At 45.8% G+C, this 123,003-nt stretch overlaps 2 protein-coding genes across 2 annotated transcripts; both read right to left on the bottom strand.

Moving 5' to 3' along the window:
* Positions 1-4,815: 4,815 nt before the first annotated feature.
* ppifa (peptidylprolyl isomerase Fa) lies at positions 4,816-6,780 on the bottom strand. The gene is made up of 6 exons (XM_079169277.1): positions 6,596-6,780; positions 6,419-6,449; positions 6,189-6,277; positions 6,018-6,114; positions 5,484-5,559; positions 4,816-5,376 (listed from the first exon to the last, which is right to left on the bottom strand). The coding sequence occupies exons 1-6, from the start codon at positions 6,737-6,739 to the stop codon at positions 5,214-5,216; spliced, it is 600 nt and encodes a 199-aa protein (XP_079025403.1). The 5' UTR covers positions 6,740-6,780; the 3' UTR covers positions 4,816-5,213.
* Positions 6,781-11,067: 4,287 nt separating this feature from the next.
* Positions 11,068-82,332, bottom strand: zmiz1a (zinc finger, MIZ-type containing 1a). The gene is made up of 22 exons (XM_079169355.1): positions 82,288-82,332; positions 39,513-39,621; positions 36,693-36,806; positions 33,905-34,010; positions 18,367-18,502; positions 17,166-17,280; positions 16,835-17,055; positions 16,538-16,739; positions 16,129-16,410; positions 15,576-15,755; positions 15,305-15,373; positions 15,043-15,208; positions 14,778-14,919; positions 14,411-14,621; positions 14,166-14,271; positions 13,830-13,990; positions 13,668-13,735; positions 13,506-13,574; positions 13,146-13,423; positions 12,636-12,826; positions 11,881-12,156; positions 11,068-11,620 (listed from the first exon to the last, which is right to left on the bottom strand). The coding sequence occupies exons 2-22, from the start codon at positions 39,579-39,581 to the stop codon at positions 11,513-11,515; spliced, it is 3,270 nt and encodes a 1,089-aa protein (XP_079025481.1). The 5' UTR covers positions 39,582-39,621; positions 82,288-82,332; the 3' UTR covers positions 11,068-11,512.
* Between the last annotated feature and the right edge of the window lie 40,671 nt (positions 82,333-123,003).

The raw sequence follows: 123,003 nt of genomic DNA, 5'->3' as shown, positions 1-123,003 counted from the left end.
CAGAAACCACATAACCCTGTTGATAAACAACAAGTCATACATTGATAAATTAGCATGTATGTCAATGGTGTCACTGACATTATTGGTCTCAATACATTACCTCACCTTGGGGTTTGTTGGCTTTGTGTTTACAGAGATCAGCCTTCCATTTCCCTGCCAAGTGAAGTGTGTAGTAATGTGACGGACGTTTAACCCGGGCCTCTAATGAGGGTATAACGTACACGAGGCCTTCGATGTCCTGCCGTATTCGGGTCAACAGCACATCTTATTAACTGTGAATTAACTGAGGGACAATGTGCCAAACATCCCTAGCTTACATTTGGCCTATTTATTTGCTTGTTGTCTAGTGTGCAATTTTAATTTTAACTGGGACATAAAGAAATGTTGTTGTTTTTTTGTATGTTTGTACATCACATTATTGTGTAACTGCTTCCACTGTAGGTTCAGTCGCTCCTTGTCTAGATTTAGTGCGTAGAGTATTTTTGCTGCCACACAATTTCTCAATTCTCCATAGTGTTGGATACGTATAGATGTTAGATTGGCAAATTGTGTACATTTCAAATCACGTAAAAAGGTCAACTGATAAGGAGCTGTAGGAAAACCCTAGTTTTAGTACCAATAATCTTGCCGTCCACACAATTTCTCACCAGTGTTGAATATTACATTTTTCAAAGCACTTAAAAAAAAGAAAGAAATACTACTTGCCACATTTTGATTAGCATTACAAAACATGAGTAAACTGGTCACATGGAAGGCTTGACTAGATTTTAACCACAAATCAGAAGAAGATGTTGGTTTGAAAGAGACATCTGAGGTCACATTGAAGTGCCAGCTGATGCCTGGCGGCCTTAGTTGAGTCCGTGAAGCTAAATGGAAACTTTTCCAAGCGCTTGAACCCTTAAATGTCCAACAGCTGATTGCAGTGTAAAGAGAGTCTAGAGGGAGGTGAAGTTTTGGAGAACTGCCGTGATTTTCAGGTTGGTTGAGAGAAACGAGAAGATTTAAAACAGGACGGATTTGTAAAGTGGTGGATGCGGAAGATTCAAGGACATACTGAAAGTGATGATGAATTAAGTTTACACTTATATTGTTTTTTTATGAATATAAGTGCCTACTATTATAAACCAATGTCTTTAAAAGGAAGAGAAGTTCACATCCTGTTTACATATATCACCGTGCGGTCGAAAGCGCTACAGCGGAGATTAATGCAGCGTTGACTTTTAGAAACCGGCCTTTTCGAGGAACCTTGTTATAGAAATTGTGAACTATTTTATACGTACTGTATATCTAGCCTTATAAAAGCTGGTTGACTATATATATATTATACTGTAACATACTGTATGTGCCTTAAAAAGATTGAAATCATTCTGAAGTATCAGGACTATAGGAGACAGGAAAAGACATGTGGGGATAGGGCAGTATACGTGCATGTGGTAAACTGTAAGTTTGATGCAGGTTCAAGATGTGACAAAGAAAACGATACAGTTCATCCATTAGTTTGTACTGGCATGGTGGGTGTTCGCTTCAACACAGTTTGCGGAGTTGGAGGCACAAGGCTGAAACAGCATTTCCAGCTGGCAAGAACAATCCTACTGTGGTCTGTTGTCATGGAATATCCACAAAGATGTTATTTCTTTGTCGATCCTCACAACAGAACGGAGTCGCTCGTGAAACTGTGGACCTCACTCTTTGTTTTTTTTTTAATCTATTGCAGTTGTGTTCATCCAAGGAACCGTGGGTTTTGTAAAAACATTCATGGTCACTCGCCTTTAGTGGGGAAGATTGCAGTGGCTGCTTATGGTACCTTACAGATTTTGGGGTAAAGTTGGCTCACTCATCTGTAAAGTTAAAAGGAGCACTCCAGTGATTTAGTAGTGCAGCTCCACAAAGTTAGGAGGCTTGACACTAAAGAATAGTTGAAATCAATGCAGCAGAGGCTGAGATATCCAAACTCAAGCTCCCAAAACGCTGGATCCTACCTTTCCCATAATGCAACTCAACAGTTCAGAAGACTTCCACAGCCTGGTGAAATGCCCACATCTTTCAAACTCCACACCCCCAGTTTGTGACGCAGGCCTCTTGTTAAAAAATGTGTCTACAAGTCCAAACAGAGATAACTGTGATTATTGAAGACCTAATGAAAGAGTCTCCTTTTAGTTGGGAACAATCCGTTTTTCTTACTGTTAACATCGTATTTCTTTGGCTCTGTTTGATGACACTAACCTCACCGGTCTGAACCGTACTGTCCACATCATGCCATGTGGGTGTAGAGAGAGAAATGGACACCAACGATTCCTTATGAACTCAGCTCATAAACAAGTAACAATGCTTTTGTGATTCACAGAGTTCTGGCAGAGTAATGATACATCCTGTTGGAGAGTTTTGATTCAGCCCAGAGACACGTTATGAGGCCATTTTAAATGGCAAAATTAATAAGAGCCAATGGAAGCAGTCGACAGAATACATTTAAAAAAGAAGAAAAAAAATCTCTGCTTTCAGACATAATGTCTTGAATGCATATACTTGACTTTTCTAGTACCTTTTCAGTTCAAATTTGTTATTTTCTATGAATGAGATGTGTATTTTGGAACACTTGATAGATGTTGAAAATGTTACCGCAATCTGCAAAAACTCCAGAGTTATTTCCCTGACAAAGAAAGACTGTTGTATGTATATATTTGATGGCCATCATTATCAAGGATAGTAGCTCTTTTTTAAGTGTTATGCAATATTGAAGCTTTTTTGTGTGTGTGTGAAGAAGGGCCTATTGCTGAGAAATAAACAAAGCTGGGAGTTTTTCTTTTTTTTCTTTTATGTTTTACAATAATCTGAGGGGTTATCCTGCAGACATATTTATGGAAAGATTTTTTACAACACTTTTTGTATAGAATATGCAACAAAGTTACACTAAGAAGGAAATATTGATGTCTACATAAGAGTATTATTAGAAAAAAAAAAAAGCTGGTACATAATTAATAGCCTCAGTTGTAAGCCATTGTTTGTGTGTTTTGTTCTGATGTTATCAGTGTTGAATAAGTCACAATGTTATTCAGTTGCTGTATGTAACTAATGATGAGCTGCCGTTGACATCCATACAGTCACGTGTATTCATTTTGTAAACAATATTATGAAGATATACATTGTGTTAACATGCAGAAATCTTTTGTTTTCTTAAGTAGTGACGGATACGCACCACTGTATAAGCACGTTAAACTGTGAGATGTAGAGAAACTATTATAAAATGTTACGGTGTTATTAGTAGTTTAAGTATACTTTTGTCACGAAAAAGCGTGTGTGACAAAGAACTATTTTAGAGTTTGCATGTGCATGTGTTTGAATTAAATATTATTTGGTGCAATGTATACTTATTTAAATATTGTTACAGTAGTTTGCTACAGTACATATTGTTTTTAACGTTATCAGCAACTTCTGATTGTTATTAGCCTTGAAGTATTTCATTTACCGTCCCGTGTAGCCTCTACGAATAATACATATTTACTGAATGTAATGTGTTAACACTTATGTGGTCAATTTGGAACGTTATGTTTGTATTCTTTACTTGTCTGTATCACTTGAGATGTTTGTATTGCACTATTGCAATGATGTTATACTTTGAATTGGACAGAACACAGGCGTGAGGTAGGAAAGACAATGATTTTGGGAAACAAGGACAGTCATGGTTTCGAGAGTAGACCACAGGTCTGTTTTTCATGTCCATGAAATGGCATTCCAAAATGTGCCTTATTTGTTAGTTGGGAAAACATTTTAGTGCTGTCGAGAGTTTGATGAATTAAAGTCATATTGAATTAGGAGTGCTTGGATTGTGTGGTTTCATTTGTTTGGGTCCTCTGCTGAATTGTTGTCAGCAGTAACCGGGAGGCGTTCCCTCTGGAGCTCGATTTCAGTCTAAAATCAACATGTTTTCTGAGAGCTCCTGCCTGTTAAATACTCATTACACAGAGTAGATGTGTTGTCTTTGACTAAAAGCTCAAAGACTTACGCAAGACTGAGCGTGTAGACTTTGATAAAGAGGGTTTTTAATGGATTATTCAGGGCGGTTGTGTAACGGGGGGGGGGGGGGGGGGGGGGGGCATGTAAAACTTGTTTTTCCCCTCTCCGTGAAAGTGCTGAAAGATAACAGACACACCGAGCTGACAGGACTCCATTTCAACACTTTGAGTCAAACTGCGGATGGACAGGAAACCTAAAACACAAAAGGAAGGACACACCAGCTGACATGGGTGCCGTGTGATGAACGGAGACATTTACAGCAGAGGAACCAGCTTGTACCAGTTGTGGATGTCACTGTGTTGCATGTGTAATAAACGCTTGGCCACAGGCACCGTCGTCTGTGGAGCCAAGTTTCCATGAGCGATATTGGACATGCATTCCTAATAACTAAAACTAAACCAGAGGGTGGGGGACCCAAATTATATCAAGTTTGTTACAACATCTCTTGCTCAAACAGAGCGAGAGCTGAGAAGTCTCTATGGCAACAATGTAATCGGAGAATTCAAACAAACGGTGGAAGGTCAGCGCGCATATGGTTTCATTTATGGGCAAGAGCTGCTTTTTCTTTTTTGCGTCGCTTCATTATTTACTTTCATAAAGTATTAGCTCGATAAGCAGCACCACCCAGTCTCTGACTTTCAGACATGTCCTAGCCTCCTAGCCTCCTTCCTCTCCCTTTCCTCTCTCCTCCAGACGCTCAATAAAAAAAAAAAGAGCAGCCCACATACATGCTAAAGGCATTTTCAGGTTCCTTTATGGTTCCAGCAGATGAAGTCGTCTTCACGCACGGCGTCCAATGAGGCTCTGTCATCTGTCAACTGCATTCAAGTGATACTTCAAGTCCACTGTAGGCGGATGTCGAATGATGTCACATCCTGCTCCGACGGACAGGAAGTCAGTCGCACTGGAGCTTGTCTAAAAAAAGCTGCTGGATCGTTTCCAGGAAGCGTTGAAACCAGCAGAGGGTCGGTGGCACATTAGAGCAGATGTCCTGTAGACTAGAGCTAGTCAAATCTGAAAACAGTCACTTTATTTGGCTGTAAATGGAGAGTAATTGCACGATAACAACATTTTACAAAGCGGATGACTTAGTGCTTGTACACAAAAAATATCAGTTTTTAGGGCTGAGCAGGATCACAGGTGACGGCTCCTCCTTGAAAGTATCATGAACACGGATGAAAGATAAAGTAAATACCAAAAGGTCATCCCACAGAAGTCCTTGTGTGATTTTGGGGGAGCTCCCCACAGTCAGTGATGACAATCTTCTTAATCACACCGCCGTCATGTAAACCGAAGGATTCCATCTTGGTGACCACGTCCATACCGTCCTTCACTTGCCCGAACACCACATGTTTACCATCAAGCCTGTACAAAAGAAGAGACGAAACGGGACTTTAGCAACCGTCGGATGTGGTGAGACGATGAGAGGCAGAGATGAGATGACGCATTTAAAAAAAAAAGAAGGTATTTACCATTCGGTTTTAGTCGTACAGATGAAGAACTGGGAGCCGTTGGTGTTCGGCCCTGAATTTGCCATTGAAAGTGTTCCTGCAAAGATCAAAAAAAGGCCACAAGTAAGTCAATTAAACTTGATACAGTCAACAAGATCTTTTTTTTACCGCTAACACAATATGATTCAGCATGACACAAATCTGTGTCTAACTGTATTGGGTGAAAGCCTGTCTTCTCTTTCCTGAAAAGCAAACTGTGATAATGCCACACTTTAACAAAAATAATCAAGAAAAGGAGTTATTTCGATAATTGGACTCACTAAAAAGTAGGTCATTCACCTACAGGCAGTGGTTTACAGTGCTGCATGAAATTAGGCACTGCCATCTAGTGGAGAGGCTGCTATATTTACAGATATAAAGCTGGGGAATTCTACTGTTAGGAGGCAATGAGAGTGACAACTATATGCGTGGATTAAAGATCCTTTGTTGTGTCCTCCCTAACCAGAGATAAAGCAGTATAATAGTAATAGTATGAGTGAAGCTGTGGAGTTGTACCTGGACCGGTGTGTTTTAATTTGAAGTTTTCATCTTTGAACGTCTTCCCATATATAGATTTCCCTCCTGTGCCGTTGTGGTTGGTGAAATCTCCCCCCTGAAACAGGAAAACATAGCGACAGACAACATGGCAAACACCTCCATGTGCTCCATCTTCACTGTAACTCTTACCTGACACATGAACTCAGGAATGACCCGGTGGAACACAGAGCCCTTGAATCCAAAGCCAGGTTCCCCCGTGCACAGCGCTCTGAAGTTTGCTGTGAAATGAGTCGTCTTATTTATCAAATTAACATTATAACGAGTCAAAAATAGTTGAAGACTTCTTTAAATGGTGAATTAAACAAATGCAACTCTTGGTATTGAGCAGCTGAGTTCAAAGAAACATGGTTGAAACATACCTGCAGTCTTTGGCACTACATCTGCATTCAACTGCAAGACAACACAAATCACATTCAGATTCATGGATGGATATTTAAACTGAGCCCTTATCGGTACATATTTGAACACTGTGATGCACGCTGCAGGCAGACCTAGGACAAGACAGGCTAACGCTAGCTAGCTAGCTACCTAGCTACCTCAATGGTTATCCTCCCAAGAGGCTCACTGTCGGCCTCGACGTCAAAAAACACGACAGGGTTCTTGGCGGGACCGGAGGAGAACAGCCTCGCGGCGAAGACGCCCGGCGCGCTGTATCTCACACAGTATCGTATTTTAGACATCGCTGCGCAGCTGACTGGGGTCAGGAGGACCTGCAGGCCATGGGTGCTGCTGGGTGTTTACATGTGACGTCACGCGGACTGACAGGGCGAACAGCGACACCACGTGGGAGGTTCCCGGAAGTACTTTATGTAGGTTGACTACACGGGTGAACTTTTGTGAAATATTAAACATTTCAAATCAGTGAAATCTGTGTGAGAGGAAAAAAAATGTTTCACTGCTGAACTAATATTTCTGTTTTTATTTGTTTAAGTTTTGTCTGCAAATAACCTTGAGTATTGTTTTACTGTTAACACTATTTGGAATGACTTGTAGAAAAATAATAATTTTACAATTTAAGCCTCTGTTGTCAGTCATATACATTTTCAAAGGAGCTTCTCTGTTCCAACATCAGTTTTGCATTCATGTGATTTGCATTGCTGTTTTTCCGTGATGTCGTTTATAATTTGAATACTCTGGCTGTGCTAAACCGTCCTGCAATCATTTCTGTTCAGGTGCAGGATTGGTTGGTTGTGTTGGTGGTTTGTCTGAACTTTATTATTCCCATGTAAGCTTGTAAGTGAAAACTATATATCACTACAGGAGGGGCATGATGATAAGTCCAATTTAGCTTTGATGTTGCTTTTCCAATGTTTCATTATGATGAACAGTGATGCTTTTAAAACTGCAAATGCTGTAAACCACAAAGAGGCCTTTAACGATATCATAAAGCAGTATTTTAAATTAATGCTCCTAATTATTGATTATCATCAGGTGTTGCAAAAGTTTGAACCAAGAGGGATCTTTATCATCAGCCTCATTAGTGACAGACACTACAGACACACTGACCTGATTCAGCCATAACTTAAGAGTACATAAGCTCATGTTTTTGTTTGTCTGGAACACTCAGGAGGTACTTAAATCATCAATCACAAAATTGCCCAGAGGCCACAGAAGCTATTACATCTTCAATCTGTGACTCACTAGTTAATTGGAAAAAAGATGATTATATGATACATGCATTCAATCAATATACCCAAGTTGCTCCACGTTTCATGGATGTACTTGAATATGACGATTGTAATCAAATTTAAGTTTAGTATGTATTTTAGCTCACATTTTGTTTAACTTGTTGCTTTTCTACACTTATATAATATCCTTTTTACCAATAGCTTGTGAATGAACTACGTATTAAAGTGGTGAAATAGAAAGTTCTGTTCACTGCAGATATTTAGTAGGAACACAGCACAGGTGTTACTAATAACTAATTAACGATGCCAGCATGCATCATACCAGGACCCTGCCACTCAAGCAGCAATAATTCATTTGATCATTTACACCTGTGTTTTTCCTACCGTGACATGTCAAAATGTCCTCAGTGAAAAAAAGGCAGATTGGTTGTTCTGTGCTATTCCAGCCATTAAAAAACATTATTATAACAAGTGTAATGATATTTAGATTACTGTAATTGCAAATTCTATGTATATATAGTTTAGTACACAAAATGACAGTCCTTTTTTATCTTTTTGTGGAATATGTATTGGTTTAATATATGCTGGTTGCTGCACTTTGCATGTCAAAAGACGCAAAAGGCCATTAATTGTGTTTCATCTGAATACATATTTATTAGATAAATATTAGGATGTCACGTCATCTAACTACATACAGATTTGCAAGACTAAAAATCACAAATTGTTTCTGACCAGTTTAGAATATGAAATGATTGTACAGAGGCTGTACAAAACCAAAGAGACAACTGCCACCTGCTGTGCCAATCACTTCAGATTGTACCTTTATAGCATATTTTGCCAAATTGCATAACAATTATAAATTTGACAATTCTTTTTACAAACTGTAAATTTGGAAACAACCCTTGAGAGCCACTAAAAGCTCAACGTCTCCAAGTCCCGATTATACCTCAAAAGGTTTTAATAATTTGCAGCACCTTTATAAAGTACACAGGTAATAGAGAAATACACAGAAGTTTAATATTACACAAAGGAAAAATGTCTTTTTTTTCTTTGAAACCCCACGTGGAGGGGTACATAAAGTATCTTCCATAAATGAACAGGCGTGATTAGAGAGGTCTGCACAGACGCAATCAAACACAGACTCATTTTTGCCAATTCAATGTCTGACAGGAGGATGCAAGCTTTACAAATTCTAAATACACTATGCACACTCCCCCTGGAGAAAATGAATACATTTCTGTTAACGTGTCTCTATTTGTCATTTACATTATATACACGTATCCCTTACATCCCCGACCCAAACCCCCCCAACCCTCTGCCACAACCTCTCATTGTAATGCACACAGGAAGGGGTCTCCCCCCCCCAAAATTCAATTTTACAACATGAATTGCATTCTCTTTTAAATCCTTGACTCAATTTCAAATGTCTGCAATCAGACAGTACAATTTGTGTCGCGCTCAAATTACTAGACGTGATTTTGTGAAAGGTTGCAGTTACAGTTACACACTGTGTAGGGAAATAAAACATCCCAATGCGGCAGTGCATTGTCTTCAACAAACATATAAACAAACACATACAACATCTGATCCTTCAACTGTGTTATATGCAGGTGATTTGATCAGTTTTGAAGATCAATAAAATCCATATTTGGTTCTTCAAATGGTTTACAAATCTCAAATGGGGGAACTTTTGTCCAATAACATACAGTATGTTTTAAATTCATTTAATGTACTGCATAAAACTGTGTAAACCAAATTATACTGAAAACAGTGGACAAAAATAATAACTTAAAACAATATCAAATGTGATGAAAATCCACAATTCCCAAATTTGAGCTCGGTGCTGTTATCAAAGACTTATAATCAGGCCTCAGAACAATCAAGAGGACTTTTTGCACATTCTCACTTTAAATAAAGAGGACGAGGTCACTTTATCCGGTGATATCACGCAAATCATTTTTGGAGAAATTTGGACCTCTAAGCTGCATTAATTAACAATCTTTTAGACAGAAAACAACTAATTTAAAACTGACCAATTCGTATACATAAGAAAAAAAAAACAACCTCCGATAACTTTCCTGCTGAGCAATCTGAATATTCCTTTTCACTGATGCATTGTCACAGAGTCATGACAAACGATACACAGGTACTCAATACAAGTCCAGTGAGAGTGCATTTGGATCAATTCGTTACAATATTGGACTGGCTAAGAAGGGATTCTGTGTGTGTGTTTGTGAGTGTGTGTGTGTGTGTGTGTGTGTGTGAGTGTGTGTGTGTGTGTGTGTGCGTAGTCCTTGACAGACATACAGTACCATGTAGTTATCAGTAATAGATAGGTACAGTACTGTACAGTCACAAAGTATTCACAACGGGTATATACAACAGCTCCGGAAACACTGTTGGATCATGCAGGATGTTTTTCCCAAAAAGATGCAGTTCACCAGTAACAAAACAACAAAAGGAAAGATCAGAACAATCACACAGACGCTTCTATAAAACACAGGGATTTAAAAACTTCTGAAGACATCCGTAGGATGTTGAAATCCTGCTCTTGCATCAACATAATATCCAGGTCCAACCACTTACAAAAAGCATAGGACAACTTTGGTGATGTGTATCTGATTAATTTCAATGCGGGACGAAGATAAAACACATAAAAAAAGGACGACAATAATAAAAACAAAGAAACGGATGAATTTGAAATAAAATAATAAATATAAAAACGAGAAGAGAAAATGATTTGATCAAGCACGTTTAGGCCGGACAAAGACAACAGGAGCCATTGGCACACATGCACTGGTGGACAAAATGGTGCTGAATTTGATGAGGAAGAGCGAAACATTACAATAAATACACAAGAACGACTACAGACTGGACAAAAAGTACTGAGACAGCTCTTAAAGTGGATTGTGTGTCATCTTTCTTCCATTCAATATTTTTCTTCCCGCCTCTGTCTCGAACTGTCTCTCCCCCGCTGTCTGTCGCAGGCAAACAAAAGAGGACACGTAAACATACACACACGCACCCACACACATACGTATATACACACACACACACACACACACACACACACACTCTCACACACACACTACCATTGCACAAAGTGCGCTCGTTTCCTCTGTTGACACTCGAGGACATTTTACCACACTCACACACACACACCGAGAAGTCTGGGCGTCAAAGGGCATGAGCCAAAGTTTTGGAAGAACACATTTCAAATAAGATAAAAACACTCTTACAAGACAATGTTGTTTTTTTTTCACAAAAATAAATGATAATTAAAAAAAAAAAAAAAAAAAAAGCTACAACACTTTTCCTAAAGCCCACAAAGGCTCCTGTCTCCTCTGTGTTGTTTACACATGATGATTATAGCTGCACAGTTTTCTGTTAAAAAGTCACAAATATGATCAATATATATACATATATATATATATGTATATTTATATATATGTATATATATATGTATATTTATATATGTATATATAATATCACTTTAGTGCCCGCCAACATGGCTGGCTGTAAATGGTGTGATTCGAGTCAAAGGCGGTGGAACTGGTGCGTGGAATCTTTACACGAGGAAAAAAAGGGAGTGCGGGGATGAGTGGCGTTCCGGCTCTCTCCCTTGGAGTTCCCGAAACAGACGTCTCTTTTTACGGCCGTGCTCCTATGCCACACATTGCCTGGCGACAGACTGTGTGCGTGTGCGCGTGCATGAGCATAGGAAGCTGCTTGAAGTATCGATAGGGGAGGTCGGTGAGGTGTCTGTGGACGGACAGTCAAACACGATCACGACTCCCGTAGGTGCAGGAGAGTTTCTAGGGGAGGCTAGTTGTTCTCGAAGAGGGAGAGAAGGTCGTCGTTGCTGTTGGTGGGAAGATCGGGCGGGTCCAGGTACGATAGTAACTCGTCGGGGTTGGCCAGCTCTGGAAGCAGCTATTGGGAAAAGGCGGAAAAGAGACGATGAGTGGCAAGGCTAAATAACCTGGAAACATATTTATCTTTCTGCAGCAGGACGACTTTGAGTCATGCCCAAGTGTCTGTTGAAGCCAATGTACACACAAGCAAGCGTTAAAAAAAGCAAACTGAGAGTCAAAACACAAACAGAGCACACAGCAAAGAGATGAGGGCAGTCGTAGCAGACAAGTGTTAGCTGTTAACAGGTAGCTTAGGGTGCCCGGAGTGGGCACACTTACATCCAGGGAGGGTTCGGGCATATCCTGGGCTCCATCTGAGGAGGGGTTAAAGTTCAGATCGCTGTGGGGGTGACTGTTCTGCCCGGGCTGCTGATGCGGCTGCTGATGCGGCTGAGGCTGCGACTGGCGAGGCGGCTGCGACGGTTGGCCGCTGTGATGCAACGGCGGCCCTGACTGGCCGCTGTGATGTAAGGGCGGGCCTGAATGGCCGCCAGGGTGGGGAGACGCATGCAAGCTCTGCTGCATGGAGTTATGGGACTGATCGGTATGGGACATCTGCAGGTGCGAGAGGGAGACAGAAAGCGACCGGGAGAGTGAAAAATAAGAAGGAAGACAAAGAGAGTGTTAAGGAGGGAGGAGGATGCGAGGGAAGAGATAGGAAGGGAAAAAAACGAAATGAGTTCCAGCGTGAATAACATGGAACAGGCCTTCTAAACGGAAGCTGTGATCAGCAGACATGTACAGCTGCAACATTATACGGCGACATGAGCACGTGAGCATGACTGAGCACACATGCTGGCTAGAGGCGCAAGCTGCACCTTTGTTCAGAGCACAAATCTGAGCCGCTATTTTCAGCAATCTTCTACAAACTAAGGTAACACATTATGCTAACAGGACAAAATGTCTTAGCAGAATATAAATAAGAGACATAAGACCTACAAATAAAACTAGATTGCATAGTGATATATTGTTCCCATAAACATACTTTATTGGTATAACCAATGGAATGGGAACGCAAGCAGAGCCCTACTTACTGCATCATTAATGCCGTGGTTGAGGGGCTTGTCCTGGGAGAGGAGACCACCGGGGCAATCTGGCGGGTGGGAGAGCTGTTGGCCATGGATGAAGTCACTCATAGGGGGACCTCCTCCACCTCCTCCCACTCCACCACCAGAGGGGTTCCCGTGAGGGAAGTCAAAGTTCCCTTGGCTGTGGTAACTGTTGCCTTGAAGGAGGAAAAAAAACACTTCTGTCAAAAGGCTTACTGCAGTTTGGCCCTGCTGACTTGTCTGGTGAATCCTTCCTGTTGCAAGAAAGTTTTCTTTTCAAAGTGGTTACATAAGGGGATACACACGTTCCACTTTTATGAAATTTTAAACCAAGGTTCAGCACAAAACTCTCCTTGGGGCTTTTTTCTTTGTTTAATGCGCTGGAGACACATCCGTTGTTCCCGCTAAGAAGAGCAAAACAGCTCCTTTTCCAACAAACGAGCTGACTATCCTGTTATTTATCTACGCAGTCGGGTCCCGGCTGTTTTTCTTTACCTGCTCCGGGGTAATCTCCCCCGTTGCCACTAGGATGTTGACTGGGGTGCGGGGGGTAAGGGCTGTGACCGAGTACAGGGACGGGTCCGGGTCCTGTACCGGGCCCTAGCTGGGCGATCATCTCCATCACATTGGGCATGGTCATCTGACTGGGGCTCATGGTCTTAAAGCGCTTGGCAAGCGGTCCGTCAGGGTCCTCTTTGATGTGTAGCTCAGACTTTATGGGGACAGGTCGCCAGCTGCATGTAGGGTCTATAGTGACCTCCTCAAACTCTGAACTATTAAAAGGAAACAGAAGACAGTGTTTAGTTTTTGAAACAATGAACTCAGAAGAAAAAAAAAACGAGGAAGAATACGTACTTTTGGATGGCGTTGAGGATTCCCCACATGTACTGATCCACCTCCAGACCTTCTAATAATGCTGTTTTACTGAAAAAAGACATTAGATATAATCCATAAGAGGCAAACCTCATTAGTAATCTCACCTTTACATCCCAAAAAATGAAATAGCTTTTCACTTACTTGCACACAGGACACCTCCATGTCCCCCTCTCACAGTTGAGCTGCAAGTAGGACTCCAGATCAAAGCACTGAGGAGAACAACATCACACATGCCCTTTAGAGTAATCTCCACACTTTTACATGAGCAAGTAACCTCTAACACTTCTTTAAATCTGAGCAAACCTGGACGTGTTTGCAGTCGTGCCCTCGTGCGGGCAGCTGGATGCGTCGGAAGGTGATGGGACATTTCAGCGACACTTTAATGGCCGTCTGCTCCACGCCGTCTTCCCCGTTAAGAGTAGTGCTGCCTGCAGACGCGGCCACGCTGCTGAAGTTCCTCTTAACTGAGAGACGAAAGTGTTTCAGAGGGAAGGAATTAGTTTGTTAAACAGTTGCAGGTGTACTTCGCTACCTTTTTGTTTTTTTTAAAGCCCACCATAAAGAGAAGCAGGTGGGAGCTTGTGTAATTAAGATGTGCTTATGCATAATAACGACACTGAGAGACAAAATGAGCCATACCCTTGGTGATGCAGTGTTCTGCAGGAAGGAGTCTTTTCTTCAGGAGCCCCTGGAGGACGGATCGCACAGATGGCCTGTGGACCAGCTGCAGCACAAACAGGTGGGACTGCAAAGCCACACAAGGACATGGAAATAAACAGGAAAGTCTAATGAGCACAAACACATACACCAAATAAAATCATCATGAAAAAATTACATCTATGAACTGCTAGTAGTTATACATTGTCCTGATAGTGTGCACTCACACAACAGCAGGCGGTGACTGTTATCTGGATGGTGTTTCTTCCAGGTTGGCATACGTGCTTCAGGTGCAGGGGTTTGTGGGAGGTTTTGTTGTCTCCCCTCTCGATGGTGAGGGGCGTGGCGTTGACACTGACCTGGACGGAGGCGGGCCAGTTGGTGTTCATCTGCCTGTCTTCGTGGTGGTAGCACTTAAACTGGAGCTCAAGGTCGGACCTACGGGATAGGACCAGAGCAGTGAGCGACAACCAGAAAAACAAATGAACTGTCTGTGTGCTTTAAGCTTAAAAACTCTCACTGTAATAGTAAATAATAGTGTGTTTGTGTGTGTGTGTGTGTGTGTGTGTGTGGAGGCCTGTGCGCTGGTCGTACCTCCACATGAGCGTCTGGTGGACGGAGGGTCGAAGGTGGAAGACGTGGTTACTGACAGCCAGGTTGTGCTCCAAGCGGAACGGCTCCAGCACCACTCCATCCCTGACCGGGAACGTCAGCCGCAGCTCCTCGTTGGGGTTTGCTGGGAGAGGAGGTAAAAAAAAAAGAAGAAAAACGCAGCGTAAAGCCACACAATGCGCCAGATGAAATAAAAGATCACATATATGAAAGTAACCACTTGTTTCAGAACCGCTGGAGTACTCACTTGGAGGGGGCGGAAGTGCCGTCATATTTGGTTTCATGTCGGGTGGAAACGGCGGCTTCACATCCTGGTTTGGCGACAGGTACGGAGGGATACTACTTCCTGGGGTCATAGGGGGTGTGGGGTTTCCAGGGACCGGGGAGTGGGGGTAGTTAGCAGGCCGCGGGGGCTGTAAAAGGCAGGAAAGTGCAATAATGAAAACATCTGTAGAACTCATTTCACATATATGACTGAGAGACATATGTAGTCTGGACTGAAAACATACCCCATTGCCTTGGCCGTAGGAGTATCCGCCTCCAGAGAAGTTGGTGCCCTGACCATTGAAGGGCTCTTGCTGTGAGGCAATAAAGAGCAATCATAATTACATTTAGTTCCTTATTGCACCATGTAGTTTGCTCCAAGATGTGTTATATAAATATATGCTGTGATCTGTCTGTCCCTGCCTTTTCCACAGTGCATGCTGGGATAGGCTCTAGCCCCCCTTCTGACCCTGAGTATAGGAGAAGGTTGTTGGTGATTGGTGTGGCATGACAGACCTTGTAGTACTGGCCCATGGGCATGCCAGGTGGGTACTGTCCTTGGCCCTGCTGCCCTGGCATCCTTTGGCCGGGGTAGTTGGGAGACGGCAGCGGCCTGGAGGCGTTTGATGGGGGGTACTGGGCCTGCTGCGGTGGGAACTGACTGTTCAGTCCGTACTGCTGACCCCCGTAACTTGCCTGGACGAAGACAGTTAAAGGGAAGGAAAAAAAACATTAAAACATCTTTTAGGTGCTGTATGACTTGTAGGGCTCTGTGTTCCTGTAATACAACTAATTCATAAAACATCTAAACTGTGTTTATCTCCTACCCAGCGTATCTAAAAACACTCATTTATTTCTTTAAAGAACAATGAACAATTCACTCATTTATCCAAAGGAAAATTAAAAAAATAGGGTTTGGAGTTTTTTCATGTTTGTATGGTGCCAGGACATAACCAAACAGGCACAGATGTAAAAAAAAATACCTGTAAAGCTGTGTTTGCCCCAATGTTGGGCCTGCAGGAAAATAGAGCCCATTTTCCCCAGATTGTTTTCAGATCTTTCCACTCACCTCCCCAGGATATGGCCTCTTCATCCCCTGCATGGGCATGCCGGGTCGAGGACCTCCGGGATACCCCTGCTGAGGCATCCTTTGGCCGTGAGCCCCAAAAGGCACCATGCCTGGGGTTCGAGCCTGGTTCATGCCCATTGGAGGTCCACTCATATTGGGATTGTTCATGGGTGAACCCATGCTTGCGGGATTCATACCTCCAGGGGGGCCTCGTGGGCCCGACTGGTTCATGTACTGGCTATTATAGGTCTGCGTAGGGCCCATTTGGAACGAAGAACACATCTGGAAACCAAACAGAAGGTTTCAGCGTTACGATTATTTTGGTCTCCAGCAGGTGGTTGGATAATAGATTTCCGTGTACATTTGGTGTTCACAACTGTAAACATCAGTTGGCCGGTGTGTGCCGTACCTGTCCATACTGGTTCATATCTTTATTCTGGGTTTCCTGCATAGCTGCCACCGTTGCCGTTGCCGTGGCCGTTGCTGTTGCAGCAGCGGCAGCGACAGCAGCAGCTGCAGCGGCGGCGGCCGGCTGAGTGAAGTCACCGGGAGAACGCGAGTGGGAGCTCAATCCCATACCTCCTGGAGGAGGGTTTGGGCCTCCAGAGTAACTGTAAAAATACACAGAGCGCATGTTTGAATAATTGTGATTTTTTTTTATTGCTTTATTTCCTAAAAAAAAAGAGAGTCGTATCCAGTCTCTTACCTCCCGCTGTATCCCCCAGGACCTCCAGGGTAGCCGGGCCTGCCGTACATGCCCTGCTGCATGTACTGTTGGTTGGAGCCTCCTTTGTTTGGGAACTGCTGCTGCTGAGCATTGAACTGGGGCGAGTTGAGCCCCGCTGCGCTGGCAGACAGACCCGATCCCATAGGGTTACCTCCGGGGTTCATGGGGTTATTGCTATTTGCCATTGGGTTACCTAGCACCTGGATTTAACAAAGGAAGGAAGATTAAAAATACCCATTAGGTGTGTAAAATTAACAAAGCAGGCAAACCCTTCTGAGTGGAGCTGGATGCTGTTCATGCACGGACATACCTGACTCTGCGACGTGTTGGTCACGCCCCACACTGTTGTAACCACAGACAATGACCCGGGGGGCTGGTTGGAGTTTTGTTGCCAGGGGACAGAGTCATAGGGAAAGGATCCATCACTGGAAAGAAGATCAAAACACAAACGCGCCAAATGGCACTTGAAGTTTCGCTTGGCAAAAGGAAAGAGTCAAGAGAAAAGCCAACACAGTTGCATGTCCGTCCAGAAATGTGAATAATTTGGGAATTCTTCTTACCGAAATGTTTGGCATTTTGAAAAATGTTTGGCGTACAATTTCAAAACACGTTTTCAGCCAGAATGTCTGCTAATCGCTGCACATGAGTGAAAAGCTCCAAATGAGTCAATGAGGAGCTGCATGCCCACACACACACACCAGTAAAAACTAAATCTGATAAATAAAAATGATTTGTTGGAGAATCTTTGGATATGGATAGGAAGAGTTGGAATGTATAATTTAGAACAAAACATGAGCGCCTGTTACGTATGATAAACAAGATAATTCCTCATGGGGAGAGGCAAGTGGCCAGTGGAGTGGGAAGGAACTGCTGTTTTTGGAGAGCGGCTTGTTTTCGCTCAGAGGTTAGCTCTTGGAATGGACGACTTGTTCAATATTTCCTCACAAACATTATCCCAAGATCCCCAGCAGAAGCAAACGGGACTCTCGGCTAACTCCGGGCTTTCTTCGAGAAAGAGAGAGTGAGGCAAGAGCACACAAAGTTCTGCAAAAACATTACTTCACTGCTCTCTTCTTTGCCGGCTTGTCCCTCCACCCCAAATCCCCTCAGCTCCACAACAATGGAAAAACACTGTGTCTTAGCTTGTGTACATAAGCACTGAACTCAAGATAATACCTTGATGGAGACTGTTGCGCCCCGTCTCTTAAAGATACTTAAGTGAACCGTAGTTAGCTTTTTATGAATTAGTTTGGTGCAATTTGGGGGAATATATCATTAAAAGAATTAACTAGAAGCTAATGGGTACAAACGGTAGGATCAACCGAGTTTATCCAAATGCAAGTGACTCGTATCTGCCAATTCACCGATGCACTTTACTGATGTTACGCTGTTCAGCTGATACTCCTCTTTTCCCTCTTCTTTTGGGATACTTTATGTATAAAAAGCTGCATTGCGAGTCTTTAATCATGTGACAGGCATCATCTCTCATGTCTCAGGGACTCCCCACTGACCTGTGCGTGAGGCCGGGCTTCATGCTGTTCATACTGGGCTGCATGGGAACTTTTCCCTGCGGCTCGTTCTGCCGGCTCTTCTGGTGACGCAGCAGGAGGAGACGACCCAGCTCCTCGCACCACGACGACAGCAGGGCTGCAACGGAAACACACGGGGACACACACATATGCACAGGATGCGTTAGTCTCCTCTCAGCACACACACACACACACGTATGCCTGCACTAACATGGGTCTGCACTGTGTATTATTCACGTGGCCTTTAGTGCATGTTTAAGGTTCTACATTGTGAATGATCACCTAGAAAAACACCTGGATTTTCTCGTTTTTTTTCAATCTTCTCAACAGTGCAGCGTACTGAATCGTACGCTTGTGTCCAGAGCCACCCCGGCCTGAAGTTATTGCTAAAGCCTGCAGGGGGCAGCCCAACTCAATAAACACTACATTGATTATTTGCCTGAGTGGATTTCACAACAGTTACATCACATCATCTCTACCTGCAGTGTAAAAATATAAACTGAAATCTCTCAACAGCACAAAGGACCTCCCAGTTGTTTTTTTTTATGCCACAGAGAGGAAGAGGCTGAAATGGAGCGTGAGAGGCAGACAGAGACAGCGTGAATGGGGTTACAGATACAATCTTATGTAGGAAGTAAGAAAGTGTGATATCTTCACTCTCCTTCACTTCCTCCACTCATCACCACCACTTCATTCTCCTCCACACTTTCCATGTCCTCTCATATCTCTAAGGAGTAATCATGCCGTGCAGCATTCTCATCCTCTTCATGAAGACGAGGGGATATTGTTTTTGTGCCGATCACAACATGTCACTCTTGAATCGATCAGAGTTGTGTGGCTTATTTAAACACACTGCTTCTTGATTTAGAAAGTTGTCTCGACAAGCCAACAAAAGAGAGGTTACAGTGTTCACTACTTAATTAAATAATTTAAGCGGTGCTATTTTTAGCCTTGTAGACCCAGATACATCAGCTTTCAGGAGGAGCTGTTGCCAGCTTTGGGGTTTTAAAGATGTAGAGTTTTTGAAAATGTTTGTGCCCTGAAGAAATCGTGAGGTTTAAACAGTTCAAACAATGAAATTAGCATTGAATTGTGAAGATTTACAAGGCCACAAACAACAAATGTCTGTCAAAGTGCCTCGTAAATGAAATGACAATAAAAAAAATGGCTGATTTAAAAAAGAAAAATGAAATTGAAGCCTTGTTAATGAGTGAGTTGTGCCATCTGTGACCTGTACATTAAGATACACCGGGTCTACACTGCTTGAGCTAACAATGGATCATGTTCTCTGAATGACTAATATCCGATCAGACATGTTACTAAGAAAGACAAAGACAGAAGGAGAGGAGAGAAGGTAAGAAAAAGAGAGGAAAGGAACGAAGAACGAAGCGGAGGAGCAGTCACATTCTCTTCAGGAGGGTGGAGAGAGCCAAGCCTCCTAGTTAAAGAGGAATTATTCCACCCTGCCATTACGGAGCGCTTATCTCCCCACTAAATCACCACCTCTGCACCGAGGGCCTGTCTCTTCAACTGGAAACCCACCATTTAGACCTAAAGATCAGCTCCAAGCACAAGTGATGGAGTTGCTCTGAGAGGGGAGAGAGAGAGAGAGAGAGACACAGAGAGGCAGAGGAGAAAAGAGAGCAGTGGTGACTTATCATATCAGTGTGGCAACGAGCCACCAATGCTAACATGCCGCCAAGGCCGGCAGTCATTCATAATACAGTGAGGGTGCATATTTAACGAGCCTAGTACATGTTTTCACCTCACCACCCCTCGGGTTAGAACCCCCGCCAACACCGTCACACACCCGCAACTACGCTACCGTACTGCTCTCCCTTTATCTCCCGACTCTCACACACTGTACACACCCACATCCCTCTCAGTCACTGTTCTACAATTTGTGTTGAAAACTGTCTCCGCTGTTATTAATTAGGACGTTCTGTTAACTTAACTAATGGGAGGACAAGAGGGGCGGCTGCCAAGAGCACAGACTGTCGAGTCAACATAAAAAAAAAAAAAAAGAAAAAAAAGGAGAACGTAAAGCAAGGTCTCTTGTCTTGTTACGCCGCTTTTGTTTCTCCTCTTTCATCTCTCCGTTAATTCGCATTTAATTTACGCTAAAGCCTCGTAGTTAAATCATACACTTTGTGCTGAAGGCTACAACAGCTACCTGGCACCGAGACAAGCCAAGGGCAACCACTTAGCGGGTCTTTGTTAAAACCTTATTCACTCTATACCGCCTTTACACCGGCGGCTCCCACAGTCATAGAAAAGTGTAGCTTTTACAATATTTATTAAAACTACGCAGAATGTAAAAAAAAAAGTGGGGGGGATAAACTGAAGAGATACATGATGCTAAGACGAATCACCGTGCATCTTTTCTATCACAAGCTATCGATTTACAACATTGTAAAATGATAACGTTGACTCATAATGAGCAAATTCTGCAACAGGCGAGATCAAAGAGAGAGATGGCTCAGTTTTGGGGGGGAACGGTGTTAGTTTTCCTCCTCGCACATGAGTGGGTGGAACTCTCAGGGATGTTTTTCTTATGTCTCTGCATGCAGCTCGAATACTAAAAGTTCAGCCAAGCTTTTGCCCAAACACTGGATACCCAGACGATCAAGAAGCAGCTCTGCAGAACGCCAGCGTTGCTCGATAAAGTTTGGACACGATAGTTTACGTTTGGGTCAGAACGCAGAGAGATTGTAGATACGAGTCTGAAACATTAGGCTTATCGGGGAGCTTGTGGCAGTGTTGCCTGAAGGCACCTTCTCCGGCAATGAAGGTTTGGTTGCTGTGAGTCTAATATCATCAGTTTTCTTTCTTACAAAATCACAAAAACAACAACAATACAGCTCGAAACGACTGCAGGAGCCTGTAAAGATGAGTCGATTAGCAGTTACTGTATACGTGATATTTTTGTAGTTGTAAATAATGTGTCTGTGTCTATCAAACCATGGCACTTACATCATAGTTTACATACACATGCCGTCCCTGTTCAGAGATATTTAAAAGGTGGATTCAATGGATTCCCTGTAGCGGGACTCGAACACGGAGACCTCTCCCTAACAAGTGCTCTGTTCTCTCCTCTACCGGCAGCGAGAGACGAGCTGACCCTCTTCCAACGGCTCGGTTTTCAGAGAAGCTGTGGCTTTTAATTGTGTAATGCCCGGAGACATATCGGGCCCTCCTCACTGAGGCTGTATTTACCGCTGTATGGCTGACTGATAGCAGGAGCCCCGGCTCATTCTCACCTCACCTCAGCCCCTCCGGGAGCAGCGGCCGAGGGAGAGTAAGCCCTGGTAACAGCCTGCAAGGCCCATTAACTAATGACAGAGTGTTTGTACAGTACAAGTCCTCTTTTTACAAGGAAGCCCCGATGCTAATCACTATGAACTCTGACAGTGCAGTGTGTGTGTGTGTGTGTGTGGTAAAAGCCTGCGAGCAGATCATTTGCCTGTTAAATCATGACAGACTATCTGATCCTGGGAAACATGATTGAGTTAGCTGGATGGTGGTGACCCCACTTTGTTGATAAACACATGATATGATGTAAGTGTGAAGCCCTAGATCCTGTCACGTCAGGGTTTGGGAAGGTGACCTCGCCTTCACGTGAACTGTTGTGCCCCCTTTTTTTTACCGAGGTAGTTAACACTCAACTCCTTCAGAGGAGTTGCTGAGGCCAGCAGCAGAGTGTCATCGAGCCGGACAGTTCCCAGGCGTGAATCGCTGAACAAAATGTGTTATACGGCATCCTTTTTAGTTTTACAGAGCAATTGGCCTCTAGAGTAGCAGAGAAGAGCTTCGCTTAAATGGCCCCATTTTGTGCCCGTGCACGTCAAGTGCCAGCAACGAAGTGAACTCTACACAGCGAAATGGCAATTTCAGTGGGCGCAAACAGATTTTATCCTCCGTCATTTTTTAGCTCATGACTTCATCACCAAGCACAGTGCAATTTTGGAATATATAAAAAAGAAAAAGTCTGTCAACACTGTCTTAGTGCAAATGCTGGCTCCAGATTACTTCTATGACTTTGGCTGATAAAGTTGCACAACGTGGGATTGACATAAAATCTCTTAAATATGACAGTGTGGAAAAATCTAAAGTAAAATCCTTCATCGAACTACAAAATGATACGTCTGTCTAAATGCGGTTACTCTCAATATGACTATTGACTTTTTTTTTTCTACAATAATGTCATCACAAGTGTCGCCCAATAAACATTCTCCAGAGCAGAATATTGAGTCCTTGACTCGCGCGCATTACCAAAAGCCGTTTACTGCTGCAGAATATTTTCAAAAGCAATTACAGACTTGTTTGTTTACCAAAATCAAACGCAAGAAAAAAGGCGACACTCAAGTGGTAATAAAATAAAAGGAATCGGCTCAGATCTTGATCATTTCGGTGCGTTAAATTCAGAGCAGGAGACACCTGGTTCCTCTTGAGCTTCACTCGTATCGTGATATTGATATGGCATCAGTGATACGCTACTGACATGGTATCATGACGGCTACGCTCTTTTTGGTGCATTATCAAATTCATGTTTTCATCCAAGAAACCTCTTGTAAAAGGAGATGTTACATGTGAGGGTTGCAGCCTCATTTGTTTGGATGATAAACACAAAGCAAAGATTGGTGGCAATGTATGGCACGGAGGCGATTTTGTCAAAAATAAATAAATAAAAGATCTATCGTGAAGCTGCATCACCGACTCTATTCACTGCGACATCACTGTGCATGCTCAAAGTATAGACTTCGCATGGCTAGCTAAGGTCGGTTTGCACAAAGGCTCGTAGAGACATTTGTGTTGTGTTCTGCAAGAGCATTGTGCTGATTGAGCATAACTTAATACGTTTTTATACATTAGATACATCTTCAGATGCAAGTCCCTGCCTCTGGTCCTCAAATTACCAAAAATCTGGCCGTCACGCCAAATTGTGATCGCCATCGCTGGACAGGCCAGGCTTTGACAGAGACATGTAATACTGTGCATGCAGCTCTTCTGTAGTTTTTGTTGATAACAAGACAGACAAAAGGAGGAAATACTACATGAAAAATTACACTTTTTGAGCATGAACACTGCAGCACTTGACATAGAAGCCTTCTGAGACAATGTGTGGGATGATAACAAAGAAGCAATTTATAATAGATATCAAAGGCAGAGGTCTGTAAAACACTGGCAAGTAGGTCTATGCTGTGCGGGTACAAAATATTATGCAAAAGACGAATATGGAGGGCATATAAAAATCCTGCAAAATAAAATAAAATAAAAAGTCATGCTTTTTTTTGCAGAAGTGTAATGGAAGCCATTTAAGCAGTCAATGATATCCCCCATCCTGCCCCGTCTCTGTTCAGCCAACTTCTTCCAAGAGAAGAGCATATCAAATGGGCTTTAGTCTCAACAGCTTAGAGGCAGAACAACTCAAACATGCCCTGCAGAGAGACGGCTCTGTGTCAGAAGTCACACTCAACCAAAACCGGGCCTTTAATGGAACTAACTGTTCACGAGGATCAGAATATTCCAAATCGGAAACAGCCTCCAACTTCAAATGTCTTATTTTGTGTCATTTGATATTGTGACTTTTTGTTGTTGTTGTTTAATTAATCATATTTGTTTTTGTTTTTTTTTCCTTTTTTGCATTGGTAAAACAATGCAGTTTTTCTTATTTTGGCTGGTTTGACAGAATTTCATCCAGGACCTCTGGCAGTACACCAGACATGAGGACAGAGGGGGGGAGAAGATGGATGGAAGGATGCTAGACAGAGGACAGGTGGAGATGGAGGGAGTGGGCAGATCCCCTCCTCCCCGGGATGTGTGTGGGTCACAAGCCAAAGAGATGCTGCAGCCCAGAAGGGAGGGTAGCTCTACCTGAGTCACTCTGACATCTCCTGCAGGTGCTGGTTTCTGTGGGGTTCAAATTACACATTTTTAAACGGGGCAAAGTTATAAGAATCAGCATGAACACCAAACATAATGCAGTATGACGGCTGGATCTCGCTAAAGGTGCAAAATGTTGGGAGCTCGGTTGGGAAATGTGGGCTTTCCGTGTTGCTTGTGGCCACAAAAAGACAACAACACAGTCTTTTACATTTTTGATGTGCTGTGGGACGGGCCTAGTCCAACTGAGCTCGATCGAGGCTCACTGCAAAGATGAACATGTCTCAGCACAGTATTTATAGAAGCTCCTCATTCTCTTGAGTGAGATACTCTCAATTTGTGTGCTGGTATACAACGAATCACGGTCGAGAGCGGACAAGGACGCAAAGCTCACATCCTATGTGTATTACTTAATCCATTTCCAAATATGTTTAGGAAAGGAATGAGTGGTCTTTAACATTTTACCAAATGTATTTATAATCTCAAAGCACACTTAAACCATAAAAAACTCTGTCTGTAAAGCAACAAAAAAAAGAAGCGTAAAGTCTCTTGACATAAGGGCTGCCGATTATATGTTCGATTAATTAAAGAATAGGGAAAAATGTGCTTAACAATAAAGGGCAGTTTCATGAAAAACTTATTTATTTAGCATCTTTCTAGTCTTTTGACCACTCAAGGTGTTCTACACTACATGTTAACATTCACCCATTAACACACACTCATACACTGAGGCTGCCCATCCGGATCTAAACTAAAACACACACACACACACAAATAGCACAGCATACGGGAGCAATTTGGCGTTCAGTATCTTGCCCAAGGACACTTTGACATGCAGATTGGAGGAGGCTTGTAGGATTGAACCGCCGATCTCCCGATTAGAGGACGATCCGCTCTACCCCCCCCCCCGTCACTTTAGTCTGACCAATGGTCCAAAACCCAAAGGTATTCACTTTACAATGATATAAAACAGAGAAAAGCAGAGAAAAAGTATAATTAATCAAAGAAGGATGATTGAATGATGAAGTGTTATTTTCCTGGGTGTGATATGAGTGACCACGTCAGTTACAAAGCACTTCAGGTACATTTGCTACGACGGGGGTTATGGCATTGACCAATGGGTTTGACCTACATCCTCGCTGGGACGTGAAATTCAGGTGGCCGGTGTATCTGCGTCAGACGCTCTGTGGGTCGGCGTGTCCTGCTTACAGTGCTATACGCCTGGGGTCGCGGCCTTCCACATCTGTATCGGAGAACTGTCACAACACTCACCGTGATGATGATCACGCACACCCATCATCCACATCCGAGTCACACACGTCGTGCTGTGAATACGCACATTTTGCACTCATGAGACGATGTATAAGTAAACAGAAGCACAGGTATGTGGACACAAGCATACGTTCAAAAACAGAGCAAAAAGTAAATGCTGAAAAGTGAAGTGTGTGTGTGTGTGTGTGTGTGTGTTGGCGAGTAAACAAACACAGTTGGAGTCTTTGTGAATATGCGCTTATGCAGCGAAGCGCCTCACACGGCGAGAAAGAGCATCACAGAGCAGCAAGCTGTGAATGAACTGCTCTTATCAGCCACGCGCAGCTTCTCACCACTGGAGGGGAACTGGTAAATATCACATGCCTAATTATAAGCAGACACACTACTTGTCTCAACTTCCACAATACGTCGTTTATCTCCCACTGTTGTTCCTTCAGTGAAACCCGGGTTCAAAACACAAATCAAGAATTATGAGAAAACACTGATTCAAAAGTTCCAGCTGAGACATTTTTTTTTACAGGTGAATTTGTAAAGGGAGGATTTGTTGAGGCGTGGCCATGAGACCATGTCACCTTGACTGAAGCACTAATAGGTGTGTAAGTGACTTAACAAGACTGAAGAATTTGAGTGTTTCCTGAAACACATCCTGCAAGAAGACGAGAGTCGCCCGGGGCGCCGGGAGCTCCACCCTCGCTGCTATCAATACCCGACATCAGTTCGTCCTACCAGAAATTCCTCTCTCAACTCTCTCTCAGCAGACTCTAACGCAACTTAACTTTGCCCACTTGCTCTCAGTGGGGAGGAGGGAGGGGCGACAAGCGTGTCAATGATTCACAAAAATGAGCAGAAACTAAATTGCACAGGCCGCACAACATACAGTTCAAAGTCAAATGTCACACGGATGAGTCACTAAACGAGCCTGATGGGAGGTAGTCAAGAGAGGAGTCACGGGAGGTCACGGAAGTGTGGAGAGTAAGCGAGACAAACACAGCTTTTGAGCCAGGGAGTCAGGAGGAAGGCTGGAGGGGGGGGGGGGGGGGGGGAAGCAGCTGCATGTGGCTGTGGTGTTGAGGATGCAGACGGTTTCAGCGGTTTACACCCTGCTCGGGCTAACAGGAAGTGCTGCAGCTCCACAACAGCTTGCTGGAAGTCGTATTGTTTTATAGCTTCCTACGTAGGTCAACGGAAGATTGGGTAATTGTTCGCGGGAGCCATTAAGTTGTCAGCTTTTAAGGTTAAACGCTGATTGTACCCCCCCCCCCCCTGCAGCATCATGTTGCTTTTATTGCCTCTTTACTCCTTTTCATGTGAAGGCAGTGTTGTTTTCCTTTATGAGATACAGACACACACGTTTGTCAGTGACAGGTACATTTCATACTTCTAAACGTCAATGGAAGAGTGAAACAGAGAGCAGGCCTTTGTGTGCGCTGATCTAACTACATCGTGCTTCCATGACTACACTCCCCCTCCCTGTCTCCTAACGAGGGGACAGGCAGACAGGCTCTGGCTCCGAGCACAGGTCAACAACTTAAAAAAAAAAAAAGGATCCACATTGGGAAAGTGGGTCATCTTCTCCTGACACAGAGGCACATACACTGACGCACATACACTTGCACTCTGAACACAGACATGGAATCGTGCTCTTTTAGGAAGATGCTGCCCAGTCACTGGGACTCAATGTTACCTCTTTACAACAGTGGAATCATTACGGCATTTGTGTATGTGTGTAATGTCAAATAAACTACACCCAAACTGACAAAAGCAAACGTAGCTTGTTCTTCTATCTTTGTGAGAACTAAAGAAGTAAAACTCTTTAAATCCACAGCCTTGATACTCAACATAAAAGACCAAAACATAACCACAACCTCAACTGTAACACTTACCCACAGAGCCCAGAAATAAGCCAAGAAATTACCAACACACACAGACAAACACCCCATTCAGAATAACCCTGTGACAGAACAGCATGTAGGTCAACCTGTGGTCAGCTGATCTGCCCTGATCCTGTCAGTGCTTTAGACTACACTCACACACAACATAGATGCCCTTGTTATTTATGGCCTAAATTACAGCTGCAACAGACACAGCAATGGGAAAAGCACAGTTGAAATTAAAAGTTTTGCCAAATATGCAAGAGTATATATAAAGAGAAAACAAGACAAATTCTGCTTCAATCACTGCATTTATAATTGTGTCATCTTGGACCTGAATCCTCTCCTCTACTGGCCTGTTAACCTCTGATCTTGCCCCAAGCATGCAAACACACTCAAAAAAAAAAAAGCTTTGTGCAGACAAACACACATGGACAGCAGACACACACACACACACACACACACACACACACACACACTTACCCAGAGCCAAGCAAAGTCCCTGCACATCTCATCTTATTCCCTTCATAGCGCAGTGAAAAGACTCAAGTGTCACAAATGCTCCTGTTCCCGCAGAGGCCAGTGGCAACTCTCAAAGCTTTTGCTGCTTCCAAGCCTCCTGCCTGCGCCTTATCACTCTCACTCTCTGCACATATCCCTTACTCTGCTCACTCTCTTTCTTTCTTTCTTTCTTTCTTTCTTTCTTACTTCCTCCTCTGTCTTCCTCTCTTCTTTGCTTTTGCTCACTCTCTTTTCTCCCTTCTCTCCCCCTTGCTCTCTGATCTGTCTTTTTCCCCCTGTCCAGCTTCTGCACAATGCACATCAATTATTCAGAGGCAGTCTCCCGGCTTCTCCGGCTTATCCAATCAGAGCGGGGCTCTGCACTAATGGGCTCCTGCTGTACCTGCTACCGGCTCCAACACACTCTCGAGACTGCAGGGGGGGGGGGGGGGAGAGAGGAATAGACAGAGGGAGCAGAGGAGACAGGCAAGGAGGAGCGAGGACGAGAGGAAGCGATAAAGACAGCGAGCCGACGCAGACAAACAGGAGTAGAGATAGAGAAGGCAAGATATTCCAGTGGTTCTCACCTCTGTCATGAGCTGCTGTTATTGATGTGCGCTGCCTACAGTCTGTGTAGCGCTCCGTTGCCCTGTTTCTCTAAGCTGCCATCACACACTTAAGACAGTGCACACAGAAACACACACATGCACAATATAGCAGCGTGTCAGGAAGGGTAAAAAAAAAAAAGAGGAAACAGCGCAAAAAAATCTGCAAGATTGCAAACTTGCATAGATGGGTGGAGCTCATAGCTGACTGAAAGCCAATGCATGAGCGAGGAAGTGGGAGAAGAAGAAAGTATGAGATGTAAAGATCAATCTATTGAGGCGGACATATAGTAAATGATTGGCCCTATCAGGGGACTCCTGCCTGCAGAACAATCTAACCCGACACCGTCCCCTTGTCTTCATCAGAGGCCACTTTGTAAATCCAACTAACAAGACACATCAGAGACTCGCAGAATATCTGAGTGCGACTGAATTAAAGAAGAGCCAAGATGAGGGTGAATCGGAGTTCATCTCGTCTTCGCCCGCCCCCCCCCGACATGAGCCGACAAGGTGAAAAAATAAACAATCTGGATGAATGAACGGGAAAGCGCCCAGCTGTCATTGTTCCCTCTCTCTCTCCTTACCTAAATGTTGAGATGTGCAGTGCAGCCCAAAGAGCGGGGAAAGCCCGCCGGCCTCGTGACATCAGAGGGAAGTTGTCTTTTGTGTGACAGACACACTCACTCATCAGCGGTTTCACAAATGTCCCACGCAGAATTGAAACACAGACAACGGAAGGCATTGTTGGACAGAAGTGTGAATTGAAGGGGTGCATCTAAAGCCCCTTGGGGGACGATGTGTGAGGGGGGGAGAGTCCTGAGGTGTGGGTGCCAGATCAGTCAACCCTGCACAAAAGGGGGGATTTAAATCATTTGCTCATCCGGTTTTTGAGAAGAACAAAAGTCTTCTGTGTTTGGAGTGCTACTGCGCTACCAGCTCAGCTGGGATATTACCAAAATGAATTTACTTGCAACTGTGTAAACCAAACCAATTAAAGTAGCGCGTGATAGAGGATCCAATCAGCCAGAGGCAGCAAATGCAGCTACCCTAATAAGTATTTCCCCACGAGCTTCACTTCTATAAACTTAATAGTGAAGTTCTGAGGGTAGTTTTGGGTTGCAAAGAGGTTTCATCATCTAAGGCGAACCACTGGAGAGTGTCAGAGGAGAGGCCCGCCTGCTAAAAATAAACCCTGTTTCCTGTTAATAATTCAGCCCGCTGCTCTTACTCAGCAGTAATCAAATATAAAAGTCTGTAAGGTTGATTGGGTCAGTAACAAAGGATGCCTACACCTTCCTCTAGTTCTACACACGCAGCTCAAAGTTGGAAAGAAAGACCGGGCGAGAAAATCAATCAAGTGAAAGTAAATTGAGACAGATAAGTGGAAGACATGTTGTAGGCCAAATGAGGAGACAGAGGATGTGTGTGTGTGTGCGTGTGCAGACACTCACACACTGTGAAATGAGTCTACACAAAGTCTTTTTTTCAGCTGGATTATGGGAGTTATGTGTTGGTGTTTTTGTGAGCTGTGTGTGTGTGTGTATGCGTGTGTGTTGTTCACAGGGTATGGAGTGAGTTACAGCCACACCCTGGAAGTTTTGTGTAGTGGCTGTTTTCCTGAGAGCGCTGACAAATCATGCAGTTCTGCTGCGACAATTTGTTTTTTAATGTCAGATGTGAGTGGGTGGGGGAATTTTACAAACCACCCAGAACAAAGCGAAGCTCTTTTCATCATATTTTTCGTCTCCAAACACTCTTCCTAATCAGCCGATGAAGAGAAACTAAAAAGTGTATATAAAGGGATCCTAAAAAAATCACCCGCTGTTTGACTGAAACGATAAGCATTCACTCCTGAAGCTTAGCCTCCTGATAACATGCGAGGAGATCGAATCATCATATCCTTGAGCAAGACAGATGAACAACAAGCAGAAACCTGACTTAAACATTAAAATAGGTTTCAAAGAACATAGCGATCATTCCAGGGAGCAGCTACCTTTAATCCAGAGCGTGTCAAGTCATGTTGAAAACATAATACACAGACTGAGTCACACTTAAGACTCACTTTCATCTATTTTAAACTTAACGGGGGGGGGGGGCATCGTCAAGAAGAAGAGGCAAGAAAGTTGGCATATCTTGTCATAATGACAATTCTGTAGGTTTATTATTGGTGCTCTTGCTTCCTAAAGAAAGAGATAACAAACTGTTATGAGCTTGAAGACAACGGTGACAGATTCGCAGAGGAAGGAAACGCTAAAACCCTTGACAGATTATTTGCCTAATCTGATTTGGTGTCTGCTGAACTTCACAGTAACCCAACAGCTCAGAGTCTATTAGTGTTTGTAGGGCAGCAGCACACCGATTATCTAATGAGCCTCTCGGTTGGACATTTTATAGCCGACTACAGATTATTAGGGGGAAAACATACAAACATACATACTCTAGATTTAAAATTAAACTGGATTTTTTTTTTTAAAACTGCATTTGACAAAGAAGTGGCGTTCATCAAGTGTGATGCCACAAAAAGATAAAAAACCTCAAAGTTGTTCTTTTCAAGAGAGTGAACTACATAAATGCTAGCTGCTAGTAAGTATGATAACTGTTAGTAAGTATGCTAGCTGCTAGTAAGTATGCTCGCTGTTAGTAAGTATGCTAGCTGTTAGTAAGTATGCTAGCTGCTAGTAAGTATGCTAGCTGTTAGTAAGTATGCTAGCTGCTAGTAAGTATGCTAGCTGTTAGTAAGTGCTAGCTGCTAGTAAGTATGCTAGCTGTTAGTGAGTATGCTAGCTGTTAGTAAGTATGCTAGCTGCTAGATGCTAGTAAGTATGCTAGCTGCTAGTATGCTAACGGCGTCAAAGCTGTGTATTCCCCGCTGGCACTGAGAGTTAACAGTGCTAATGCTAGCTCGCCTAACAGCAGATAAGTCTCTTCGCTGGTTGATTCCAGATTAGAGCAGCACGCTAATCCCTAAAGCCTCACTGGAGGGTCACAATCTCCAGACAGCTCGTTGGCAGCAGTCTGCTGTTGCTGAAAAATCTCTCGACAGGTCTCACAGGGCAGCAGTTTTTATGGTGGGAGAAGTACAACTTTAGGCGTTTGTAGTTTGTTCATGCGTTCTCTTACTTGGAGTGACGACAGTGACAGGCGAACACGTGCAAAAAGCAAATAGTAAACACTGTAAATACTGCAGATCTGTTTACTCTCTAGTAGCCTCTCTACTTACTTACTGGAGGTCATACATTCATTTGTTTCCTGATTCATTTAGAGTAAATCGAGCGTTTTGTACTTGTAGTGAGTATTACACACGTCGAGTTAACTTTGCAACATCTCAAGTTGTAAAAGTGTTTTTAAAAAAAAGAGAAAAAGTAGGGGTAGCAATAATTGCTTCATCAATTTCCTCTTTAACTGATGCTCCGAAAAGAAAGGGTCAGTGTGATTGATCTGCAGTCTTAAGAGTATGCCTCCTCCCCAGAGGAGCCCTGCAGAGAGCAGCCCAGACTGCTTGGCCCTCGTCTGGGCTCTCAGGTGTCAGATTCGCGGCCCTCTGTCGCCATGCAGGCTGTCAGAAGATTGTGCTGGGCCTGCACAATTTAGCACACATTCATGCATGTGCACACACACACACACACACACACACACACACACAGTAAAAATAGGACCATACAGACAGATTTAACAGGGCAGTGAAAACCTAATGCTTCTCTGCATCCTTGTTGATGCATTATGAGCGCATGCATGTGTCTTGGAGTTCAAGTGTGCATCACGTCTTCTCTGCCCCCCCCCCCCATCTGCTTTCTCAGACAGACGTCCTTGTGAGGGAGGTAAGAAGGATGTTCAGTGAGTAAGACCTGCCCTGAGTCACATCTGCCTTCCTCTCCGACAGCCCGCCTGCCTCGTTTGATGACTGGCTGCATCATACCCCCCCCACACACACACACACATACACCCCATACCCGCATAATTACACTACAGTTCCCATTTGTCCGCTGTGCATAAACAGCTTTTCCTGAAACCCAGTGCTGTCTTCTATTAGATCCCAGAACCATCAAGCAGGCCTGAGGATGATTCTGGCTGTCAGTCGGGCTCAGACGGCCAGCCAGTCCGAGCCATGCCCGGACAACAATCACATTATCCCAACACAGGAACACAGACAGAGAGAGAGAAATACAGCAATCAATATCGTACACTGACGTCTGTCTGACCACTTAAGTTCCTCCCAACAAGATGCTCCCCTCCACAAACTGAAAGAGGATATTCAAGCTCCAGCAAATGTTCATATCACAGGATTGTGTGAGCGTGAAACAGCAGAGAGCGATACATTTCTGCCTTCTGCACATCCAGTAGCAACACATTGCATCTCAGGAATTGTGGGATATGATTTCAGAGAGTTGCGGTTGCTGTCACTGCAGTTGCGAAAACAGTGACATATTCGCCTTGCCAGAAAAAAAACACCAACACAGAAATCACACAGTTTAATCAAAATATTTGACTCTCGGTACTGCCACTTATGTAACTGCAGAAACAAGAGTTTATCTGCGCTCTGACTGGCTGGCTACGGCTTCGTCAGGCAGAGTGAGTGGTCCAGCACACATCAGCGACACCTCCCCAGCCATCCATCTCTCTCTCTCTCTCTCCTCTCTCCCGCCTCTGCACATTTCACTTTGACAAATGTACAAGAACAGGCCGCTCCTGCAGGACGGTGGGAGGTGGGGAGGGGAGGTATGGATCGGGGGGAAATTGGATTTGATAGATAAATGTCTGAGGATAGCATTACTGCTCTCTCTTTCTCTCTCTCTCGCTTTGTGTGTGTGTGTGTGTGTGTCTGTGTGTGCACGCACATATGCATACATGTGAGTGTGCACGGGCTCATGTGGAAAGACTGTTGAGTAGACCGTTTTCGTGAGGCTACCACCCGGACGGCTCATCTCAATAGCACATTAATGTTTAATGGGGGACTAAAAATATCTGACATTATAATGCTCTACGGGCTTTTTGGTGTGATGTCTGTGGTCGCAGTCGCAGATCCACAAACCACAGATTCACGGCAACCTTATTTGTTTTTAAAGCGTCGACAAGAACAAAAATAATATGCAAATTAAACTTGTCTGTTAGCATGACTTTACATAGTGCTCAAAACATAACAAGCAGCTACGTTGTGCACTCGTGGACTGAGCAGAGTAATGAAGGGGGGAACACTTCTGACTGGATCACGACTTAAGCCAAACAGCCATTTGTTTCAATTGTTTTATTTCATGAAAGAAAAAGTGAATAAATCCAGCATGGAGAACAATGAGCACTCTGTCGCCGCTGTCTCGCGAGTCAACAGCAGTAAATGGGATGATGTATGAGCATGCGTTTCCGCTGGCGTTTTAGTAAAGTGCTGGGCCTTACCTGCGGACTTGGGAGTGAATTTGTCCCTGTTGGCAGCACACACAGCCAGCAACCGGTAGCCCAGATCCAAGTCATACCCCTGCTGAGCAGCGACGCGACTCACCACCTGGAGGAAGAGCAATGCATCCTTTAGGCTCTCTAAGATGAGCATTGTAGCAATTGTTTTGCAATCAATACATCATTTAAAATACATCATCGCAATCTATCTGTCTATCTATCCATCACTTTGTTTTGCTACCATACAATATTGATGCTAAATCAACAGTAAGCCACAGCTAAGGCATCTTAATCCTTCCACTTTTCTGACTTGTGCGAGTATCTTTGAGCCAGTGATCTCACTGAACTTCCTTTTTCTCCAGACAAACACGCATTCAACACAAGACACGGTGAGATTGAACGTGGAGTCTGCCGTCTGGGACGAGTCTGACGACTGCAGCAACCTCCAAGAGAGGTGAGAGAGCCAAACCACAGAGCCGAGTCTCTGAAAGGTCATCATCAAACAAGCCCGCTCCGGCCCCAAAGTGAACAGTTTGTCCCTGACTAAAGGTTGCCAGTTGAATTACCCAGACAGACCAGGAAAATGTGGAAATAATAGGTATTGGTATAGCTAAACTGACCACTTTAACTGTGTGTGTGTGTGTGTGTGTGTGTGTGTGTGTGTGTGTGTGTGTGTGTGTGTCAGAGGACGGTGTAGAGGGAAAGTGAGTAAAGTACTTCTCAGCAGCATCCCCTGAGGGTACAGAGGTTAAAATCCTCCTTTTCCCTCCAATTTGGAGAGGAACCAGTCCTCGGCTGTAAGGTTTTTAATACTCCTTTTGTGACTTCAAAAAGAGGTCGAACATTTACGGGACATGAAGCAGGAGCCTCCCAGACTTTAATACAACCTTAAAGGGGACGCTGAGTGACGTTAAACAGGACTCGGGAGACAGGGGTAAATCATTATTAGAAAGGAAACCCCTTCTCTTTTATCTGCTTACAGATGGCAACTCCTCTGCTCCCTCTGACCCGAAAACACACATTACCGTTAACAAGGTCAGCTGGGGTGCCTCTTAGAGAGCACACATAACAGCTAGCAGTGACCATAAAGTGCCTTTGTCACAAGTAATACGGCTGCTGAGCACTGAATGAAGAACCCTGGAAATGACGTCAATAAACAGGGTTTATTTGATGATCCTAGTTAAGAGACGGCAATATAAAATTCTACAGTTTCAGTTAATCATAGTGAATTTATTTTAAGCTGTTAAGGAGACTTTTTTTTTTTTTTTTTTAGCTCACAACATAATCTATTCAAGCCAACCATATTATGCAAACAATGGACGAGGAATGGTGTTGCTGTCAATCGTTTCATTTCCTGCGCGAGCGCGTCTGCCCTGCAGTTTGTACGAGGCAGGCAGCCAGCTTACAGAGGCTAGCATAGATTCAACACGGATTTAACAAGCGTTTCACCTCATAAGCCTTTTTTCAGCATAATCTCCCTCCGAGGACGTGCATCCAGGCCCATATTGCTGTCAATATGAGAGCAGTGCTCTGAGAGGTGCTCGAGGGTTACTGGGCCACACTGATATTCTCTATTTGCTGGAGGGGGGAAAATAAGCAGCAGATTTGTAGTTTATTTCTGCTTGTTGTATGTGAAAGACGGCTCCTGGTGAACTAAGAAGCAGAAATAAAGTTGATGTCTGCCTGCACTGACATTACCCTCACTTAGGATACACAGTATACGCAAAGAAAGACGCAAAAGCTCGGTTATGTCATCTTTTATTGGCTCTCTGGAGCCGATGCTCATTCAGCTCCAACCAATCTAACGGGCTGTGATTGATCCACGGTCATCTTTAGAATCCAGCTCAGCTCTCTGACACACAACCAGTGAGGTGACGTCACGAAAACCCTTGAAAGAACGCGAGGACTTGTTGCGCGCCGTAATTCTCCAGATAAGGAGCCGTTTGCTCTCTGAGTGTGATGAAACAATTTGGCTGATGGAAACAGCCCCCATGCTGAGAGGGATCTCAGTGGTGGGCTCTATTGTATAGCTCTTTATCAGCCTTTAAGAGGCTTTTATTGTCATTTACACATTAATGGGCATTTATCTGTTTGCTCGCGCTACCACTTCAGCCGGGGACAATGTTGCTTCGGCGTTTTCAAAGGTTGATCTCAGCGATAGACGCGTGAAACTTTCAATTCTCTGCTCTACAGCCTCTTTCACACTTGTGACTGTGTATGTAAGTGTGTGTGTGTGTGTGTGAGAGAGTGTGTGTTTTCTGACACACCTGGTGCTGGCCAGCTCTCTGGCCCTGTGCCCAGATCGATAAATGCTCGCTGCTGAACTGAATGGCAATAGCCATGGGTGACCGGCTACCCACAGTCATGTTCAAGCCTTTCTTTTACTCATTTGTGTGTGTGTGTGTGTGTGTGTGTGTGTTTAGAGTATGAAGTGGAGAGAAGCAGTGGGTGACAAGGACTTTAACCTCTGTCACTGGCCCCTGACGGCCTGAGCAGCTGCCTTGGATAACTGCAGGATACAAACATGGTGGCCTGCTATGAACTGTTTTTACTCAAATTTGAAGGGAATGAATTGTTTAACCAAATACCAAATGTCAATAGGACTCGGACATGAAGCTCGTTTCAGCTGCTGCACCATCTATGTTAACTTAAAACTTAAAAGTAGACTAAAAGCGTCAGCGGTGGACCAATCCCTTCTCCTAAGTATCCAAAAATCGAATTATTGTTTTGCCCACGTCTCCTAAAAAGTACCTGAAAAACCCAACGAAAACCATAATTACTGTTTGCGTACCGTCAGACATCCCATGAGGCTTTGCTCGAAAGGTCGCTGGAAGGCCCGGGGATCTCCACACCAGTCGAGCAGCTCTGTGGCCGCCGAGTGGAAGTTGGCCGGGTTCTGTAAGTGCTGTGCAAACACAGAGAAGGGAGACTGCCATTAGAAACAATGGGAAATAATGAGCGTTAGTTTTCTTTTTCACATAAGAGTACAAATTGGAAAAACAGTGAAAACCAAATAGTTTCGCAGCCCCGCGCTCTCCCTCCAAACCGCCTCGGTTTAATGTCTTGTGTTTCTGCACAACCCTGTGAGGACCTTGACTCCTTCCAATGTACGCCCTCTCAGGGCTCTGCTGCATTGTGGGAAGAAGATCACACCCGTATCAACAATGATGCCAGTGTTTCCTGCTAATCTCTCTTGGCAACACCCAGCCTTCACCCCCGTGACCCACACAAGCAAACCCAAAAAATCTTTCCCTTCCAATCCTCCTCTCTGCCCGCCTCATTCATTGCCTGTTTTCAGAATGTAACGGAGCCTCGGCACCAGAAGTCCACTGGCTGGCTTGGCCGTGTTCACAAAGAAAACAACCTTGGTCCTGGCAGCTATGTGTGTAGACTCAATACGCGCCGTTGGTGTGGTGTCTAATCTCTTTCAGTCTCAGTCTGTCTCTCTCGCCTGCTCACTGAGGCCTAAAACAGTCGAGTCTTTTCTTCCCAGTGTCTGAAGGCTGCTCGGGCTGGCGGGACACAATAAGCGGTTTTTAAAATTGGGCTCCCTTTCTTCGTGGCTCAGGAGGTTAATAGCTCTGAAATGGGGCAGAGCTGCAGCTCGTTCAGTCGGCGAGATTGAGCCCACTTGAAAGCATTTATTATTCTCATCTGGAGCTGAAGCGTCTTGTTTTGTGTGTTCTTGCAGAGAAGGTAGAACTATTGTCTTTAGGGGGCAGCAGAGGTGAGCGTGTTTTGAAAGGGCAGCGTTTTTTTTTGGCGGTGCGTAACAAAGGGGCTCTTGGGTGCGACCGCTGGCCCGACGCGTCAGGCCTTGGTACTCGCCCGCGGAGAAAGTCTCTGAGGGCTTTCCAACGATATCATGAGCTTCAAGAGAGGCCTTGAGTGGCTCATCTTTTTGGATGTGAAGATTAGCCATTACGGAGCTCGCCGTGGACTCTCAAAGGGGGCCCCGGTGGATGATGAGGAGAGCAGCGGTGACAGAAAGCGATAGATGCTCTTGTTGAGCGAGAGGGAGGAGAAGAGACTGCTCTTAGATGAGTGATATAATCTGGCATTATTGCCGCTTGATGGGAGGCGTATCGGCCTCCAGCGCGAGAGGAATCAGAACTAGCGCAGCGTGGGGCCGTCCGTCTGGATCTGAACTCACAGCTCCTGCTGCTGCAGCGCTCGCCACCGACTCTGCCTGACAACCTCGCCACTGGTGTGAGGGGGAGGACAGCAGAGTGAAATAGTGGCACTGAGGGGTTTTTTTTATTTATTTTTTTGGAGGAGGATGGGCTGTTGTTGCTGCTCAGGGTTGGATGAGGACAAGAACGGGGAGGGGGGGGGGGGGGGGGGGCTGAGACGGCTGAGTGGCAGCGATTGGGGTTTCAGAAGACAAAGAGGCCAGACGTTTGACAGACTGTCCTCTGTAGGATGATGGACTGACTTACCCCCCCCCCCCCCCTTTTTTTTTCCCAGGCCAGCCACGGCTCAGGCTGTTCAGTGCCTACCTGGCCTGCGCTGAAAAACAGCACAACACCTGGCTCTCTGCCAGCAGCTTTCCCTAAAAAAACCAAAACAACACCCTGCTGGCAGAGCCGACCGCCACGAGCTCAGAGCTCGCTGACTAACTCTCCGCCTTTGAAGTCTGCTTTACTACGAATTCTATTACAGCCAGAGTCGAGGAGTATATAAACCCGACTACAATTAGTGCATTTATTAAGCCAGACGCGTTAACTCGGGCTATTTAGGGGCCTATCAGTGACGCCTGAGAAAATAATTGCGGAGGCTTTGTGAAGGGAGTAGCGACAGTTCTGCAAAGAAAGAGCTGACATTTTGGAAACATCGCCACATGCAGTAGAAGTAAGAGCGCTAAGGCAATAAGAGGCTGTTTAGATTATTATAGTGCTCAGGAGTTTAGGTGGTGGTGGTGGTGGTGAGGGGCGGTTAACAGCCGGCACAGAGAAAAGGGATATGTCACCTCATAATCGCGAGCTCAAAGCCCCATCATTCACTGATTCACTGTGAGGCATGGTGTCATACGGATGTTGGGAGATATAAAGGATCACACCCACATAGCGTAAACAAATAAGCCCACAGCCTGCCAGCCTGCCAGGCAGCCAGCGAGTTCTTGTAGACGATTAATCACAGGCAGAGGCGGTAGCCCTGGGTTATGTCTGACTGTGTCTTTCTGTCTGTATCTGTCTGCCGAGGAGTCTCCTGAAAGCTGGCAGTCAAGGAAGCGTTTAAGCAAAACCACAACAAGGGCCGGCGTTACGTCAAGAGTCAGGAACGTGATGTAAGGGCGCACAAGACCAGCAGGGAGAAAGTCTGAAAGTCTCTCTCTCTCTCTCTCTCTCTCTCTCTCTCTCTCTCGCTCTCTCTCGCTCTCTCTCTCTTCCTCTCTCTCTCCCTCCCTCTCTATGACCCTGTGCAACATGATCTGTGTGACTGGAGCTAATGGCCAGAAAACCGATGCCCATATAAGGTGCTGAGAGGAGAAAGCACTGTAGGAGGAGAGAGGAAATGCAGATTCTTGTATCTTTTGCCAACCAGAGTCCATGTCTGCATTTGATTTGTTACTGAATGAAGGTAAAGGAGACTACGGGGTCTCTATACACACCTGTTTGATGCACAGCAGCCTGTCATTGGTCTGCTGGATGTGCCGGTCCATCGATGGTAACGTGTTCATCTTGATGTCTCTACCGGGACACCATTAGAGGTTCTGTGCTCTGTGAAGGAGGAGGAGAGGTACATCTGTTAGAACAGGTTTTTGCCAGGTCACCCATGTAAACAGTCTGTAGCCTATGAAGTTCAAACAACATTTTAGCAGCTCGACAAATGCTTCAAACAGGTAAGACGGCTTGTTAATGCACTGACTCATTGTAGGGCTTGATGCGCCTCAGGCACGCGTCTTTCTTTTTTCTTTTTTTTTTTTTTTGGCAAATGTGTAAAACTGAGATGTTTCACAGCAGCTCTTTTAATGACAAACAGAAACATGATGGAACAGGAAGAACACTTTGTTGCTTTCTGAGGGGAAAGAAAATCGAACGCTCACTGCAACCAACAAAAGGACATAAACTGTTATCTCTCTTTAAAAGAAGCACAGCTCACAGGTTATCAGTGTGGCATAGACAACACATTTATACCCACATCTAACAGCCGATACGGTTTAGCATCTCTTTCTCTCTTTCTGTGTGTGTGTGTGTGTGTGTTCACACACACAGTGTGTCTTCAGCGGCAGAAACGAAAACAATCTCAGGCCCACGTTCATCGCCACATCTCGGAGAAATGGAGGCTGGATTAATAGGTACCGTGCTGCTTTACCAGCGAGACCTCCGTCCCGTGTTTATCTCCATCAGTGTTGGTCCGCCTCACATTCCTCCGCACACAAAAGGCGAACTGAGAGACCACAGGTGGGGGGGTGGGGGGGAGGGGGTTCAGGGATCTAGAAAGCTGCTCAGTACTGATAAAGGGTCCCCCAAGACCCCCTGCTGCGAGAAACAGAGCGAGAGTATGAATACGATGAAAGCATAGTGCTCAGCCGGGGAGTTTTCATGTGTAATGCTCAGTCTGGTGGGCTTATCTCAGAAAGACTATTGCACACACTTTCTGTCTCTCTCACTCTTAACACTCACACACACACACACACACACACACACACACACACACACACACACTTGAGAGCATGTAAACACAAAAGCTTGAATTCTCACTTTGATTAGGCGTAAAGGTAAAACTTCAAAGGAACACTTTGAGAATAAGAGTGTATTACTAATCCTCTGAGCTTAAGCATTACCAGAGTAGAATTACCTGGAGTGCACTCGCACAAAGTCTTAAACAGAGGATACATTGCTCACGTGAGTACGGTGGTGGGTGGGATGGGTGGGCTTGGGGATTCTGGAGCAAATGTGGTCAAGCGGGTGGGCAGCCGTGCGTCTCCTGTCAGGTTAAACGGGCACGACGCTGCAGCAGGTTGCTGTAAATAAAAAGTCCCGACAAAGCGGCTCTGGCCTGAGCGTTATGTGACCGCATGCTTTTGGGTGGCCTAAATCTGCTGTGCTGTCCCTCCCAGCGTCCAGCAGATGTCTCCCTCCCCTGCTCGCTAACCAGCGTTGTCTCCTTCACACACACTACACCCGGAGCAAGTGGTCCAGAGAGGGCTCCTTTAAGCCCTGACAAGTGCTACAAATCCCCTTCAGCGGCCCGGGCAGCTCCACGGACCGCTAACAGGGCACGCGCTCCGGCCCGCCGCTTGCCGTCTGACCTTGTGGCTATTGATTAACTGTTTGGTCTTCAGCTCCCGTTCCTGCTGTCCCAACACACCGGCAGCCAAGACTGAAGAGGAAGGAGGGAGATTGGAGGGGGAGAAATCTGCCTCTTTCACCCAATAATCCCCCCCCTCCCTCCTTCCCTCTTTTGTGCTTTCACAAGGTCCAACACACACACACACACACACACACACACACACACACACACACACACACACACACACACACACACACACACACACACACACACACACACCTTCGCCTCACACAAACGGGCAGTGCTTTTGTTCATCGGTGAAAAGACGGGCCCTCAGGTTCTGAAAGGAAAATGAGTGAGGTGGAAATGCGACTGGCGTGGCGTTGTAACTGAGATAAGAAGTCAATCCACCTGACTGACTGACTGACTGACTGACTGACTGACTGACTGACTGACTGACTGACTGTCCAGGCTGACAGACGCTTAAGCGCCACACCCTCCGCTCAAGGGAGAGAAAAAAAACCGTGTTGCATAACAGACGATGCTTCTGTGGAAACATGGCGGAAGCCCTCCTCCTGCCCCACATCCTTGTTTACTATCAAGATAAAGCACAGTAACCATCATATGAGCAGAAGCAATTGAATGTTTCAACAGAAACTTTTCCTCTTTTCCCACATTTTTTGCTTTGGACTGGGGTTTTTTTGGGAGGGGGGGGGCGGGGGGCTACTGCTGTTGTTGCTTGAGCAAGCTGCTTAATCTTTATTGTCTCCACAACATCTTAATCAGCTCCACTCAGCGCTGCTTACCAGAGGTGCAAAGCAAAGGATTACACGTCCAATTATGCTGTGCACATTACAACCTCCCTTCATACAGCAGTGGGAGGACGCTGCTAGTAACAAACCACAAATAATACTAACATCCGAGGAAGCCTCTGTTTCTTTCTCTCGCTGTCTCGAAAAAACAACGACACACACAGTTTTGTTTGCCTTCCTTCTATCTTTCCTGAGCAAAACAAGCTGGGGGGGGGGGGGGCTTGGGCAAGAAATAAGTGCTCAGAAACAAAAGCAGAGTAATATGAAAAGCACTGGAGTATGGCAGGGAGGGGCAAGAAGGGCCACAGTCAGTGGGGAAAAGAGAGAAAGGAAAACAAAGAGTATTGAAATGATCTCGTCATCACCAGCAGCACACACACACACACACACACACACACACACACACACACACACACATGCAGAGTGTGATCACTCATATGAGTGATTTCTCATTTCAGACAAATGACTACCACCTTTGTCAAGTGCAGCTGGCTTTGTGAGTGTGATGGCTGGTGGGGGTTGCGCAGGAGTTCATAACGCGCTCCAACACTGTGTGTCGTATATATATATATACAAGGAGTACATTAGGAGCAGGGCTGGGAAATATGGTTGGGATGAGCAACAAGATATCAATATTTGTATTGTCCGCACATCAATATATCGATATATTATCAGGACAATGCAATTAGATGCTGAATCACCAGTGAAAATGCCCAATTTAATTTGTTTAGAAATGCTACGTTCGTCCCTTAAGGGGCAATTTGAGGCAAGCTCAAGTACACAATTAATTTATACACATAATAAGATGATAATAATCAATAAAATATAATAAAATAAAGACATAGAGCTAACAAGAAAGTTGTGTGCCTCCGGGCCAACGTACTGTAGCTACATTTTAGTTATGCTGTGGTTTGAATGGGCTCCACAAGCCCTGGAGGGATACAAACACATATTCTATGCATAAAAGATGTTCACTTTAAGTAAAGTAATTACGGCTTTGCATGCAAAACTATGGAAAAACAACATTTTTGGCGCTGTATTCTGAGCAGTCTATCCTGTATGTAAAGTGTAGAGGGCAGTGCTGAACAATATAAAGGAGCCAGAGATCATCTTCATTATTCAGCAACGCTCTGAAAAGGGAGAACATAACTATCACTCCTTCTCTCTGGACACGGTGGGGGGGGGATCTTCTCTCCTCCTCCTCCTCCTCGTCTTCAGTTATATGGCCGCAGCTTTTCTTTTCTTTCGCTACGATGTGCTTTTTGCTCCTCTTTTCTATAGCCCTCAGACATCATTAGAGCCACCCAGCATGCGACTCCTTTCCACCACCTTCCATTTTCCGTTCTATCATTTTCCTCTCCCCGTCCCTCATATCTCAACCCTCCTGCCACTCTTCCTCCCTCCCTCCCTCCCTCCCTCCCTCGCTCCCTCTCCTTCCTGGGGCCCCGTGCGGGAGCTGCCATAACAGGAGGTGGAATGGATTCATTTGCTCTAATGTGGTTTGGGCTGCAGCGTGGCACGGCACAGAGCGACACTTTCTCCCAGTGCACGGGGCGTCTCTCCCTCTCTTTCTCTCCCTCTCTTTCTCTCTCTCTCTCTTTCTCTCTCTGTGTCTGCAGTTCATGTGTTTTCAAACAGGCCAATCAACACCACTCAGCTGTGCTGGCCTCTCTCTCTCTCTCTCCCACAATCTCTGTCTGTAAAGAGCCACCAGCCCTCTCTCTCTCTCTCTCTCTCTCTCTCTCTCTCACACACACACACACACTATTATCTGTAGTGGCAAACTCCCACAGCCAGAGAGTCCCTTTTTGCTCTCATTGCCTTTATTTTCTCCGGTCTACTCCACTTTTCCTTCATTTTTATAAACCTACTTCCACCATCATACGCCTGCTTTTCTGCCTTGTTTCGTTCTCTGCATTATTTTGTTAATCCTCTCCTCCACTAATCTCCCCCTAGCCCTCTTTTTCTCTCCCGGCAAAGCCAAACTATTGGCCACATCGCTCCCCGGGGCCTTTATAAAAACTCGACAGCCATCATAACCACCGGCCTCAATACAAATGTGAAGTGACTCGTCCCAGGAGGTGGAGGAAAAAAAAAATTAACTCTAAATGTTGCTGTTTGTTTATCTTCTGTTTTAATGTGACAACCGCAGGAGCACCGGGCAGCTATGTGACACCCAACACTGCAATGCAAACAGCTGTGATGCGGGGATACGTGAGCTGCTCTGCCGCCGTCTATAAATATGGAGCTTCAGTTGCGGAGTATTGCAGGTATGCGCCACCAGATACCTCCGGGAGCAGCCGATTATTTCACCACTCAGTGTGTGGGATCAGGAAAAAAAGCACCGTGTACTAAGTGAGCACAGAGGTGCCCTCTCTATCAGCCGATAGGGACTGCGTGAGACTTCGATATTACAATGTGTGGAACTGATGATCATATTTTAGGTATTGCTTTAAGGTTTCAGTGACACAGACTTGCTTGTTTTAAGTTTACAGTGACAAAAAAAAGAAGAAACAATTTGTACTTTTATTTCCCCCGGGAGCTGGTGGAGACCCAAAACAGAGCAAAAAGGAGAGCAGAATATTGAACGTTTGCCTTGTGGCCTGAGACATGACGAATAAGCAACCGTTAACTAACAAGTTCACCGTATCGACTTAAGAGCTGATGATCTGTCCCCCGCTGTGTTTACAGCTTTTTGTGCTGCCTCAAAGGGTCAAAAAAAAGAGTCAGTTATTGCAGGTTTGAGCCGCCGGAATACTTAATAGCATTAACTGCTCATCAGACGGTGAGCCCCCCCCCCCCCCCCCGGATTTCAGATCACCTGAAGGCGGGGTTCTGTCCGACCATTTCTGAAAACTCTGCACAACCGATAATCGGACGTTCCCTCCACTTCACACCAAAAATTAGCCGGCTGTGCAGAGGTGAGAAAGCAGCCAGGGTTCTCCTTCCAGCTCTCTGTTTTCATTCTTGACACAACCACAAGGAGAGACTGTCCGAAAATGTACCACGCGCCATTAATGCAACATTTTCACCACATCTAAACCACATCGCCTCTTTAAGACCGGCGGGGTTTCTTTCCACACACTTTTAATTCCTTACGAACTCGTACTGTCCAACCGAGCTCTATTGTAACCACAATGAAACCCCCAGATGATGCCACATCGCATCCTGAATCCTGGTACAATATGTTATTAAAATGCTACTCAGCTCTAGTGTCAGTTGCTTTGTGTGGGCCCACGAGCCCACGTTTTGCTTTTTCATTGTCTCAAGTGCGTTAATAGGGAAAAGCCGTCTTTTCTAAGCACGAGATATGAAATCAGGTCATCCCCGAGCAGAGAACGGAGCTCAAGCCTCACATGATGAATGAATGAACTCCTTATTCCATAGAATGTTCCAGTTGCTGAGGACTATAAATACCAGCTGCAGAAGATTGTATGTCCTGGCTGCCACATACGGTTTTCCACTGTCACGAAAAGGCAAGATTTTATCACTCGTGATGTACAAGGGATGAAGAAAGTACGTGTGAGCGTGTGTGCGTAAGGCCAATGTGATGCCTTTATCACTGTACCAGGCCGTCATAAGACTGCCTTCAACAACCTGAGCCCTTTTCAGTGAGTGCATAAATCTGAGGCTTTATTAAGTGGAATAACAGCAGTCTAGCACGTTTTTTTTTTTTTTTTTTTAGAAGAACATACGAGGAGACGACAGTGTATCCGAAGCGAGTGACTGACAGGGCGGTGCGACAGGCTTGTGTAAAGCTAACCTTATGGGCCTGACTCCAGCAGAGCTGTGAGCTCACACTCCGCCCCCTGTGACTGCTGAATGGGTAAACTGACAAATTCCACGTCCTTCGGTTTCAGCGACGGCAAAACTGCTGACCCAAATGCAATTAAGCAACATCCACCGGGGGTTGAGCGTAACACACCGACGTACGGTAGCATACGAATGCGCACGTGATAAGTCTACGCGGGGATGAGGGTGATGAAGTGTGTGCAGAAAAAGAGAGACACGGAGAGACAGCGGGGCAGAGAGTGAGACTTACAAAGAGCGAGTGTGATTCAATCTGCTCAGTAAGCCATGAAATGGTATTGGTGTCATTAGGGAGAGCAAAAATATATCTGTCTGCCCTCCATTCCCCTTGTCTTTGACACTCAAAAAGCATGATCTCTGCTAAAGAAAAAAGAAACCCCACACACAACCAGCCCGGCCTCTCTGCACTTAGTGGAACAAAACGACCTATCGAGCCATCTTTATTTCACCCTCTGATCTTTGATGCAACAAATCCCATTAACCATTAATATACAGTAAATATATATTCTGAAGCATTTCCAATTAGAAATCATGCCGAAATCACACACACACCGCAGCCAGTACAGCACAGAACATGCCGAAGACTCTAGAAAGCGTTGGCAAGGATTTGCGATATATAAAATAAAAACGTATTTCAATGCACAAGTGATTTACTCATCAATCCCCTCAAAAGTGATCCACAGCACACAGCACTGAGTACATTCTGTGGACGAAGTTATTGAATGATCCATAATCTCTGAGGGAAGTGTCTATTGCATCAAAAAATACATTAAAAACAGACAAACGCTGGTAATTAACTGTCAATAAAGCAACTCAAAATGGCCATCAGATCACAGATTATTTCTCTTTCCTAAAGATTATGGTGTGATGGCATCTGCAGACAATATCCAAATGTAGGCTGGACACCTAGAAGACCTGCCAATATAATACATTTGAGCATTAAAATTGGTTCAATGGTGTGAGTGGTAGAGTTTTAACTGATGGTAGGTAGCGGATGAATGCTCTTTACACGCCGTCAAGCCATGTTTCTGTCATCCGATAAACACACTATACAACTAAGTGTTTCTCTCTCTCTCTCTTTATTGATTCAGCCACCACCCTGCCAACAGTAGAGCGGCCCTAGAGCCGGTACAGACTCAGGGCCTCGTTCAAGGGCACTAGAACAAGACCGATGTTTGCTCGTACATGCACCGGGTCCTCAGCGCAGTGCGTGTGTGTGTGTGTGTGTGTGTGTGACAAACATATCCTGTTTTCAAGCTTTTGCACGCTCCCGAGTGGAAATCCTTTGACAAGTGGATTTCTACTGAAACAGCTAAATAACCTTAGAGACAGCGAGAGCTGCCTACACATGTAGAGGGGAGAGCGATGCACTCATTCATCCTGCTCTGTGTGTGTGTGTGTGTGTGAGGCTACGAGTAGCAAAGAACACCAAACATCTGCTTGCTGTGAAAATGAAACAGCCTAATGGTGTGCACAGAACACCGGTTTCATTCACTGAAGGGACAATCCAGACAGGTACTATTTGGCACGGCGAGCGCAAAAAAAAGAAAGAAAGAACCGGCGTTGAAAGGCTAATGTGCTTCACAGCAGCTTTTCACAAAACACTCTCTCAGTGCTACAAAGTACTCCACTGGTGTGTGTGTGTGTGCGTGTTTATTTGTGATCTCAAGCATCGTTGTACAAAGTCCATCCTATCGGCTTATCTTCACGCATGCATGTGTGCAAAAACATGTCGAAATGATGTTGACATAGCAGAGAGAGAGAGAGAGAGAAACACACATCTTCAAGCCTCTCGAGAGGCTTGAAGATGTGTGTTTGTGAACTGATACGCTCTAAAACGTTCTTCTACCGCGGCTCTGCTTTTTTTGGGAGATTCGAGGTATGTAGAAGGGAGTGCAGGCGGAGACGAGACAGACGAATAAGACGGGAAGGGAGAAAAACACTCGTACGACATATTACATGTAGTGGGAGGCAGGGATAGACGTGCACGGAGAGATATGGGGTGGGGGGGGGGGAATGGTTGCAGAGAGAGAGAGATGGCGAGAGGTCATCCCCGGGTAATTTGTTTTGGTCCTCTCAGAGCGCAGACACACAGGGAGCAGGTAAACCAATTACAGTGTGACATGAATCACTAAGACCTACAGGCGGCCACGAAGCAGCCAGCCAGGCCGGACGGCCAGGCCAGCGAGCCGGGGCGGCCAAGCAGCGGACAGAGTGCACGGCCGCCTCTTTCCCCCTAAGCGGGGGGTCAATCCCGAGCCAGAGCCAGCGCCAGCACATCCTCCCTCGACCGTGATTGCGCATCTGGAAAAGAAACACTGTCATCGATCCCGACGCTGAATATGCAATGCTGTGCAAATTTGCACAAACTTCTCTTCGTCGGCGATACAGCAATCTAATCTGACAAGATTGTATTCCACCCCGTCTCAGGAACACAAACAATGGCTGCTTCGAGAAAGGCACAAGGTTTGGATGTCAGATCCCGATGGATGTCAACGGCGAGCTGAATTCTCCGGGGGACGGTTGGGAGTATTTACACGACGACGACGACGACGACTTACGCAATTAGTTCAATTTCCTTCATCGCCCGACGGCTGTCAAAACCATGTCGCGTCAGGCCCCGCTGGCAACAACACAACTGAGACGCGGGCGACAACTTGTAAACAAACAATCATCTAGGCCCCTTCCTCCGCGGCCAAAGCCTTAATCCTCGGGTTGACGCTAAACCGACGCCAGCGTCACCAAAACCCGCCGGAGAGAGAGAGAGAGAGAGAGAGAGAGAGAGAGAGAGGAGTTGACGAGGAGCGGGGATTGGACTGGATTAGATATCGCCTTGGCACTTGGGTTTTTATTTGATGTGGCCTCGGTGCATGTTGTAGATTCAGGAAGAGTAAATATTTGATGAAGGGCGTTATGGTGTTGGGCTTGCTGCTGCCAGGGGCTGTTCTAAGGGAGCAACTAATAAAGACAGCAGCGGGCGGATTGTCGATCACGGCCGGTGGCTGAGCTGAAGTGGCCGGAGAGAGAGAGAGAGAGAGAGAGAGGGAGAGAGGGAGAGGGAGAGAGAGAGAGAGAGAGAGCCCGTCGCCCCCTCAACATGTTTAGCAAAAGCACCGGGTCTCCTAACGCAAAGATAGCTCGACTGTAGATCAGTATGCACTCTCACACACACACACACACACACACACACACACACACACACACACACACACACACACACACACACACACACACACACACACACACACACACACACACACACACACTCACACCAGTGGGGCTGCAGTGAGACACAGTTGGAGGAGATTTCCTAAGATGTTAAATCTACCATGTTGCTGCCCCTTGAAATTAATAAGGGCCTCTGAACTGCTCTCTGAGAGCCACTAACTGGCCATTTGCACTGTCTGGCTCCACTGAAAAAAATAAAATAAAAAGGCACTCCTTTCTTATTCTCACCAAACCCCTTCGCTTTCTCCCCCCCCCCCCTCCCCCCTTTTGTTTTTCTTCTTCTCCTCCCTCCGTCTTCACTCCATCACACCCGCCGCTGCTCGCTTTTACTCCGTCTGCCTGTTTCACCCCACAGTTTCCTATCTTTCTTCCCTCCATCTCTTTTGTCTTCCTTCCATCTCCACCCTCTTCATCTCAGTCCCCCTCTCTCTCTCTCTCTCTCTCTCTCTCTCTCTCTCTCTCTCTCTCTCCTCTCTTTCCAGCAAACACCCCCCTCCCTCCCTCTCGCTCCTGACTCCTTGTTCCCTCCCTCCCTCCCTCCCACCTCCGCCTCTTTTCTCTCTCTCTCTCTCTCTCTCTCTCTCTCTCTCTCTCTCCATTCCTCTGGCCCTAAAACCAGCCCCTCGGCCGCCCGCTTGCGCTCACTCTGATGGCTGTTACCATGACAACCCTGTTCTTTCAGCTCTTGCAAAATAATGAAGACAATGTGTTTTCCATTTAGATGAGTTTTCTGGCGCAGCGGGGAGATATGGAGTGTCCATCTTGCCTCCTCTTTCACTGCGGAGGAAATGTAATAAAAAAGGGGTTTCTAACCTCTCTGTCTCTCTCTCCCTCTCTCTCTCTCCCACTCCACACACACACACACACACAAGTTAGGGTGCTGTGTAAGCCAGCTGGGTGGTAAAGTGAGCTCAGTGTTTTTACCACAGGGGGAGAGAGAGAATGGCAGCAAAGGGTAACGTCTGGCTGCTGTTGCAACAAAGCATCTGCAGCGTTTGTTTGCCTCTGCAGCGTCACCGTCCGTGCAGGAGAAAAAAGAAACAACCTGACCGACAGGTCGAGATGGGACTCTGCTGATGATAAGAACTGCAATGAAACCCGGTGGCCAACTTGTCTGTGATAGACTTCAGAGTCCCTGTTGTCAAACCCCAGCTCTGACAATGATAAACTGGGAACATTTCAAGTCTTCTTTGGGATTTTTTTTTTTGGGGGGGGGGGGGGACTTATTGGTTATATTTTCACAGCATAATGCTCCAGTGCGGTAATAAATGCCATGACAGCTAAAATTGATGGAATGGGCTCGCTTTTCTTTCTATCGCTGATGTGGATTTATTCACTTGCGCAGCACACGGAGGGAACTGCGATCCAAACCACTTGTTAAGGACGGGAGAGAAACATTTACGCGGCTCCGAGACATAACTCAGTTGCAACATCCAGGCAGTTTCAACGTAAACAAACAAATCTTGATCCTTTATTGCTTTATTTCTAATGAAAGCAGTGTTGCAATGAAAAGCTCGAGCTGTGAAAGGAAAAAGTAAACTTTGAATGAGTCTCTGTGTCTGAAGTCAAAGAAGAAATACTGACTAAATGGAGCGCTTTCGTCTGTGGTTCTCAGCAGTTTGTGCTCATATACTGTTTTAAAAATAACATGCCGACATTTAAATACTGAGGCAGCTGATCAGCATGGGTCGGGTTTGGTTTTTCTGGATCGCACACACTCAGGCACACCGTCTGTAAAATACCTCTTTGAGAAAACATGTAACCCTCTGCCCGAGAGAGAGCGAGAGAGGGAGAGAGAGAGCGAGAGAAGAGTATAATATGTGTATGTCGGTGTGTTTACAGTGGAAATAGTGAGTCTGGGACATTTTCTTTGGGTCTCTTTTCCAGTGTTTATGGAGAGCGGTGAGGAACAACACTTCCTGAGAGGAAAGCCAGCTTTCCGAACCCAAACCCTTTTCCAAGCCCTGCAGACGGGGAACGCTCTGTCTCCAATTTATGTTTTCCACCCAGCGCCGCGTAAACACGAGTGTTGAAAAACTGGTGTGCGTGTGCATGGGCGTGTTTCAGATAATGCGCACACACACACACACACACACACACACACACACACACACACACACACACAAAGCGAAGGCAGACAGATGAGCCAGAACAGATCAGAATGCAGCCCAGCAGTGTTCACCAGCTGTAACGGACCGTTTTTCATGAAGAAACTGCCACGAGGAGGAGACATTAAGAGGGTCAAGCGTCATCTAAAGCCCACTCCGCTGACCTCCTCCTAGTCCTCTCTCTGGTTTGTTCTCTCCGGCCTGTCAACACACCGGCAACAGAAGGATGCATAAAGAAAGCTGGGAGGGGAATCTCTCCTACTCTCCTTCTCTCTCTCTCTCTCTCTCTCTCTCTCTCTCTCTCCCTGCCGGCCGCCCTCCGCTCATTCTTAATTACATCCAGATCAGACTATTAAAAAGTCTGTTTGCTTTTAACAACACCTACAGGGAGTGAAGGAGGGCTTTCCTCAGCCAGCGAACATATCCAATCAAATCAGGCTCCTGGCCTTGACAGATTTTGTGGCCAATTAAAAATGACGCACTAACACAAAGCAAGGCTAATGATTGTTTTCACGGTTGACTAGTTTTTTGATTAAAACAGTACTCCGCTGATTTAGCGTCGTCATACTCACTATGGGCAGTTTTTGGAGAGGAAAAAAAAAGGATCAAATCAAAGCAGCAGAACCAAGCATTCTTCTCCCTCGTCAAAAAAAACCTGGCGCCTACATTACCCACAATGCAACTCGACTGCCAACAGGTCAGACCGAAATTCAGATGCGTTACGCTCAAGCCCCAGGGACCGTCACGTGATGGCGAAGGGGCCCAAAAACACTTCTTCCCAAAGACTTACATTGGAATAGAGACGTCTGGAATTTTTTGTTAGGTATGTCAACTTTCCAGTACAAACATATTTAAATCATTGCGATCCTTGAAGTTGTAAAATGTACTTATAGCCGAATCCAGAGTTATTTTCCCTCCTCGGTTCATGTGAATGAACCTCAGAATGACGCTGGACTGAGGGCTGGGAGGCGGGGTTAAAGGAAATGCTAGTGCACTTGCTCTATATGGGCCCCATGACGCCGGAACATCCGGGCATTTTCATCTGAATTTTATACTCTGAGATACTTTTTTTTTTTTACTCCATACGCCACTGGGACACTTTCATAGGAATGAACACGTCCGACGTTGTATCGAATTCTCTTTACACATCCATGGGTATGCTGGTAACGGCTGATGTGGCCTCAAGTCGCTAGCTTCAAGCAGAGATGGGGAGTGAGCTCACTTCATTCTAACTCCACACCACCACATTCCCTTTTTTCATTTTCAAACAACCAATGATGAATCAGTTAAGCTCTCTCTCTGGAGCACATACTGTATTCAGTAGACCTGTCGACAGACTTTGATATGTAAGATCTGTGGTGTTCCCCCTTAATCGAGTAATTGTTAAGTCAAGGAATGCTTCCGCATCTAAAAGGCGTGTCTTCAAAACTCCCAAGGTATTTAAATTACATCCACACAAAGCTAAAAAACAACATTTTTGCTTCACAAATGACTTTAACCGTGAATCGATAATCAAAACTGTTGTTGATTCATTTTCTCTGACTCTCGGCTGTTCAATTAAGAGCCCATCATTTCAGCACTAAAAGCTGATTGCAGCGCTCTGCAGAGCCAGCTGAGAAAATTCCTCTTGTCTCGTTTGTGTGAAGGTGTCGGAGCTGGATGCATCATCCGTCAGCTCTCCGCTGTTTGAAGTGCAGGGAGGTGGTGACAACTCCCCGCGTGTGCCGGTGTATACGTTTAAACAAACCTAATCATCAGCTACAGAAACGCCTTCGCATCGCCTCCTTTTCACGTTGTTTACACGCCCGAGGTAAAACCACCCGCGTTTGATCCTCAAAGGGCACACCTCCACTGATGCACAGACAAACACATGTAAAAATACAATGTGTGTGTGTGTGTGTGGGGGGGGGGGGGGGGGGGGGGGGGGGGGGGGGGGTGTGTGTGCACTATACAGTTCCATATGTGTACAGTGATGGCAGCCTTTTGATGAGAAGGTTGCCCGTATGGGGGCTTAAAAGTGCTCCAGTTGCTTCCCACATGCATCCATTTTTGATGTTCGGCTGGTGGCGGGAAACAGCGTCTGAGCTCCGGGCTCTCTGATCTTCTCAAGACACTCCTGTCAAAAAAAAAGCACGATGTGGACTGTAACAGTCTCATCTGTGGGTTTACAAATGTGAGCCCGTATGTGTGTGTGTGTGTGTGTGTGTGTGTGTGTGTGTGTGTGTGTGTGTCGTTGTGCCACCAGGTGTTGGTTTTTGTCTGTGTACTCAAATGTCTGCCTCTCTCTCTGTAATACTATTGTCCACTGCCACCTGCAGAGCACACACACACACACACACACACACACACACACACACACACACACACACACACACACACACACACACACACACACACACACACACACACACACACACACACACACACACACACACACACACACACACACACAAATCCCAACAGATCAAAACACTGCACTCCATCAAATCCAGGGAAAAGCCTGTTTACCGATGATCTGGCGTGGAGACAACAGGCGGCTCGCGGGGGGGGGGGGGGGTCGGGGGAGATGAAGAGAGGGGGAGAGGGAGAAAGAGAGAGGTGAGGGGTGAGAGTGGTCGAGGGAGGGAGGCAATCAGGGAGCGGCCAACTGCAGGGGCTTTTATTATCAACCATTGTAAAGGAGCTAGGTGGGATAATTGGTCTCCTAAGCTCAATGCGCAGCATGCATTTTTAATGAGCTCACACTGTTGCTCATTTAATATATAGGAGAGAGATTGCAGATGAGGAGGAAACGCTGATGTTTATAGAGAAGGGCGACGCTGGTTTGGCTTCTCTTGTTAATGCTGTTAGTAGTTTGTTGCATAATTGTTCAATGAATGTCTTATTAGTGCCGGAACGACTTCTTCTGAATCAACGGTTTAAACTGAGAGTGACACAAAGTACAAACTGTGCAGATTAGTATATGTATGTTTAGTACATGTATCTTTAGTATATGGTTAATTCAAGATATTTATCCATACAGACTGTACTACAGGGATTTTTCTTTGTGTTGTAACACGACTCACCGTGTCTCATAGGGCGTAAACGTTATGTTGTCCAAATGAATGATTCTATGATGAACTTATTGTGGTGAGTTTTTGTTTTGCACACACGAATGTGGACTCAAATAACACATAACAGTTTTGAACATCCGTGTGATCTTTTTGGGATATACTTTTACACCAGTATTGGTCAAAATGTATGTTGTGATATTGATATTTTGGGCTGCATTTTCATAATCGATTAATCTGCTGATTAGTAAATGAATCATTTGGTCTAGAAAATGTCAGAAAATACAAAAAAAGAGAGAGAGACGTCTTACAAATCTTCATTGTCTTATCTTCAGGCGGACGGAGAGGGAGGATTAGCTACTGTGGACTTGAGAGGGTGATGGAGTCTCTCCAGTCCCTAAACGCCACATGGAGAAGCTGGATCTACACCCTTCTATCCAAGTCCACCGCCTGTACGCCGGCAGCTCAGAAAGGCCAACCCTGCTCAGCCAGACGCCGTGTGGTGTGGAATAAAACACCCACCAGAACCAGCCCAAGACTTCCGACCTGCCTGAAGCACCTCTTAATGTTCTTACTGACCTCAAAGCAACGCTCCGCATTACAGCGGTCTCAGGCGGGCATTAGAGGGCCGCCGCCGCCGACCGGGAAGTTAAGAGGCTGGTTTCAGGGAGCGGGAGCGCCCCGAGTTTAAGTGAATTAAGAAAACTAAGTCGTGTTTAGCCCCGGCGTGAGTCCATCGCTCCTCGTTGGAGCGCACAGTGCCCGGGCTGCCACCTCGTAATAGCATTAAACACCTCCCAAAGTGATGTTTGGGAGCGAGTGCGCCGCAACCCGACGGCTGTGAAAGGGCCGCTTACGAAAGGAGGACTGCGCTTGGACTTGGTGAGGAGGAAGGGAGGGGGGGGGGAATTAAAGGAGTATGGCAGGAGGGATAAAGAGGACAGGAGGCCGAGAGGAGAGGTGGCAGGTGGATGGAGGTTGATTAATGGCAGGTATTTTTTACCTCCCTCTCTCACTCACTGTCTCTCTCTCTCTCTCTCTCTCTCCACCGTCCAACAGTACTTCCTTCAGGGACCCCACAGACCTCCTCCAGCATCCTACTCCGAAAGCCCTCCCTGAGATCTCCAGTCTGGGTCCATCCATCAACCCCGCTCCCATCCTGAATGCATGAAGTAGCCAGCAACAACAGAGGAGCCCACTCCCCCCGGTGATAACCTTAACCCGGCCTGTTAACACAGCCCCTGTCTGCTCGCTCAGGCTTCTCTCCACCAGGGTTCAAACTTATTATCGTTTTCATTACTGACAAATGGTTTATTCTATAAAAAAAAGTGAAAAATGCCTTCAAGCACACAATAACACCTTCTAGGTCAAAACGGATTTAATTTATAATGATAAAAAGATTTTAAATAAGTTAAATATTTCATTTAGGCTAGGTTTGTGAAATGTTTGATAATAGTGCCGATGCCAGCTTTTCACACCTTTCTTTGAGGAATATAAAAAAATATTGTTTTAATACAAAACTATTTTTACATTAAAATACAGAAAAAAAAAAGAAGTCTAACAAAACAACCGTCAAAGAACTTTGCAGCTCCATTAAATAAAGTTCAAAACTGGCAAAAATTACAATTTAAATCAGAAACTCGAATAACAAAAAAATAAATAAAGAGATGACAAACAATGAGTCACTCAACAAATCTCTGGCAGAATGATTTCGATCAACCGATCGATTTACCGACTAATCCTCTCAGCAATAAACGCCACCATTCACTCACGATGGGCTGTCTCAGACGTCAAAGTGTGGAGTTTCTTGGAACGAACACACGGCGCATCTTTAACCGCTTTCAATATTCTAAAATAACACAAAAGCAAATTGGCTGAAGCGCTTCCTGCAGCCACAGAGGGCGTGGACAGGACCTGTGTGCTCCGTACATGTGTCGGTACACATGTCTGTTGATACTGTCCTCTGTGGCGGTGGTTAAACAGGGTGTGTAGTCATCAGGCCGTGGCCGTTCTCTTTGATGCGAGTACAAAAGCTGCCAAGCGGATGTGAGCTGCCGCCCCGCCCCCCCCCCCACCCCACCCCCCAGCCCAGCGGCCAAATCCTCTCCTCTGACTGAGCAACACACACAAAAACAGAGACGCAGCGAGCTGAGCATAAGCATCTGGATAACCCAAATGAATTCTATTTTCTGACGGCAGACAGACGGACCTGCCGGATGGCCGCCGCTAATCTGCCACCTCCTCCTCCTCCTCCTCCTCCTCCTCCCAGCACCACCACCTATAAGCCCTAACAGAGAGACGAACAGCGAGAAAGAAAGAGTTTGGGACAGTGAGAGACAGTGAGAGGTAGGGAGGGAGGGAGGGAGGTAGGGAGGGAGGGAAGGACACTTGCATAATGGTGAAAATAGGCTTGATCCCCGTGCCTGAAATACAACGAACCGGCTGGCTAAATAAACACTTGTTGGCCACTTTGCTAATGCCGCTCAACACACTGGAAGACAGATGATGTGTCCTTCGCGCTCTCGGCTGCCTTGTTTGATTTGCTGGCACAGCAGAGAGTGTGTATATAGTAGGAGAAATAATAAACATCGCAGTCCAATGAAAGCGGCGGCGGTGTAGGTGGCACTCAAGTCTCGTTAGGCGACAAAAAGGCTGCAAAACACGCTCCGGAATGATGAAACGCATATCAAGAGCCATATTTCTTCCAATTAAGTGCAGCTGACTTGTAATTTAGCCCAATCTCCTGCGGGGCTCGTGTGCGAGCCTGCCACAGCGGTGAAAGGGGAGTGGACCTAAAGATGAGGTGTGTGAGCATGTGCCCTGTGTGCTACAGTATGTGCTTTGTATTCACTGCAGATAACAGGAGGCCGCTGGAGGAGAGAAAACAGCAGCCATTGATTTTGTGTGCTGGGCAGGCGTTTCTCCATTCCAGAGTCTGGTCGATACACACTCACACTCACACACACACACACACACCGAGAGCAGGGAGCATAGGTAGGGTGAGGGGGTTATACACCACTCTGGACAATGCATATACACACACACACACACATATATCGGCAATCAGCAGTGAGTGGACACAAGGCCGGTCAAGTAATCACAGCTATCTTATTACCTGCCGACACATTCACAAACAAACACACACACACACACACACACACACACACACACACACACACACACACACACACACACACACACACACACACTATCACAGGCAAATACCGAATGAAAGCAAAATGAACAAATGGACTCAATAAGGTAATTTCTTTACTGTGAGTGGGGAAGGAGAGGGTGGGTGGGTGGGTGGGGGGGGCATGTTTCAGCATTAAATCCTTTATCAAGTAGCCGGCAAATCAAACATTGATTTCCATGAGCCAGTGTGCCGCGGGCAATAAGGATCTCCCTCATGGACAGAGGCAGCGCTGGCCACACACACACACACACACACACACACACACACACACACACACACACACACACACACACACACACACACACACACACACACACACGCACACACACACACACACACACACACACACACACACACACACACACACACACACACACACACACACACAACAATAAGTACAAGAACATGCTGACAGTAGGCACCGAATGAACGTCATGTCGATTAGTAATTGCCGCTAATCTTAACAGGACAGACATTTGAGAGGAGATTCCGTTTGTGGTCGGCCTGGTTTGGAGCCAGAAGGGAAAACAAACGGTCAGCTTTGATGAAAGACGCACCGAGCGGCCATTAGAGAGGCACGCTGACAAATATGACAGTTCAACCCGTGTGCATGTTTAACGCGACAAGGGGGGGGGGATCAGCTACTAGAATAGCTCCAGTTGAGTTTTTCTTCTATTCTGCTGAAGTTGTGCCAAATTTATATTTGAATGTATATTTTAGTGACCGAAAAACATTGCAATGTGGGAGATGAAGAGTCATCCAAATAGTAAATTGAAATCGCTCTTTTAACTCCAGTAACTTGTGAATAAGTAAGTGCTCGTTTCTTGTTGAATACCACATGTTTATGTACGCCGGTGCATCATTTGCATAATTGACACCCGTACATGTGTGACGAAATAATAAAACAGCAGTCAAAACACAATAAATTGGCAATTGGTAACCAGAATAAAAACTGGTAAATTATAAGCCTTATTTGTTTTTAGTTGATTATGGTTTAACGTAATTTAAAGCCGTCTTCTTCTTCCCTGCCTTTGTTGGCCCATTGCTACATTTATTTGAAGCGTTACCTCAACCTGTAGATCAGTGGAATCGTGTGAAACCATTAGCCGCAGCGGGTATCTGCTGAGTGTGCAACAGACAAACAAACACAACATGGACATGTGCGTAGAAACATGGCTCCAGAGCGCTACTAGTGACCAAAAAACTCCACTTTAAGGGAAACTTTAAAAAACAAATGAGATCCATCTGTTATCTACTATGAAAATAAATTAAACTAATCCTTCTGTCAAACCCCAAGACACAACAGAATCAATAAAGTGCGTACACAACATCCCAAAAACACGCACTTTGATTTAAGAGCACCAAGCTGCAATCGTCACAACTTGACTCGAACTCCGCTGAGCACACTCGGTCATTCTCCAACCAGCCGGCTCCCATGAAATTAAACTGTTGTGACATTTTAAGCTGTTAGCCGAGAGCCGGTCAGAGAGAGAGGATGACGAACAGGCACACACGGAGGAACAGAGGAACATATGCATGTAAAAGATACACGCACAGGGAAGCAAAATGGAAAAACAGGCTCAGGAAATTGGCCAGTTCCTGTATGAGAGAGGTAGAGAAGGAGGGGGTGGGGGGGGGGCAGAAAAAGACAACGTGGCTTATGTAACTTTAGTGTCACTGCTATTCTGTTCAGACACAGCGACATGTCACCAGTTTCCAGTAATTATGAAAGTCTTCTGAGGAAACAGTCACATGTTACGATGTCTTTTTACGTGAGACTGTCACTTTACATATATGGTCCACATTGTTAATTCCTGAATATATTTACATAAAAATGTCAGATGCATCGGTGGGAATGCTAAAAAAGAAAATGCTCAAAATATTAGCAAATTGGCGTAATAGACCTCCCTCAAAAATGGTGTTTAAGGCAAAAGAAACCACCTTTGTTCATAAACGTCTGGATCAAAAAATGTTGCAGAAATCAATTTTACATCGCTGATCTGAGTCACGACGACAACAGAGCCACTAAAAGTTGGATAAAACCTAAATGTTCTTGTTCTCCTGTAACGTTTTAGTGTATACAAGCACTCAAGGAAACATTATGAACGAATGAATTAATCAATGAATGTGTATGTGTGTCCACAGTGTCTGAAAGGGATCATTTAAAGCTGAGACAATTACTCAAAATGATATTACGGTGAATATTTGACTTCTGGTTGGACGAAACGGAGAATTTGAAGACATCCCTTTGGGTTCTGAGAAACTGTGAACTGGAACTACTTGATCAATTGAGAAAATAAGCAGCGGATCGATCCTAGAAGGAAAATAATTGGTATTTGCAGTGCTGGGACGATTTGTCAAAATGCAAACACGAGCATGCTTGAATGTGGAACATTTCACCAATAAACTGTGTGTGTGAGTGTGTGTGTGTGTGTGTATATAAAGGTAGCCTAGCCAGACCAGTCCCTCCCTCCCTCACCATACCTCAACAGAGTCAACTTTAACCTCGGAGACCCACGGAGCATGACGGATGACCCGGGCTGAAACCTGAGCCTTTGAGTTTCCACTCCAACGTGAAACCACACAGACACCTGACCCTCGGAATTCTCCCTGATGCACGAAGTACACTCCCACGCACACATACACACACAAAACAACAGACGTTGACGCACATGGGAAAAACACACACAGTCACGCACGCAAAACACACAATCCGAAGCACCTGTTCACCCCACATAGACGCGCACTAACGCGCACACCGGACACAGACGATTCAGCACACAAAGGCGCTCTTTTTGAGTGACGCACAAAACCTGCACTCGAGTGAGTCGTGTGTATCATTATCTTCACACGCAGGAGCAGTTCTCACTTTAAACAAGCATATCTCAACACGAGCGGCAGATATTACTACGGCTCTGTCTTATTGTATCTGCTGCAGTGGGCGAAGCATGGGTGTGTGTGTGTGTGTGTGTGTGTGTGTGTCTGGAGAGAGTAACAAAAGAAACACAGTAAGTATGCACTGCTCATATTTCTCCAGCAGACGTGTCGAGTCTTTGTTAAAGAACGGACAGAGCTGTAAAGAAAGTGTAGCTGAGGGAGGGGAGGCGGAGGAGGAGTGTGAAGTGAGTCTACTGCGTTTTGCGGCTCTCCTCGCGTGACGGCGTATGCATATGTTCATCTGTGTGTGTGTGGCGTTGTGTGTGTGGAATAACGTCTACATTAATTGTGAGGGGCAGAATTGTGAAAAAGGAAAGACGAGGAAAAAGATGTCAGAGAGTCAGGCAACCCCCCCAAAAAATCTGTGTCAAACCTCAATGCTGGAGCACCAACTGAAGGGACTCCATAGAATCAATTCAGTGTTGAAAGTTGTTGGTCTGGTTGTCAAGAGTTGATTATTCTTTAATTCAACTTATAATACACAAATAGGTGCAGAGTGAATAAGCGACGGCGGGCTTTGGCGACACGACTTGCAGGATCAATTCATTGTTTTGTTAAAAGCAGGAAAAATATACAGAATCACCAGACTTACACGTAAATATGACTGAATGCAAGGTATCAATTCAGTAAATGTAGAAAGCTACATGTAATCCGTCCGGAGACAGAAATGGACGAGGACAAAGAAAAAGACCGGAGGTCTCACAGCACGCCCATTCATTACGTGAATGGACTTAAGGTTGATGGAAGGTATCTACAGCACATCCATGTGTGTGTGTGTGTGTGTGTGTGTGTGTGTGTGTGTGTGTACGCGTACATAAGCGTGTCCTTCTGCTTCTCGCAGTTCATTAAGAGGAGCCACTTCACCGCAGGCTGTTGTGAAAGGGGGGAACAGCACCTCCGAGCTCATTGTGGATCCACTAATCCTTCACTTATCTGACCTACGTCAATACTGCTGCTGCCCCCCCCCCCCCCTACCTTCCACTCCACTCTCTGCTTTCTCTCTCTGTGCTTCCTTCTCCTCTGTTTTCTCCCCCATGCAAACCTCCTCAACCCCCCCCGGGTGCTGCTTGAAATCCATCCTATCTCTTTTCCTTCCTCTCTGGACAAAACAGAAAGGGTACATGGAGTAATAACATGGAGCAGCAGGGGTGGGATGGCCCTGGTGAGGTTATTACGCCTCACACACAAACACACTGTTTGTGCCACGGGGCCACTGAGGTGGTGGTGGTGGTGGTGGTGGTGGTGGTGGGGGTTTCGGGGGGCCGTTTCTGTTTTGTGTGCGTGTTGAGATGGCACTTTATGTGTTCCTGCTGGGAAGGGTGACTGATGAGGCCACCCACCTTTTAACTGGCTCTAACGAACTAGCGCTCCCCTCGCTATTGTTTTGTGAGTGCCGCCACTAATATCCACTATTATATCTTTCTAAAGCTGCCGGTGTCCAGTGCGGCCTTTGTGCTGTTAGTCAGTATCTCTAAATTGGATCACAGTCATGCTGGAAAGGATCCAGATTCTGCAGGCCCTGTAGAACTGTATTCTTAGGAAAAGCAAAGGCCTCTTCAAACAGCATTCAGGCCAATCATGTAATAGCAAAAGTCTCCACTGATACCTAAACACATTCAGCTCATTTAAGTGGGTTAACAGCTCCTCGAGGCCGAGTGAGACATGTTTCACTGCGGTCTTTACGGACTGTCAGCCCCTGTAGCTTGTTGAGTAAAAAAAAAAAGAAAAAAAGACTCCCACATGGAGTCCAGTTGCAACTAGCTCTGTCTTTACAGCAATAAGGATAAAAGCTCTTAAAACTGGATTTGGCCTGACCCACCACTCTTCAGCTGGGAGCTGATACAGCATGTGCTCGGCCAGCGGTGGATCATTTTTCATCTCAAAATCTGCTCTGGCTTTGGTCAGGAGTGCCAGGATGTGCGTGAGTGTGTGTGTGTGGCTGAGATGGGGGGGGGGGGGGGAGACCAGCCAAGGTGCATTGTGGTCCATCTCTTGTTTTTGTTTTTTTTAATGGTGCTGCTCTGACAACACGAGGCTGGGTCTTCCCTCACTGCTCAGCTGAGCAATCAGGTCACCTCATCTTGACAGACACAAACACACGCACACACAGACGGACGTAGACATGCAGAGACACACACACACACACACACACACACACACACACACACACACAGTACATGCCGCCCGCAGCTGTTGCCAATGATGTCAGTCCTGATTTGGCCAAACTAGCCTTTTGTTTCACAGCATGAACACAGAGCAGAGAAGGAGGCTTCATTTGGCAATACGAGAGTTGTTCTGTGTCAGAGATTGTTTGGATTAAGGATTAGCTACCGGTTGCTGCTTTCTGTGCTTTTTGTGCTTAATAGCTTAGAATATTTGACAATCAATTAACTGTTTATTAATCATTCACCACAATCCAAATTCTTCGACTTTTTATGGATAAAATCATTGATATATAAATGAAAATAACATCTTTGCCGCCATATTGTGTTTAACAAATCTATAGCAAAACAATACTACTATTCTATGATCTGCATGCACAGCTCAATAGATATATAATAATGTAGAGTCAGAGTTAGAGACTGGTGCTCTATTAAAACACACACACACACACCCTTTCTCCAACACAAACACACAACACTCACACAAACAATCCCCCCCCCCCCCCCCCCTCCCACCCCCTGATGTCTGTTGGCAGAACTGTCTGAGGAGCTTAATTGGTACTTTCTCATTTTTTCCTCTTTCTCCCTCTCTAACTTTGTCACTCTCTCAGTCAGCTGTGTGTGTGTGTGTGTGTGTGTTTTTGCACATGTGTATATGTCTGTTATGGTGCAGAAAAAAGCTAAAGTGTTTGTGTGTGTGTGTGTGTGTGTGTGTTTGCATGGCAAGAGGACAAGAGCGTGGGTGCTTCTAAATGACACAGAGGCCGAAGCAACTGCACACTCTGTGGCGACGCGATTGGACGAGCCAACTCGGTTAACCAAATCTTGGAATGAGCCTCGACTGATCAGGGCGAGCGCACGCACACGCACACACACACACACACACACACACACACACACCAGTTGTCCCAGTGCCAAGGCAGCTTCCCTGCCGCCGATAATGAGGAGGCTCGGGGATGTGCATTTGTTCGTGCAGATCAAAAAACACACTTTAATGGCTTTAACTCGATGGCTCGAACACTCTTGCCAATCACACGGCAGTGTGTGTCCACCAAACATCCGCATTCTGCTTACGTTCACATTTGTGTACAGTCGCTTTGTTTCTTCCTGCACACTCAAGAGGAAACACACGGTGTCACATATCACACCTGCTGGCATGAGACACAAACATAGCATGAGCCACTCTTCTACGGAGCTATTATGCTGTCAGTGACATTTTCAGGAAAATAATCCTGCTCCTCCTGACATTTAATGCAGCGGCTGCCTCTAGTAGCTACACTGCCGCGCGCGGCCTTGCCTCTTGATGTACGATGGGTTTCATGGGAGCCCCGGCGGACAGGGCTGCTTGTTGGAGCAGGGATTTGATTAGGTTTGCGCTGATTACGGTCTCGTTGGGCTACAACGTATTGCTCTATCAGAGGGAGGGAGAGGGAGTGATTGAGAGTGGGATTGTCAGTTTGTCAAGAGCAAACGGCGTGCTTTGTACTTATAGGTTTTAGGTGAGGCTGTGCGTGAGTAGCCGAGCGGAGATTCAAAATGAATCAGCTGATATCGAGGAGTACCCGTGAGGATATGAATACCAATCTAGCTATCAGCGATACGATGCCCCCCCCCCCCCCCTCCTCCCCTCTTTGAAAAAGAAAAAAGGAGCCGTACGTGTGGACGGCTCCCATTTCACAAACAACGCTATCGCGAACAAACATTTTCCGACAGGGCAAGTGCCTCGTCTCGGCATTGTGCGGTGGACTTTGCAGCTCAACCGTGGTGTGTAATATTGGCAGAGAACAAATAATCTGAAAAGCCTCAAATGACCCTCTGCCTTTGTAAGCTTTATGAAATATTAACCAAATTAATCTACCGTCTTTTTTTCTCTTCTTCTTCCACAGCACATACTGTACTGCAGCTGATTTGCTGTGTGCCGACATTCATCCCTAAGATTAATTCTAAGAAAATGCAGCGACATTTTTTTTTGATCTCGGAAAAGCCGGGGACAAGGTGTAATTATTCCCTTCCCGTATATTTATGTTTTCTATTAATTAGGTCCGTGGTACAGACGTGACAGCCCCGCAGAGCCACAGGCGTCTCTCCGCGTTATTCCTGACAGCTATAGCGCGCGCCGGGTGGAACATGTTATTATAACATTATGGGGCTTAACAGACAGCAGTACAGCATCTGATCCGAGGTCAGATCCGCGGCGTACCTTGTGAAGATATTTTTAAAAGGCCGATATGATACCCTGTTTAGCAAAGCAATTTCCAGAGGCCTCGAGGCAGAACAAAAGGGCAGAGTTCACCGAGAGCGGAAAGAGCTCCGCTTCAAAACATGTGACCGGAAAAAAAAAAAACGAGGGCCGCAAAGTAAAATGAGTTGAAGGGATTTTATAGATTGCAGATTTAATGTCCGTCTCATGGAGAGAGGAAAAAAAAAAAAAAGAGAGATCAAAATTAATCCTCTTGGCTGTTTGTTCGGTAATCTGATTTAGTCTGATTTTTAGGCAGCTATCTGTGGTTATGGTTACTGATGCTATCACTGGATTGACCACGGTCATTTCCAACTTCAACAACCCCCCCCCCCCCCGCCCCTCTGGTGCATTAACGCTTTGGGGCTTTGCACATAAACAAAACACCAGTATATGTAAATCCCCCCGCGCGGTTGCCCAAATTCAGCAATATGTCCGCTCGTGGAATGATTCCCCACTCTGACATTGCTCCGGAGAGGCACAGCACGGCTGTCCCTGCTCCGGATAAATGACCTACTTTGTCACATTAACACACATTTTTTTTTTTTATGGAGGCAAAATCCAGGGCAGCTTCTATAGTTTCTGTTCCCGAACTCAAGACACTTCGGGCTTTCAGTGCAACGTGGCTCTCGACCGGTTCTTAGAAAACGCAGAATCCTATTTTTTTTTCTTCTAAATCTCCTGCCATGTTTGGAGAGCTCATTCAAAAACGGCACAGCTGAATGGAGACGGGTTAAGCCACATTTCCTTTCAACCCGACTGGAAAATAGGTGCGTAATATGTGCCAGGTTCCTGGGCAGAATTGTGCTTTTTGTCGCGCGAGCGTGTTAAAAAGGACGGTGAGGCTGGCACAGAGGCCCACCTAACGTGCTCCCTATACTCGGGGCCCGAGCTATTTCCAGACCACCAGCCCCCCCCCACCCCACCACACCCCACCCCTGTGTCTCCTCCACCTCCACCTCCACCTCTGGTGGGGAAACCACACCGCTGTGCACAGGCCTCAGTCACAGACATGACTCAAGAATGGATCCATTATTCACACGGGCTGTTAGGAGACCGGCACACGAGGGTGGGATGTGGTGGGACACGAACATTCACTTCTACTTAACTTAGAAAATGTGCGAGCAAGCAAAAAAATGCATTATAAGAGTCGGGCGTTTTTTTTTTTTTGCGAAACAAAAACAGGTAGCTCAGCAGTCCGTGTATCGTTAAGACAAGTACGCCTGAAGAAAGTCATACAATTATCCACAGTGGGATCCAAACAGAAGAGATTTGCCACTGCGCCTGTGTGCGTGTTCAATGCTTGAAATTATATGTGTGAACTGTCGAGGGTCATGTCAATGAGTGCACACACACACACACACACACACTGAGACACGCAACACAATAGTGCAATGAAAGTCAACACAGCTTTAGACACACACGTCATATCAAGCTCAGAGAACGCATGACAGCACAACACAGCTCCACACAACACGACATGGATGAATGTGTAAGTGCTCCCTCTCTCTGACACGCACACACACACACACACACACGCACACAGGCCAGATTGTATACGAGTTTGCTCACGGACCATGATAAGAAAATGTGGTAAATGCGTAATCTGATATGCATGACTTGAGGTTTCTCTCTGCCTTTCTTTTCCTCTTGGAAATCGCAGGTTGCATCCATAATTTACACCAGCCTCCGTCTGTTTCTCTCTCTTTTTTTCCACTCAGCTACCTCCCTCCTCTTTTTTCTCTCTCCCTCCATCTCCTCTTCTCTCTCCTGGCAATCTGGCTTTTGCAGCGTTGCTCATTTGCATATTGCAGAATGTGCAGATGCCACCAAAAAAGAAAAAAAAAAAAAAAATGTATTCACCTTCCAGCGCTTTGATGCCGTTTTTCCGCGTGTACACAAACTACACCGTCGACATTTTTTGCACAAACCTCCCAAAACAAAAGCGCAGGGACGAGGTCTGCTTTCACTGGAGTGTGTCGTGGGCCCTAATGGGACGCCATTTAGTTCCACACATCCTCATCCACCCCGATGACATCATCCATCAAGTCCGTCAGAGGGGTTTTTGTTGACACCGTGATGACGATTGATGGCAATGTTTTAAATGCACACTTTATATTCATGCAGTCAAAAGGATAACTGAGTAATTATAACAGTATTCATGCTCGTGTGTTGACGTCAAATGGAGTCCAGCAGCTGATGCAGAGGGGAAAAAAAAGCAAAGGGTGGAGGACGGGGATTAGCGGTTGTCCTCCTCTTGGAGATTGATACTGATAGAAGCAGATCAATAGCCGTGCGTGGTAACTCATCATTGGTTCGACATTGCTAACACTGCTGTTCGGGTTGCACAGTCTAGGGACAGCTTGTAGCAGAGCCAGAAAGGTATCCTCCATTGTGGTGCGCATGCGAGAATCTGGTGGTGTAAACATCCTTCAACGGGGCATTTCTTCTGAATTGACCACACCAGAGGAAGAGCAGTGATATAGTGACTTGGCGTCGCAACTCATTTGGGGCTTCTTGTGACCGACTGCCCTGTCACCTGACAAGCACCAGCTGGCTACCACGGAGACAGGAAATGCCATCACCCACAGAAATGTCAATACCCATCACGTAAATCAATGCGCAAACATGTGCTTTTGTTCAAAACAATGGCGGTCAGCCTCTCACGGCAATTAATCCAGCATGTTCAGACGTGTATGTGGTCCAGTACTGTTCTCTGGAAGTGTTTGGAGAATGAGACAAAGTGTAGTATCAATTGCAGGAAAATAAAAAAAAGAACTTGGCGCTTTTCTCCCACAGATGATTTGAGTTTAAGGTTTTGATGCCCTAAAACGGAAAAGGCTGTTGTTTCACTCAAAATGTATTGAAAGCACACAGCATGATCACCAGTGCATTCTGTTCCAGGACAAAAAACGTCTGCCTGTTCAGCAGCTGGCACAACACAACAAAAGACAAAATCCAAACTGCAGCCATCTTATTTTGTTTGCAAAAAGAAGCCCACACTGAAGCACATCGGTACCGCCGCATGAGCTGATGCTTAACTGTTGGGATGAAGACATGGGCGATAAATCAGGATCCTTACCAGCGGTATGAGGACGTTCCTGTTTTTTTCCCTAATAGGCAAAAATCTGTTTCTTAATCCTCATCAATCACAGAGCGAGTCCAAAATGAAAACAAAACAGAATGCAACGCACATCAGGGAGTCTGACAAGACACAATCTGCTTTTTAGCGATAGGAAAACAAGACTTCGGTGGCGTCATTTATCGAGATGTAATAAAGCACCCTGTCGGGAATCTGACAGATTGGAAGCCCGTAACAAGGACCGACAGAGCTGGAGAAAAATGTGCGTCTCTAATCCCCCCCCCGCCAAATATGACACATGAAATACTTTAATGACAAACACGAGTTTGATTTCTCGTCCTGCTCTACGCCCCGACTAGCTGCAGAAGCGTCCGTGTTTGAACTCTCCGGGCTCCAATCAGGGAGGAATAGTTCTTCTCTGCTTCTGGCTCTTCGCTATAGCTTCGATGTGCAGATCTCCTTATGGGACGACACACTCGCTGAGTATTAATGCATTAGATTACTTTACAGGACTGCATCTTTAACTCACTTATTTCTGCGTTTGAAACTCCCAACATCCTTTCATTGATATTCTGCTGAAGTGCTTCCCTAAAAAACCGTCTGGCTCACATGTGTGTTGGTACAGTAGGCGGACTACAGCTATCTTCACAGGCTACAGATTGCCCCACATTAAATTACTGTTAACACCAGCGCTAGCAAGCTAAATACGCCTCCATGATTTATTCATTCCCCCCCCTCCCCATATTTGAGTCAAATTAAATTAGTCATATGAGTTTAATTAACTAAATATGATCTGATATTGTAATTTCACACTTGGATATGGGATACAGAGAAGGGTGCTTGAGCACAAAGACACCATAGTAAACCAGCGCTCATTAGAGGCGCTTGTGTGTAGTCGTGTTGGCGTTACCAACAGCAGCATCAAGCTGAATGATTGCTCCTAATCAAGGTTTACCCACTGGGAGGTTACCTTTATTCCTAAAGAGCTGGGATCACTCCGCTCACACCATTATTCACTGCTCCCATTAGTCATCGAACCGCAGCTAATAAAAGGAACTCCCCTCATATTTTCTGGGACCTGTGTACCGCTCGTTATTGTTACTCAGGAGCACAGAACTGCAATTAGGGGAAATAACAGTTTATCCCTCCAGTAAAAAGGGCCCGTCACTCCCCCAACACAAACGCAGTCTCTCATTTGCATTTAGCGGTACCTAGCAGGCCGCGGAGAGAAGAGAGATTTCTGCCTCCATCCCCAACATAATGGAAGTGAAAGAAATCTTGCTCGATGTATTATACAAAGTAACAGAAACCGCTTTCTGGAGTGAGATGTTAAGGTTGGTTGAATGTTGTAAATGTCACTTCTGCGACAATTTAATTCACGTCCACTGTTTCCGCGTCGAGGAACATATGGTGAAACCCCGCCAAAATAAGGCAAAAACTAAATATCCGCAGGGCTGGAGGCAACAAAATATGTTTTATTGTCATTTGAATGAACTGAGCCTATAACAGCTTTTAAGAATGTATCATCCCTAATAAGGAAAATGGCTTTTATTAAAAAGCAAACCTATTTGTAAGCGCTTGTATCGAGAAAGGTCATCGTTTTGCGGCGAATCAATGGTCTTCACGTGGACTGAGTCACATTCACCACAGGGCCTGCTGTGCTATACGCTTGCACCCAGTAATTTCCACGCCCGTGTGTCTTTTAGTTGACTGAGTAGCTCCAGAGCACAATATCTAATGGCGGTATCATTTCCCACTCATACAAACGCTACATCACGGTGCTAAATGAGCTTGCAGTGGGTGAAAATAAAAAAAAAATGAAAACAAGCACACAGTGATTTACTGATCCCCGGCAATGAAACATGAGGCCGGTGTGGCATGTTTTCCCACTCTCGCTGAGAGGAAATATGGCTGCTGAGAGCCACGCCGGCTTGCGAAACACTGTCACGCCGCCGCGCGACACAGGCAGAATTATCAGAGAAAAACAAATGGAGGCATTGATTCACTAGTTGTTTATTTACAGCCCTCTCCGGAGAAGACATAAATTCCCCTGTTGAGGCTTTGTTTCCCCATCATACGGCGCAACAACGGGAAGCATGAGAAGAGGGGTGAGCAGGCCACACACACACAAACACACACAAACACACACACACACCGTTTTACATCTGGATTAATCTCCAATGGGCATCATCACAGATGCCATTAAATGTAGCAGAAGGCGAGAATCATGCAGGAAAGAGGCTGCCATCTGAATAATTTATTTGGAGGCTCATCTTGTCTCACACCGGGGGGATTTCTGCTTTCAATTTACACTGTTCTCCTCCCCGTATTCAAATCCAGGAGCAGATTTGTTGTGATTGGCACGCGGAAGGTCAACGTTAGCAAGCTAGCGTCAACGCTCGCCTCAGCAGGCTGGTATGCCGGTCTATTAGCACACTAGGGTAGCGTGTGTGTGTTTGCGCGAGCGCGCGTGTGTGTGTGTGTGTCTTTGTTTACCTCAGCGTGTGCTGGGTGACACTGGAGAATAGGCCCGTGGAGCGCAGAGACAGCAGTGTGTGTCTGAGCTTATTAGGCTGCTTTCCAAGGACACAGGAGGCTCTAGACATTACACTGGCTGGGGAAAAAAAAACACTATAGCTAATCATAGCAGGAAGATGTGAGGACTGCAGACACAGAGCGAGGGGTAGGGGAGGGAGACAAAACGCACAAGAGAGGGAAGGCAGGATGAGATAGTGTGGAGGATGAGGAGGCACACACAAAAAAAGGAGGGAGAGCGCGGAATGAAGTCATGGCTCTCGTGCATGTCCTCCCTCTGTGTGTCACACTGGGACTGAAAAAAGAGGACGGAGGACGTTCCAGTGAGGCGCAGGTCATCTGTGACAGGATGAGCTGCCATTAGCCAAAAGGCACACAGAGCAACTGACAAGGAAAGAAGAAGAAGAAGAAGAAAAAAAACTCTCTCAGAGTGACAAAGTCCTCCGTTTCAAATTTCCAGCATTCGAAAACAGCACAAAGGATGCGTTTTTTTTGTTGTTTGGTGCTGTTGTTGTACAATTCCCCGGGGAGCGGTTCAGTCTATTTCACTTTACACTCCATGTAGGCGGCGCACACGCCACAGAGACGACAGCACACATTCAGAGACGTGAGCGTTGTGTTTGTTTAAAGACGCTCCGCTCTGTCAGAGAGGAGCGTCTCCTTCTCTGAAATGGAATCCAAACTTTCAACAACAACAACACACAAAAAAAAAAAGGCGGTTTACGAGGTTTGCTCGGGGGGGAAAACTGTGCTTACCAAGCAAAAATGCCCTTGCCATTTCCAGTAGTGAATTGGTATGCGTTAGCCGGCGTTGATGACAGGCCATTTCTGCCATTACAGGCATGAACGGTCCCGTAGCAGCCGGGCACAGTGCAGCGGTTCAACGAGGCCCTCTTTAACCAGCTGAATGACGGCCAACCACAGACATTCAGCTCTGGCTGATGATGATACGGGCGGAGAAAGAGCGGGAGAGGCGAGTCTAAAACTACGAGCGCATCAACAGCCAGCTCACCGGGCCGTGTCCGTCTTCTCCTCCATATGTCAATGTTTGGCCACTGTCTAGACCTTATGGTTTACTTATGAAACATCTTTTGTTGTCTTTTTGTTACCGTTGGGAGGCCATAAATATTGCGGCATGTCGCCTTGTTAAACTTTGAAATGTCAGTGTCCACAGCCTCCGGCGTTGCGTCGGGAGCCCTTTGCACTCCTCCCTCCTCTCGGAAATCTCCGCGCAAACCGAGGGGGAAACTCGGCACCGGTGTGACACAGCACGGAGGAATGCACCAGCGGATGTGGCTCTCTCTCTCTCTCTCTCTCTCTTTCTCCTTCTCCTTCTCGGTCAACCTCCGTCTCCTCCCCCTTCCTCCTTCCTCCCCCCCCTCCCCCCTGTGGGCAGGTCCATATGCACCCAGTAATTATCAAGGTTATTTTCTCCAGAGGGCCAAATCCCTGTTTATGGGCATGAGCGTGTGTCACAGGGCCCACAGGACGCCGACTCTGTAGACAACCCCAAGGAAAAATCCCAGCTTCAGCGACACTGCGGTTGCCAAAACCCTGCAGTCAAGACACTTTGCTTTTGCTCCAGTATAAGAAAAAAAAACATTTGTGATTTTCGGGAGCTGTGTCATTGACCTCAAGTGAGACAGCAGAAATGTTTCGTGTGAGCTTCGATCTGAGCTCTGGCCAAAACCTACGAGTTATTTCTGGAAACCAGCAACTTTACAAATTGTATCCGGCAGCAAAGAGAAAAACAATGAAAACCCCCCAAAAAAATCAGTGTTAGTTATGTATTACAGACATGCGTGTTTCATGTTAGTTCTACTGAAATTGTACAAAAGGAGGGAAAGGTTTTTATTCTCTTATTGGTTTGATTCCTTTCCATGAGCCAGACACCCTGGAGAGCTGTGACCTGGGCCACAGCGCACATTTCCTTTTGGCGACGGCTGCGGAGGAAGTGAAGACTGTGAAAGGCCAGTGGTTAACAAGCCCTGTAAAAACACTAACCAATCCAACAAGCTCGGTGTTATGGCAGTTAATTACAAACAAGAGACAACTTTGTCGTCTGAATGGTGCACAGAGCAGGCTTGTCCTCGTGCTACAGTAGGCGCTCGACAAACAAGAGCCTGGAGCAACCTGAATTGCGAGCTCAAAAAAGTAAATTTGCATGTAACTAACTGTTAGCCAGGGTTAGCAGTTCACACACACACACACACACACACACACACACACGCTGAAAAATCGACTGCTCGCCTTTACAAAAGCTGCTTCCTCTCCGTTTCATCACGCAGGCCGGGCTTTGTTAGTGTGCGGAAATGCCTCCGGAGGGAATGAAAATACTGGCAAGTCCCTGCAGCTCTTTCTGGAGAGAAACGCAAGGGGAAAAAAAATAGAGAGACCGGTCCTGCAGCTGCAAGATCTCACACACAACCACACTCACACACGTATGCCAAGTGCCCATGTAGGTTCGAGGGCTCAGGTTACGTAGAGAGACAACCGTGTTAACCTAAAGAACATAAACACTGGTGTGTGGTTGCAGGGCTGTCAGGGCACCAGAGGAGCCGGAGGAAGCTGCACTGACAGTACAGAATCTAAAGCTGGACTAACGTTGTCACGGCTGCCACAAAATTATAGGCAACGTCACTGTGAGAGCTCGTACCGCCGCTAAACAGCGGGGGGTTTTCCAGCCTGGGATTTACATTTGGAGAACCAAGTGACGCCGCTTCCTAGATTCATTAAGTCGGGCAAGTATCTCATTGCGAGATCCCCGTGAAGCAGTGCAAGAAAGGTCACTAAGAGTTGAGATACCGGAGGATCTTTAAATCAAAACTGTGGCCCCTCGTCTCTCTATTTGAAACACCCGTTTAGCTCCGAAACCGTCACAGTTTTGGATGCGAGCCTCCACGGTGGGTGCAAACCCCAAACCTCCAGGATAACCACTGAGCCACTGTGCAGCCCAGTGCCTCACTAATGCTCCTAAATATCGGAAAAATACATTCCATTACCTCACTCCACACCATGACAACAACATGTGTAATCAGACGACACTTCAACAACAGATGATTGCAATCAAACAGTCAATGGCCAGCGCTGAGGGGGAAACGCGGCGTATTAGTACGAAGCAGGAACCCGTGATTTTAAAGGAATACATTATGTTTCCAACAGATTGCTCCATTGTTGGGAGCAATGACAGTGCAGCCGCTTGAAACCCTCCATGTGCTTCACGCTAATCCTTTTGCTTCTTCAGTATGTGAAATGATAGCAGACTAGTACGATCCAAAATAAGAGGTCGAACAGTTTTCTGTGGCATTTGTCATATTTTCAACAGACTAGTCTGGCTCGTTTTTTGAAAGCTATTTCGGGAGAGCAAAACGCTGCACACAGTGAGTTTTAGCTCCACGCCGTCTAACTGTGCCACCCACGCTCACATTCATTTGGCCCAGGAAGTTTAAAACAGTCTGCTATTTCTATTCAATATTTCATGTAAATTGTGCCTCCTACATAAAAAACTGACAGCCGCCTAGCACCACGTCTTTATAATACACTGCGCGTATGCTACGGCTTCATTCTTGTGATTCTAAACCTCAAACTGATCAGTATCTACTGCCCGACGTTGTGCTCACCACCTGCACTGGAAGGAGCTTTACAGCAGATTCCAACAGGGCCAAGGACACGCGAGTCTTAGACAACAAAAACATGTTAGCGCTCCGCTTAGGACCATTTATCTGTGCTGAAACTGACCGTGTGCAAATTCCACTCGCGATACAAATTCCCAATTCTAGCTATGAGGTTAGAAGATAGCCTGAGTCGAGGCTTCTGAATTGATGTCGGGAGAGAAATGACTTCAGTGGAAACAAACGTGGCGGGAAGAATTAGCGATGTTTGGTTTTTCTAATACTTTGCACCGAAAATGTACAAAGAACATAGAAAAAAATATGAATGTTAGTAATTCCGGCATTTCATCGGACTACTACTTGATGCTTGGTGTTTGCATTTGCCCCCCCCCCCACACACACACACACACACACACACACACGCACACACAACAGGATATCCGATCGTGAATATTTAATATTTGCAATTTGAAATCGGTGTGGCTCAGGATGGATTTCCGAGCAGATTGGGGAATGTAAAACAAAAGCCACCCTTAGCATACCTCACGCCACAGGAATATCTGGCGACATAATCTTTAGAACCATCAAAAAAATCAGGGCTTTGCTGACCATTGTCGGGAGGGAAGAATCCACAAAATCCACTTAAATCTTGTGTCGTGTGCAGCCGCCATTAACAGATAAGCTGTGCGACACCCGGATCTAGATCAACTGTTTACCTCGGAGGAAATTTGTGTTTGGCTTCTCCCGAGTACAGCAAAGGTACATACAAAAACCATCACATAATACACCAATAATCACATACAGTATACAATATACAACAAGCAAATAATGTCATGAAAGAGAGCACATCTTACAAAGAAACTGAAGCAGCCATTCTGCGCTCAATGCCTGTTTGGTGTAGTGAATAAAATACTGCTGATATATGTTCCTGCTGGACTTTGGGACCCTAAATCTCCCCAAAATTGTTTCTTTACCGGCAGAAAAGGTGGACCAAACAACTGGCTGCAGTACCGTCTTACCCGGGAGACACCAGGGGAAAGCAGTTCCAAGATGTACTGACAGAGCAGAGGAGCTTTCAAGACAGCTGCTCGAGTTTCTCTCTGTCACTCTGTCTCACACACACACACACACACACACACTCCCTCTCTCCTTTTTAGCCAGTGACAGCAGGCACCCAGCGATGACATGAGGAGTGTCTCTGGCAGCCAGTAAGGCAGCACTAAACAGACAGAAATATCTGCTCTGACAGACGGACAGACCGTCACCCACTCCGACATGCATGCAGCTGTCACCGAGCATACCACTCCTCTTTCCCGCCCCTCCGGTTTGATTTTTCTCTCTTCGCTCCGAACACAGTTTTTTACTTTCTTACAGCTATCATACACTAGATTGAAAAGCTAAACCTACATTTAGGCGATTGTGCTTGGCTCAGCTTGGCCTGTGGCCAGAGAGGAGGAGGAGGAGGAGGAGGAGGAGGAGGTTCAGCTTTCATGAGGCCAACTGTTGCGCGCACGGCCGACCCTCCACTTGATCGGCGTTGACCTGCACGGGTCCAGCTCTTTGCCCCCCCCACCCCCTCCCCCCCTTTCATTTACTCTTTCTTTCCTCCACGCTAGAATCTGTTCCTCTCTCCGTTTTCGCTCTCTCTTTCTCAGCCTACAGCCGTTCTCAATTAGGAGGGTCAGGGAGCGGAGCGGAGAATAACTCAGGCTCTGGTATCTGTAGCTGGAAGGACCCAAAAGATCAGCAGCAACAAGAAACCACTGCTATAACACGCTGAGCCAAAGAAACTGGGCTGCGGCTGCCTGTGTGTGTGTGTGCGTGCATGTTGCATAAATCTTCTCAGTGTCAACAGGTTGTCAGTGACCTCTGACCTCTATATTTAAACACACTATGAATATGACAGAGCAGCTAATGTTGTGATTGGTGCAGAGCTGAACTCTTTCATACAGCAATCTAGATCTCTTTGCTGTTCCATTTAAAGATTCTGGAGCGTTTCTTTTATCTGGTAATTGCCGTTTCTTTTCCAGGAAAATCTATCTGACATATTTGGATCTTTCTGGTCACAATGTCTGCTGAATTCCCTCCAAAGCACCATTTGAATTGTATTCAAATAAGATGTCCTATATAGATATAAAGGTCAACCACCATTACGGCAAAAAGCAATGGCCGAGAGAGAGAGATCAGACACGGTGTTTCCTTAAAGCAAGCAGGTCTAATGACGACGATAAGTCTGAGATACAGTCTGAAGTGACGGAGACCGCGGTATTCTATCCGTAGCCCGCCTTTCAATTGTTCTTAAGCTCAACAAAACACAGAATATTTGACTGAAACCCCCGTGGACTGCCACCCAATTTGTACAAAACTCAGTTTAAAACAATGTAAAATCACTCACACACTCATTGACAGGCAGGCGCACACACACACACACACACACGCGCGCGCACCAGATCGTCGCCCCATGTAGAGAGCTACTTTAATTGCTTTGTTTCAATGGTCCCCTCTGAATGGGAGAGAAGCTGGAGGCTGCAGTTTACAAGACACATCTGCAGGTGTTGCATTTCAAACTGAGAAACTCACGCTGTGAGAAAGAACACATGCACTAACACAGGCAAACAGATAGAGGACTATACAGGCCGACTGTCTCTTCCTCTCTCTCGTATACACACACACACACACACACACACACACACACACACACACACACACTGCAGGTGCAGCACTGCTCAGTACTTTCCTCCATCCTGCCTGAAAAATGCTGGCGCCTCTGAAGCGAGGTGAAATTGAAAATCTCTTAACATCTGTGTCGGTTTCGATCAAAAAATACTGGCTTTAATGTGAGAAGAAGCTCAAATATATGACAAAGACAAAAGCTGAGGCCTGGTGTATATTGAGCACAGACGTGTCAAATGGAGAGAAAGAATGTGCTCATCAATGGGGGCTGATGCTTCCCAGTAGGCATTACACACTGAAAGCCTGACAGAGCCATAAATACCAGCCCTCTAATGTGGCTCAGGGTCATGTAGGTTTTAGATAACCTCTCCACGGCCGGTACACTTTGTGAAAATCTACTTTACTTTGTTGCCACAAAGCCACTTGCGTACACAGCATTCCCCCCCCCCCCCCCCCCCCCCACGGACGCCTTCGGAAAAATAGCTCATTCAGAACCATTTTCACCCGTTTAATGTGAAGAGAGCAGTGTCACTGTCGAGAATCAGATCTGTTTGTTACAGCCGAGAGTTCGAGTAGTTTTGGAGGATCTTGGGTAGCGCGTCTCTAATTCACTGAAAGAAAGAGCAATCAGCTAAGCTTCAGATGGCATCCGACAGACGACCGATTCAATCTCCTTTCTTCGAGCGTCCCTATTGTAGTGTTCCCACACACCGCCGCGCATGCCGCATTGCACACATTTCTGATAATCTATGCAAATAGGCCACAGATGGACGAGTATGTGTCTAATTGGGAAACATATGCGTCGCACTTTTAAAAAAAATAAATAATAATAACTCCTACATCTCCCGTTTCCGGTTATCCTTCATTCATTCGGCAAGAGTTACGTGAGAGTGGGAAGGCTGGCATCTCGCCACACCATTTGTGAAATTATTCAAATGAGGACACCATGTTTCTTTTGTTTACCGCCTTGAATGGCGACACGGAAACAAGGTTGAAGTATTTATGAACGCCATTTCTCACTCTCACTCTACAACTGCCACCTCTCTCCCTCTCTCCCTCTCTCCCTCTCTCCCTCTCTGAATGCTGCGGCGGCATTGGAGGAACGTCCCCGGCATTATGAGTGGCCATTAATGAGTGTGCGGCGTGGCGTGTTGTGATGCGTGGCATATTACAGCCATTCATCAGGGCCAGGAGACACTTGACAGGCGGACAGCCAACAGGTTGTGTAATCATATAAACGCAGCCGTGTCAGGCCCGCCACGGCTCCGTGTCCCATTCAGGCCTCTAATGTTGTTTTCCTCCGGGTAATTGACGACGGCAGACAGAGAGACCCACTGATGGATAACATCATGGACCAACCGGCGCAAGAAAAAAAAGATGGCGGCCTACAGGAGTGATGTCATTTCAGATTACATCAACATTTGGAGATATTTGCAGGAAAATTCCTGGTGCATTACAACTTTGTTTTGTGTGGTTTTGGCACGACTTAGTGCATGACGAAGTCACAAACACCGAGTCAAAGCAGGAAGTGAAACCAGAATATTGGTAATAATCTCTGTTTGCACAAGAAAAGGGGAAGTCAAAGCTGAACCAGAATTCAGGATAGTTTGGGTAAAAACTTTGTTTTTTGTTTCAAACAGGTTTGGCTAGCTTTGGGGTTTGTTTACATCCGACTGCTCCTACTTTTTGCCGCCTAAATCTCAGCAGTACAATGTAATTATTACATATTTATATTTTACTATTAACAGGAAAGAAAATTATAGATGCACCTGTTGCCGACCGGTTTCATTTTCAAGTCATTACATGTGCTGCCGTGCATCATTAGTTTTGTGTCGGCACACCGTGACACAGACAGTAAAGTCACAGCCGCTCACACACACACACACACACACACGCACACACGCACACACGCACACACGCACACACGCACACACACACACACACACACACACACACACGCCACATGTGTTGGTGAGCGAAGAAGACATAAAGCTCACAATTTGTCACAAGCTGTCGGAGAACAACCCTAAAACCTTTGGAACAACCAGAGAGTTATCATGTTGTAATACATTCCCATGCAGAGTAATCGCACTAAAAAATAAAAACGTTCGTCTGGAGCCTTGCTGTCAATCGTAGTTCTTATAAAGAAAATGGGCAAAGATATGAACTGGCAGGTCAGACTGTTATAACATCGGTAATCGGAACTGGCAAAGAAAATCGGTCCATCTCTAAGAAAGTTGCATAAAACTAGAATTTATCTTGACGCAAAGTGAAAAGGCAAGAATACACACCGAGGCAACACCCTGATGCGTCCCGATCTATTTTGCTTGCACACTAAATCCATGTAGGTACAATACTTATTAGGTTTAAGGAGACATAGATGTGTCAACGAGAAAGAAAGTCATCTAAATCTATCAAAGCAAAATCACTTCAGACATTAATCTCAGTAACTGCTTTAATTATGTCTAAACGTGTCAGAGTAAAAGCGTCACTCTGGTAATTACAGTGTACCAGGAACGCCATCCGACGCCGAGGAATGTGTTGCGAATACTCCGACTCCTCTCGATAACACAACTCTCGGCTGCATCGGAGAAGCAGAGGTGGCCCCGAGGCAGCGTTAGACGTTGTTAAGGATAGCGAGTATCCTCACACAACCTGTTCTGCTCTGTCCCTGAGCTGGAAAAGAGAAGACAATGTTCCCTCTCATCCTCCCACTCTCACCACTTTATACCTCTGCTTGTTTGTGAGATGGCTCTTGCAGCACACAATCCCCCCCCCCCCCCCAAAAAAAGGCCAGCTTGTGTATGTGAAGATGGTAACCACAGTGAATATCACCGGGAAGGATAAAAATACACACTCCTGTCTTTTAAATATCATCAGCCTCCAAAGCTGCGGCACTTCAAGACTCTCATTCTCTCCTGATTAGACTCGTATTGTCTCTGTTCTTCTCTGTATGTAGATGTTATACTGTATGTTGGGTACCCATCACGCAAACACATTCACCTCAGAAACACGTACATCTGCGGAAGGAAAAAAAGATGGAAAGAGAGGAGGAAGGACGCAAAATGGAGGGAAAGAAACAGTGAAAATGAAGGCTGGGAATGGGATGCTAATTCCTTTGGAGTGAGTTAATCCCTAAGGGCTGCGACATCCTCCGCTTTATCTAGGAACGCCATGAGGCACGAGGCGCAGACAACACACCAAAAAAAAAAAAACGCTTAGACTACATCGACTACGTCACTAAATTGCTCTTTTCACTCGCAAACGATATGCGTCGACACAAACGCCTGTATCCAAAGATCTGCGATATATAAAACGAGTGACACGAGAGTGGGTTAGATGTAATGTTCTCTTAACCTCAGTGCTCCTCGGCACCAGATTGTGTCTGGGCAGGCTTTACGTCATTGTTCTCTCCCCGCTCACGCTACAACACACGGCCGGTGATTTACAACTTATCTTGCCCGGGTCCAGACCTTTAGTCCGCCCACTCCACCAAGTTGACAATTCTGTCTGATATCAGGCAACAATTTATCTACTCTGGAGAGCATTTTTAAAAAAAGCCCAGTTTGGGGTTTAAAAACTGCCAGCTGTATACTAGTTTGTGATATGTAGTTTGGAGGATTTCATATACCGATAGCGTCACCACAGCACTAGACAGATGTACTGTACGTAAATGCGGTTCGGTGAGGCAGAATACTGAGCTCGTCTTCAACTTTCATTTATCAGCAATTCCTACCAGAATTGGAAACTTGCAGGAGAAAACACACGAGCGGCCCGAGCTGACCAATCACAGCTCTTGTAATCTCCACAGCGTACCTCTTTGAGGAGGCGCACGTCAACTACAGCGTAGCTGCGACTACGTGCGTAGGCTCAACAAATGAGCCGTATCCCTTTAAAGCAAAACTATAAATTTCACCTTCGGTGCGGACACGACACACGAAAGGAATCCACCAGACCATCACACACACACACACACACACACACACACACACACACACACACACACACACACACACACACACACACACACACACACACACACACACACACACACACACACACACACACACACACACACACACACACACACGCACACGCACACACAGACAGACATACATACACGCTTCCTCTCTCCTACAGCTCAACTCCATCGCCCCACAACAGCCACAGTGTTCAGTGTCAACAGTGGTCACACTATGTGGTGCAAACATTAAAAATGCATCCAATTAAAGCTGCAGGGGGAAAATACTTCTCTGTAAACTGCAACAGTCTGTAACATGTTTGCAGCGATGATAGGCCTTCTAAACAAATTAAGCCAGAGGAGCACTATATTACTCATCCTGGCGGGCTGTCTGGCCAAATTCAGCCTCGATTGCACAGTTGTTTGATCAACTGTTGGCGCGATGTGCATGTGTGAAAGCGAGGGAGAAGACACGAGGCCGTGGATACCAGGCGAGCTGAATGCAGTACGACAGCAGCAGAGAAACGCGGAAAAACTCGTCTTCCTATACTTTCATGTGTCTGCAGTCGAGCGCTGTCACATTGTGCAGCTCTGTTCTGTCAGCTGGCAGCGTCTCTCTTTCTTTCCCCGTGCTTTGCTTGTCACTCCGCCGACGGTCGGGCGCGCGCGCCTACTCGGGGAGCGTATGTGCGGTAAAGCCGTCGCTTTCTGTGCTCTGACGTCCGTGTGCTTATTGCTTTGGCTGATCCCTGCTAGTCGCGCGTGTGTGTGTGTGTGTGCGTGTAGTATCTGTGTCTGTCTGTCTGTAATATACGTGCACATGTGTGTGTGTGTGTGTTTGTGTGTGAGGCAGATGTTCCCCGGGCGGTGCCATTGCTCACACACACGCACACACACACCGCACTAAGGAAGATTAACCAGCCCTTTATTTATTTATTTGCTTCCTAGATCTGCCCCCACCCCCCCTACAAGCCACCCCCTAATCCCCGGTAGCAAAGAACACAGGAGGAAAAGAGGCAAAACAGAGGGTAATGGAGCTATGTGGCAGAGTTTTACACCACTCCGACACGCACTAGACGAATACATTTGAACAACAATAAGCTCGTCAAAGTAACACGTTTTATTGGGATAGTTCAGTGCTGGTGTTCAAATCAATATCAAATCACTACGATATGCTACTTAAAACTTAACAACCAATCAACTAAAACCCTAATAAAAGCAGCCTGTAGTTAATGCAGGCTTGAGATTGGGTTTAGAAAAGTCTTCAGTCAAGTGGTTCCATAGAAATGCACTAAATCTACACTTGAATTCACTTTTTGTGACTAGAAATCTGAAACAAATGAATCTGTTTTCCTTATTACCCGGCCCTGCATCTGCTCACTGCAAAAAAAATAATGTTGGGGGCGGGGAATAAATGTTTCTTGAATCACAGCACCATGGTTTTCTCCTATTCTCCCAGTATTGACACTGGCCACAGGCTTCTCGGCGGGGACTGGCTGGGTTTTTTAGACAGAGCAAAACAAGATCCTGCACAGTGCCTCATAAACAGCAGCTGCAGACTGCTCAGTTCCCAGTTCCTCCCCGGCCGCCAGCCCAGGAGGGTCCAATCAAAACCAGCCACATTACTCCCTCAGTCCGCCTCTGCGTGCCAAGTCTGCTCCGTGTCGGGGATAAAAAAGAAGCCAGGACTAACCCAAAGAGCGTGCACAATCACCGAGCTGTGGATTAAAAGAAAAATCAGTTTACCTGCGTGAACTTTGACCTTGGTGGTACTGCCGCTGTGGTGGCCGCCCCCTCCCCCACCCCGCCCTTCATGTATTCCTCACGCTCGGTCCTTTCGCTGACCCCCCCCCGCCGCTCCACCCCTTCCTCCTTAAGCGGTGATCTGAGGGGAAGGAAGACAGAAGAAGAAAGGCTGTTAGATTTCTTTTAATGGAATGCCGGGGAGAACCTGGTTCAGACAGAGGACAAATGTATCACAGAGAAAACACGCCCCTGGTGTTGAAAAATGTATGCAGGAAGCCATGAGGGAGTTTGCTATACTGCCCCATTTACTCTACCTCCTAACCCTGCCGGAGAGCCAATGAACCAATGAACAACTGCACCACCTATCACAGTGCCGTGCCTGTATACTGCAGCAGTCCTGTATACCCCCCCCCCCCCCCCCCCTATCCACCCGCGACCCCACCCCCCACTGCACAGGAACAATGTCCTTCCTAAAGGTTATCAGCAGCCTGGCGCTTGGTCAGCCCTCATCCTGAGTCCATTACACACACAGCGGCTAGATTCACTGCCTTAATACACCTCTCTTAGTCTCTCCTCACTGCTTCGCTGCACCTTTTACAGGCTGATACAGATCCAGCAAAAGGCCCAGAACACACATGCACAGGTTTTGGGATTAGCCTACCGGCACATTGCCATTCTGTCTCCAGACGTCCACCATGCACATCAATGCTATTGGTGTAAGTCTCACGATGAAAACTGATCCCTCTATCATCCCTTTACAAGACGTTTTAGCCATGCTAGCAGCATTTGTGCTATCGTCAGGTCAAAAATCAAATTTAGTCGACCAGCATTGCCGTCAACCTCAGGTGTACATTGTGTTTAAGGCTAATAAGCAAAGGATGCTTAGTTTAGCATGCCAACAGGCTTAACTGAGATGGTAAACCAGGTTAATATCAGTGTGTTAGCATCGTCACTGTGAGCCCGTCAGCATGATGCTGATGGTAGCATTTAGCCTAAAGCCGCTGCTGTGCCTAAGTACATTATTACACAGCCTCTAGCGTGGCTGCAGACTCCTATTTTAGGAAAGAACATTTTTTACATTAAACATACTGTTATATTAAATTATTAGGGAACATATTTTGCAGCTAAAGAAGTTTCCTTCAGGAGTTGGTGGAGACCAAAAACAGAACTAAAAGTATGTTTGTAAAACTTTGCCAGGTGGCACAAATATGTTCGCCACAACAACTTAGAGTGATAATATGTCAACGGTGTCTTTACAGTTTGTCGTCCAGAACCCAAGTAGCCAAAATAATAACAGCATTTATTAAACTCTCCTTTTCAGCTCCTATCCTGTCCCTTCTATTAATGTAAGAATATTACTGCAAGTTCCTTCCTTTTGTACTTATTTTCTTCCTCTAACTCTAGCAGACGCACTGTATACTGACTGCTACAATGTTGCTAACCTAGCAACATTAAGGCTTCAAACAACCCACAATACAACACCCTCTTAAAGCAACAGGCGCACTCACACTTAACACGAGGCACACCGCCAGCATTTGCACGATTCTAAGAGAAAAGTCAAATTGATATGTAAAAAATAAAAAGTACAATTTGTTAATATCAAATATCTATACTACCTGACATATCTATTACTCCTGACATAAAAACATGAGACAACAGCAACAGAGGCTTTATTCATTTCAGTCTTTATCTACAGCATCTTTATGTGCCCTCAGAAGACACACCACTCTCTTTTCTCTTCCTTTGTTTCAACACTTACAATCTCCACCAATGGTGTAAACAAGCTTCCTCTGCTTCAGGCCGCCCTCGTGGCCATTTTCCAAGAGGTACAGTATATTATATCTTGGCACTTTTCAACAGAGTCGAGGAAATTTGGGACACAGTGGGACAAAGCCAAATTTTCATAGAAATATGGGAAAGTAGAAGAGATTTGATGTCCGGAATTTTGGAGGGAACTATAAAATCTTTGTCCGTCTACACCTTTGGAACAGTTTATCTTTTTTTTTTTAAATGCCACGCTCGATTAAAATCAAGGTAACAATATGTCACACGGTGCGGATCTCCACATGGCAGGAGTTTGTCAAAGTTACGATAAAAAGGGGTTCACAATAATGTTTAAAATTCAAAAAAATGTGGCAAATATATTTTCTTCTCAAGACTAAATCTAGAACATATCCTATTGATTTTTAGAACAATACGTTGATGGTTTAAACAGGACGGGCGTATGAATGGAATGGGGCCCCCCATACATCTTAGCACCTGCTCATTCATTTAATCCACGAGGAGAGGGGAGCATACTGAAGAGCATACTGTGGGAAGAGGGGGTTGATTTTGGACTGAGGCCAAGAAGATGAGGACAGGGCGGAGGAGAAGCCCATAAATACGCGGGGAGGCGAGTAGGTGTCGCAGACAAATGTGATTTACAGGGTCTACGTCCCGTATACGGTGCAGACAGGTAAGCCTATTAGGTTGATATTACCCAGCTATAACACGCACCAATGGACCCTCTTAAAAACGTCCGTGCAGCCGCTGTGTAAAGGTTATGGGTTTAAGAGAAAGATTAGAATATCACATTGTTAAGTTGGTCTACATTCAATTTGGCAAATTCAATTATTATATTAAAACTGATTTTGAAATTGGATTTATTTGTTCCAGTGCATCTTTTTTTAGCAAGCATACAAGAGAGCGATGTTTAGCTGCCTTAAGGTCGGTAAAAACAACATCTTCTCACTACGGCAGAGAACTGGACTGTAGTTTAAGAGCATAACAGGGCAAATATCTCTTCTCATACTCTGAAATGACATCAGGCTTCAAAGCCAAAGAGTATGAGAGAGAGAGAGAGAGCTAAATACTAAGGCGGCAGTGCATGTCTGCACATCGGAAACTGCCGGGGAGCAATCACTGAAGAATGCGAACGTTTATGAGAAACTAAAAACGCACTAGAACATCGAGCGGAGATCTGCAATCGAGTTTCACTTGTAATGCCGCACGAGAGACACGAGACTACGGGGAAAATTGCTACCACTTGAGCGGCACACTACAGATGGTGTTGAGAGCAACACGGCACAAAGCAATGTGTTCCTTAATAATGTGGTGAATATTGCAGCGAGTGCTTCGTACGAGCTTCTGCAGACTCCACAGCTTTTTTTTTTTTTTTTTCTGTCAGAAGTGTGAACTCTTTCATCCCGGATATAAGAGGCTGCGGTAAAATCCTCAAAGAAACTAATCGTGTTAAATGAGGTTTGTGTCTGTATCCATGACTTCTGAGTGTTTCTGTGTATGTGTGTGTGTGTGTGTGTGGGTGGGTGGGGGGGGGACTAAAAACTCCTGTCACCTTTGAATCTAAACTCTGTGTCAACTCTCCACTCAAGCCACTTGCCTCCCGTTTCATAACCGCGCTTGGTATTACTCTCTTAACACTTCAATCCTGGGTAATCGTATCTGATGCTGTGGCTGTTCATTGGCGGAGATAAACCAATTTTCTGCACAAAGCCCTGTAAAGTGATTCAAATGCTGGATATGACAAAGCCCAAGTTTTCCTGTTGAAAGCCCTTAACACCACAACGTTTACTTTAGCTTCCTGGGGGGGGAATCCTAGTCTCAAGCGGCTGCTCCACTCATACAGACACTCACGCAGACGAGGACAGACACACACACACACACACACACACACACACACACCTTATCATCCAAGGCTGAGGAAGCAGAGGAGCTATAAAAGCCAACCTCATCTCCTTAAAACAGGCAGGGCTGTCCCTGGGCGTCTTAACACAACTCATCAACTGTTAAACCAGAGAGAGAGAGAGGCAGAGCAGTAAAAAATCAATGCACCCCCCCCCACCCATGGCAAACAGCAGTCATTGATGTCAGGCGGAAGAGGAAAGTGCGGGAATTCGCAGCAGCGTCTAGAGAGGTAAGGAGAGGCGAACAAGAGGCAGGGAAGGAAGGAAGGAAGGAAGGAGAAAGTCCATGTTAAGCTAAAAGCGGTAAGCTAATATGTGGAATTGATTTACCTCTATGCAAATAGAAGAACTCTAAAGACCAGAGAATGCAATTTAAAGCAGCGGAGTCTCTGAAATCGATTGGTGCCGTGAGTGAGAGAAGCCATTTCCCCCCCTAGCCACGATAAAACACTTTACTGTGAGCTGTCAGATACTTATCAGGAGGAAATTAGCAGAGGAATAGCATTTTCCCAAAACAAACAGGTCAAGTGGTCTCTCCCTCTCCTCCTCTGATATCATCATCTGTTATTTCCTCCTGTTTAAATGCCAACGCCGAGGAGACAAGAGGCCGCGTTTCATTCAAACAGATCATTTGTAATAAAAAAAAAGAAAAGAAAAAACATGCAGGCGGGTGAAGGTGAAGATGAGGTCTCCGGTTCGGCCTCAGCTTCCCTGGGAGCCAAGTGGCCGCACGCAACACTCTGACGCAAGAGCGTCCCGAATCTCAGAGCCAAATCTCACCAAAACAATATTCGCGTATTTTTGGCCTGCAGTGTGTGTTCCCAGTTGAAAAAGAGGAGAAAAAAAAACAAAAACAAAAAAGAAAGACAGAAAACGCTCATGGAACGGAGCACAAAGAGATGTCGACGCAGGCAGCAGCCCACACAAGACAGCCTTGTTGGAGAGGGAAGAGGGCGGCTCGGCGTCAACATCAACACCGGCTCTGCAGTCATCGCTCAGCAGGTAATTATGATAACAACGTGTTCCCTAGGCAGCTTCTCTCTGATTTAGTTTCCAAGCACTTACCCTTCCTAAAATCTCCTCCCGATAACATCTGATATGATTACAAAGTCAAGATCCTTTTCAAGGAGCGCCCACTTATGTGCCTCTAATTTGTGTATAGTAACTCTCCCTCTTGTGACTGCTCAACGATGCTGCTCATCTCATTGTGTCCGCTTAGTTAAAACGTTGCACCGGTTCGGATTTTTCGGGGAAAAATGCCACGACATGAGTGAACCTCACCTCCCCAGCACCATCTGGTATCGAGCGCTCCACCGCCTGCTATTACCTTCCAATTGTAAACACAGCCGTGCCACATGGGGGAGAAAATACATCATTTCATTGTGTCTGTTATCATCCGGCGTTAACAGTGGGAGTTTGGCCCTGAGTGGAGTCGGCGTAGTTGACCCTGTGATTACCTCCGCGATGAGGCATTTTCTCTTGGCCGTCATCGCAGCCGACCCCCTTAAACAGCCAGCGCTGCTCGACAACCTCAGCGGCAACAAGGCTAGGCTGTTGACATACTGGAGACATTTAAGATAATCCCGGAGATGTCTCCGTGTTTTCCAAGATTACATCTTCAAAGGGGGGGTGGGGGGGGGCGGCCGGCAGCCTCTACTTGAAAGGGAGAGAGAGAGAGAGAGAGAGAGATGCGGAGGGCTCTTGTTCTGAAGGAGGAGGAGGGAGGAAGGGGGGGTGGAATAGCTCAAGAATGCAATCATGGTTTTGGAGTGGAAGAAGGCCTGTCGTGGCTAGCTAAAGCTGGCGGGCGGTGGAGCGGGAGTCAGACCGGAGAGAAAACACACCTGTTGGACGGGACAAAACAGAAGGGAGGCAAAGAAAGGACTCTCACCTGTGTGACCCGACAAAGGCTGTAAATCACACGGTTCATCTGTGGGGCCCAGCCCTGCCTTTCATAATGCACACTGAGGTTGAATGCTCAGGGTAAATCTCACACACACACACACACACACACACACACACACACACACACACACACACACACACACACACACACACACACACACACACACACACACACACACACACACACACACACACACACACACACACACACACACACGTCACAGAACGAGTGGTATCAGCCTACAGTATCATTACTTTGTTGATATATATTTTCTCAAGAAAAGTCTTTCTATGAATGTCTTTTTTTTTGTTTCTAAAATACCTTAAAGTGTTTCCTTAAAAGTGCATAAACTTCTGAAAATCTGTGCTTTCTGGGAACACTTCTTGTCCCATGACAGGGAGAGCCACGTGGCATGACTATCATAACACATTTCCACAAAAAATGGCACACGAGAATTCTCTCTGTGAATGCTTATTCTGTGTTAAATATAGCCAACCACACAAAATACTAGATATATTTAATTGACATTGACCTCTCAGGCAGTACTCCTAATTTAAGTGTTTCTATTGTTGGTCATTACAGTGCAGATGCCAAACTTTTAGAAAGAGAAATGTGAAATGCACACGAGCATATGCAGGTGCGGAGAGACAAGCTTCAGTGTGGACTTTGTCACCAAAGTGATCTTTGGGATCAAAATGTGACGTGTGCGTGACGATGGGTTAAGAGTTATTAATCCCCGAGGGAAGATCCGTCCTCTGCATGTGACCCCACCCTGACTATTTAGGACTTCCTGTCCTGTGGGTGTTGGAACTCCAGCGATCATGACTTAACTCCGCAGAGCCTCCGGGCGATCCTCTCCCACAGTGATGCCCTTTACGTACTGCATCATCACAAAGCGTTTTTTTTTTTTCCCCCCCAGACACTCGCATGGCATCCGTGAGCTGCTGCGCGGCTACTTTTAAATGATACAGCCGTGAAGAGATGCTTCATGGAATTTGACACACACAAATTGCTCAGGAAGTATTGAATAAAAGCACGAAACGATGACTCACATCTGCAACAAATGTCAGCAGTGACGTCCTCTGTGGCCGAGAGCGTCTCTTAATGACTCATGGAAGTGTTCGCTAACGTGGCTCTGACGGACATGGAAATCACTCAGCAGCCTCTCAATGCAGCTGACCGGGACTGCAAGAACATTGGTACTAATTATAGGACGTCAGTAATAATAGCATATTTCTACTACAGCAAGCGGCAGGAAACACTTCCTTTCTGCTTCAGCCCACCGGCTCGGTAACATCATCACTGAGTCAACGAGTGAGGTCTGCCTGTTAAACACCCAGACAAAGAGGCACAAGTCACACAACCACCAGGAGGATATGTTTGATCGGATGAAGAAGAGACGGCGGAAAACCAATATGTCATGAGCGGGAGGGAGGGCCGGGACCGAGGAGACGAACCGGTTCAATCATAATCGAGTCCCACGGAAAAGGAAGTTACTTTAGAACGAGCGCCAACAAACAGCAGACAAAGCAGCATTAGGTACAGCGTGGTTCCTCTGAGCGAGCTCTGCGGTGGGCCCCTCCTCCGTCCCTCCAGCCTCACTGGCCACGGTTGAAAAATTAATGCAGCAAACTGACAACACTTAGGGCCTTCCTCTCACTCTCTTTCTCTCTCTCTCTCCCCTCCCCATGTACCAAACAGGATCAATTACCAAAGCAGGGCTCCACTCAGTAGCGCTAAAGAAACAAGAGGCACTCTCCATCACAGCTGTGTGTGTGTGTGCACACACGCAAGTGTGTGTGGGGTTCAGGCAGGCTTATGATGAGCAGGGAGAGGAGGAGGAGGTGGTAATAGTCTGTTTGCTTCTCTCTAATGACAGCGGCAGAGTGGATTAGTGAGCCTCCTAACCCATCAGCATCACTCCTCCCAGTAAGTGACAGAGCATGTAAATAACCAGTTGTGGCCAGTAGCAGGAGGCAAGAAAAGAGGGAGACCGGGAGGCTTACAAACCAGCAACGTCTAAACGTGCGTTTTGTGTGAGTGCGCACGCGCGTGTGTGTGTGTGTGTGTGTGTGTGTGTGTGAGAGCCTTCATTTGTATGCAGGTGCAGACTTCGAAGGAGTTCCATTTCTACAACATCAGCCAAGTTATTCAAATGCAGCACATCTGACTGGAGAGGATAACATAAAGAAAGGCATCAGCAGAAATGGCAGCAGGCAGTAATCCCCCGGCCAGGCCACTTGTGTGTTTGTCGCGCGGGCCCAGCGCTGTCAGTGGCAGCAGCACCCACACAGGCCTTATCAGTGGCAGCCATGGGACTCTTCTAATAACCCCCGCTGATGCTCTGCGCTGCGAGGACAGACAGGGAGACGGACAAACGGACAGACAGGTTTCACTTCCCGCTTAAAGAAAGAGGGCCTGAGCGGCAGGTATCAGCCTGTGGCTACTTGTGTGTGTGTGTGTGCCACAGTTTGTAGCGTTTAATGTTCAGACAGCTTCGTACATGCTGTCACTTTCATCTCAATGCACTCCAGTGTTGACCATACCATCTATTAACCCCCCTCCACACTCTCACACTCTCTCACACACACACACACACACACACATTTTGCATCGATGACAGCGTTGTCTAAACTCGAGCATGCTGGCGCTGCAGCCTCCAGTAGCAGCGCATCTGACTCCGGCATCATTATCACCATTCGAAAAGGTCAAGCGCAGTGCTTCCAGCCTCTTCTTTGTGATGTATGCCTTTTGTGCTATTACCTCTGCTCGCATTAATCTCCATCTGTAAATCTAATCACACCGCCTCGCCATCGCGGTGGCTCCTGGTGCTCTCAGGAAAGAAGCCGCGGCCGACGGGAAAACAGCTTATGTAAATACGCGGCTGCTGATGCGAGATGGGCAGCGCGCGGTCGCCTCGCTGCCGGTGACGCGACATGTCGATCGGGGCACAGATAAGAACCGCCATCACTTTATTGTTGCTTCTTTTTTTTTGGTTTATCTCCCGTCTTTACGTCCTTTCATCTCCTGATATAGAGCTTCATATCTCCAGGAGCGTTTGTCTCAGCTCATCTATAAAGAGACTGAGGTTGTTGCTACTGAAAGGGGACGGGGAAAAGAATGCACACGCAGCGCTGCAGGACTCAATTTGCAGTCAATGAATAACTTGAATATTGACACCGGTAAATGAGGGTGTCACTCAGAGCGGCATTGTCAAATGAAAACGCTTCCAGGCAATTTTTTTCCTGCCGCTCATGTGAGCCAATAATCATTTACCTCAGAGAGGCCCCACAAACGTCATGAAAACCTCTACTCTCGCGTGCCTTGAAAGCAGCCTCGGAAGCACTTTGAGCAGAGTGGCCAGACGCCACAACTCTATAATCACTTAATCAGGAGGGGGGGGGGGGGGGTCTCCTGTGTGGAAAGTATACAGCGGTGCTTTGTGAGAGAACTCCCTTCTGCAAGGGCTGATGGGGAAACCTCGGCGGTGACACGGAGGAAGCCTGCTTGGCCTGTCAAGCTCGTCTTGATGCAGCTCAAAAATCGGCACTCGGCTCCGGCTAGAAACCTCTCCTGCTGCACTGACACGCACTCACACGACTCTCCAGCATCACTTCAGATATCCACTCAGTCCCCACAAACATGTGCCGCGTGAGAGGGACTTCAGCACGGAGACGGGCTGAATCGTTCCCGCTATTGAATTAGATAGCGCGTGTCTCAAGATGAGCGTAGAGGAGCACCTGAGGCTGCAGGAAAGATGGGAGTGTAAATGTTGTATTAAGTGTGTTTGTAAGTCACAGTATTCATCAAATTGTTGTGATTTTCTGTGCTTGCCTATCGAACCCTAAACGTAGCCAAGCTATTTCCGTTCTAGGCGTATTTTCATTTGATTAATAAAACATAAACACATGATAATATCAATGGGAATTGAAGACATTCCTTTGATGACAACAGCTAACAAACAAGCTGATGCTAATTGTCGCAATCTGTTGCAAGCGTCACCTTTAAAAATGCACAACGTGCGAGGCCCACGGACGAGGAGAGCTTTAAGGAATCAATAGAAATCCCTGATCCCTTTTGACAGATATTATCAACTCAAGATTTCCAAGATGGTGTCTTGATATTTTTATGTGCCACCAAAAATGCAAGGAGAGAGCTTTCAATAATTGATGGTGCTGGAGCAGGGAGATTTTTAACCGCTCTCTTCCTGTTATCAATCATTAATGGAGTTTCCATCAAAAACACTTCAACCCCTCAAGTATCAAATCTCTCTTGAAGGTGGAGGGCCCACATTCAAACATCCCACTTAATCAAAAGGGGCGCACAATGTGCTCTCCCCTCCTCTCATTTTACGCTGGCGCAAATTAGGATAATAACGGCACAAATTGCAAAATTGTTCGCGGCGTAAGTGTAAAAGTAGGCATTTTAGCGGAGGTCTTCTTGTGAGTGATGAGGGTTAATGGGAAAATTCTGAATGTTTAAATCACAGGGTAGGGTGGGGGGGGGGGGGGCAGCCTGCCAACCGGCGTCTTTGCTCTCGTTCTCTCTCTGCCTTGTATATGCAGAGCTGGTTAACGCTCCATCTCTCCATCTGGCTCTCCGCTCTGCTCCATAGAGCTGCGAGGCCCGCCTGGTCAAAGTCATACAGGACGCGATGTGCATCAGCGACACTCACAAAGAGCCTTTACACTGACGTTACCCTTTAAAAACAAACCACAAGGTTACACACAGTGCTGCATGGGCACGTGGAGCTGCACAAACACAAACACACACACACACACGCCAGAGTCAGCTAGAGTTTACTGACTTTAAGGGATCAGCCAGCATCCTTCTACCTCGTAGTCCACCACCCAGCTGGGATTACATTGTGTAAAATGTACCGCTTGTATCACTGCAGCATCTGCTCCGATAGTCCCACAGCCTCAGACGCCCCGTGCACGTCACACACACACACACACACCAGACTACATGAGTGCGGCAGCTAAGTGATAGCAGAAATGATAGAGTATTCCTAATTACCCACCAAGATGGTTTTGACATTGTTCTGTGTGCCAGTGATCAGTGTCGTGGCGCGGCGCCAGCGCCGTCTCGGCCCCGTTTGATTTGTAGCTTGCAGCTGAGTAGCGGGTGGTTCACCCGGAGAGCTGCAGTGTGTACTCTCTTTCACTTTCTCTCCCTCCATTCCTCCTTCAGCACCCCCCACTGTCCTGTTTCGCTGGCCCGACCTTGCCTGTCATCGGTATAAAACACCTTTTCGAGGCTGCTGCATAACATGCACAGACAGGACACTAAGAGGATTCTTCTAGTTTGAAGAGTTGTGGTGCAGAAGTCAGCGGGATGCATCTGGATTTAGGACTTTTAGATAAACATGGTCAGAGACACGCTGCTTACATACAGGGCTGGAATGATCCGTTGCTTAATGGGCCGAGCGAAAAGTTTTGACAAGACACTTTAATGATCAAGTAATTAACACGCAACATGACTAGCAGCTCTTTGAGGCTGTGAAGCACAGCAGTGCTTTGAGCTAAAGCAGGCTGACAATGCTAATATGCTGAAGTTTAGCATGTTCGTTTACCAGGTTTACTGGCTTAGTTTAGCACGCTAGCATGCCGACATTTTGCGATTCAGCACACGAAACAAAGGGGCTGATGGGAATGTCATTAGTTTTGCAGATATTGGTCATAAACCACAGCATAACAAATTGAAACCTGATGATGACGTTTGAGGAGATCATCAGAGATATTGCAATTCATCCTGAAGACACGAGAGCATCTGTACAACATTTCAGGGAAATTCATCCCGTAGTTGTTGAATATTACAATCTGGACCAAAGTGGCGGACCGTCCGACTGTCGTCCCTAAAAATGGAAAACATTTGCTGGTTCCAACCTCTCAAATATGATAATTTACTGGTTCTCATATCGTTAAAATACGAGATCTTTTGTTTTGGGCAAAACATGCAACTTGAAGACATGGCTCTGGGAAATTGCAATGAGCACTTTTCACCTTTTTTCCTACATTTCTTTTAGATGAAATGATTATTCTATTCATCAAAAGTCAATGGAATAATTGCTAATTGGAGCCAGTAAGAACCCATAGAAGCTATGAAGCTATATTTGTGGGAGATACTATGTAGTCACTGGTGTAATAAAATACATTATGACCGTGTAAAATAAGATTTATCAAGAAGAATGGGGTGTTATTGAGCACAACGCTATTAAAGAGCGATGATGAATACAGTGTGAGCGCAGTGTGAGCTGTGGAACTGTAAGTGAACAGAATCCATGCACAGAGCCAGCCAGCTAATATTTACTTAACGAGCGTTATCTGAAATTTGCAGCGTTCAGTTTTTATAATATCTTTAAAGTGTACTTTGGCCGCGGGTTTGTATGGTCATATGAGCTGTTCTAATCTTAAACCAGCGCAGCAGTGCTACTGAAGGGCTACACAGTGAATATGTACAGTATATTAACTCTGAGTATAACCTCTTTGTTATGACCTACATGTAAACACCTATTTTCAATCCGACTCTTGTTTGCACTTGAGAGAGCATTTACATTCACAGCGTGATGGGCTTGGGCTCCTGCCAACTAAGTGTCACAGGTCAATTATCTTTGAAAAGATAACAGCTGTGTCTGTCATTTATCTAATCTGGGCCTGATTTCCATCTCATGGATTTATACTAAGTAAACAAGATGTTAAGATATTGGTTTTGAAAGGGAAAGGCGTCCTAAAGGGGACTAATCTGCTCATTACACACGCTTGCCTTTTACTTTGTGACTCTGCTGACTCACGTGAGATGAGATGAATCAACGCAGATTCAGATTCAGTGACTCGGGAGCTTTGTAAAATATTCCTGGGACTTTATCAAATGGGTCAACTGCTTTACCTTAAAGGACCATGCCGGTGGTTTTGTAGCATGGCTTAAGACCCCCGAATCGCGGCCCAGATCTGGGATTTCTTTCAGCGAGTGAAAGGTGTTCGTGCTCATTAACTGCAGCAAACAACGAAGCCAATCAGAGCTTTGATTTAAGAATGGGGATGTACTCTTACTGTGCCACAGGTAGAAAAATAGTGACTAGTCAGATTATAAAGTGAGAGGTTTTGCATGTTATCCAGATTATCCACCAACCATTTTTAAAAGCACGCCAGACGCTTATAGAGGTTTCCTTTCAAGTTTCCTTTCCCTGCCTTTCAGACAGCCTTTGGTGCCCATTAATTCAACTTGACAATCAATTTAAAGAGAGTATACATTCAGTTAAAGTTACTGTGAGGAACTTCTAGCTGGTTATGAAACAGTCTCAATTCCATACTAATGCCTCTGTATGGCCTACATAGTTAAATGAGACCATCAGCAAGAAGATTGGCTTTCTAGCTGGTGCCAAAATTCCTCGTTGTAGCTTTAAAATGGACGTTTTTTGTCAAAGTTGCTGTACAACTGACCCTCTGCTAAGTCCCGCCCTTCAACGCAGACTGGCCAATCACAGCGTAGCTTTGGCCAGAGCTCTGACCAGGGTCCGACAACTATCCCGCTAGGCTTCATCGTCTCTCATGCAAAGGTTTCACATTTTCCTTCACTTTCAGGCCGGTTTTAACATTAGCAGAGTACGTTAGCGCATCATTAAACTAGCGTTATATGCTACGCTAGCTACTGAAGGTACACTGAATGTACACACACGAATGTTTGTGTGGGCACCATGGTAGCAGCGGGGGGGGCGGGGCTTCGCGAAGGGTCAGCTGTGTGGTATCTTTAGTTGCAAACTGAAACTATTTTCAAAACTCTTTAACATCTGAGAGCTGACGTGTTGAATGCTGAGATGCTTTGCACTGACAAGCCGTGTTGACAGATAGTCAATTCAGAATGGCAAGTGAGTAAACATGGATGTGAATTTAGTTGTTTCTTGCTTTAAAAAGGTTGGTCTCGAGTCTCAGATTTTGAAGCATCTTCAATCCACCAGGATGAGTTATTACTCTCTGCTGTCAACTGCATCAGCATGTTCAGATAACATGACTTAAGGGCAACATAATACTGCCTGTCCTGTGATGAATTAGCGCTCTCAAACAAGTTCCGAGTCTCTGCTGCTTAAAGTTAATTATTTTCTGACGTGAACAGAAACTAATGGCAGTCTAGAAGGTAGGATAATCTGAAGACATTAGAAAATATATGAAAATACAGCGCATTTGATTTGTAGCTAATATGTTACAACATGCAAAAACTCCCTCTTAAACATTTCCCCTGAGCATTTACCGGTCTTGTCACTTGGCATGAACTCGCCTGTTTTGAGGCAAAAGCTGCCACTGCAAAGCAAATAAATGTCAAAACACTGAGCGGGATCAATACGCCGCCATTAATCTCTCGAGAAGGTATGCGACGCATCAAACTTGGCAGACGCCGTGCACGTCAATCCACGGTTACACTCTTTCTAACACAACCGAACAGCCGCAATTAACACCCTTTTATTCCTCCTGTCATTGCTTTTGTCATTAACGGCGCTGCCCCCAGGCACAAAGATCCAGTTTAACTGTCAGAATCCTCCTTTCAGATCATCTGCACATCATTGCGGCTGATGAACAGCCTGATAAAACAGACGTTTCGCTCTGCTCTCTGCACCTACGAGTGCGAGAAAGAGCTTCATCAGGAGAACCGTGGGACACTGCCAGCCCCCAATGTGAGGTTCAATGACAGAGACGGAGAAACGGAGAAACACGGGAAGACCAAAAACACAAGAGAGGGCGCTCTCGGATCGGATCGCCTCCCACGGTATATCTGGACGGGCGGGTTGCTACTCTTGGTGACCCCGACTCTTCGAGCCACAGATCAGATCAGGGACACGGTGCGGCAGATGTCTTCGGCTGGCGCTCTGTTCCAGTCATGAGTGCTGCTGGCACACATGCCAAAGAACGAGGGGGGGGTGGGGGGCAGTAAAAGGGGCGAGAACAGGGTGGGCACAGAGGAGAAGATGGACGGCGTGAAAAAGGAGGGCGGCGGGGAGAAGTTTGCCGAATAGATTTCATCCGCTGGACGTGATCCGCTCTGTCGTGTCTCTGTCGGGCAGCAACCAGTTTGGTCAGAAAGTGACACTACAAGTTTAGACATACCTCAAGCTGTGACTCTCTTCCTGACTGACCTGGAAGGGGGAGAGGGGGGGAGGAGACCTCACGTGCACTTTATCACCAGTAGTGCTCTTTGTTTTTAAAACAAAGCCCCCGTGTCTGAATCTGCAGCAGACAGGCTGATGAAACTAAAGAAGAGTGTTCAGGAGCCATTGATGTTTCCACACAGAACTCAACATATGACCTCTTCCACTCTTTTTCTGCTTTGAGGAGCAACACGCAAAAAAAAAAAAAAAAAAAAAAAGAAGAAGATGAGAAGAGAGCTAATTATAGCCTCATAGCAGGATGGCCAGGAACAAACTTGATTATCATCATCGTCAAGAAGGCACAAAGGAAACCTGCCGCCTCCCCTCTTCCACCACAATCCAATAGAGAGGCTTTTAGCCTTCGTAATGATTTACAAAGTGACAAGTCAAACAGATTTACTGTGACAGCCTGAAAGGGACCAGCACGAACACCATCATTGCTCACGTGACCAGACCTCCGAGCCCTTCTCCTGTTCCCCTTTCCTCTGCCACTTCCCCTCTCCTCCCCCTCCTCCCCCTCCTCCCCCCCCTCCCCCCCTCCCCTATTTCAGGGGACAGCGAAGAATGAGGCTGGCTCAATAGGGCGGGCAACAAGGCTATTCAATTCCACCCCCCCACCCCCCCTCCCCTCGCTCAACACGAGCCCCCTTCACACGAGAGAGGGAAAAGCTCTGCTTTGTGGAAGTTAGTTACTTAAAGCGACAGCCCACCAGATAAGGATCTGGTCACGGAAAACTTGTGGCGCGGAAGTAAACGGAGATACCTTTGTACAATTCTAACACTATTAACCGAGGTTTATCAAACCTAATGAGCCGTGAATGTGAAGGGAAATCGGAGCGGCTGACAACATTTTCTGCAGCAGCCTTGGCCCCTCCAGTGGCCATGAAACACTATTAAAAACACGTATTAATCTGCAAAGTAGGATCATTAAAACACTATTACTATTGCTTTGTAAATAAAGAAAGTGCTTTTCTTCTGCTTGTGTTTTTTCATCCATATTCATAAGAAGGTATTTGTTGTGCCCTGAGTGACAGGCTCTACATTTGCCTTTCATTTCCTTAGCCCCGAAATATGGAGCAAATTTATGTTTGAGTAGCATCAGTCCCTCCAGTCACCATTCCCCCCATTCACTTTTTTTTCTGGAAGGTGAAAAACACCTTGGCTGTTTGGAGCTTTGAAAACAGAGCCACCCTTTAAACCATCAGAGCTGGCAGCAGAGAGATGTGTGCGGAGAATTCTCAAGGAGCAGAGACCCTCGGGCTACGCAGATTCAGTTTCCCCCTTTCTGGCTTCCAAAAACAAAGGAATTCCAGAGAAAATCAGGGCAGGACCTCAGCCCGAGCCACCACTGCTGCTACTACCCCCGCCTCTCTCTCTCTCTCTCTCTCTCTCTCGCTCTCTCTCTCTCTCTCTCTCTCTCTCTCTCTCTCTCTGGCTCTCTCTCTCTCTCTCTCTCTCTCTCTCTCTCTCTCTCTCTCTCTCTCTCTCTCTCTCTCTCTCTCTCTCTCTCTCTCTCTCTCTCTCTCTCTCACACACACACACACAGCACAGCAAAGGTGCTCTCATTCAACTATCAATAAAACACACCTCCTCTCTTGTTATACAATCATGTTGATTTGACATCCGGGGGGGGGGGGGGCTTCAGTCTGAATGGAGAACCCCCCCCAAATATGAGTCAGACATGAAACGTGTGATGTCCTGACGTGTATCTTTTAACAATGTCAACACAAGCCGTTCAGCGTCCACTGGGGAGCCAAGTTAAGGTTACAGGACGGCTGTGAAAGCAATATGGCCGATCTGTGTACTAACTGTGTACTAACTGTGTACTAACTGTGTACTAACTGTGTACTAACTGTGTACTAACTGCATCGTATGCTGCTACTGTAGCTTGTTGGGATAGGAACAGACACGGAGGTTCCATTACTTCTTTCTACCGAATCTATCACTTTGAAAACTTAACTCGATTGACTAATTTAGGATGTTTTCAAAGAAAAGTTACTAAAGAAAAATGTTTTTTTTAAATAATTATTTCAACATAAACGTTCTCATTGAGTGTTAAAAGTATTACACAGATTGAGGTTTATGTTTTCAATTAAAACGAGACTGAGAGACCAAAGCCATGCTAGCTGCACTGTGAGGCTGCGCTTTGAGCTAAATGCTAACGTCAGCATGCTAACCATGCATACCATGTTTGTAGCACTTAACACAAAGTAGAGTTGAGGCCGATAGGAATATAATTAGTTAAAGTATTGGACTGATTAAAATGCGCTTCATGAAAAGTCAGGGAATCACCAAAGGGATTATAATTCAACCTGAGGGGGGCTTTAACATGTGCAGCTAATTTTAATGGCAAACCACCAACAGTTGTTAGGACATTTAAGACAAAACTAAAACCTCATGGTAGCTTGAGAAGAAAAGCCAGAAGAGCACCAAAGTCTTTGGGGGTTCATCATCTGGGAACTATGAACGTCTGTACACTATGTCATGGCAATCCATCCCATAGTTGAAGAGATATGAATCAAAGTGATTCAGCACGATTCAACGAAAAAACGTCGGGGCGAGTTAAGACATATCTTCTAGACAGACCGTCCCTCTTCTTGTCACTAAGACATTAAACAGTTTTCAGAAGTGCAAAAATAAGCGGAGCATCAGATCTGGATCTGATGAGATCCACGGCCTCTCCCTCACCTTGTGTTCCTCACTCATCCCTCATATTTTGGATAATTCTACAAAATGTAAAGATTGCTAGATATACACAAACATCCTCTAAAAAAAACACAAGTTAAAGTAAATATATGTGTTAATTATAAATACCTAATAAATGTAATGATCCGTTTTAATACGATCTTAAATGTGTAAAATCTAAAATGTCTTTTCCCCTCTAGTGCACATGTTTGAATAGCAACCCAGAATCCTTTAAACAATCATAAAACACAAGGACCCTTGCTGTTTTGTCAATAATGTTTGCCAGATAATTAAAGAGCCCTGGGAGACAATGATAAACATTGTTTAGAGGCTGATCCCTGGCAAGCTCCAAGCAGTGTATCATTGCTGTCTCCGGAATACACACGATTAGCCCGCTCTCATTACTGATATGATAAATGGCGTCTTCCACCGCGGCTTTGCTTTGCTGGGAGGACGTTCTTGTAACAGGGGGAGATTAGGAAAAACAGTGGTGAAACACATTGCCCCTGTAATAGACCGCGCATAAACGAGGGAGATGGGTTATCTGCTGTGCGATCGCAGGTAATGTTTGTGATATTTGCAAAGTCAGGTCCGTGGCCAGTTATAGTACTTTCAACCATACATTATAAATTGCTGAGATTGCCAGTTTAATGAAGTGGACTTCCTTATGTGTTTCGCTCCTCATCACCTCCCTATGCCGGCCTCCTGTGAAGTCGGTGCTGTGGCCTCGGCCCACCAGCCCGTCTCTCACTGCTGTCGGTGTCTCCACACAGAGGTTTAAAATATGCCCCTTTATCTGAGCCGCCCAGGCGGGAAAATGAAAGGGTGTGTCGGTCCTTAGAACCCTGGGAAAGCGTCGGACCAAAGTGTCAAAACTGAGGGGAGGGGCACCGAGCAGGCAAACACACTGCACAAAGTAATAGACTTTCTTTTTCTGTCACTAAGAAATGTTGAAAAACTGTAAGTAGGGAAGTGGAGCTCAAGATGATATGGCAGCATGATTTGAGGGGCTCTTCATAACAACCACAACTGCATTGACAGACAGGAAAATCAACAGCTAGTGTGGAGGCCTTCCTCTCTGCCTTAAAACCTCACCTTCAAAACTATCTTTTTTTTTTATCATGCACTGCAAACACTAATGAAAGCTTCTATTCAATATCCACCACCGTTCAGCCTTTGCACTCCCGTGCACGTGAAAGAATTAAGTGTTGTGCAGAGTGCAGATATTACACGACTCCCTCTCCGCCTCATAACCGGCATCGCGGGCGAAGAATAGACGCCGTCCCTCTGCATTAGTAAATCCTAGTTAATTTACTTTGTCAGAAAACAAGGAAGTATGCGTCCCCGGAGGCCATGTTGGAGACAATTTCGACCGCCTTCAGAGAATCTCTGCCATCACTCTCCGTCTCCCACGCAACCTCGACCAGAAAATCAACACCGCCGCAACACTCGCGGAGAAAAACAGTGCCGACTAGACAAGAGACTGTTTATAGCACAAATGATATTATAAACACAGCATGCGGCGTATTATCTTTACAAAAAAAGATTCACTGCGGGCTATGAGCTACATGCTTCGTGAAAGGGGGATACGTAAAACAAATTCACATTGTCTGAACTCCTATTCAGGATGCATTGCTCTTGTTTGAAAAACATAAACAGGTTTTTTTTTTTTCTTTTTAAACGTATTGACTCAACACAGCAGGTACAGCTCTTTTGCCGGACTGGTTCGTCTAATACCTGGCACGGACTCCAGAGCGCTCTGGCGAGCTGCATGAGGCGCGAGCCGGAGCTGGAGCACATGTCCCGAGCCGGGGCTTGTCAGGTGAAATGAACCCACGCGGGACGCCGTGTAAGGTGCGAAGACCTCCTCTCGGAGGTAAAGCATGCAGCCGGCTCGCGGGCGTGTGCGCCGGTATCAGGAGGGACGAGGCAAACACAGCAGATCAGTGGTGAAAACCGTAAACCCACTGACCCAGCATGAAGAGGGAGAGGGGACTAATTAGTGACTGTACTTACAACTCAAAAGGAGAGGCAGAGAGAGAGAGAGAGAGAGACGAGGAGAGAGGAGGGAGGGGGGAAAGCACACTCAACACAAACACAGAGAGAGAGAGAGAGAGAGAGCAGTTTGAGGATGAGGACAATGAGTTTGTTTAGCTTAAACAGGATTTACAAGCCAAACAGACACACGCCAACGCCACTCACTCAGACACATACTATCTCTTTTTCTCCTCTTTTGCTACCGTTTTCTCTCTCTCTCTCTCTCTCTCTGCCGTCGACAACAGCAGAGCTGAGACAGACTCTGTGAGGATTTCATCAGCAGTTTAAAAAAAAAAAAAAGAAGTGAGGGTAATTGCTTGCGATGGTGAGAAGTCTTGAGTGCAGGCGGCAGCGGTGGGCGAATGGATTGATGGATAGAGGGAACATTTTGTTCCTCCTGTGCGGGCTCCCGACTCTCATATTGTTCCCGGCGAGGGGGCCGGGGTGTCATTTATGATTCAAGGGCCCCGGCCCGTCTCGACGGATGGGAACGAGACATTGGCCATTGTGACGTCCCCTGCACTCGTTTCTCAAAGAACATCAACTCAAACATGCATGAGGCGGTGACAGGGGTGGACCAGCAACTGCTCTCTTCACTTTCTCCCTCTCTCTGCACTCCGTTTTGCTCTCTTGTCTCCCAAAAATAAAAAAAAGCACTTAAGAGGACTGCGTTATCCCTGATGTTGGGAGCGCTCAAGGTTGAAGTGACGGCTCTTCGGAAGCAGGAGTTAAGTTGATGTTTTGTCTGCATTATGCCACTTAAACAGATATCTGTCAACAGCACGACGAGCAAAGACACAGCACGTAATCAGTTCAACGCAAACGTGTAGAGAAAGAGCAAGAAAGAGTTCTTGAAGAACACCTGAACGCAGCACAGCTACAGTTTTCTACGCTGGTCGGCCGCTGCTACTTCTAAGGCTAAATGCCTTGCTCGAGGACTGGTTCACAAAGTCAGGAGTTTACTCCAACCAGCCACAAGCCCAACCGCAGTGCAAGGTTTGCAGCTTGAAGGACGGCGGTGACAGGCATGTGGCATTGAGGTCTTCTGATCCCAGCGTTGACCCACTTTTGGCTCTCTATACCAAACTGATGTCATCGCAGTCCCGTCAGTCACATCTGCTGGTGTGCTTCATTTTCTCTTTATTAGTTACCCTGCAATTACCAGACTTTAACTTGAGTTGAGTTTGGTTTAGGAAGTAGTTAAGTGTCTGAAACCTCAGCTCAAACCGAGCATTTCAGGCTGTAACTCCCTCTAAGCCCCTATTCTGATAAATCAGTCTGTGAAATGCTCTGAGGCAACACAAGTCGTTCCATATTAAAAGACCAAAATAGGCACCTTGAAAACAAAAGGCTCAGTCTCGATGAAAAGTGCCGCCAAGTGGCACCACAAGTGAGACAGAAAGAGAGACAGAGAGACAAGACACAAAAGGCCGACTTCTGCTCGGGACATGAGTGGGTGGGTTCTTGGTTTGATGGCGAGACACCGGCCTACGAGGAATCTGTGTCAAGTGAACCGGCAGCAAGTATTTCACAGCACTCCTCGAACCAACACCAACGGCTGGATGAAATGTCAGGCTGTCAAAACATTGATTAGCGTTCCCCGGGTTTGCAGCACTTAGCGGGCTGCAGCTGTGCCGAACACACGGTAAACAGCAGCAAAAAGGCGGTGCGACGTGGTAAATCGCTGAGTAACACAAAAAAAAGCTAATTACTCAGACACGAGCAATTAGTTGTTTTTCCTGTAGATACTTCTAATCAGTATTAGTTCGGCAGCTTCACAGAAGTGCAAAGAGAGGGAAGCGAGGAGCACTCGCTGCTGCAGTTGCTCTCTCTGCGAGCGATCACCCCGAGAGTTTTGGAGAATAGCCGCAGGCGTTTTAAAACCGATATTTGAATTTCAATATTTTACGGCCATGTTGGCTAATACTGAAGAGCAATCTCTCTATTCCGTCTCACCGTTTGGTTTAGGGAACAAACACAACGTAAACACACATCTTCTTCCTCATGTTGAGCTGCAACTTGTGGCGCTGCCAGTGCCATGTGTCGTCTTTCTTGTGTCTGTTTACGAAGGAGCCGCGTTCCCCGGGACACATTTCCGGTATCATTACGCCGCATAGGGCCCGGACAATCCCGCCTCAGTGTGCATGCGTGCGTCTGCACCCACCCGGCGCTTTTCTTAAACAGTCCAAATTTGATTTCAATGTGAGTGTACTGGAGCCTTTAGCCTTGTTTAGGGAATCAGACACTCTTCTGTCTTGTCTCACAGCCTGGCTGGCTGGCTGGCTGCAGAGAGGCCCCAGGAGGGACAACAGAAGGAAAGAAAACTCTCTCTCACACACACACACACACACACACTTCCAAGTTTCAAACAGTTGCAGATGGCATTAATTTCTTGACCTCTTTCTTTCACAATTCATCAGGTAACCCAGTCTGAACGAGCGTGCCTCCTCTTCATGCTTTACTGAGATGACTTAATGCTGCTTTGGTTCGTCAGAAGAAGAAGAAAAAAAGGAAGTCAAACAGCACTAATTAATGTGCTGTGGCTGACAAGTGTTGCTGCTGAAACAATTTCATTACATCACCGATTTAAATTACCAAGGAGGGGAGACACTGGAGGGTGCACCCATCCAAAAAGTCTGTTTACGCGCTCTCCTAGACCGGCATACAGGGCAGTGGACACAATAACATGAACACCTGCAATCCAATGCAATACTCCAATACTTGCAATACTGCAAATACTGACTGGAGTAAACCTGAAAATGTGTTTAAGCTGGGAACGTGTCCGAATTCTTAGGAAACGGGGCTTTTAGGTGCTTTACACCTCGTGACAGCAGGCCTACATCCGCTTGTTATCTGACCTGCATTATGATAACAGGATAGCAGCACAGTCAGTGAGATAGGGTCGGTCACTGATAGCGGGGAAAAAAAGCTCCACAACAGCAGCAGCAGCAACTGATTTGCTCCCAATCACGGTCCCCTTTAACTTCAGCACCTCACTAAGAAGGATAAAGGCTCTATTTCCCCTCAAAGTTGAGCTGTCCTGTGGCAGGGTGCATGACCCCCCCCCACCCGCCCTCTACTCTGCCCCGGCTGGCCTCACATCCAGATGGGAGGAATTTTTACGGGGAGGGTCCGCCAAAAACTTGAGGCTGAAGGCTGCGCTGAGTCAAGCAGCTCATCCACACTCTCCTGCAGTAGGGACTGAAGAACATGTGGTACTGCTGCTGCTGCTGCTGCTGCTGCTGGCCTCCATCAGGGATTCAGATAGCTCCATGTCAAGGAGGAGAAATATTCACAGTGCATGCAATCAATCGTGAGCGTAAACCATGTCTGGGCTCACTAGAGAGCCCACTTGAGCCCCGGTGAGGGCCCCCTGAGGGTCCCAATGACCTCCTCACATTTGGGAGCCGCTGATCTTTTGAATGACCGCTGAGAGGATCCAATCACACGAAATCAGTATTATCCGCGTGCAGGTCGAGGTAGTACATGATGCATTACATGGTGCTTTAACACCAGCACACACAACAGGGCAACAGAAGGACGCGCGACTGCTAATTGCATTACAACAGGTAGCCGATAATATCCTTGAAGGGAGTCAACAAGCCCACTCACACTACTCACTGTCAGCTAAGTGACATGCTCTCTCAGTTTAGCATCAAGCGATCAGCCACCGAGACGAGACATTCACCCACACACACACACACACACAACTGAGTTACTAGCACATTCCTATCTAGTGTCCACAGAAAGAAATGCATGCACCTATCGTGAAATAATCCTGCAGACACATTGACTGATTCCCCCCCCCCCCCCGGCGCAACTCGTTTTACACACGGCAGAAACAAGCGATGTAGCGGCGCACACACGCCTGCATGTAACGCCGCGGTGGACGCGCTCCGCTGCCGCTCGCGCAAACCCAGAATCTGCCCCCCCCCCCCCCTTTTGAGTTCATCAGCGGCTACGGGAAGGTTTTCTAGGAGGTCACCCTATTGTTAGCAGGTAGTATCCGCAAAAAAAACAACCCGCACACACATTCAAACCTCGCTTTGCAACAAACACAATACACAATAACCAGGCGCGAAACTTACTCTGAGCTCGGACCTCAGTGGCAAAATCCGCGTATTGTTTCTCCAAAACCTCGTGTTTACGGTGCTCCTCTCTCTCGCTCTCCCTCTCTCGCGCTCCCTCCACTTCACAAAAGACGACGCGAGAGCCCCGGAGACGGTGTGAGTGACTGACTGAATCAACTACCGTAGAGCACGGCAAGTTGAAGTGTCAGATTACACTGGCTATTCAGTTACCAGAGAGAGAGAGAGGGAGAGAGAGAGAGAGAGAGAGAGAGAGAGACGTGCTCCGCGGTCGGTAAGAAAATGCGACCTAGATTTTCCGCGGAAGGACACCGAGTGTAAAGGTGTAAGTACACTCTTAATGGGCCGCCAAACAGCACGTTTCACACTGGAGCGGACTGCAGCTCGGGGCTCTGGCTATTGTCTGGTTCTGTGTCGCTTCAATACGAATACAGCCACGTGTAATCAAAGCAGTGAGGTTATCTATTAGGTCATTCAACAATGTTTTCTATTGGTTAATACAATGTAGTTAAATAAACTAAACACTTTGGTAAAATATGTTTAGAAAACATGTTTACGGTAAAAAAAAACCGTTGTACACCTTTTACAACAACAATAATAAGATATTCGTAATAATAAAGAGCTGCAAAGAAAATAGTGAAAACTGCCCATCACAATTCCCCAGAGAACAATTAATCGATTAAAAGTTTCTGGTTCATTTTCTGTCAATCATCTAATTAATTAGACTAAGCTCTAAATAACAATAATAACAGTAGAGTAATATTATTATTATCATTACTAAACGCAATAGTAATGGTAATAATGATAGGCAATGCGGTTATGATATGAGTAGTATCATTATTAGCATAATTCCATCATTAAAAAAGTATTGATCGCAGTAAGTAGTTTTATTAATCTGTAAAAGTCTTCGTTTTGCCCTCACTTGATTTACACCTCACCTCCCTCGCGTGTGCGTGTGCGCGTGTGTGGACGTGTGTTTTTGTGTGTGTGTGGGGGTGTGAACCTTTGCGACCTGCGCCCCGCTCCAGCAGGTCAGCAGGCGGGGCTCCATGTTTTGCGGACGGCCGGTCTCCAGTGGAAGAATAACAAAGACGTGTTTGAGAGCAGCGGCAGGCTGGGCTGAGCGGTGACGTCAAGGAACAATGTCTCCCCTCCCGACACGCACAGCACGCGCACGCACACGCACACGCACAGCACACAAGCTCTTCGCTCTCTTCCTAGTCAGGCAAGGCTGAACTGCCCAGAGGGAGGGCCGCTCAGCTCGCAGTGCATCAGATAAAATCACTCACTACTCATGCTGTGCCTTGCACACAGGATTTGTACAGTGTTTATTTGTTTTCTTTGCAGGAAAAAAATCATAAAAAGAACAATAGGGGGGGGGGGGGGGGGGGGATCAGTTACTGCAACTAAACCATCATACAAATAAAAACACAACAGAAGTAGGCACAGTGTGTGTGCACTTTACAAACGCCTTATTTCCTGCTAGCTGATAAATTTAGATACTAAGATGATCAATGGAGGTGACGAGATCAGGTCTGCTGGAAAGGTAATTCACAATTTCCCTTCACATAATGTCATCAGTCCATGGGGTCAAATTCCTGTCAGCTGCTCCCATGGCACGGACTCCTCTGTGTTTTGAAGGGAAGGAAGGGGCTGCCGTCCTTTTCGGCTTCCTGGCTGCAGGGCTCCTGACACCGATGCAGCAGCGAGGGCCTGAGCGGGGTATCAGCAGTGTGTGTGTGTGTGTGTGTGTGTGTGGTGGGAGGGGGGGGGTGTCTCTATCCCAGCGTCTCAAGGACGCCCCAGCCCCCAGGTCGAAGCAGCTACGCGCACTGATGGGGGACAAACGCGGACAGTGACATCGTGGCTCTGGCAGTCACTCATTTTTTGTTTCGGGGGGGGTGGGGGGGCTGCTGTTTCTTAGATGGAGATTGGGTGAGCAGTCAATGTCACAATGCTGTAGCTGTGAACTCACTATCTGATTTTTTTATTTATTTATTGCTCTGGAAATGGCTGGTCGAGACGCCCCTTATCTTCTTTCTGACACCCCTTGTGATATTGTTGCGCATCGATCTGCCGTGCTGATGTTGTCACTGTGATTCACGTAGGACACATCCTTCTGGGGGTTTCCTCTCCTTAAGTCCTTTGGGCTTCTTCTCGTCATGCGTCATTCGAGCATTTTTTTTTTTCTATCACTTTAATAGGAGACACGTACATGTTTTGCTCCCCCAGAGCTTGGGATCAACAAACTGACAGATCTATTGTTGCCTCCCTCCATTTAGGTTTCAGTCTTATCATAATATCATCTGTTCTGGATCATCCATCAAGTTTTTGTTTGATACCAATTTAAGGTGACAAGGCCTGGTACGGGTGTCGAGGGGGGGGGGGGGTTCACTCTTCAGTTCAAGGAATGGCTCGTTGTCAGAAAGTCTTCTCTTTCGTGGCGAGGCGTGCGCCGCGGCCTCTCCAAAATAATACGGCCAGATGGCTGCCAACAAGATGGATGGATTATATGTGGGGGTGACTTCAGCTCGACTTTGCTCTGTGTATAATATCATATGAGCAGTGTTTCAAAAGGGCTGAATGAACGCATCAAAGGGAGAACAAAGAGAGCTCTCAATGAAGCATGCTGCGACAAGGTTAACACATATTGCATTGTGTTGGAGTGCATTAAATCAACATGTGAAAAAACTGGTTAGACCTCGGAAACATTAGCGACGATCAAGGCCAGACTTGGCGTTGAAACGCGGAATGATGAACATTTCTCTTGGCCACGTTTGCTGTAGGCTTTGTGCCGGTGACAAGGCTTCTCTCTGTAGAGGCAGCGGGCGGAGTGATGGATGCTGCTGGGGCCTCATGTAGCTACATGATGGAGGGAGACTTTCAGTTGTGCTGACATCAGCTCTCCCATTCACACAGAGGTGTGATGGTTGTTTACAGTGCCACCCCTGCTGTCGCCGCCATGAGGCTCCCACTGCTGAAAACACTACACTGAAATACTAATAAACGGGTTCTATCATCAGGAGTGCAGAACGACTGAAACGTCCTTCGCACCAAAAACAAGGAGCAAGGAAAAAAATGGACGTAAATGGACGTAAATGGGTTTTCCCGACCCGGGTCCGTGACGCTGCTCCTGACACGGTCACTGTTGCTTTGGTATATAAAAGGGTGCACAAGTATTACTATGGTAACCACATGATTGCAACATGTTAGCTATTGTGAAATGATAATAACAACAACCCTAGTAGAGCCCATTGGAAGCCTAATCAGGCTATCTCCCTTCACAAGTGACCCATGATTGCATTGTGTAAGTGGTCGACGTTTTATAAAGTGATCAAAGAAAGACAATAAATCTCAAGTTTCAATAGATTATCCATAATGTCCAAAATGTTGAATCTGTAAAAACAGCAGTGAGCTTGCATACAAGATCTTCAATTGTGTCTTTTAGCTCTTCAGCCCTGAGTGAGGCTGCAAATAGAGATTATTTGATCAATTCATCACTTGATATTTTTTCATTCATCAATTCATTGTTTAATTTCTGATATGAAATGTCAGAGAACAGGTACAAACACTTGTTTTGTCTGACCACCACTGGCGTCTTTGCTTGATAAATGACTTAAAACACGAATTTGCTCTCAATTAATTTTCTTCAGATGGATTTATCGCATAATCCACAAATCATTCCAGCACTAAACTCGAGTTGATGGCAAAAACCCGGCATGAACACGCCATCAATAGTCTGATACGAATGGCTAAATGCGGGTCGGACTCATGTTGAATATACTGTCAAAAACGTTGTGCTTTAAACAGACACAACTGATTGACCGAGAGATTGAAGGAAGAGGAGAGAGAGGGGGGGGGGGGGGGGGGTGTAACATTCAGGACAAGCACAGAAGATGCGAGGCAGTAAATGGATCATGTCCTGCAGGGAAAAGGCAGAAGAGCACTATTTTAAAACAAGACGAGAGAGGTCTGCTTGAGTACACCATTGATTGTCTCTGGCTGTGAGAAGAACAAGAAGCTGAGAGGGAGAGAGGGGGACAGAAAACAGATGATACGACTGCTGGCTTCTGGAAGCTTGGACAGCCTTTTATAAATGCTCTCTCTCCCTCTCTGTTTCTCTCTCAATCGTTCTCTCCATTTCTCTTCTCTTCTGTTTTTTTTTTTTCACAGTGTATGTCGACTGAGCAGTGGCAGATAAGGCAGACAGCCGGGGCCCCATGCTGACTGGCCCGACTGGCTGTGGGGAGCACAGAGGCAATCAATGAGTCCTCACAATAGAGCGCCAGCATCCTGATAGCTAACAGCTCCCTGAGGCCATGGGAAGGAGGTGGTGGAGAGAGAGGGGGGGGGGGGGGGATACAAGAGCGGGAGGCGGGGAGAAAGGAAAGAAAGGTGGGTGAAGAGATTTTGCGCTTTAACACACGGGTGTCATAGGTCGTTTCCGCGCCAAATATAAAGAAAGAACATGCATGAAGCACCCGAGCACATATTCCTTCATGGTTGTTTATGCTCACTAAAGCATGTGCAACTTGAGGTCAACATTCAGTTCAGGAACTCTTGGCTGCCTCTGAAGCAGCACTCTTCCCTTATGAGATGTGAAGTGAGGAGTGGTGGTCCGATGCTCGGGGTGATGGCTGCAGTGATAGTGCTATTTTTAGTTGGCTTCTTCTTCGCCTCATTGTTGCATGTTTGCATGCACGCGTATGTGTGAGACTATTTTTCTTTTTTACATCATTATGCAATGCGGTACCTGACCTTGGGAAGAAACATGTGCCAGAGGGATAGGGAGAGAGAGCTGAGTAAATGTGTGACCACTTCAACCTCTGTGTCATCCTTGACTGCACAACTCGCTACCTCACTAGTCATAGAGCAGCTCCCACGAGGACCCAGAACATTATTAATTCAGCTGACTCAGATCCATAGGTTACGTGCTCGTTCTGTTACACCGATGCCAAAGTGTGGTGTCAGGCCGGCAGAGAGGAAAGGTGACATTTGTTGGTGTTATCTTACGTACAAAAATCAATTTGAATAATTTGTTGTTCCAAACAGTTTTCAATAATTTTAAGAAATGTAAAAAAATTCCCATTGAAAACACCGCGCATGGCCTGCCATTTAGAACGTCTTTGCGTCGTAACAAGGATCTTGTGACTGGAGTTAAAAAGGAAAACAGGCTGGCAGACAAGCCACCTAAGCTAGAGCCTATTCCTCAGGATGACATTAATACAATAGCGCTGGTGCCCAAAACAACTTTGTATTGATTCACATAACCTTTTAAGCCAATCGATTGCTGCACTCCAACTCAGAATGCTTAGGCATGGGCATGTTTTCAAGCAAGGATTTGTTGCAGTGTTGCATGTTAAATATTGTGTCTTGTAGTGTGTTTTGAGGTGGGAGTAATTCATCTTCATTCATTTTTCTTCCTCATCTTCTCATTCATACAAAGATGTAAATGTAATGTGTGTTAAAAGTAAGTACTTAATCTCCTCTATGACTGCTGTTTTTAACACTTGGTATCTATAGCTTTTTTAAAGCTATAAATACTTTGTCATGACGTATGTTGTAATGTGCGTTCATACTTGCCGTGCTGACTCATGCTGCCCTGGTTTTCAGTGGACCTACCTCTTCTCCTGCATACTAGTCATGATGACTCTTCCTTAAACACTGACTGTTGAGATCCGTTTAGTGTTTGCTGATCCTGGAGGGAGTTCGTGAAAAAGCCGATTGGCCACAAGACAGTGGTGGTTGTTTGTAATTGTACAGCAAGCTCACTGCAGGTGTCAAGGCAACTGGATTTTTTTAAAGTAGTTAAAAAGGGTTCAGACTTCGGCGTTTACCTGCGCTAAAAACATTTGTAGCGTACATGGAAACAATGCCGGTTCTGAAAAACGAGACGGTAACAGACAACATTTGCTTGATGTTCTTGTGCTAATTCAACTAATTTAGTTACAACTATATGTCAGAAGAATATTTGTGAGTTTTAAAATGTTGAGTTTGTTTAACACAAAAAGAAAAATGTGACTCTTTCAGTCTATCAAAGAAACCCCGTCTGCAGTGTGGCTGGTGAGCCTTTGAAAGCAGATGTTGGCTGAAAGTCACTTCCCTGCCTTTCAAGTCTAAGACCCTCTGATGCAGTTGAATATATCCACATGAACATGTGACATTTATGATCGTATTTGGCACCTTTCATAAATATTTCTTTCAAGAAAATACTTACAGTGTATGTTTTGTATATGGTAGTTTAAAATCAATGAAATAGACCCGGGGTACTAAAATGACCGTACATACATAATCCAGAAATCCTTATAATCATGTTGAGCAACATTTTACATGGTCACATATATGAATTTGTAGTGCATATGTGATTTCAACACTTCATTCTTATGTATATTGTGGGCGAATAGAGTGGAAGAGGGCAATCACAACACTGGTACTGGAAGGGAACACTAACAATGTCTGCTTAGCATTTTAACAACAGAAACACAGCCTGTAGCCTGGTTAAGAGCCTTAGCCATCCCAAATCGCCGTGATTATATACATTAACAATGACTAATCACGTTATACAACCTACCACTCTCCAGCCCTCCAAAGCGCTGTGACTGAGCTCACAACCTCTCGTGTGTCTCTGGAGGGCAAGTGCTTTGTGCCTCAGAGTTCGAGGACGGAGCTCGGAGCCACAGAGCAGCAGGAGGAGGTATTGAATCTCCTCCAGAAAAAATAAATAACGCCCTTGTCTGCAAGTGACCGGTGCTCACTCCCAGACTTTCAAGGCGGCTCGAGTTACTGTGGCCCCTGACAGGAGCAGACAGGTTGTGTCTCAGAGAAATACCTTCCCACAGATGACATCACTGTGCGGGAGAGAGAGAGAGCGAGGCACAGAGCCAGGAATGGCTCCGCCACAAAGGCTCAATACTCAATCAAAACCTAAGATCACGTCCTGATCCTTTACTCCGAACAAGTTTTGCTGCATGATTTTCTTTTTAATCTGTGAGAACAATCTGTCTTCTCTCAGACGATTTGGCTGATCAGGACCCTGATTAGACCTGTTATGTGTCCACGGAGAGGAGAGCTTCAATCTTCGGTTATTAGTATTCGAGAGGGATGAAAACATGACCTTAATTCCCCAGAGTGGCGATGCTCACACAGTACAGTTCTCCATTTAATACAACCCCCCACACACGCACACACACAGTCTTTTAGACGGAGAAATAGTGTGATCTAACGAGGCAGTCGTTGAGATGAGTCTATTGTGTGGGTTGAAATTAGCTCCCACCACCCTTCTCCCAAAGAGGGTGGTCTCCCTTGGGCGCTGTGGATGACATTACAGGGATTTGTCCGTGAAGATCTGACTCTATTACTGCAGATAATGCTCTGGTAGACAAGCACGGAGATCAGAGAGAAAAGCGTGTTGCTCACAACTTGTAATCATGTGTATCTCAATTATCTAAAATGGCCTCATGTATTCATCTACTTCATCCTCGCTGATTGTCGAGCAGCACCGAGTCACGGAGGTTTATTGAGAGCAGCAATGTGTGAGCATTTACTTTTAAACCGCCACATTGGACACACAGTGAGGTGTCCATTATGGATGGATTAAATGGATAAAAACAAGCCTAACATATTTATACCACAGAAAACAAGGTGATACCACAGAAGACAGCACCACCTGCTGGTTGTGCCTGGTCAGTGGTGCGGGGTAGGAGGGTCGGGGGTTATCCTAGCAGTGCAGAGATCACAGAACAGGATTAGTTATGGAAGGAGACCAAGCACATCCTCATGCAGGAGCTGCTCAACACGGCCTCACTCGCTGTTACTGTAAGTGTGCCATTTGAGCGAATGGGTTTCTGGAGGCAATCAGCCTAAAGGGTGGAGATGTTGTGGCTTGTGATGAAAAAGTTGCCAGCTTAAATCCCCACTGCGTCAAGTGTGAGCAACGGCACCAAGACCCCAAATGCCAGAAGCAACAAAAAGAAAAGTGTTTGTGTCCCTGTACACAAAATATGAGCTGTTTTCCAGTTGTCATTCACACTCTCATGTTGCTGACACCCCCTCTTGTGATGTGACGCAATAAGTGGTGTTTTAAGCTGTGCAAACATCTCAGTGAGAACGGACTCTGGACTGGGGAGCTGTAAACCTCCCAAACACCACCCACCCACATGTTGCCACATACGGGTGCTGCTGTACACAAACACAAAATGACTCATCCTTGTGTAAGAAAAGGCACCGCCCAGGTCCCTCGGCGAGCAGTATGGCGGTATCTGAAGCACCTGACCCCACGCTCACCTCGCCGCTGCGCCCCTCGTCCTCGTGTCCTAATACTGTTTGGAATGAGTTGCCAGGCAACCGGCCCCCGTCAACACAGCACCTGGCAACTCCGGCAGGAAACCTCCGCAGCTCCATGGAAAATTAGATGCCATTACAGTGTGCACACCCATTTGTCCAGATAGCTGGATATCTGTGCCTTCTCATTCACTCTCCACTCTTTTGTTTCTAATGTACAACAGTGTCCGTCTCGCAATTGTGTGTATTTTTCTGCAACTGCAGTGATTTTCCAAACAATCGACGACCTAATCTGTGTTGGTTCATGAACTTCCTCCTCATTACTATAAGCGGCCCATCACCAATTAACTCTCCCTCTGATTTGCATTACATTGGTGGCCAACGAAGTGCCATTACTGGACCTCCGCGCTTCTTACTCTGTCCCATCAATTTTCTGTTATTGTTGGCAGTTGAGCTGAAGCCCGGGTATTGATCCCTCACCTCGGGAGAAGATAAGGTGGGGAATCGAAATGGATTCCATATCTATTATCTAATGGAATTCCTCCTCCCAGAAAAGGGCTATGGATTTTCTGCCATTGAGGCTGTGAAAATGTGTGTCTATGTGTGTGAGTGAGTGTCCTCTCTCGGAACGCAGAATGTCGCTCTTTTGTAGGATGGATTAATGCGGTAAGCAGAAAACGGTGGAAAGTGGCACTGAGGCTTCACAAACTGTTGAAGCATTCAGGGAAATGCACTCCCTATGAATGTGTATTGACCTGCTGCTCTCCAAATGGCCCTCTTAGGAGGAGTGCACATACATGGGCTCTCATGTGTGGAGTATTGCATCAAATACTGACACACAAAGTGATGCTGTGATGAAGGTTTTCTTAAGAATGCTGCTTGTACATCAGAGGGGCACTGCTTTCTCATACAGCACTGCTATAAAGGCTTTATAAGCTGTAAGCAATGGTTTTATTGATTGTTAATATCAATTTACTAATTCTTTATAGATAAATGATAAGTAATTATTAAGAGCAGCGTTTGGGCTGCAAGGTTGGGAAATAAAATGGCTGGTTTGTCTTCCAGCAGATAATAGAGTAACATTAGCATTCATTTGGAGGCATGTTTGTGTCCACCTGATGAATGCAAGTTCAATATTCACTCTCATTTTATCTCTGTTTTGTTCTCCGCCTACTCCTGAGGGAAATATCTGGCTCTTTAGCTGTTAAATGTTCCACTACGTTCACCAGGTAATCGCTAACTGTGTCTGTTTTGTGTGCGGCGAGTGGTTCAGGCACCTTTCACAAGCTATTATTCGTTTCAGCCATTAGTAATACAAAAATATTGATAACAGCAGCTGTAGCAAACGGATTGCAGTCTATTTCTAGGTTCCTTCCCCAGAACGAGCTGGACAGCGTTGCTCGGGAGAGGGACGTCTGGAATACCCTTCTAAGCCTGCTGGCCCTGCAATGCGGCCCCGGATAAGCAGTAAGAAGATGGATGGATGGATGGATGGGAAAAAAAAACACAGAGGGCCATTTCTAAAAGATAAAGTAACTAACTTAAATTGCAATGAGCTGACATGATCGACATGATCACTGTTCACTAACACCTTTCTTCTCTTTCTCTTTCTGTCTTTTGTTTCCTACATCCTGCATCCCACCTTATCAGAGCATGAGATAAGCTGCACAGATAAACCTCTTCCTTAGTCACACAAAGGCGCAGAATGACTCTGCACAGACAGCAGCTCTGATTGCATCATTCATTTCATGATTTCAAGAATTCCACCCCCCCCCCCCCCCCCAAACAGCGAGCAGGAGATGCTGAGCTGGAACCATAATATTTCTGCATCCAATTATGATTTGATTATCTTCCCCCCAAAAAAAATTGACTCTCAGTGGCAAAGATGTGTGAGAAATAATGAAGAATCAACAACCCATCGCTGTGATAGCTGTGTGTCTCGTAGCTCGGTGGCCTCAGAATACACACAACAATATGCCACAGAAGCTTAAATCAGTGTGCTACGCAGCAGAATGCAGGTGAGCCTATGGCATGGTCTGGGATGATAAGTCCCTGTGTAATCAAGCTGTGGCACAGTTACAGATATGGTGAATCCTGTCATTCTGAGCGAACGTGATATGACGGCGAATGCTCCGAACCACACAAGAGACAGAGCTGGAGCGTTTTGTGCGTGCAGTCAGTCAGGGGAAGGGAATTGAAAACCTGCTTTGATTCCTGTAAATGAACAGTAGTTGTACAGCAATAGTCTCGCAGGTTACGGCTGCAGGATAGTTACGGTCGTTTACCTCGCCCCCCTCCACTGTATTGAATGGGTACGCACACACGCGTGCACAAACACACGCACCCAGAGACAAGAGTCGGTCCTGTAATGGGGAAGGTGATAGCCTTAGTGGGTAAATGAATGTCAGCAGCAATTAGAGGCCCGCATAATAGCATCTAACAGAGAGGCCACAGCGCAGACAGGTCAGGAGTTAACCATGTATCACCAGGATTACATCCACACAGAGCAGACACTTTCAGCCAAGGACGTCTCGAGGGCAGGGAGACAACAGGACCAGCACACAGGCAGGGTCTACGCAAGATGAGACCAGCGGACTTACAGGCGATTAATGTGCGTATGGCTGGGGACTAACAATGTGATACTCGAGGCTATTACAGCTGGATCATTCCCTGAAGGTACATACGCAATAGCTAGTTGTCCTTCATCTTCAGCTACAGCAGGCTAGTTGTTGTATTTGAGCCCTTGCCGTATCTATATTATATGCGTCTACCAACGTGCAAGGAGTCCAATAACTCATCTTTATTGTGATGTATTCATCAAGTTGTGGAGAAAATAACCTGTTCACGCCATCACACTCACCACTGGGGGAGCAAGAGCTAGCCATTGATTTTAGCGTTACAATTTGGTTTAAAGGTGGTGCCCCCGTGGTTAAGGGTTCAACTCACCGACCATGAACCACGATGTCACTAGTTTGTGTCTGGCCAGGGACATTCGTTTAGTTCCTCAGTTTAAAGGCTAAAAATGCACAAAAATGAAAACATAGATCAAATAAAATAAAAAGGTAACGATTCGCCATGGGGACAAGGTTATGGTTAGAATAACTCTTAGGTTACAATTATACAAGTCAATATATTTCACATACAAAATACATATTTTGTATCTATTATTGATTACTGAGTATGAAGAAAGTTCAGGTGATTATACACTAAAGAAAACATAGTTATGAATGTCATATTCCATTTATGCCAATAGAGCCCCTTAAATGCTACACACTGTTCCTTTTAGTCATTAAGATGGAGGGTTTATGTGAAACTGTCTGTGAACGCATGAACATAAAGTAGAGGCACGGACACGAGGAAGAGAAAAAGAACAAGAGGGGAGTATTAAAATATACAGACAGGGAGAGAAAGAAAAGAAAGAAGTAGTGGAGTAAAACGGTATTTTGCTTCATATTCAGAGGTTTTCCCATGGGTCCGGTGCACTGGGCTAATCTCATCCCATGCTGACACCGTGTCTACCGACAGAGAGAAGGTTCACGGATAGAGAGAGAAAAGAGGAAAGGAGGAAGGGGGAGGATGATGGTGTATCAAAAGGGAGGAGGTGGAGGGGTGAAGGCAAAGAGGTAGGAGATGGATGGAGGCACAGAAAGACTCGGGAAGGTTGTTAAAGACCAGTAGCTGATGATTGAGTGGGATGACTGCACGGAGGTAAAACCATTCAGAGGATAAAGGAGGTGTATGAGATGACACATTAATGCTTTTCATCTCCACAAGTTCCTCCCTAATTCAAACCAGGGCAGAGCACCGAAAGCAATAGAGCACAATGCATTATGCAGTCCAGATGATCAGGCAACCTTGAAGGAATATAAACCTTTGGGTGCTTTAATTCTCCATTTTCTATTATTCCTCCCAACCAGACGCTCCGTGTGTTTGTCATCGCTGAAGTGTGTAGGAGGATTTGGTTGAAGATGGCTCAAGCTTAATTAGATATAATTATCCTTCTCTCTGTATCTTCAGCCTCAGAGTGAGGTACTGTGCACTCCTAACACATCTCACAGCACCCTCTATTGGCTAGAAGAGCCACTTTAAAAAAAAGTGTTTACATGCAGTCAATGAGCCATATGGAAAGAGGAGAGGTTCCCGTTTTGACACTATTAAGTTTAATATAGCTGTGCCTTGGTGCAAAGTGTGTGAACCCACTCTGTACTGATAGTTTGTCACCGCTCTGAACTTTTAAAGCTGACTCTGGCTGAGGAGGAGGAGCAGGTTGTGTGCTCCAAGCGTAACAAAATGGTCTGAAGCTACAAAGGCCAGCAGCGCAGGAGTACTGATATGCTGTATCCTCAGAGAACAACCAGCCATATGCAAGAAACGCAATATTTCGAAAGACACACCCAAGAAAAAATGCAAAATGATGAATATTGAATTGTCTAACTGGGACTAAAAGGAAATAAAAGTCTATCTCTTCTCACATAACTGAGCTTTTATAGGAAGACAAAAATACATACTGAGGAAAAATGCTTTGCACATTTGCAATGTGCAAGTACATGAAGCAGTAAATATCTATAAGGGTAGTTTAATGGCTCAAATTGAACTGTCCCATCATACTCGCATATCAGACTGCTTGCATCCTATAATAATCTTCTGTGTCCATGGCAACAATGTTTCTTCTGATACCAAGGAGCTCAGGTGAGCACGCTGTTCCTACACAGATTACACACACACACACACACACACTCAAACTAACGTCTCCCCTGACAATGGTGCACAGCTTGCATGGAGTGAATGAAATGAACACCAGCAACACCCAGCAAACTGTTACATCAACCCTTTCTGGCAAAGCCCCTCCACCACATCGTGCTTTTGCTGTCGACTCATGTCCCTTTCGGGGTGGGTTAGTTAGTGGTCAAGCCGAATCTGTACCTCGCTGTTCTTTTCGCTCTTCCTCATCCTCACGGGGGGAAATAAAACATGCAGGATTTTAGGTCACTGTAGACACAGGACAGTGAGTGACACTCAGAAGATTGATATAGTCTTAGCTAAAAGGGTCTGTGTCACACAGAATACGGAACATTATATTATAATGCTCCTCGTGTCTCTTTGCCAATACGACCTTGCCTGCCAAAGACTCCTAAGTGGCATAATTGCTTGTACAACCTTCAGGAGGTTGTGCATGCTTGTCCCCCATTAGATTCAAACATTTCAGGACAGCCCATGGACAGTGCACATTAAAGGCGGTGTCTATTCCTTTCTTCTCCTCCTCCTCCTTCCCTCCACCTCTAATCTCTCTTTCCAATCTCTCCATCCCCATGTCTTTTTATGAAAACTGTCACATCCGTTTCCCCTCGCTCTCCTGCCGCTAGTGAAGTCGCAGCCAGCCGCCGGTCTTTGCCTTAAGGGTGTGTGGTAGAAGAGAAGAGCTGTCATTTATTACCGATTATATCACTAACACAAACCAGACCAAAGAGCTCCTTTGTTTTTACTGCTGTGTGAAACACTGGAGCCGTTCTGGTCATCAGAGGCAACAATGGAAGGCCCCACATGGTTGAGATCTGATGGCTCCAAATTAATTCTCTGATCAACATGTCAGAAGGAGATATTTTATTCTGGCCTGCCTGCAAACGCCACAGGTTGACTGGCACACTGTGATCAAATTGTTTCAGATGTTGTTGTTTTTTCCTTGTGTTGGTGCATGAGACCAGTCTGACATGAAATCTCAAATGTCCCATGAAAGAATGTGTTTCCCTGTTGTTGGACAGGTGCTCGCTCATGCCGTAAAAACAACCGGGTGTTAATTATTGTAGATTGGCCCGCTGATGTGACCTGTTTACCGGCACTGTGTGCAGTTGCAGCTGCGTCAGTGGCTGTGAAACACACGGCTCGTGCGGGCCATTACGGTGAGATAACGTCACGATCAAAGTGCCTGATTGCCGAAATTTGCGTCACACCAGATGGCACCCTTTCCTGTAGTCATAACTCAGTGAAATCCGAACTGACAGATATGATACACATATTTTTATATTCGGTGTGACTTACCCTTACCGAGGATAAACGTGTAGCGGTTAATGTCCATAAAAAAACCTCCAGAAATGCGTTTTCTTGCAGTTTTCGTCACAATCAAAGTGAGTGTCTGCAAACCCAGTGCAACGAGAACTGCTAACAGTTAATTCGGCATACTTTTATTGGTGGCTCTTTGCCAAAAATGTAAACAAAAATAGGCTAAAAGAAACGGGGTTCACGCACTGAATGCACTACTGTTGACATCCCACAAAGCATTATGGGAAGCAAAGACCCACAACTTAAAACATGATTATGCTGTCCTCCAAACAGAAGTAAGATAATTATAGGAGTACAACATTTATACTTCATAACAATAAAGATTAAAATGGACTGCAGATGATGATGATGAGGAGGAGGAGGAGGAGGAAGTAAGTGCAGCTGCATGGCTGCTTTTGCTGTCTATTTTTTTTAAATTGTCTTATTTTTTATCAAGAAAATCAAAAAAACACGTCTTCATGCCCTGTTTCATGCCGAAATTCTTTGAAACGCACAGAAAAATGTCAACCTAAAAACATATCATGGGACTTAAATAATTTAAACATTTTGCTGGAGCCTTCAACTATACTTTTGAGAAGTCGAGGGATTTGGATTAAACTGCATATGAAATACACATAAACAGTAAATGAACCTGAGCACACATCACCCAGCATGAAACTAATTCCAAACATAACCACTGATGCAAAATGATGATGGAGTAAACATGTACTTAGTGTTTTGGCGGTCTGTCTGGTCACACCATCACATTACTTACCAGGCAAAGGTGGAGCCAACACAAGGACGCGTTGGCTTGCTGGCACACCGGCCGCTCTAATGGCTGCTCTGTTAGCCTGCTCTGTTAGCCTGCAGTAATCCAGCCCAGCTCCCCTGTCTCAGCAGCCCTCCATCTGTCATTGGAAAGCCGCAGTGGTCCCCCAGGTGGGAGCGTTGTGTCAGCCTGGCAGGGTCATTACCGCAGGGCCTGGGAGTGCCGCTTGTGCAGCCTGCTCCTCTGCAGTCCCTGCCCAGCTCTAACCCCTGCCAGGTAGCAAGATCTCACACAGACCTAATGTATTCACACTAATTAAACTGTGCCAGGCACCACAAGCGCCCAGCTGTTAAAATAGAAAGACCAACTGTTTGTATCAGAAGATGGCAATGTCATATGCTTGCCCCTAATACCACCTGGATCACCTGGTTCCGACGAAACACACATACATGCACAAACATTTTCTCAAAGTGATGTTTTTCCAGAGATTTTTTGCCCGAATTACACAGTCGGGAGCTGACAGGAAGTGAGGTGAGAGAGATGAGGGATGCAACAAAGGACACTGATTTAACCAAGGGTGTTGTAGCCCGAGTGCAACGAGCGAGCATACAGGCAACGTGGTGCACATTCCCGCCATTATTTCTAGCTATGCTGCTGATCGACAGCTTATGGCAGGAATGCAGGAACGCACAAAGTGAAATATTCAAATCATTGCCTTTGCAAACGTTCTTTGAGGAGGGAAATACATCAGACACATGTAGGCCTCAAGTATCTCAAAGTACTAATAAAAAGCACTAGTAACATCGGGGCTTATACGATCTTTGTTCATTTAGCACCGTGGGTTTCGGAACACATCTCTACCTTCAGATAAGGTGAAGCGCGAAAGACTCTCGCAAGAGCTATTGTCCGTTGCTGTGGAAACATGGCGGTGCAAGATGGCGGACTCCGTGGAAGACAACCCGCTCCCTACATAGATATAAATGGCTTTTTCTAAGCTAAGGAAAACATAACGATTCTTAGTTTCGGGTGAATATACACTGATTAAAACATAATAAGAATATTGTACTCAATATCTGCCAATAAACCTTCCTAAATGTTACACACTGTCCCTTTAAACATTGCTTTGTCTGGTCACGGGAAAACTCCACAGGAGGCATTTCATTCGACATTTAGCAAAGAATAGTAAATCAATTATTCTGTGACTTAAACGGTGCAGGCTGACACCACAGATTATTATGAAAAAACCTCTATTAACCTAATAAATATAATTGATAGATGGTTGGAGTTAAGGAAGAGTTGAGTTGCGTTTAGGCATTACAGGAGATGACTGGTTGGGGCAAAGGCTGGTTTCAGTGGGGAATCAAATTGATGGGGAAATTAACTTTGACACAACAGGGAAATGGTTTGAGGTCTGAGGAAGATGTGGAAGGAGGGATGATAGTGGTGGTGGTGGTGGATGGTGAAGAGCGGGGGGAGGGGGGGTGCAGATGAAAAGGAGGACATGAAGCAGTTGCAAACCTGAAGCAGTGGCAGTGAGAGCTCAGTCCTTTGATCCAAGCCATGCACATCATTTGTAATTGTAAATGGAGTGTTGGCGTGTCATAGTGATGCTCAATTTGCCCTCATATATTTTTGTCCTGCAAAAGATGCACTCTCTTGACTCGTTATATTTCCAGGACAGAGTCCAGACTCCCCATGCGTTTTCGACATGTTAAGAAACAAAGTGAAGGACCAGCCTTTCACAAGTTTTAAGCAGTCCATTGTGTGATGTTTCCGTTCTGCTTTTCCAGTCAAGGAAGATGCCCTTCTGTTGCATCGATCAATGTGACTGGAGCGAGGTGATTGAGAATAGCTGCCGTGCGGTTGCCCGGTTAACACAGAGATTGGGAGAGCTGACTGCAGTATAGTCCAATATGTTAGATTGCTTATTAGTGATCTCCTTCCAGAAGTGTTGAACGGGTGGATAGTGTGCCAGATTGCACACAAGTAATCATCTAAAGTGTTCGGGGAACGAATTGAGCAGGTGTTTGATTGTGAGAGATCCATTTGGGACAGATTTGAGTCCAGAAGTTGGCAGCAGGCGTGATTGATAG

Source organism: Pholis gunnellus (genome assembly GCF_910591455.1).
Source record: "Pholis gunnellus genome assembly, chromosome: 11".
Lineage (NCBI taxonomy): Eukaryota > Metazoa > Chordata > Actinopteri > Perciformes > Pholidae > Pholis > Pholis gunnellus.
The sequence above is the reverse complement of the archived record's forward strand: the minus strand, read 5'-3'. Positions and strand labels throughout refer to the sequence as shown.

Bases quoted from the DNA above. Each gene is read 5' to 3' on its own strand.
- zmiz1a (XM_079169355.1), bottom strand. From the start codon at position 39,581: ATGAACACGTTACCATCGATGGACCGGCACATCCAGCAGACCAATGAC. The intron at 15,756-16,128 runs GTGAGTGGAAAG...GTCTTCGTCCAG, and splicing joins AGAGGCCATATCCTGGGGAG to GCAAGTTACGGGGGTCAGCA. The intron at 15,374-15,575 runs GTCTGTCATGCC...ATTGCCTCACAG, and splicing joins CCATGGGCCAGTACTACAAG to CAAGAGCCCTTCAATGGTCA.
- ppifa (XM_079169277.1), bottom strand. From the start codon at position 6,739: ATGTCTAAAATACGATACTGTGTGAGATACAGCGCGCCGGGCGTCTTC. The intron at 6,115-6,188 runs GTAAGAGTTACA...TTCCTGTTTCAG, and splicing joins TTCCTGAGTTCATGTGTCAG to GGGGGAGATTTCACCAACCA. The intron at 5,560-6,017 runs GTACAACTCCAC...TGATCTTTGCAG, and splicing joins ATTAAAACACACCGGTCCAG to GAACACTTTCAATGGCAAAT.